The sequence below is a fragment of the Coregonus clupeaformis genome, chromosome 18 (genome assembly GCF_020615455.1).
Source record: "Coregonus clupeaformis isolate EN_2021a chromosome 18, ASM2061545v1, whole genome shotgun sequence".
Taxonomy (NCBI): Eukaryota; Metazoa; Chordata; class Actinopteri; order Salmoniformes; family Salmonidae; genus Coregonus; species Coregonus clupeaformis.
Genome location: NC_059209.1, coordinates 15881603 through 16025781, shown reverse-complemented (window position 1 = coordinate 16025781; position 144179 = coordinate 15881603).

Below are 144179 nucleotides of genomic sequence, written 5' to 3'. Positions count from 1 at the left end.
TTGCCCCTACAGAAACACCTACACACCTCCCCGAGCACTGACTTGACCATCCCTTGAGAGCCCTCTGTTGCCATGAAATAGTGGGGTCATGAGAGGTTAACCAGTGAAGCCCCAACACCACTAGAAACGCAGGAGAATCAATCAGATAGAGACAGATTTTCTTCCTCATGCCCCTCCTGCGTTTTCATCCAGAGTGGAGCTGTGACCTCCCTAATCAGACCCTAAAAGGCAACTATCTAGGGCATGTATAGGGAAGGGCACATCAACTGGCACAATAGGAATCCCTAACCTACGGGTAAACTGACGATTAATATAGTTCCCAGCTGCGCCTGAATCTACTAGTGCCTTATGCTGGGAATGAGAAGAAAACTCTGGAAATACAACATCTATACACATATGCGCAACAGGGAGCTCATGGTGAGTTGGGTGCCTACTCACCTGAAACGGTCCACCAGTGCTCTGCCTACTGCCTCGACTCCTTAAAGACACTTCCCAGCACCGACCAGGAGTGTGTCCTCTGCGGCCACAGTTGGTGCAGGGGACGGCCCCTCTACCAGTCTCCCTAAGAGCAGCACCTCCGAGCTCCATAGGGGTAGGGTCGGAGGTGCTGGGGGATGGAATGGACGGCCCCTGATCCGGACGTCCGCGGGTGGCCAACAGGTTATCCAGTCGGATTGACATATCCACCAGTTGGTCCAGGTTAAGGTTGGTGTCCCTGTAGGCCAGTTCCCGACGAATATCCTCCTTTAAGCTGCAACGGTAGTGGTCGATGAGGGCCCTCTCATTCCATCCTGCGCTGGCAGCCAGAGTCCTAAAGTCCAGTGCAAACTCCTGTGCGCTCCTCTTCCCCTGTCTGAGGTGGAATAGACGCTCACCCACCGCTCTCCCCTCTGGTGGATGATCGAATACCGCCCTAAAGCGGCGGGTAAACTCCTCATAACTTAGTTGCGGCGTCTATTCCTCCCCACTCTGCGTTGGCCCACTCGAGCGCTTTACCGGACAGACAGGAGATGAGGGCGGACACGCTCTCGTATCCCGAGGGAGCTGGGTGGATGGTTGCCAGGTAGAGCTCTCCTTGGAGCAGAAAACCCTGACACCCGGCAGCTGTACCGTCATATGCCCTCGGGAGCGAGAGCCGAATCCCACTGGACCCAGATGGTGAAAAGGTGGACAGCGGTGTAGGTGGTGGTGTAATTGGAAGAGGTATAGGGAAACCTCCTCTCTCCCATCGCTCCATAGTATTGACCACTCGTTCCATAGCGGTGCCGAGAGCCTGGATCATGGTCGCTTGTTGCCATCGATCTGGCTGGCATTGCTGTACCTGCTGACTCCATAATTTAGGTGCGTGTTTCTGTCAAGGCGTCAGTGTAATGCGATAGGACGAAGTCAGGCGCAGGACACAGAGCTATTCGAAAAAACATACTTTACTCGTAGGTAATAGAAAGAACAAACCTCCACGCAGGGAGGAACAAACCCGCTCATTTACGACAACCAAAACATGAACAAACACGCACAACACACAGTGTGAGACAGAGGGTTAAATAGGGAAGACATAACTACATGATGGGAAACAGGTGTGACCCATAAAGACAAAACAAGTCGAACATAGAAACATGGATCAGTAGTAGCTAGTACTCCGATGACGACGAACGCCGAAGCCTGCCCGAGCAAGGAGGAGAGGCAGCCTCGGCTGAATTCGTGACAAAATTGTATTTCTGATCAATTTGATGTTATTTTAATGGACAAAAAAAGTGATTTTCTTTCGAAAACAAGGACATTTCTAAGTGACTCCAAACTTTTGAACGGTAGTGTATATCAAACGTCTGCACCAAAGCTCCCTTGTATGTAGTGAACATTTATCAGGTTTTGTTTTACATAGTCAGGCCAAAGAGTAGTGTGTTCTGGGAACCTACTGTAGGGGACAGACAACAGAAGCCACATGATCTGCATATGTGTGCTGCTTCACGGTTGATGCTTATTTATAAAACCCTCTTAGGCCTCACTTCCCCCTATCTGAGACACCTACCGCAGCCCTCATCCTCCACATACAACACCCGTTCTGCCAGTCACATTCTGTTAAAGCACACACATCCCTGGGTCGCCCCTCTTTTCAGTTCGCTGCAGCTAGTGACTGTAACGAGCTGCAAAAAACACTCAAACTGGACAGTTTTATCTCCATCTCTTCATTCAAAGAATCAATCATGGACACTCTTACTGACAGTTGTGGCTGCTTCGTGTGATGTATTGTTGTCTCTACCTTCTTGCCCTTTGTGCTGTTGTCTGTGCCCAATAATGTTTGTACCATGTTTTGTGCTGCTACCATGTTGTGCTGCTACCATGTTGTGCTGCTGCTATGTTGTGTTGCTACCATGTTGTTGTCATGTTGTGTTGCTGCTATGCTGTGTTGTCATGTGTTGTCTTAGGTCTCTCTTTATGTAGTGTTGTGGTGTCTCTCTTGTCATGATGTGTGTTTTATCCTATATATATTTATTTTATTTTATTTTTTTATCCCAGCCCCCGTCCCCGGAGGAGGCCTTTTGCCTTTTGGTAGGAGCGTCATTGTAAATAAGAATTTGTTCTTAACTGAATTGCCTAGTTAACTAAAGATTAAGTAAAATAAAAAATGAATGCTTAGGCATTTCTATTAGAATACATTTCTAAGGTCAGCCTATACCAAGAAAAGTATGAATAGAGAGGGCATTGCTGGTAAGGTTGCACCAGGGAATAAGACTGACGCTCTAGAGGACAAAGAACAGAAAGGCTTTGCTTGTAGGCCTATTTCGTCTAATGCATTATCCATACATTATGGACAAGCATTGATTGCTGATTGGATTTGATGACAAATGAAGCAGACAAATACAATTTAAAGACAACTTAAGGAACTTATTTAAGCATGTGACGCAAGTAATCTTGCAACCTTAGAGAGAATATGTGGCACAATGTTTGTTTTTTTGCAGTCTTTTTCCATGGGCCGTAGTCAGTGACCAGAGTGTTGATATTGTGGAAGAGAACGGCTCTTTTAACCAGCCAGGTCACCTGTGATTCAAGTCAGTATTCGACGTCCATCCATGTCTGAGGACGTCGGGAGATTACGTGGAAACCGGCCACTTGGGGCAACAGTGAGCATTGATACCTTCAAGTAGGTTTCGTTTTTACTATGGCATTGTGGATGGAGGATTTCCAAAGGTTGTTAGTTTGAATCCAGCGATAGAAAGTTGTTTTTGTTATTTTAGTTTTAAGCCTATCCCAAACCTTAACATTTACCTAACCTTAAGAATTTGGAGTTAATGCCTGAACTTAACCCTAACCTTAAAAATTCAAAGTTAATGCCTAAACGTAACCTTGGAACAACTTTGAAATTTGACGTTTGAGAAACATGGATGAATGTCTAATTCTGGTTGCTTTTAACAAGCCTGTGTTTCTAACCCTCAATAGAATATCCCAAATCATCCATCACAAAGACACACATGCGCACATGCACGCACATTCGCACACAACACACATGCACGCAAGCTCTCTCTCACACTCACACACACACATACACAAACACAAACACACACACACACACACACACACACACACCAATTTCCGTGATGGAGATCCGACGATCCAATCAGTCATGCCATCCTTCTAAAGCAGTGAGTAAACACAGCCAATTAGGTTGTATTTTGCTGGATGTTGATTAGTGTAGTGATACCCTGGGCTATGTGAAGGTAAACAGAAGGAGTGACCGCCACTGGACCGCTGCTACCACTAACTTCTCCTCTTCACTGGCCTATTTGAGGGATGGCCAGTCACTGTGCGTAAGCTTGTTAAAGTAGAACAACAAATACCAAAGTGGCACTCCAGTTCCCCCATTCCCAGCAGCCATTTCCACCCATGGAGGGCAATTTGGACCAAGATGTATTAGACATAATTAACTGGCTGTGCCGCGCCTGTCCTAGCCCTGATATTTAATTTGCTCACTTAAATAAAGGAAGATTTTTTTTGTATTATTGTCACATACACTGGAAAATAATAGGTGCATACTGTGGGTGAATGCTTCCTGCTGAACACACCGATCTTCTATCCCTACAATGGTATGTAGAGAGAACAAAATATATTGACACATTTTTCATCTGCAGTAGTCCAGCAAAACACACATAATATTATACAAGAGACACACACACACACACACACACACACACACACACACACACACACACACACACACACACACTGTTTCTATGTAAACACACACGCTAGTGGAGTGCTCATTAAGAAAAAGTCCACTTTGAAAACGGCAGAAGTTTGGAGGGGCAAGCTTTGATCATAGTCTGTGTTTATAAGTAGGTGAAACCTGTATGCTGGTAAAACTGTGAAATACCATGTTACAGGAATGTGTTAGCCAACAGTCATACTAAGACGTCCATAACTTTGACTCATGTGATTGACACTGATCATGAACCTACCAAGCCATAAACCCGTACCTTTCAACTTTTCAATGTGAAATATTGTAGGACAATATTACATGTCCTGTGAGTGAATATTGGTTACATATTGTTTTTAATGAATTAAGTTAGTCATTCCAGATAAATTAAGGATTGGTTTGGGACTCCATGGGAACCTTTTTTCTACCATGACAACATTTCCATTTGAACGTCATACTCCTTACTGAATGAGTGTATGCAGGCACAGAAACTCAGTCTCGCTGTACATTCCTCTACATAATGGGAAAAGAAAAGTTAATCCTAGTTCAGTCAAACGCACGCTGTCAAATCAAATAAAACAATCTTTTAAAAAATGTATTTTTCACATGCGCCAAATACAACCAGTGAAATGCTTTCTTACGAGCCCGTCCCAACAATGCAGAGTTTAAAAATAAAAATAACATATTAACAGTTATGTCAGTCTGCGTGTGTGTGTCATGTGTGTGTGGGTGTGTAGTGTACAGTGGGGAAAAAAAGTATTTAGTCAGCCACCAATTGTGCAAGTTCTCCCACTTAAAAAGATGAGAGAGGCCTGTAATTTTCATCATAGGTACACGCCAACTATGACAGACAAATTGAGGAAAAAAATCCAGAAAATCACATTGTAGGATTTTTTAATGAATTTATTTGCAAATTATGGTGGAAAATAAGTATTTGGTCACCTAGAAACAAGCAAGATTTCTGGCTCTCACAGACCTGTAACTTCTTCTTTAAGAGGCTCCTCTGTCCTCCACTGTTACCTGTATTAATGGCACCTGTCTGAACTTGTTATCAGTATAAAAGACACCTGTCCACAACCTCAAACAGTCACACTCCAAACTCCACTATGGCCAAGACCAAAGAGCTGTCAAAGGACACCAGAAACAAAATTGTAGACCTGCACCCAGGCTGGGAAGACTGAATCTGCAATAGGTAAGCAGCTTGGTTTGAAGAAATCAACCTGTGGGAGCAATTATTAGGAAATGGAAGACATACAAGACCACTGATAATCTCCCTCGATCTGGGGCTCCACGCAAGATCTCACCCCGTGGTGTCAAAATGATCACAAGAACGGTGAGCAAAAATACCAGAACCAACGGGGACCTAGTGAATGACCTGCAGAGAGCTGGGACCAAAGTAACAAAGCCTACCATCAGTAACACACTACGCCGCCAGGGACTCAAGTCCTGCAGTGCAAGACGTGTCCCCCTGCTTAAGCCAATACATGTCCAGGCCCGTCTGAAGTCTGCTAGAGTGCATTTGGATGATCCAGAAGAGGATTGGGAGAATGTCATATGGTCAGATGAAACCAAAATATAACTTTTTTGGTAAAAACTCAACTCGTCGTTTTTGGAGGACAAAAGAATGCTGAGTTGCATCCAAATAACACCATACCTACTGTGAAGCATGGGGGTGGAAACATCATGCTTTGGGGCTGGTTTTTCTGCAAAGGGACCAGGACGACTGATCCGTGTAAAGGAAAGAATGAATGGGGCCATGTATCGTGAGATTTTGAGTGAAAAACCTCCTTCCATCAGCAAGGGCATTGAAGATGAAACGTGGCTGGGTCTTTCAGCTATGACAATGATCCCAAACACACCGCCCGGGCAACGAAGGAGTGGCTTCAGAAGCATTTCAAGGTCCTGGAGTGGCCTAGCCAGTCTCCAGATCTCAACCCCATAGAAAATCTTTGGAGGGAGTTGAAAGTCCATGTTGCCCAGCGACAGCCCCAAAACATCACTGCTCTAGAGGAGATCTGCATGGAGGAATGGGCCAAATACCAGCAACAGTGTGTGAAAACCTTGTGAAGACTTACAGAAAACGTTTGACCTGTGTCATTGCCAACAAAGGGTATATAACAAAGTATTGACAAAACTTTTGTTATTGACCAAATACTTATTTTCCACCATAATTTGCAAATAAATTCATTTAAAATCCTACAATGTGATTTTCTGGATTTTTCTTTCTCATTTTGTCTGTCATAGTTGATGTGTACCTATGATGAAAATTACAGGCCTCTCTCATCGTTTTAAGTGGGAGAACTTGCACAATTGGTGGCTGACTAAATACTTTTTTCCCCCACTGTATATGAATATGTGTGTGTTTTGTGTGGGAGTGTCAATGTAGTGTGTGTGAGTGAGTGTGTTTATGGTGTGTATACAGTGCATTCGGAAAGTATTCAGACCCCTTGACTTTTTCCAAATGTTGTTACTTTAGTGCCTTATTCTAAAATGGATTAAATAAAACATTTTCCTCATTAATCTACACACAAAACCCCATAATGACAAAGCGAAAACAGGTTTTAAGAAATGTTAGCAAATTTATTGCAAATAAAAAACAGAAATACCTTATTTACATTTGTATTCAGAGGCTTTGCTATGAGACTCGAAATTCATGTGCATCCTAATTCCATTGACCACCCTTGAGATGTTTCTACAACTTGATTGGAGTCCACCTGTGGTAAATCCAATTGATTGGACATGATTTGGAAAGGCACACACCTGTTTATATATGGTCCCACAGTTGAAAGTGCAGAGCAAAAACCAAGCCATGAGGTCAAAGGAATTGTCCGTAATGCTCTGAGACAGGATTGTGTCGAGGCACAGATCTGGGGAAGGGTACCAAAACATTTCTGCAGCATTGAACATCCCCAAGAAAACAGTGGCCTTCATCATTCTTAAATGGAAGAAGTTTGGAACCACCAATACTTTTCTTAGAGCTGGCCACCTGGCCAAACTGAGCAATCGGGGGAGAAGGGCCTTGGTAAGGGAGGTGACCAAGAACTCGATGGTCACTCTGACGGAGCTCCAGAGTTTCTCTGTGGAGATGGGAGAACCTTCCAGCAGGACAACCATCTCTGCAGCACTCCACCAATCAGGCCTTTATGGTAGAGTGGCCAGATGGAAGCCACTCCTCAGTAAAAGGCACATGACAGCCTGCTTGGAGTTTGCCAAAAGGCACCTAAAGGACTCTCAGACCATGAGAAACAAGATTCTCTGGTCTGATGAAAGCAAGATTGAACTCTTTGGCCTGAATGCCAAGCGTCACGTCTGGAGGAAAACTGGCACCATCCCTAATGTGAAGCATGGTGGGGGCAGCATCATGCTGTGGGGATGTTTTTCAGTGCCAGGGACTGGGACATTAGTCAGGATCGAGGGAAAGATGAACGGAGCAAAGTACAGAGAGACGTTTTTTTTTTTCACCTTTATTGAACCAGGTAGGCCAACTGCAACCTGGCCAAGATAAAGCAAAGCAGTGCGATAAAAACAACAACAACACAGAGTCACATATGGGAAAAACAAAAACGTACAGTCAATCACACAATATAAAAATTGAAAATCTATATACAGCGTGTGCAAATGTAGTAAGTTATGGAGGTAAGGCAAAGAATAGGCCATAGTGCAAAATAATTACAATTTAGTATTAACACTGGAGTGATAGATGTGCAGAACATGATGTGCAAATAGAGATACTATTCTTGATTAAAAAAACCTGCTCCAGAGCGCTCAGGACCTCATACTGCGGCTTTAGGACAAGTCTCTGAATGTCCTTGAGTGGCCCAGCCAGAGCCCGGACTTGAACACGATCGAACATCTCAAATCAAATCAAATCAAATCAAATTTTATTGGTCACATGCGCCGAATACAACAGGTGCAGACATTACAGTGAAATGCTTACTTACAGCCCTTAACCAACAGTGCATTTATTTTAAACAAAAAAGTAAGAATAAAACAACAACAAAAAAAGTGTTGAGAAAAAAAGAGCAGAAGTAAAATAAAGTGACAGTAGGAGGCTATATATACAGGGGGCACCGTTGCAGAGTCAATGTGCGGGGCACCGGACTAGTTGAGGTAGTTGAGGTAATATGTACATGTGGGTAGAGTTAAAGTGACTATGCATAAATACTTACTTAACAGAGTAGCAGCAGCGTAAAAAGGATGGGGTGGGGGCAGTGCAAATAGTCCGGGTAGCCATGATTAGCTGTTCAGGAGTCTTATGGCTTGGGGGTAGAAGCTGTTGAGAAGTCTTTTGGACCTAGACTTGGCACTCCGGTACCGCTTGCCCGTGCGGTAGCAGAGAGAACAGTCTATGACTAGGGTGGCTGGAGTCTTTGACAATTTTGAGGGCCTTCCTCTGACACCGCCTGGTATAGAGGTCCTGGATGGCAGGGAGCTTTGCCCCAGTGATGTACTGGGCCGTACGCACTACCCTCTGTAGTGCCTTGCGGTCAGAGGCCAAGCAGTTGCCATACCAGGCGGTGATGCAACCAGTCAGGATGCTCTCGATGGTGCAGCTGTAGAATTTTTTGAGGATCTGAGGACCCATGCCAAATCTTTTTAGTCTCCTGAGGGGGGAATAGGCTTTGTCGTGCCCTCTTCACGACTGTCTTGGTGTGTTTGGACCATGATAGTTCGTTGGTGATGTGGACACCAAGGAACTTGAAGCTCTCAACCTGTTCCACTACAGCCCCGTCGATGAGAATGGGGCGTGCTCAGTCCTCTTTTTTTTCCCCTGTAGTCCACAATCATCTCCTTTGTCTTGGTCACGTTGAGGGAGAGGTTGTTGTCCTGGCACCACACGGCCAGATCTCTGACCTCCTCCCTATAGGCTGTCTCATCGTTGTCGGGTGATCAGGCCTACCACTGTTGTGTCGTCGGCAAACTTAATGATGGTGTTGGAGTCGTGCCTGGCCATGCAGTCATGGGTGAACAGAGAGTACAGGAGGGGACTGAGCACGCACCCCTGAGGGGCCCCCCGTGTTGAGGATCAGTGTGGCAGATGTGTTGTTACCTACCCTTACCACCTGGGGCGGCCCATCAGGAAGTCCAGGATCCAGTTGCAGAGGGAGGTGTTTAGTCCCAGGATCCTTAGCTTAGTGATGAGCTTAGAGGGCACTATGGTGTTGAATGCTGAGCTGTAGTCAATGAATAGCATTCTCACGTAGGTGTTCCTCTTGTCCAGGTGGGAAAGGGCAGTGTGGAGTGCGATAGAGATTGCATCATCTGTGGATCTGTTGGGGCGGTATGCAAATTGGAGTGGGTCTAGGGTTTCTGGGATTATGCTGTTGATGTGAGCCATGACCAGTCTTTCAAAGCACTTCATGGCTACAGACGTCAGTGCTACGGGTCGGTAGTCATTTAGGCAGGTTATCTTAGAGTTCTTGGGCACGGGGACTATGGTGGTCTGCTTGAAACATGTTGGTATTACAGACTCAGTCAGGGACATGTTGAAAATGTCAGTGAAGACACTTGCCAGTTGGTCAGCACATGCTCGGAGTACACGTCCTGGTAATCCGTCTGGCCCTGCGGCCTTGTGAATGTTGACCTGCTTAAAAGTCTTACTCACTCGGCTACGGAGAGCGTGATCACATAGTCGTCCGGAACAGCTGGTGCTCTCATGCATGCTTCAGTGTTGCTTGCCTCGAAGCGAGCATAGAAGTGGTTTAGCTCGTCTGGTAGGCTTGTGTCACTGGGCAGCTCGCGGCTGTGCTTCCCTTTGTAGTCTGTAATAGTTTTCAAGCCCTGCCACATCCGACGAGCGTCAGAGCCAGTGTAGTATGATTCAATCTTAGACCTGTATTGACTCTTTGCCTGTTTGATGGTTCGTCGGAGGTCATAGCGGGATTTCTTATAAAGCGTCCGGGTTAGAGTCCCGTTCCTTGAAAGCGGCAGCTCTACCCTTTAGCTCAGTGCGGATGTTTCCTGTAATCCATGGCTTCTGGTTGGGGTATGTACGTACGGTCACTGTGGGGGACGACATCACCGATGCACTTATTGATGAAGCCAGTGACTGATGTGGTGTACTCCTCAATGCTGTCTGAAGAATCCCGAACATGTTCCAGTCTGTGCTAGCAAAACAGTCCTGTAGCTTAGCATCTGCGTCATCTGACCACTTTTTTATTAACCGAATCACTGGTGCTTCCTGCTTCAGTTTTTGCTTATAAGCAGGAATCAGGAGGATAGAGTTATGGTCAGATTTGCCAAATGGAGGGCGAGGGAGAGCTTTGTATGCGTCTCTGTGTGTGGAGTAAAGGTGGTCTAGAGTTTTTTTCCCCTCTGGTTGCACATTTAACATGCTGGTAGAAATTAGGTAGAACGGATTTAAGTTTCCCTGCATTAAAGTCCCCGGCTACTAGGAGCGCTGCATCTGGATGAGCGTTTTCCTGTTGATTAATGGCCTTGTACAACTCATTCAGTGCAATCTTAATGCCAGCATTGGTTTGTGGTGGTAAATAGACAGCTATGAAAAATATAGATGAAAACTCTCTTGGTAAATAGTGTGGTCTACAGCTTATCATAAGATACTCTACCTCAGGCGAGCAAAACCTCGAGACTTCCTTAGTATTTGATTTTGTGCACCAGCTGTTGTTTACAAATATACACAGACCGCCGCCCCTTGTCTTACCGGAGTCTGCCGTTCTGTCCTGTCGATGTAGCGTATAGCCTGCTAGCTGAATGTTATCATTGTTGTCGTTCAGCCACGACTCCGTGAAACATAAGATATTACAGTTTTTAATGTCCCGTTGGTAGGATAACCGTAATCTTAAATCGTCAATTTTATTCTCAAAAGATTGAACGTTGGCTAATAGGATTGATGGGAGAGGCAGTTTACTCGCTCGCCGTCGGATCCTTACAAGGCACCCGGATCTGCGTCCCACGATATCTCCGTCTCTTCCTCACGCGAATGACGGGGATCTGGGCCTTGTAGGGTGTCTGTAGGATATCCTTCGCGAACGCCTCGTTGAAGAAAAATTATTCGTCCAATGCGAGGTGAGTAATCGCTGTCCTGATATCCAGAAGCTCTCTTTGGTTATAAGAGACGATGGCAGAAACATTATGTACAAAATAAATTACAAATAACGCGGAAAAACACACATAATAGTACAATTGGTTAGAGGGCTGTAAAACGGCAGCCATCTTCTCCGGCGCTGTCTTCAAGATTCTGGAGAGACCTGATAATAGCTGTGCAGCGATGCCCCCCATCCAACCTGACAGATCTTGTGAGGATCTGCAAAGAAGAATGGGAGAAACTCCCCAAATACAGGTGTGCCAAGCGTCATACCCAAGAAGACCTGAGGTTGTAATCGCTACCAAAGGTGCTTCAACAAAGTACTGAGTACTGAGTAAAGGGTCTGAATACTTTTGTAAATGTGATATTTCTAAATACCTGTTTTTCCTTTGTCATTATGGGGTATTATGTGTAGATTGACGAGGGGGAAAAAACGATTTAAAAGAATAAGGCTGTAACGTAACAAAATGTGGAAAAAGTCAAGGGGTCTGAATACTTTCCGAATGCACTGTATATAGTCTGGTGAGTGTGCGTAGGGTCAGTGCAAGATAGAGTAAGTGCAGATAGTTTGGTACCATTAATTGATTATTTAGCAGTGTGGATATTTAGCAGTCTTATGGCTTGGGGGTAGAAGCTGTCTGTCCGAGAGCCGATTCCCTGGTACTGTTTGCCAGACGGTAGCAGAGTGAACAGTCTATGGCTTGGGTGGCTGGAGTCTTTGTCAATTTTTCAGGCCTTCCTCTGACAACGCCTCATATAGAGGTCCTGGATGGCAGGGAGCTCGGCCCAAGTGATGTACTTCTTTGTCCACACCACCCTCTGAGGATTTGCTGTCAAGGGCAGTGCATTTCAAGTGGTGATGCAGCCAGTCAAGATGCTTTCAATGGTGCAGCTGAAAACTTTTTGAGGATCCGAGTAACCATACCAAATCTTTTCAGCCTCCTGAGGGGGAAGAGGCACAGCCGTGCCCTCTTCATGACTGTTTCGGTGTGTGTGGACCATGTTAAGTCCTTAGTGATGTGGACTCCAAGAAACTTGTGGACACCAAGGAACTTGAGACTGGGTAGTAAACTGCATTCGACTACCCAGTCTCATGCTTTTCTGCTGTTTCTTACGCGCCTTGGCTCCTTCTCGACAGTGTAGAGAGGTAATCTCCAAGCACAAGCACAGGGGCTACAGCACAATCCCACAAAGACTTTCACATCCTAACAAGCAGCTCCTGGATATGCAATTGACCGACTACTTCAAAGCAAAGAGCAAGAGGAAAAAGTTGAACAGTTTTCTGATTAAAGTGGTTCATTTACCTTGATTGCCAGTCAATTTCAGCTAATATGTGTCAAATCGGAGGGCCTGTTGTCTGGACCTATGGCAGTCTCTATGGGGGTGCCACAGGGTTCAATTCTTGGGCCGACACTTTTCTCAGTGTACAGTGGGGGAAAAAAGTATTTAGTCAGCCACCAATTGTGCAAGTTCTCCCACTTAAAAAGATGAGAGAGGCCTGTAATTTTCATCATAGGTACACGTCAACTATGACAGACAAAATGAGGAAAACATTTCCAGAAAATCACATTGTAGGATTTTTAATAATTTATTTGCAAATTATTGTGGAAAATAAGTATTTGGTCAATAACAAAAGTTTCTCAATACTTTGTTATATACCCTTTGTTGGCAATGAAACAGGTCAAACGTTTTCTGTAAGTCTTCACAAGGTTTTCACACACTGTTGCTGGTATTTTGGCCCATTCCTCCATGCAGATCTCCTCTAGAGCAGTGATGTTTTGGAGCTGTTGCTGAGCAACACAGACTTTCAACTCCCTCCAAAGATTTTCTATGGGGTTGAGATCTGGAGACTGGCTAGGCCACTCCAGGACGTGGAAATGCTTCTTACGAAGCCACTCCTTCGTTGCCCGGGCGGTGTGTTTGGGATCATTGTCATGCTGAAAGACCCAGCCACGTTTCATCTTCAATGCCCTTGCTGATGGAAGGAGGTTTTCACTAAAAATCTCACGATACATGGCCCCATTCATTCTTTCCTTTACACGGAACAGTCGTCCTGGTCCCTTTGCAGAAAAAACAGCCCCAAAGCTGATGTTTCCACCCCCATGCTTCACAGTAGGTATGGTGTTCTCAGCATTCTTTGTCCTCCAAACACGACGAGTTGAGTTTTTACCAAAAAGTTCTATTTTGGTTTCATCTGACCATATGACATTCTCCCAATTCTCTTCTGGATCATCCAAATGCACTCCAGCAACCTTCAGACGGGCCTGGACATGTACTGGCTTAAGCAGGGGGACACGTCTTGTACTGCAGGATTTGAGTCCCTGGCGGCGTAGTGTGTTACTGATGGTAGGCTTTGTTACTTTGGTCCCAGCTCTCTGCAGGTCATTCACTAGGTCCCCCCATGTGGTTTTGGGATTTTTGCTCACCGTTCTTGTGATCAGTTTGACCCCACGGGGTGAGATCTTGCGTGGAGCCCCATATCAAGGGGAGATTATCATTGGTTTAATCAATTTTCCATTCAATTCCACCATTTTCTGATATTCTTGGGCGACATTTTCTCCGTGTCCTGTATCAATGATGTCGCTCTTGCTGCTGGTGACTCTCAGATCCACCTCTACGCAGACGACACCATTTTGTATACATCTGGCCCTTCATTGGACACTGTGTTAACAAACCTCCAAACGAGCTTCAATGCCATACAACAATCCTTCAGTAGCCTCCAACTGCTCTTAAACACTAGTAAAACTAAATGCATGCTTTTCAATCGAACGCTGCTGGCACCCGCCCACCCGACTAGAATCACCACTCTCGACGGGTCTGACCTAGAGTATGTGGACAACTACAAATACCTAGGTGTCTGGTTAGACTGTAAACTCAACTTCCAGACTCACATAAAGAATCTCCAATCCAAAGTTAAATCTAGAATCGGCTTCCTATTTCGCAACAAAGCCTCCTTCACTCATGCTGCCAAACATGCCCTCGTAAAACTGACTATCCTACCGATCCTTGACTTCGCGATGTCATTTACAAAATAGCCTCCAACACTCTACTCAGCAAATTGGATGTAGTCTATCACAGTGCCATCCGTTTTGTCTCCAAAGCCCCATACACTACCCACCACTGTGACCTGTACGCTCTTGTTGGCTGGTCCTCACTACATGTTCGTCGTCAAACCCACTGGCTCCAGGCCATCTATAAATCACTGCTAGGCAAATCCCCGCCTTATCTTAGCTCATTGGTCACCATAGCAGCACCCACCCGTAGTCTGCGCTCCAGCAGGTATATCTCACTGGTCATTCCCAAAGCCAACACCTCCTTTGGCCGACATTCCTTCCAGTTCTCTGCTGCCAATGACTGGAACGAATTGCAAAAATCTCTGAAGCTGGAGACTCTTATCTCCCTCAATAACTTTAAGCATCAGTTGTCAGAGCACCTTACCGATCACTGCACCTGTACACAGCCCATCTGAAATTAGCCCACCCAACTACCTCATCCCTATATTGTTATTTATGTTGCTCTTTTGCACCCCAGTATCTCTATTTGCACATAATCTCTTGCACATCTAGCATTCCAGTGTTAATACTATTGTAATTATTCTGCACTATAGCCTATTTATTGCCTTACCTCCATAACTTGCTTCATTTGCACACACTGTATATATATTTTCTGTTGTATTTCTGACTTTATGTTTTTTACCCCATATGTAACTCTGTGTTGTTTTTTATTGCACTACTTTGCTTTATCTTGGCCAGGTCGCAGTTGTAAATGAGAACCTGTTCTCAACTGGCTTACCTGGTTAAATAAAGGTTAAATAAAAAAAATAAAAAAAATATTACTACAACAAATAAAATGCATGATGATGTAATTGCATAAAAGCAATACCAGATTCCACACTAAAATCCCTTACAGCTAGTGGTCCCATTCTGTCATGTTGTGTTCACACCCTCTGTACTGTATGTGGGAGCAGTAGCCTGTTACAAAGGCCCAACACTCATACAGATACAGTACCATCACTGTATCACTGTAAAATATGGATTTTTGCATATGAGATATGTGACCAACCGGCTCGATTCGGTCTTGTGTAGCAAAATTTGAAATTGTGTTTTTTACACTGGATAAAAGTAGAGACTCAGAGCTAGAAAATGGTATATCATACACTAAAGTTGAGGAACAATGGAAAAGTAATTCTGCTTTGAAAGTTGATCAACTTGTAACCTCACTTTTGAGAAAATGGTCATTGAATATTTTGGTAAACTTACAGGAGAGCTCTTCTTTGTCCACACCCATTCAGCATCGTTCACACCCTCTTAAGCCTTAGCCCCACCCATCTCTTTAACCCTCCCGTTGTCCTAGGGTCAAAATGACCCGCCACTGTGTTGAACCAACTTTATAATATTTTTATATTTTTTGGATCATTTGTGAGAAGGAGGCAGTGATATAATTTGTTGGTAGTGTTGCCTTTAAATTGTTTAACTTGGGTCAAACGTATCGGGTAGCCTTCCACAAGCTTCTCACAATAAGTTGGGTGAATTTTGGCCCATTCCTCCTGACCGAGCTGGTGTAACTGAGTCAGGTTTGTAGGCCTCCTTGCTCGCACATGCTTTTTCAGTTCTGCCCACACATTTTCTATAGGATTGAGGTCAGGGCTTTGTGATGGCCACTCCATTATATTGACTTTGTTGTCCTTAAGCCATTTTGCAACAACTTTGGAAGTATGCTTGGGGTCATTGTCCATTTGGAAGACCCATTTGCGACCAAGCTTTAACTTCCTGACTGATGTCTTGAGATGTTGCTTCACTATATCCACATAATTTTCCTTCCTCATGATGCCATGTTTTGTGAAGTGCACCAGCCCCTCCTGCAGCAAAGCACCCCCACAGAATCATGCTGCCACACCCGTGCTTCACGGTTGGGATGGTGTTCTTCGGCTTGCAAGCAACCCCCTTTTTCCTCCAAACATAACGATGGTCATTGTGGGCAAACAGTTCTATTTTTCTTTCATCAAACCAGAGGACATTTCTCCAAAAAGTAAGATTTTTGTCCCCATGTGCAGATGCAAACCGTAGTCTGGCTTTTTTATGGGAGTTTTGGAGCAGTGGCCTTTCAGGTTATGTCGATATAGGACTTGTTTTACTGTGGATATAGCTCATGTTATAGACAGAAGCGCGCTACATGGCAGACCAATCCAAACTCATCTCTCGACATGTCCAGCCCATCCATTATCTCAGCCAATCATGGCTAGCGGGAAGGTTCCTGTCTTTTTCCGTGGCTGAACCAACTGGGCTTGTAATTTAACAATTGTATTCATATTTTCAGATGGCATACAAGTTTGCTATTAAGCCACATGAAAGTTCACATGTTCCAGAAGGCATTTCTGACAAAAAACACATTTAGATAAAAAAAAAAAAGTTTACGTTCAAATGCCTTTCCTGTGAAGTTGTGACGCGCGACATACGCCTAGTTTCCTGAAACGAGTCACATATATGATATCCACTGATAAGAAATTATCCAATGGTTATTATAAAATGGGTTGTTTGGATCCTGGATACTGATTGGTTGATAGCAGGGAGTAATCAAATCAAATCAAATTTTATTTGTCACATGCACCGAATACAACAGGTGTAGACATTACAGTGAAATGTTTACTTACAAGCCCTTAACCTCTACGGGATCAGTGTCCCGTATACGGGACAGTTGAGCTAACGTGCGCTAATGTGATTATCATGACAGTTTTTTATTATTATTATTTGTATTTATTTATTTATTTCACCTTTATTTAACCAGGTAAGCCAGTTGAGAACAAGTTCTCATTTACAACTGCGACCTGGCCAAGATAAAGCAAAGCAGTGCGGTAAAAACAACAACAACACAGAGTTACATATGGAATAAACAAAACGTACAGTCAATAACACAATAGAAAATGTATATACAGTGTGTGCAAATGCAGTAAATGCAAAACAATTACAATTATAATTTAGTATTAACACTGGAGTGATAGATGTGCAGAAGATTATGTGCAAATAGAGATACTGGGGTACAAATGAGCAAAATAAATAACAATATGGGGATGAGGTAGTTGGGTGGGCTAATTACAGATGGGCTGTGTACAGGTGCAGTGAACGATAAGCTGCTCTGACAACTGATGCTTTAAGATAGTGAGCTTCAGAGATTTTTGCAGTTCGTTCCAGTCATTTGCAGCAGAGAACGGGAAGGAATGGCAACCAAAGGATGTGTTGGCTTTGGGGATGACCAGTGAGATATACCTGCTGGAATGAATACTACGGGTGGGTGTTGCTATGGTGACCAATGAGCTAAGATAAGGCGGGGAGTTGCCTAGAAGTGATTTATAGATGACCTGGAGCCAGTGGGTTTGGCGACAAATATGTAGTGAGGGCCAGCCAACGAAAGCGTACAGGTCACAATGGTGGGTCGTATATGGGGCTTTGGTGACAAAACGAATGAAACTGTGATAGACAACATCCAACTTGCTGAGTAGAGTGTTGGAAGCCATTTTGTAAATGACATCACCAAAGTCAAGGATCGGTAGAATAGTCAGTTTTACGAGGGCATGTTTAGCAGCATGAGTGAAGGAGGCTTTGTTGCGAAATAGGAAGCCGATTCTAGATTTAACTTTGGATTGGAGAAGCTTAATGTGAGTCTGGAAGGAGAGTTTATGGTCTAACCAGACACCTAGGTATTTGCAGTTGTCCACATATTCTAAATCAGACCCGCCGAGAGTAGTGATTCTAGTCAGGCAGGTGGGTGCAAGCAGCGTTCGATTGAAGAGCATGCATTTAATATTACTAGCGTTTAAAAGCAGTTGGAGGCCTCAGAAGGAGTGTTGTATGGCATTGAAGCTCGTTTTTAAGGTTTGTTAACACAGTGTCCAATGAAGAGCCAGATGTATACAAAATGGTGTCGTCTGCATAGAGGTGGATCTGAGAGTCACCAGCAGCAATAGCGACATCATTGATATACACAGAGAATAGAGTCGACCCGAGAATTGAACCCTGTGGCACGCCCATAGAGACTGCCAGAGGTCCAGACATTAGGCCCTATGATTTGACACATTGAACACTATCTGAGAAGTAGTTGGTGAACCAGGTGAGGCAGTCATTTGAGAAACCAAGGCTATTTAGTCTGCCAATAAGAATGCGGTGATTGACAGAGTCAAAAGCCTTGGCCAGGTCAATGAAGACGGCTGCACAGTACTGTCTTTTATCGATTATTATATCGATTAGGACCTTGAGCGTGGCTGAGGTACACCCATGACCAGCTCGGAAACCAGATTGCATAGCGGAGAAGGTACGGTGGGATTCGAAATGGTCGGTGATCTGTTTGTTAACTTGGCTTTCAAATACTTTCGAAAAGCAGGGCAGGATGGATATAGGTCTGTAACAGTTTGGATCTAGAATGTCATCCCCTTTGAAGAGGGGGATGACCGCGGCAGCTTTCCAATCTCTGGGGATCTCAGATGATACGAAAGAGAGGTTGAACAGGCTGGTAATAGGGGTTGCGACAATTTCGGCGGCTAATTTTAGAAAGAAAGGGTCCAGATTGTCTAGCCCAGCTGATATGTAGAGGCCCAGATTTTGCAGCTCTTTCAGAACATCAGCTATCTGAATTTGGGTGAAGGAGAAGCGTGAGGGAGGGGGGGGGCATGGGCAAGTTGCAGCGGAGGGTGCAGAATTTTTTGAATGGATAATGCTTATTTAAGATGGAGAGGAAAACACTTTTAAAGAGCAACCAGGCATCCTCTACTAACGGAATGAGGTCAATATCCATTCAAGATACCCAGGCCAGGTCAATTACAAAGGCCTGCTCGCTAAAGAGTTTTAGGGTGCATTTGACAGTGATGAGGGATGGTCGTTTGACCGCGGACCCATTACGGATGCAGGCAATGAGGCAGTGATCGCTGAGATCCTGGTTGAAGACAGCGGAGGTGTATTTAGAGGGTAAATTAGTCAGGATAATATCTATGAGGGTGCCCATGTTAACGGATTTAGGGTTGTACCTCGTAGGTTCCTTGATAATTTGTGTGATTGAGGGCATCTCGTTTAGATTGTAGGACGGCCGGGGTGTTAAGCATATCCCAGTTTAGGTCACCAAGCATTACGAACTCTGAGGATAGATGAGGGGCAATCAATTCACATATGGTGTTTAGGGCACAGCTGGGGGCTGAGGAGGGTCTGTAGCAAGTGGCAACAGTGAGAGACTTATTTCTGGAAAGGTGGATTTTTAGAAGTAGAAGTTCAAACTGTTTGGGCACAGACCTGGATAGAATGAAAGAGCTCTGCAGGCTAACTCAACAGTAGATTGCAATTCCGCCCCCTTTGGCAGTTCAATCTAGACTGAAAATGTTGTAGTTGGGAATGGAAATGTCAGAATCTTTGGTGACCTTCCTAAGCCAGGATTCAGACACTGCTAGAAAATCAGGGTTGGCGGAGTGTGCTAACGCAGTGAATAAATCAAATTTAGGGAGGAGGCTTCTGATGTTAACATGCAAGAAACCAAGGCTTTTGTGGTTACAGAAGTCAACAAATGATAGCGCCTGGTGAGCAGGAGTGATACTGGGGGCTACAGGGCCCGGGTTAACCTCTACATCACCAGAGGAACAGAGGAGGAGTAGAATAAGGATTCGACTAAAGGCTTTAAGAACTGGTTTTCTAGTGCGTTGGGTACAGAGAAAAAAAGGGGCAGATTTCCGGGCGTTGTAGAATAGATTCAGGGCATTATGTACAGACAAGGACATGGAAGGATATGAGTACAGTGGAGGTAAACCTAAGCGTTGGGTAAAGATGAAAGAGATAGCATCACTGGAGGCACTGACTGAGCCGGTCTCCACGTGTGTGGGGGATGGGACAAAGGAGCTATCTGAGACAGGTTGAGCAGGACTGGGGGCTCTACATTGAAAAAGTACAGTTAGAACTAACTGAAACAGCAATAGGCAAGGCATATTGACATGGGAGGGAGGCATAAAGCAGTCACAGGTGTTATTCGAGAGAGCTAAGACAAACGCTGGTAATGGCGACGAAAGTTTGAGCTGAAGCTAAACAGATAAACAGGATGGGGTACCGAATAAAGGAACAGTCCATCAGGCATCAGCTGTGTAGCTGAGTGATCATAAGGTCCAGTGAACAGCAATAAGTAAGTCCGGGAGCAGTTCAGTGGCTGCTATGCTACAGGCGAGCTGGAGGCGCGACGGGAAGCATGTTGAAACCACATCAGATGATTACGTCGGCAGACCTGTCGTGATGGATCGACGGGGCTCCGTGTCAACACTAGGAGGTCCCGTCTGGTTGACAGAGAGGTAGATAGCCGGGAGATGGGCCTGGCTCGAGGCTAGCTCAAGGCTAACTGGGGTTAGCTTCAGAACAGTGGTGATTAGCCAACACCGACAACAGCCATTCGGTTGCAGCTAGCTAGTTGCGATGATCCGGTGTTAAGGTCCAGTGATTCAGTGATTCCGGCAGAAAATCCAATATGCTCTGGCTCGATAGCGGAAAGTATATTTAGTTAAAGGATGGAAAGTGAGATTGAGAAATATATACGAAAAATACCAAAAACAAAACAAAAAACAGGCTATTTACATGAGGACACTACTGAAAACATGACCACATTGCTATGCCATCTTGGAAGAATCTGTTGTAAGAACAGCAAACTTTCCAGGACATAGACATGTCTTATATGGGCAGAAAGCTTAAATTCTTGTTACTCTATCTCCACTGTCCAATTTACAGTAGCTATTATAGTGAAAACATACCATGCTATTGTTTGAGGAGAGTGCACAACATCAAAAAACTTATCACGGCAACTGGTTTGATACATTCAGCTCTGAAGGTATATAATGTACTTACATTCAGTAATATTGCTCTGATTTGTCATCTTAAGGGACCCAGAGATAAAATGTAGCATAGTTTTGTTTGATAAAATCTATTTATATATTCTCTGGCTCCACACCTACCCCACCCAGCCATCTAGATGTGTGAGTTAGTGAATAAATTAATAATCCATCATGTTTGACATTATAATAATATGCCATTTAGCAGATGCTTTTATCCAAAGCGACTTACAGTCATGCGTGCATACATTTTTGTGTATGGGTGGTCCCGGGGATCGAACCCACTACCTTTGTGTTACAAGCGCTGTGCTCTACCAGCTGAGCTACAGAGGACCACTACCACACATTCCTGGGAGTGTGTAAACTTAAATTTTGTATTACCATATCGTTTTTGTATGTTCTCTATAGTTATGTACTTGAACATGTATCAATTGACCAATTCGGCACATTTGGGCAGACTTGATACAAAATAATCCACTATTGCAACGTTTCACGGGATCAATCTGAAACTTTACACATACATTGTTGCCATCTAGTGGCCAAAATCTAAATTGCTCCTAAACTGCAACATTATATTGTGGCCTTTGTCTTGTATTTCAAAGATGATGGAACAAAAAACACAAAATAACGCATGTTTTTTTGTTTGTATTATCTTGAACCAGATTTAATGTGATATATTCTCCTACATGAATTTCACATTTCCACAAACTTCAAAGTGTTTCCTTTCAAATGCTATCAAGAATATGCATATCCTTGCTTCAGGTCCTGAGCTACAGGCAGTTAGATTTGGGCATGTCATTTTAGGCAAAACATTTAAAAAAGGGTAAGATCTTTAAGAGGTTTTAACCAACAATGCAGTTTTAAGAAAAATAAGTGTTAAGTAAAAAATAGATAAGTAAAAAATGTAATAACAAATTATTAAAGAGCAGCAGTAAAATAACAGCAGCAAGGCTATATACAGGGGGTACCGGTACAGAGTCAATGTGCGGGGGCACATGTTCGTCGAGGTAATGGAGGTAGTATGTACATGTAGGTAGAGTTAAAGTGACTATGCATAGATAATAAACAGAGAGTAGCAGCAGCGTAAAAGGGGGGAGGGGGGTGAATGCAAATAGTCCGGGTAGCCATTTGATTAGCTGTTCAGGAGTCTTATGGCTTGGGGGTAGAAGCTGTTAAGAAGCCTTTTGGACCTAGACTTGGCGCTCCGGTACTGCTTGCCATGCGGTAGCAGAGAGAGCAGTCTATGACTAGGGTGGCTGGAGTCTTTGACAATTTGTAGGGCCTCCTTCTGACACCGCCTGGTATATAGGTCCTGGGTGGCAGGAAGCTTGGCCACAGTGATGTATTGTGCCATTCGCACTACCCTCTGTAGTGCCTTGTGGTCGGAGGCTGAGCAATTGCCATACCAGGCAGTGATACAGCCAGTCAGGATGCTCTCGATGATGCAGCTGTATACATTTTTGAGGATCTGAGGACCACAATCCCTGCATTCCATGGGTAATGCATGTTAACAGTTCCATTAGATTGATCAATTCTCATCTACTGTCCTACAGCCCAGCCAGTCAATTTATAAACATAATCTCGCCTGGAAAAAAGCATCAAGACACTGCCCATCTGACCTCCGCAACATTTTGCAGTAATTTTTTTGCAATCTCCCCCTTGCTGCGTACATGAACGTGACGAGACTGACAGCTTCTCTGAGCCTTGTGAATTCATTTATCAGGATCATTATAATGGATATATCCAAATAAATGGCAGCTAAAACAAATGAAAAAACACATAGTTTGCAGCCATTTCAGCTGGTTAATGTGATTGTGTCTAGTTGGCTAGCTAGCAAAAGAGAAGCAACGTTAGCATAGCTATCCTCTATAACTACACAAGTCTAGCATTTGCCTATATGCATGTATGCTTCCATTTGTCTGACTAAAATTGTTCAGTGTTTGCCTGTGATAACCGTCTCATAGCAGATAACATCCTCTAATTTTAAAGTAATGAAAGCCATTATCTGTTAAAGCTACAAATGTAACTTTTTGGGCAACCCAACAAAATGCACATAGAAATGTGAGTTATAGGTCTGTCATTCCTATTGAAAGCAAGCCGGATAAGCTGTAGATCTGTTCTATGTGTGCTATTTCTATGCTTCCTATTTTTAAGTGTTGTTTTTGCATCTTCTACTTTCGTTTTTGTACACCAGCTTCAAACAGCTGAAAATACAATATTTTTGGTTACGGAAATATATTTCACAGTGGTTTAGATGGTACAATGATTCTCTTCACTATACTTGATTGTTTTGTCACATAAACTGAAAGTAGGCGAACTACTAGAATTTTAGCAAACAGAAAATGGCGGAGTGATTTCTGCATAGTGCATCTTTAAGCACATAGCCTTTCATCTATCTAGTTTGCAAGACAAAAACAATCAGACTGCATCAACGGCATATTGTTTGGGAAAAACAACAAATGCACTTGCTTAAAAAATCAGTAATGATGAATACCAGAATATACAGAATACCAGAATATACTACTGTATATGGCATGGTTGTCATTAAGGATAGAAATGAGGAAGATCACAATTGGTCTCACAGGTTTCATCACAGTCTTATGGTTTGGGCGGTTATTGTGGGGGGGGGTAATGAGGCAGTGTGTGTGTGTGTGTGTGTGTGTGTGTGTGTGTGTGCGTGCATGTGTGCGTGCATGGTGCGTGCGAGTGTCTGCATGCATCTGTCTCTGTGTCTATGTGTGAGTGTGGTGGAAAACCCCACAGTCTTGACCTCCCGCCCAGCTGCTCTTGGAGACAGTGTTGAAACGCCTCACTTCCTGTGAGGCCGCAGATGCAGACAGAAACGGCTCATGATGATTGTTGGGGGGTATTGCCCACTCAGTGATGATACATATTTTTTCCCTCTGTTCAGAGACACATTTGTGAAACGCGAGCCACTCAGGAAGTGCGAGTGTGTCTGTCATTCAGTCAGTCAGTCAGAGGTGCCTCCCCGACTATGGACTTCCTGTCTCACTTCCTCAAAATTGAGAAGAGGCTTAGATGCGCTCAAACCCTTGATTTGATCATTTGTTGCTGCTTACAGTATACGTTTATTATTGGCAAGGAGTGGAAGACCAGCAAAGCAATACAAATCTCATTTAGATGAAAGTGATCTGAAATCAAGTTTAAAAAATACCTCTGATTTTGTGATTAGTGTGCTTTTGTGTTTGTATGCGTATGTGTTAGAAATGTGACTATTCTTACATTGCTATCTTTCTTTGTATTTGAGCAAGTATTGTCTGTATGTCTTTGTTTGTGAGTGTGTATGTTTGTGTTGGAAAGAGAGATTTTACTTATCTATGTGATTGTGTGTGTGTGTGTGTGTTTGTGCACACAAACGTGTATGTGGGAATGTGTGTGTGTTCCTGTGCATGTGTGTTTATGCATGGGTGCGTGCGTGTGTGCATCCATGTGTGTGTGTGTGTGTGTAATTATGAAGACGAGACTGGGAATGCCCTCAAGCTGCTTGTTCCATCAGACAAGGCAGAGTCAGACTCAGATAGAGCCTGTCTACCTTCCCTTAACCTTAATTTGTCAGGATGCAGCATGTTAAAGGGCCGGGGGACCATTGGAATCTGTCAACTCATTTCTAAATGTTGTTTTTCTGTGCCATAACAAAGGGGTTCAAACATGCATCCACTCATGCAGCATGAGATCACCCACTCCTTTCTCGTTTGCATGTTGCTTTTTAATCAGTCATTAAGGGAGGTACACCACTGAAATAGTTTTGCTTCAAGCTAGCCATGAATAAGTCTTAAATTCAAAAGAAGGTCACTAAACGCTTAAGATAATGTTCCTAAATATTTTCCTAACGCTACCACCTGTTTGTTTTTGATGTAGGAGAACATACAGAGGCAATTACAGCGCATGAAAGGGGCTAAAGTTAAGGTCTGATCTGTGTGCCACGTAGGAAACCCCCCTCGGGTAACACAAAATAAAACAGTCCCTTATTCCTATATATTTGATTTGATTTATGCAGTACAAATTAGTCATTTCTTGATGCTTTGACTCAATTTGAAATGTTATTTTGTGTGATCTCTCTAAGTATCAGAAATATTTAAATTATAATATCTGACTTTTTCAGCTTCTTCTCTCTCTCTTTCTCAATTTAATTCAATTAAATGGGCTTTATTGGCATGAGAAACATAAATGTACGTTGCCAAAGCAAGTGAAATAGAAAATAAACACAAGTCAAATAAACAATCAAGAATTAACAGTAAATATTACACTCACAAAAGTTCCAAAGCAATAGATACATTTCAAATGTCATATTATGGCTATATACAGTGTTGTAAAGATGTGCAAATAGTTCAAGTACAAAAGGGAAAATAAAGAAACAAAATAGGTTGTATTTACAATGGTGTTTGTTCTTCACTGGTTGCCCTTTTCTTGTGGCAACAGGTCACACATCTTGCTGCTGTGTTGGCACACTATGGTATTTCACCCAATAGATATGGACGTTTTTCAAAACTGGATTTGTTTTCGAATTCTTTGTGGGTCTGTGTAATCTGAAGGAAATATGTGTCTCTAATATGGTCATACATTTGGCAGGAGGTTAGGAAGTGCAGCTCAGTTTCCACCTCATTTTGTGGGCATTGTGCACATAGCCTGTCTTCTCTTGAGAGCCAGGTCTGCATACGGCAGCATCTCTCAATAGCAAGGCTATGCTCACTGAGTCTGTACATTAATTTTGGGTCAGTCACAGTGGTCTGGAATTCTGCCACTGTGTGCTCTCTGTTTAGGACCAAATAGCATTCTGGTGTGCTCTGTTTGGGTCTAATTTTGTTGCTGTCCTGGGGCTCAATGGGTCTGTTTGTGTTTGTGAACAGAGCCCAGGACCAGCTTGCTTATGGGACTCTCCTCCAGGTTCATCTCTCTGAAGGTGATGGATTTGTTATGGAAGGTTTGGGAATCGCTTCCTTTTAGGTGGTTGTAGAATTTAACGGCTCTTTTCTGGATTTTGATAATTAGCGGGTATCGGCCTAATTCTGCTCTGCATGCATTATTTGATGTTTTACGTTGTACACTGAGGATATCTTTGCAGAATTCTGCATGCAGAGTCTCAATTTGGTGTTTGTCCCATTTTGTGAATTCTTGGTTGGTGAGCGGACCCCAGACCTCACAACCATAAAAGGAAATGGGTTATATAACTGATTCAAGTATTTTTAGCCAGATTCCTTTTGATGGCGTAGAAGGCCCTTTTTGCCTCTCAGATCGTTCACAGCTTTGTGGAAGTTACCTGTGGCGCTGATGTTTAGGCCGAGGTATGTAAAGTTTTTGTGTGCTCTAGGGCAAAGGTGTCTAGATGGAATTCGTAAATGTAAAAAAATGTATTTTTGGTCCTGGCTACTGGAACTTTTTTGGAACACCATTATTTTTGTCTTACTGAGATTTACTGTCAGGGCCCAGGTCTGACAGAGTCTGTGCAGAAGATCTAGATGCTGCTGTAGGCCCTCCTTGGTTGGGGACAGAAGCACCAGATCATCAGCAAACAGTAGACATTTGACTTCAGATTCTATTAGGGCGAGGCCGGGTGCTGCAGACTGTTCTAGTGCCCTCGCCAATTCGTTGATATATATGTTGAATAAGGTGTGGCTCAAGCTGCATCCTTGTCTCACTTCATGGCCCTGTGGAAAGACATTTGTTTTTTTTGTCCATTTTAACTCCACACTTGTTGTTTGTGTACATGGATTTTATAATGTTGTATGTTTTCCCCCCAACACCGGTTTCCATCCATTTGTATAGCAGACCCTCATGCCAAAAGGTTTTTGAAATCAACAAAGCATGAGAAGACTTTGCCTTTGTTTTGGTTTGTTTGTCAATTAGGTTGTGCAGGGTGAGTACGTGGTCTGTCGTACGGTAATTTGGTAAAAAGCCAATTTGACATTTACTCAGTACATTGTTTTCACTGATGAAATGTAGTATGCTGTTAATGAAAATGCAGAGGATTATCCCAAGGTTGCTGTTGACGCATATCCCACAGTAGTTATTGGGGTCAAATTTGTCTCTCTCTCTTTAATTATTTCACTCACTAAAGCCACTGATGAGCAGTTGATAGGGTGGTTGTGTGGTTGTGTATGACTTACCGTTGATGGGGGACGATAGAACGTTGGCTTCCGTAGTCTGGTTGCTGTGATGGACAAGTGGAAAGAGAGACAGACACTTTCAGTTCCCTATTCTGTCATGTGTAACTGTCCCTCTCTGGCTTGTAAAAAATTAGCTACCCGTGCACTACTTTCCACAGAGGTCTGGTTAAGATCAGCTTAGTAATTAAATATGTAACTAAAATATATGACTTTATGCATTTACAGTATATGGGAAGGGAGACAAATGTTATGCTGCACTCAAACTGTCAAAGATATGCTTAAAAATCCTAATAAAATCTGTCCTTGTTCTTGCATACATTTCTGATGATGAACATTATATGAATATATAGGCCAACAATTCCACACAGATGTTAAAAGGCATTTAGGACTTATAGAAACAAATTCATTATCCAAACCAAACAGATTTGTGGGGTGGAGTAGATCATTAGAGTGCTAAGAAATTCAGTAGCCACAGGGAGGGAGTGTGTGTGTGTGTGTGTGTGCGCGCGTGTGTGTGTGTGTGGGTGGTAGTAGCTCGGAGACAGTCCAGCTGCTTGCTCCTCACCAGAGTGTGCCTGTGTGGCAGAACGTCTCCTTTGCCAGTGTTGCTGGAAGTCCTCCACAAGTCAGAAGTGACATTGGGCACAACACTGTCTTATTTACTGAAAGCATATGAAGCTTTCCCCTCCAGAAATATTCGTCCACTCGTTAAGCAGCTCTCAACCACATTGAAAACACAGGCCAGTCCACAGCAGAGGTTTGTTTTGCGCCGGCTTTGCTCTGTAGTGCTCAGAGCATAAGAATAGACTGCTTATTGGCCCCTCTGTCCATGTGTGTCTCTTTACTTTGGAGAGTGTGGTGAAGTGATTATGTCAACAAGGAGAATTACTGTATTTCCAGCCCTTTCCCATTGCATATTACCATATTTCACACACGAGTGGCACAGCGTTTTAGTGGTGTAACACTTAAACAGTTTTGTCCGAGATTGTGTTTCTGGCATGTTTTATATTATTCCCAGTTTGGGATCTTAACAGCATGGGCGTTGTTCAAGAGCAGTACATTATGATTAGATGTTTCTCTTGTGGCAGGACACAACATGTAAAATATAATAATCAAACATTGATAAGAAATGTAAGAAATTAGCTAACCTCACTTTGTTTCTCTTGAGGAGATATATGTGTCCTCAAGAGTATGGAAATCTTTGTCAAGAGTATAGGCAAAGGAAAAGAGGTAAGAAGAAAGAAAGAATTCAGAAAGAATTCAGAAAGAAAGAAAGAAAGAAAGAAAGAAAGAAAGATAAAAGTAAAAGATGGCCCAGAACATTACCATCAGAGGGGTCATTAATGAGCATTGCTCATGCTGTCATGGCAACCATTATCACAGTAATGTCGCTAATGGCATCAGAGACAGGGCAAGAGAAAGATGTGAAAATTATTGTCAGATTCAATTAGGCTCCCTTCCCCTGAACTCAGCTGGTCTGCTGCAGGCCTACATTGATTAGCTATCAAATTTAATGAAAAATGGGAGCAGTAGAATTCAGACACTCTGCCTTACAAGTCATCACAGGGCCTTATAGATAGAAGAAGGGGGCTGACCCCATCAAACAACCTTAATCATCATCATTAATGACATATTTCTGTGTATTAGGATGCAAATAACCGCTTTCACAATGTGATCACCTTGACTATATATCCTATATCCATCCTGCCCTGCCTTTCGAAAGTATTTGAAAGCCAAGTTAACAAAGATCACCGACCATTTCGAATCCCACCGTACCTTCTCCGCTATGCAATCTGGTTTCCGAGCTGGTCTTGGGTGCACCTCAGCCACGCTCAAGGTCCTAAACGATATTATAACCGCGATCGATAAAAGACAGTACTGTGCAGCAGTCTTCATCGACCTGGCCAAGGCTTTCGACTCTGTCAATCACTGCATTCTTATTGGCAGACTAAATAGCCTTGGTTTCTCAAATGATTGCCTCGCCTGGTTCACCAACTACTTCTCAGATAGAGTTCAATGTGTCAAATCGGAGGGCCTGTTGTCTGGACCTCTGGCCATCTCTATGGGGGTGCCACAGGGTTAAATTCTCAGGCTGACTCTATTTTCTGTGTATATCAATGATGTCACACTTGCTGCTGGTGACTCTCAGATCCACCTCTATGCAGACGACACAATTTTGTATACATCTGGCCCTTCATTGGACATTGTGTTAATAAACCTCAAAACGAGCTTCAATGCCATACAACACTCCTTCCGAAGCCTCCAACTGCTCTTAAACGCTAGTAAAACTAAATGCTTGCTCTTCAGTCGAACACTGCTTGCCCCCGCCCGCCCGACTAGAATCACTACTCTCGGCGGGTCTGACTTAGAATATGAGGACAACTACAAATACCTAGGTGTCTGGTTAGACCGTAAACTCTCCTTCCAGACTCATATTAAGTATCTCCAATCCAAAGTTAAATCTAGAATCAGCTTCCTATTTCGCAACAAAGCCTCCTTCACTCATGCTGCCAAACATGCCCTCGTAAAATGGATTATCCTATCGATCCTTGACTTCGGTGATGTCATTTACAAAATAGCCTCCAACACTCTACTCAGCAAATTGGATGTAGTCTATCACAGTGCCATCCGTTTTGTTACCAAAGCCCCATATACTACTCACCATTGTGACCTGTACGCTCTCGTTGGCTGGCCCTCACTACATATTTGTCGCCAAACCCACTGGCTCCAGGTCATCTATAAATCACTGCTAGGCAAATCCCTGCCCTATCTTAGCTCATTTGTCACCATAGCAACACCCACCCGTAGCATGCGCTCCAGCAGGTATATCTCACTGGTCATCCCCAAAGCCAACACCTCCTTTGGCCGTCACTCCTTCCAGTTCTCTGCTGCTAATGACTGGAACGAACTGCAAAAATCTCTGAAGCTGGAGACTCTTATCTCCCTTAATAACTTTAAGCATCAGTTGTCAGAGCAGCTTACCGATCACTGCACCTGTACACAGCCCATCTGTAATTAGCCCACCAAACTACCTCATCCCCATATTTTTATTTATTTTGCTCATTTGTACCCCAGTATCTCTATTTGCACATCATCTTCTGCACATCTATCACTCCAGTGTTAATACTAAATTGTAATTATTTTGCACTATGGCCTATTTATTGCCTTACCTCCATAACTTACTACATTTGCACACACTGTATATAGATTTTCTATTGTGTTTTTGACTGTATGTTTTTGTTTATCCCATGTGTAACTCTGTGTTGTTGTTGTTTTTATCGCACTGCTTTGCTTTATCTTGGCCAAGTCGCAGTTGTAAATGAGAACTTGTTCTCAATTGGCCTACCTGGTTAAATAAAAGTGGAAAAAAACTAAACAACTATGGATGATACCATTGCATGTGCAGTAGAGTACATGGCCTCTCAACATAGTAGGGTAAATTAATTATATGTAATTTTGCAAGGAATGTGTCCAAGGATTTATGTCCAAATCAATATTTGATCTGAGAATATTACTGACACAAAAGTCACCACACATGAAGGTCATTCGATGGCCTAGTTCAGCAACTGTGCGTTATGAAACATTTAGTGACATATAGAGAGGATGCTCTATGTGTTTATTCAAAATGACAATTGTCGAACCCATCTCTTAGAATGTTCTTAATTCCTTACCCTTTAAGCAGTCTATTGACAGGATAAGACAGCAACCCATGCTTTGGTTTTATTTATCAATGTTTGTCTCCAATTGCTAACTTTTTTGCATTGTTGGCCAAAAACCAAATATAATATCCATGATATAAGCTTTTTTTGTGTGTGTTTCATCTCCAAATCAAGTTACATTAAGATGATTTGGACATGCATTGTTTTTTGGACAAAAAAAAAGCATTTGCAGACTGTGTCCGTAAACAAAACCAAAGCATGGAATGCATGTCTTACCTTGTCCATAGACGGCGTAGAGGGTAAGGAAATCAATATTTAATTTTGTAATTTTTTGGTGTCTTTAACAATACAACCTAACACTAGTTATTTCCAGATTAGTGTTTTGCACACCAGTGCAAGATGGGTTCCACAAGTGTCATGTGTAGTAGTGTTTTTCTGGACTTTACTGTAGTATTCAATGTAGTGTTTTTGTGAACTGCACTATGCTGTAGTATATGCGGTAGTGTTTTTGATGACTGTAGTATTTACTGTAGTTATTTTGAAGACATTACTGTAGAATTTACTATAGTGTTTGATTATCTTTGACATAGAAGTGGAGAATGTATCCTTCAGATAGCCTATTGGAGAAACACTAAAAGAGCAAATGTTCCATAACCTGTAGGTAGGTAGGTAGGAAGGAAGGTATGACTGTGGTCTGAATGGATAGTTCAGCGCTTCTGCACTTTTCTATAACCTGTAGGGAATATAATTTTGTTTAAACTTGGTATGTAGGTTTCTCACTTATAGATGGCACAAATTGTGATATGGGGGAGGGGAATGGGCAGGGTATATGGAAGTTAAATACTGTAGTATTTATATAGTTAAAAAAGTGTTTTTGTGGACTGTAGTGTAGTATTTACTACAGTGTTTTTATTGTGGATAATACTGTAGTATACTATAGTATTCTACAGTATACTACAACATTCTATAGTAAGTACTACACATGATCGAGGGATACTACAGTGTATAGTATAGTATTATACAGTATACTATAATCTTCTATAGTAAGTACTGTAGTATTATATAGCAAACTGTAGTATTTTTTCATATGGGAAATATCAACTGAGAATGAAAAAGTGGGTGACTCTTGAGAACGCTGGTGACTAAATGAGAAACACATTGGGCTAAGAGGCAGGTGGTTAGGAGAGTGGGAACAAGTGAAACCAGAGGGACGTTTAAGAGCAGGGTGCTGGAATAATTAGGATTGATGAGTCCGATTTGGTCAACATGTTTGTGTGCTCTGGAATGCGTGAGGTTTTGGTAGCAGCCACATTAGAGAGTGCAACTCGGACGGCGAGATTCCTGTGGCCAGACAACGACAGCGCTTCTTGCCCACTCCACCTCCCTGATGTTTGCTGGCCCTGCAGTCAACATTAAATTCAGAACATGCTCAACGTTCATATTTCCGGACAATTTTTATAGAGGGGTAGAGCAGACCCTGGCTAGTCGACTCCCACTCTATTACTCCAACGGAAAGTCATTAATTAAAGGCAGGATTTTCAAACATATTTTTTTTTAGTTGCAGGGGGAGGGTTGCATTTTCGTGAATGAGTTTCAGCAAGGTTTGGATCCTAAGTATATTTACATTAATAGCTGCCTATGTCTACACACTGGGCTCGATTCAATCAGATCCGCTTTAGCCAACATCTGCATAGCAGTTGTTTAGGCAGTGTCGAAGTTGGTCCCGGCATTACACCTAAAGCGGACATTACCATTGCCATAGAAATTCTAATTATTTAGTTTACAAATTTTTTCTATTTGAGTGTAATTATTTCTATATAGCCTACACTTTCTCATTCTGAACTTCTATTGCAAGTGGCGGTGGGTGTGGCTTGGTGACAATGATCGCAAGAGCAGCTGCTCACTGATTTGATGGCTCCAACACAGTTCCACCACCTACATCGTCAAAACAGCTGCTATGCGGGTGTCCGCTATCACTGATTAATGCTTGATCTGATTGAATCTAGGCCCCTGACATTGCACCACAGACTACATCATTGCCAAGCCAAAAGCAACATCCAGGTTGTTGGAGCTGTATCCCTGGAACTCTCCATATGGATCCTGTGACTCTAATAATTGCAGGTTATCGTGTGTCTGTGATCTGGGAAGAAGAAACCAGACGTTTGTTTTTTTGGACAATGTGACCGACCTACACTACCGGTCAAAAGTTTTAGAACACCAATTCATTCAAGAGTTTTTCTTTATTTTTACTATTTTCTACATTGTAAAATGTGGTCCTCTGTAGCTCAATTGGTAGAGCATGGCGCTTGTAACGCCAGGGTAATGGGTTCGATCCCCGGGACCACCCATATGTAAAAATGTATGCACACATGACTGTAAGTCGCTTTGGATAAAAGCGTCTGCTAAATGGCATATTAAATATGAAATAACACATATGGAATCATGTAGTAACCAAAAAAGTGTTAAACAAATCCAAATATATTTGACATTAATCAAATAGCCACCCTTTGCCTTGATGACAGCTTTGCACACTCTTGGCATTCTCTCAACCAGCTTCATGAGGTAGTCACCTGGAATGCATTTCAATTAACAGGTGTGCCTTGTTAATTTGTGGAATTTCTTTCCTTCTTAATGCGTTTGAGCAAATCAGTTGTGTTGTGACAAGGTACAGGTGGTATACAGAAGACAGCCCTATTTGGTTAAAGACCAAGTAAATATTATGGCAAGAACAGCTCAAACAAGCAAAGATAAATGAGAGTCCATCATTACTTTAAGAAATGAATGTCAGTCAGTATGGAACATTTCAAGAACTTTGAAAGTTTCTTCAAGTGCAGTTGCAAAACCATTAAGCGCTATGATGAAACTGGCTCTCATGAGGACCGCCACAGGAAAGGAAGACCCAGAGTTACCTCTGCTGCAGAGGATAAGTTAATTAGAGTTACCAGCCTCAGAAATTGCAGCCCAAATAAATGCTTCACAGACTTCAAGTAACAGACACAACTCAACATCAACTGTTCAGAGGAGACTTTGTGAATCAGGCCTTCATTGTCGAATTGTTGCAAAGAAACCATTACTAAAGGACACCAATAAGAAGAACAGACTTGCTTGGGCCAAGAAACAAGAGCAATGGACATTAGACAGTTCCAACCGCCGTGTCTTTGTGAGACGCGGTGTGTGTGAACGGATGATCTCCGCATGTGTATTTCCCACCGTAAAGCATGGAGGAGGAGGTGTTATGGTGTGGGGGTGCTTTGCTGGTGACACTGTCTATGCTTTATTTAGAATTCAAGGCACACTTAACCAGCATGGCTATCACAGCATTCTGCAGTGATACGCCATCCCATCTGGTTTGGGCTTAGTGGGAGTATCATTTGTTTTTCAACAGGACAATGACTCAACACACCTCCAGGCTATGTAAGGGCTATTTTACCAAGAAGGAGCGTGATGGAGTGCTGCATCAGATGACCTGGCGTCCACAATCACCCGACCTCAACGCAATTGAGATGGTTTGGGATGAGTTGGACTGCAGAGTGAAGGAAAAGCAGCCAACAAGTACTCAGCATACGTGGGAACTCCATCAAGACTGTTGGAAAAGCATTCTTCATGAAGCTGGTTGAGAGAATGCCAAGAGTGTGCAAAGCTGTCATCAAGGCAAAGGGTGGCTATTTGAAGAATCTCAAATATAAAATATATCTTGATTTGTTTAACACTTTTTTCGTTACTACATGATTCCATATATGTTATTTCATAGTTTTGATGTCTTCACCATTACTCTACAATGTAGAAAATCGTAAAAATAAAGAAAACCCGTTGAATGAGTAGGTGTTCTAAAACTTTTGACCGGTAGAGTAGGTCTTTGTAAATTCAAGACATTCTTCTTCCTTGTTTAGCATTAATAAATGACCAACACTGACATTATGTCATGCGTCAGTGTGTAGCAGTAGGACGGAGTCAGGTGCAGGACACAGAACTTAGTCAACGACGTACTTTACTTGTCACAAGTAAATAAACATATCTTCCACGCAGGGAAGAAAATGCAGACTCACATGTCAATGACAACAAAACAACGAACAATCACGCACAACACCATGAGGGAACCAGAGGGTGAAATAGGGAAACAAATGATCGTAATTTGAACCAGGTGTGTGCAATATAGACTAAACAAGTAGAACACAGAACCATAGATCGGTGGCAGCTAGTACTCCGGTGACGACGAACACCGAAGCCTGCCCGAGCAAGGAGGAGGAGCAGCCTCGGCTGAATTCGTGACAGTACCCCCCCACCCCCTAACACGAGGCTCCAGCCGAGCGCCGACACCGGCCTCGGGGATGGCCAGGAGGACAAGGAGCAGGGCGAGTCGGATGACGACGGTGGAAATCATTCAACAGGGAGGGATCGAGGATGTCCCTCCTAGGAACCCAGCACCGTTCCTCCTGACCGTACCCCTCCCACTCCAAGAGATACTGCAGGCCCCCCACCCGATGCCTCGAATCTAGGATGGAACGGACCGAGTACGCCAGTGCCCCCTCGATGTCAAGTGGGGGCGGAGGGACCTCCCACACCTCAGACTCCTGGAGCGGACCAGCTACCACCGGCCTGAGGAGAGACACATGTAACAGGGGGTTAATACGGTAATCAGGAGGGAGCTGTAACCTAAAACAAACCTTGTTCAATCTCCTCAGGACTTTAAATGACCCCGCAAACCGTCGACCCAGCTTCCGGCAGGGCAGGCGAAGGGGCAGGTTTCGGGTCGAGAGCCAGACTCGGTCCCCCGGTGCATACACCGGGGCCTCACTGCGGTGGCGGTCGGTGCTTCGCCTGATAGCCCGTTGCAGGCGTACATGGGCAACGTTCCAGGTCTCCTCCGAGCGCTGAAACCATTCATCCACCGCAGGTGCCTCGATCTGGCTCTGATGCCATGGTGCCAGGACTGGCTGATAACGTAGGACACACTGAAATAGAGACAGGTTAGTGGAGGAGTGGCGGAGGGAGTTTTGGGCCATCTCTGCCCAGGGGATGTAAACCGACCAATCCCCCGGCCGGTCCTGGCAATAGGACCTCAGAAACCTACCCACATCCTGGTTTACTCTCTCCATCTGCCCATTGCTCTCGGGGTGAAACCCCCAGATGGTCCATGAACGCCCTCTAGACCCTTGATGTGAATTGGGGACCCCACTCAGACACTATATCCTCAGGTACCCCGTAGTGCCGGAAGACGTGAGTAAACAGGGCCTCCGCAGTCTGTAGGGCCGTAGGGAGACCGAGCAAAGGAATGAGATGGCAGGATTTAGAAAACGGATCCACAACGACTAAGATCGTGGTATTCCCTTGTGACGGGGGGAGGTCCGTAACGAAATCCACCGATAGGTGTGACCACAGCCGTTGTGGAATGGGTAGGGATTGTAATTTCCCTCTGGGCAGGTGTCTAGGTGCCTTGCACTGGGCGCACACCGAGCAGGAGGAAACATAAACCCTCACGTCCTTAGCTAAAGTAGGCCAGCAGTACTTCCCACTAAGACAGCGCACTGTCTGACCGATGCCAGGATGACCAGAAGAGGGTGACGTATGAGCCCAATAGATCAATCGATCGCGAACATCAGACGGAACGTACACACGACCCACTGGACACTGGGGGGGAGTGGGCTCCGTGCGTAACGCTCGCTCGATGTCCGCGTCAACCTCCCATACCACCAGTGCCACCAGACAAGAAGCCGGAAGTATGGGAGTGGGCTACCTGGATCGCTCCTCTGTGTCATACAGCCATGACAGAGCGTCTGCCTTAGCATTCTGTGAAACTGGTCTGTACGAGAGGGTGAACACAAAACGTGTGAAAAACATGGCCCACCTTGCCTGGCAAGTGTTCAGTCTCCTCGCCGCCCGGATGTACTCCAGATTGCGGTGGTCAGTCCAAATGAGCAAAGGGTGTTTAGCCCCCTCAAGCCAATGTCTCCACGCCTTCAGAGCCTTAACAACAGCTAACAGCTCCCGGTACCCCACATCATAGTTACGCTCTGCCGGACTCAGCTTCTTCGAAAAGAAAGCACAGGGGCGGAGCTTTGGTGGCGTACCCCAGCGCTGAGACAGTACAGCTCCTATCCCAGCCTCGGACGCGTCCACCTCGACTATGAATGCCAAGGAGGGATCCGGATGAGCCAGCATGGGAGCCGAGGTGAACAGAGCCTTCAGGTGACCAAAAGCCCTGTCCGCCTCAGCTGACCACTGCAGGCGCACCGTCCCCCTTTCAGCAAGGAGGTAATGGGAGCCGCTACCTGACCAAAGCCCCGGATAAACCTCCGGTAGTAGTTGGCAAATCCTAAGAATCGCTGCACTTCCTTAACCGTGGTTGGAGTCGGCCAATTACGCACGGCTGACATGCAGTCATTTTCCATCTCCACCCCTGACGCGGACAGGCGGTAGCCTAAGAAGGAGATGGACTCTTGAAAGAACAGACATTTCTCAGCCTTGACGTACAGGTCATGTTCCAACAGTCGACCAAGCACCTTGTGCACCAGTGACACATGCTCGGCTTGTGTAGTGGAGTATATGAGAATATCATCTATATACACCACTACACCCTGTCCGTGCAGGTCCCTGAAAATCTCATTGACAAAGGATTGGAAGACTGAGGGAGCATTCATCAACCTGTACGGCATGACGAGGTACTCATAGTGCCCAGAGGTGGTACTAAATGCCGTCTTCCACTCATCCCCTTCCCGGATACGCACCAGGTTGTACGCGCTCCTGAGATCCAATTTGGTGAAGAAGTGCGCCCCATGCAATGACTCCATCATACTAGCAATGAGAGGTGGATAACTGTACTTCACTGTTATCTGATTGAGACCTCTATAGTCAATGCACGGGCGTAAACCTCCATCCTTCTTCTTCACAAAAAAGAAATTTGAGGAGGCAGGGGAAGTGGAAGGCCGAATGTATCTCTGTCCCAGAGATTCTGAGACATATGTTTCCATAACCGCCGTCTCTTCCTGTGACAGAGGATACACGTGACTCCGAGGAAGTGCAGTGCCCTCCCGGAGATTTATCGCACAATCCCCCTGTCGATGGGGTGGTAATTGAGTCGCCTTCCTTTTGCCGAAGGAGAGAGGCATATTCGGGAGGAATGTGCATAGTGGAGACCTGGTTTGGACTCTCCACCGTAGTTGCACCTACGGAAGCACCTACACACCTCCCCGAGCACTGACGGGACCATCCCTTGAGAGCCCTCTGTTTCCACGAAATATTGGGGTCATAAGAGGCTAACCAGGGAAGCCCCAACACCACTGGAAACACAGGAGAAACGATCAGGAAGAGACTAATTCTCTCCTCATGACACTCCTGCGTTTTCATCCAGAGTGGAGCTGTGACCTCCCTAATCAGGCCTGACCCTAAAGGGCGACTATCTAAGGCATGTATAGGGAAGGGCACATCAACAGGCACAATAGGGATCCCTAAGCTATGAGCAAATAGACGGCCCATAAAATTCCCAGCTGCACCTGAATCTACGAGCGCCCTATGCTGGGAATGCGGGGAAAACTTCCACATGAACACACATGTGCGCAACAGGGAGCACTGGGTGAGTTGGGTGCCTACTCACCTGGGATGGTCCACATGTGCCCTGCCTGCTGCCTCGACTCCCTGAGGACCCTTTCCAGCACCGACCAGCAGTGTGTCCTCTGCGGCCACAGTTGGTGCAGGAAACAGCCCCCCTTCTGGTCACCCTTAGATCAGCACCTCCGAGCTCCATCGGTGTAGGGTCGGAAGTGCTGGGGAATGGACAGGACGGACCCTGATCCGGACGTCCGCGGGTGGCCAACAGGTTATCCAGTCGTATCAATAAATCCACCAGCTGGTCCAGGTTAAGGGTGGTGTCCCTGCAGGCCAGCTCCCGACGAACGTCCTCCCGTAGGCTGCATCGGTAATGGTCGATCAGGGTCCTCTCATTCCATCCCGCGCTGGATGCCAAGGTCCTGAAGTCCAGTGCGAAGTCCTGTGTGCTCCTCTTCCCCTGTCTGAGGTGGAACAACCGTTCCCCCGCCGCTCTCCCCTCCGGTGGATGATCAAATACCGCCCGGAAACGGCGGGTGAAATCTTCATAGCGCACCGATGCTGCGTCTATTCCTCCCCACTCAGCGTTGGCCCACTCGAGCGCTTTCCCCGACAGACAGGAGATGAGGGCGGACATGCTCTCGTAACCCGATCATATGCCCTCGGGAGCGAGAACCGAATCTCACTGGATCCAGGTGGTGAAGGGGTGGACAGCGGTGTGGAGTGAATAGTTGTGGCAGGAGGTGTAGAACCCCCCTCCCATCGCTCCATAGTCTGTACCACTCGATCCATGGCTGTGCCAAGAGTCTGTAGCATGGTCGAGTGCTGCTGGATGGGTTCCTCCACTGATCCTGGAGGAATGGATGTACCTGCTGACTCCATAATGGTGCGTGATTCTGTCATGCGTCAGTGTGTAGCAGTAGGACGGAGTCAGGCGCAGGACACAGAACTTAGTCAACGACGTACTTCACTTGTCACAAGTAAACAAACATATCTTCCACGCAGGGAAGAAAATACTGACTCACATGTCAATGACAACAAAACTACGAACAATCACACACAACACCATGAGGGAACCAGAGGGTAAAATAGGGAAACAAATTATCATAATTGGAACCAGGTGTGTGCAATATAGACAAAACAAGTAGAACACAGAAACATAGATCGGTGGCAGCTAGTACTCCGGTGACGACGAACGCCGAAGCCTGCCCGAGCAAGGAGGAGGAGCAGCCTCGGCTGAATTCGTGACACATTAAAACATATCTGTCTCAAAGAAATCCACCAAACTTTGCAACAACAGCCGTATAATAAAAGGCAGCATGGAGGACATGAAGGTAACATTGTGTAATGGCCTCTGACTGAAGCTCGAACACACTGCTCCTCTGGTTCCGGTCTAGTCTGGAACCATAGACCTCTCAGGCCCAGGGTGCCAGGCGATGACCTCAGCCAGGGTGGGGTGGCTCTCCTCTGGGCTTTGTGCTCCACTGTCTGGCTCTGGAACACAGATTCTGGAGCCCTGGAGTCTCCTCTGGGATTGTCTGTTTGGACTGGCAGGCGGGCAGGCCTGTGGTGGCTGTGGATCAAGCAGTCACCTGCCCCCATCTGTTGCGAGGCTCCCAAATAGGGTTCAAGAAGGATAGAACAATATGGCCACCTGGACTTTTGTGTAAACAAAGAGAGTTTGATACTTTGTGTGCTGTTCAATGTGATTGTCATGAACCCTGCGTCCTGAGTCTGTTCCTGCCTGGGTTGCCGTTTTTCTGCTCGGTATCTGTTTTCCCGAAGGTTCCTGAACGCACCCTGTCCGGTTGCCGGGCGACGTTGCTAGGCGGGTGATCTCTCGATTACCCGCACCTGCTTCTCATCAGCCTCGGCACACCTGGTCCTGATCATCACCCCTTCTTAAGCTCTGACCTGACATCCATTCCCTGCCGGATCGTTAGCCATTAACAGTATGTTTTGCCAGCGTATCAGCCTCTGAATACTAGCGTTAGTTTTGTTGTTTTTGCACCTTGTTGACCTGCCTTGTACTTACCTCCGTTTTTTTCTGTCTACAGTCATTCTCCCGGAACCTTCACCCAACCCCTGCCGTGCCATCATTTAATCTGCCACTTCACCTCCACCTACTCATCTCCGCCACCCGCTCCGTCTCCTGGATTATTCTGCATCCTTTTGAATCTGTAAATAAACACTCACCTTCGTTCAACTCACCTTGTCCTGGTCTGCTTCTGGGTTCGGTCTTAGAGAACCGTGACAGTGATGTTCATCAGGCAGGAGATGCGCCTTCCTGTCTTGGGTTCATGGCGAAGTTGTCAAGAGTGTGTCAATGTATTTCCTTCCTCTTTCTTCTCAGGACATTGGAAGTCTTGCTTTGCAAGGGAAGTATATCTCATCAATGACTTGAATGTTACACCAATTCCTGTAATTATTTGTTGAATTGGGGAGTGTTGAAATATTCACTGTTGACCAAATTAAAATAATATTGGCTTTCTCCTACATATATTAATTGCTAAAAGATTTTGATGAGAATTTTTTCTGGCCCACAGGGTGGGGACCCTTCCCTAATGTTGCGTTGGTATGATTCATGTAACTTTAAAGGTCCAATGCAGCCATTTTTATCTCAATATCAAATCATTTCTGGGTAACAATTACGTTTTTTAATCAAAATAGTCAAAAATAAACAAAATTAGCTTTTCAGCAAAGAGCAATGTCTCAATCAAGAATTTAGCTAGGACTGTCTGGGAGTGGTCTGAGTGGGGAGGGGAAAACTGAATACTATTACATTAAAGGGGCATTACCATCATTTTCACAATTTCACAGTATTATTCCAACCTCATAGTGTGGAAATATATATAAAACACAGGAAAATAATGTTTTGACAGCACTGTGCCTTTAAATATTGCATTATGTTAAAGGTCTGGTCTTTCAAATGGTGCATATCAAATTTCTCCAATTACTATAGACAGCCATCTACAACACACAGCATGAAGCTGTGTGCACAAAAGCTGTTCATTTGAAATAAAGGCTCCCAAATGACTTGCAAGCCAAAAACTAAAATTATATGAACTGCTGCAAAACTAGAGCTTACTGAAAATTGTAAATTCCTTTAAAAGAGACTTTGGAAGGTTTTTCCTTATAAAATTACACTGCTGTGGTTTAGTGCAAGTGATGTTTAGTAATTGGCTGTGTGGCAAACATGTAAGGTGATTGAAATCTAATAGCCACATCAAACACCCAATATTATTAGAGTCATTTGTAAAATGTCAAGTCCTTACTGTTGGTCTGCTGGATCAATGCAGTAGTTGGTTTCTTGATGGAAATGCCTAGTCATGATGACCACTGAAAAATGTTTGGTTTGTTCGCCAACTTGATGAAGTTTGAATGGGAAAACCAATGGGAAACTTTAACGCACTCTACCCTTCCACTCAGTGTGACTGACAGTGTTGACCCATTTCACTTTAGCCAGTCTAATATTATTATGGATAAATAAGGAGGATATGTAATAATCCATCCTTGTCATTATCCCATTATGAATCCAAGCCTGAGCTGCAGCAACTTTTGGAAACTCTTAGACCTGACTTTTTGCTCAGGGCTTATAATAAACTTGGTAACATTTTAGTGAAAGTGTCCTTATTCATGCATTCACAAAGCCTTTATAACAGCTATATAACACATTACAACATTTGTCATAAGCTGTCATAAATAGTTTCAAATTGTTATGAGTAATGGTAATAGATATTATAAAACTAGTTATAAAGGGTGTCATAGATGACTGTTGTCATATGCTCTAATGTCAACTGTTAATAAAAACTGCTATTACATAGTCTGCATGACAACTTATGTCATATGTTATTACATGCTTCATAAGTCTGTGTCACATTGTTACATTGAATGGAATGACGAATTTGAGGTGTTATAAAACAGTTATGTATGTGCTTAATACCACAGGATGAGTTGAGAGTATCACGTAACCATTTAAGATCTCCAAGAAACATGGTCAAATTGGAGCACAGATGTATTTAGGATTTATTTTTATTTAGACAACAAGACAAACTGCTAAGTTGTGCAAATTGGACCATGTCCAGATATAAACGTGGTCCTCTGCTTGCTACATGAGCCGACATCTGTCTTCTTCTCCCGTGTTGTATTAGTCCCACTTTTCTTCTTCCAATCTCAGCTATATGATTCACTGGCACAAGACCTCAAAATACTTTTCATTGGATCCCCAAATTGTATACGAAGTTTCAACTACAGTATATGACAGTTTGCAGATCCAATGAAAAGGTATTTAGAGCTCGTGTCAACTAATCATATAGGTGAAATCAGAAGAAGAAAGGTGAGACTTACCATCATAACAACGACGATGACAAATGAGAAGGGACATAGACAAAGAACATGGATAAGATAACGTTAGATTGAGTTAAACAACATGTATTAAGATTAAAAAGCAATTGCATTTAAAGTGTATGTGAAAGAGAATGTATTGTGCGATGTTCTATAAAGTCAGCTTTATAATTCTGGATTACTCCTGCAGCTAGCAAGGTACAGTAGCTAACATAGCTAGCACTAGCTCTACCTAGCTAGCTGGCTATGCATCGATGGGGGCCCAGTGGGGCTGCTCGTGCTCATGTCTTGGCCTTGCGGGTGAATGAATGGCTAGCTAGTTGGTGGCAATACTGTCAAATTACTGTTAAACAAAACACTTTGTTTGGACTGTGTAGAGAAGGGCTCTCCAACCCTGTTCCCAGAGAGCTACAGTCCATGTTGCAAATACTTAGCTAGTTTAAGGTAGCTATCTGACGAACTACCAATTTATGTAATTGTTACTGTAGCCAGAATTAAAAAAAAATCCTAAATATATCTGTGCACCCATTTGCCAATGTTTATTGGAGATCCTGAATGGTTTTGTGAGACTCAACTCATCCTGTGGTATTTAGCACATTCATAACTGTTGTAATTTTACTTAAGGTGTCTGTGCACAGTCTATACCTGCATATAACATCCTTCCATTCAATGTAATAATGTGACAGAGTTTGGTAAATGATGTAACACCCTGTTATAACATCTGTTATGTAGACACTTATGTAGGATGTAATAACATATGACATAAGTTGTCATGCAGACCGTGTAATAGCAGTTGTTATTAATAGTTGACATTAGAGCATACAGTGCATTCGGAAAGTATTCAGACCCATTGACTTTTTCCAAATTTTGTTACATTACAGCCTTATTCTAAAATTGATTAAATTGGGTTTTTCCCTCATCAATCTACACACAATACCCCATAGTGACAAAGCAAAAACATGTTTTTAGAAATGTTAGCAAATTTATAAAATAAAAAAAACTGAAATATTACATTTACATAAGTATTCAGACCCTTTACTCAGTACTTTGTTGAAGCACCTTTGACAGCGATTACAGCCTCGGGTCTTCTTGGGTATGACGCTACAAGATTGGCACACCTATATTTGGGGAGTTTCTCCCATTCTTCTCTGCACATCTTCTCAAGCTCTGTCAGGTTGGATGGGGAGCATCACTGCACAGCTATTTTCAGATCTCTCCAGTGATGTTTTTAATAAATGTGCTAACATTTCTAAAAACCTGTTTTTACTTCAGCATTATGGGGTATTGTGTGTGGATTGATGAGAAAAAATATATATTTAATCAATTTCAGAGTAAGGCTGTAACGTAGCAAAATGTGGAAAAAGGGAAGAGGTCTGAATACTTTCCGAATGCAATGTATGTCAACAGGATAGACAGTTATCTATAACACCCATTATAACAACTTTTTTTAAATGATTTAAAACTATACTGAACAAAAATATAAACGCAACATGGAAAGTGTATGTACCATGTTCCATGAGCTGAAATAAAAGATCCCAGAAATGTTTCATATGCACAAAAAGCTTATTTCTCTCAAATTTGGTGCACACATTTGTTTACATCCCTGTTAGTGAGCATTTCTCCTTTGCCAAGATAATCCATCCATCTGACAGGTGTGGCATATCAAGAAGCTGATTAAACAGCATGATCATTACACAGGTGCACCTTGTGCTGGAGACAATAAAAGGCCACTCTAAAATGTGCAGTTTTGTCACACAACACAATGCCACAGATGTCTCAAGTTTTGAGGGAGCGTGCAATTGGCATTCTGACTGCAGAAATGTCCACCAGAGCTGTTGCCAGATAATTGAATGTTCATTTCTCTCCCATAATCCACCTCCAACGTCGTTTTAGAGAATTTGGCAGTACGTCCAACCGGCCTCACAACCTTAGACCATGTGTAACCACGCCAGCCCAGGACCTCCACATCCGGCTTCTTCACCTGTGGGATTGTCTGAGACCAGCCACCCGGACAGCTGATGAAACTGTGGGTTTGCACAATTAGGGCGGTGGCGGTCATGTAATTTTGTCAGCCAGTGATTGTCATTAACATAAACAAATATAGCTTCTCCTGGCTTCCACGCATAGCCTTCAAGCCACTGATGCAGACCTTTGGAACATCTACATTTTAAAAAGTCTAATAAATCCATGTAATATAGCCTACACCATCACAATAAATCCATTATTTATTTTAGACATGTCTAAAGAATCATGATATGAAGAAAATGTAGTCTATTTCAGAAGAACAGAATGGCATACTCTGAGTTGTCCTTATGTTAGGCCCTGATCTGGCTATGCCATATGGCTGTGGGCTACACGAGTTCATTTAGCAGACAAGATTTTTTTAGAATTTAGTGGCATATTTTATACACTGCTCAAAAAAATTAAGGGAACACTAAAATAACACATCCTAGATCTGAATGAATGAAATAATCTTATTAAATACTTTTTTCTTTACATAGTTGAATGTGTTGACAACAAAATCACACAAAAATTATCAATGGAAATCAAATGTATCAACCCATGGAGGTCTGGATTTGGAGTCACCCTCAAAATTAAAGTGGAAAACCACACTACAGGCTGATCCAACTTTTATGTAATGTCCTTAAAACAAGTCAAAATGAGGCTCAGTAGTGTGTGTGGCCTCCACGTGCCTGTATGACCTCCCTTTCAGTCCTTCACAGCGTAGTGTGTTACCAATTGTTTTCTTGGTGACTATGGTCCCAGCTGCCTTGAGATCATTGACAAGATCCTCCCGTGTAGTTCTGGGCTGATTCCTCACCGTTCTCATGATCATTGCAACTCCACGAGGTGAGATCTTGCATGGAGCCCCAGGCCGAGGGAGATTGACAGTTATTTTGTGTTTCTTCCATTTGCGAATAATTGCACCAACTGTTGTCACCTTCTCACCAAGCTGCTTGACGATGGTCTTGTAGCCCATTCCAGCCTTGTGTAGGTCTACAATCTTGTCCCTGACATCCTTGGAGAGCTCTTCGGTCTTGGCGATGGTGGAGAGTTTGGAATCTGATTGATTGATTGCTTCTGTGGACAGGTTTATTTTATACAGGTAACAAGCTGAGATTAGGAGCACTCCCTTTAAAAGTGTGCTCCTAATCTCAGCTCGTTACCTGTATAAAAGACACCTGGGAGCCAGAAATCTTTCTGATTGAGAGGGGGTCAAATACTTATTTCCTCATTAAAATGCAAATCAATTTATAACATTTTTGACATGCATTTTTCTGGATTTTTGTTGTTGTTATTCTGTCTCTCACTGTTCAAATAAACCTACCATTAAAATTATAGACTGATCATTTCTTTGTCAGTGGACAAACGTACAAAATCAGCAGGGGATCAAATACTTTTTTCCCCTCACTGTAGTTATTTACTAATACCATCCTTAATGACATCACAAAACAATAAACAATATGATATGATTATTCTTTGGATCCCCACCGACCATTCCAAAACATTTTGATCTCAACAACATTGTTCCAATGTTCAATATTTTGTAGAAAAAGGTTTTGGCTGCAAAAGTCTCTGTATAACAAAGAGATTTCAGTCTTCAATACTAGAGAGCCAGAGGGAGAGTTTCTGCAAACGATTTATGACCGGCTGTTAAGTCATAAAAGCAGCTCAACTCCTCCCCTCTCCTCTCCTGTAGGCCCCGGTGGCAATAAAGTAGCATAACCAAAAGCTTACCTTGAGTTCCAGTGTTTTGTTGGATAGTCATAGCCAGCTTGCTAACATAGCATCCTTCTCTTTGAGCCAGGTGTTTGAGTAGACTAAACTAGCTTGCTGCATTTTCTAGCTAAGTAAGTGAAAGTAAAAAAAAAAGATGAAATATCTCTCCCTCTCACTTCTCCTTCATTTTTGAAGAAATTAACTTGTTCAAAACTGTTGTCTACTCACCACATTTTATGCACTGCAGTGCTAGCTAGTTGTAGTTTATGCTGTCAGTACTAGATTAATTCTCTGATCCTTTGATTGGGTGGACAACATGTCAGTTCATGCTGCAAGAGCTCTGATAGGTTGGAGGACATCCTCCGGAAGTTGTCATAATTACTGTGTAAGTTTATGGAAGGGGGTGAGAACCATGAGCCTTCTAGGTTTTGGATGGAAGTCAATGTACACAGAGGAAGGAAACTAGCTGTCCTCCGGCTACACCATGGTGCTACCCTACAGAGTGCTGTTGAGGCTACTGTAGACCTTCATTACAAAACAGTATGTTTTAATCAATTATTTGGTGACGTGAATATATTTAGTATAGTTTTCTCTAAAAAACGTTTATTTTTATGAAATTCACTGAGGAGGATGGTCCTCCCCATTTACTTTTCATCAGCCAACAAGATGAGAAGGTCTAATGAACAGCAAAAGCACTAACCTATGTCAATCTACTATCCCCCACAGTACAAAAGGTTACCTTTTCTATTATGTGCAATAAATAAATATTCCAAACATAATCTGGGACAGTTGTGGGATGCAATAGATTCCAAATTAATACAACCACTAGCATAAAAACAACTTTTTTAAGCAATGAGGCTGATGCCACAGATAAGAACGTTTATCTTAAAATTATTAGGCTATTTCTTCACATTATAAGAGCAGCAATGCTCACACGGCAGTAGGCTATACGCGTGAATGTTCCAAAATGCAATCAACTAGCGGGAAAACACCATTCTCAAAAGTTTACGCAAATGCGATAGTGCATCTAATTATTCTATTATAAAGGTGCATTTTTATGGTGAAAATTATCTTCCCCAAACTTGAAACTCACGCGCTGCGTATGTATGCCAGTTAGGCTCTACACCCGTTGTAAAGCAGATTAAGGTGCTTCATTTTAAGAAGTTATTTGACCACTTTAATTGTGATACAAACCTTATCAAAACATATAGGCCAATGGACTAGGCTACATGAGGTGTGCGACTATGATTTGAAAAAGTCGCAATAAAAAGGCATGGGCTGTTTCTTGCCTTACTGCACACAAGTGATAAAATATCATTCACAAGTGATAGGCTAACTTTGTCACCCATCAGACTATTCTTGATTTAATCTTGTCTTTAGATATACTAAATAATATACAGTGCCTTGCAAAAGTATTCATCCCCCTTGGCGTTTTTCCTATTTTGTTGCATTACAACCTGTCAACTATGCACTTACATAGCGAATGGAGGACACTTTTCCCGTGGTTCATTTTCATGCCAGCCAGGTAGGCTATACTCCTGTTGTAAAGAAAAGCAATGTGCTTAATATTAGGAAAGTTGAGAAGTAAATATAGTAGGCCTAGCCTATAGAAAGCTGATGGGATCCTTCCCTTTTTAATAGAGGCCATCACTCTGTTTTCTCATGCAATTGCATAGCCTATAGAAATGTTGCGCAACATGAGGTTATGGACTCCCATTAATAGTTTGATTAGATTTTCGATAACATTTGCATTGATGTCAGAGTGATTAGAGGGACAATAGAGTGCTGAGTACCAGGCAGTTAGCAAGTTTGGTAGGCTACTAATGACCATCAGCAAAATGTCCCAGTTCTTCCATGGCCTGCATACTCACCAGACATGTCACCCATTGAGCATGTGTGGGATGCTCTGGATCGACGTGTACGACAACGTGTTCCAGTTCCCGCCAATATCCAGCAACTTTGCACAGCTATTGAAGAGAAGTGGGACAACATTCCACAGGCCACTATCAACAGCCTGATCAACTCTATGCGGAGGAAATGTGTCATGCTGCATGAGGCAAATGGTGGTCTTTTTCTTTGTAAGCTACTGTATCTGTGACCAACAAATCCATATCTGTATTTCCAGTCATGTGAAATCCATAGATTAGGGCCTAATGAATTTATTTGAATTGACTGACCTTATATGAACAGTAACTCAGTAAAATCTTTGAAATTCTTGCATGCTGCATTTATATTTTTATTTAGTGTACTTATGACAGCTTATGACAAATGTTATAATGTGTTATATAGCTGTTATAAATATTTTATGAATGCATAAATGAGGACAGCTACAGTAAAGTGTCAGCATAAACTCTTCTTTGAATGATGTAGTGTCCCGAGCAGACAGTACATGTCAATGATGAGAGAGCTCATTGGACAAGTAGGGCCACTGGCCATCGCTCTAACATTATTTACAGAGGCAGGACACCCTAGCTCGCTCCCAGCTCCGGCTTGGTTATTTTATGTAAAGCAGACCCAGAAACCAGCTGTGACTTTCTCTCTCTCTGCCTGCCCAGCGGATCCAGCCTCCACTGCTGGCTTATTAGTGTTGCCACATCAGACCACCCTATTGCCCCATCGCTGTATTCACACCGCTCTCCAAGCTAACACAACCACTTTCTAGCAGCCATTCAATCAAACTGTGTTACTGCCACCATCTCTCAATTTGGTTACCTTCTTCGGCCCATTCCCTACCACACTACACTTTGTCTGGTTATTGCTTTTACATCCACCTCTGCTCCATCAGAACATTAGCAATGCCTTGATGAATCTTTCCATGTTTTGTATGTATGCATTCATGTTTGTGCTGTATGTGTGTGTGTGTGTGTGTGTGTGTGTGTGTGTGTGTGTGTGTGTGTGTGTGTGTGTGTGTGTGTGTGTGTGTGTGTGTGTGTGTGTGTGTGTGTGTGTGTGTGTGTGTGTGTGTGTGTGTGTGTGTGTGTGTGTGTGCGTGTGCGTGTGTGACCTCTGAAACAGATGCACACAGATGCACTCATCAAAAAGTCTGAGGAGGAATACCGACACTGCGCCTGGGAATGCTGTTGTGACCCTCCACATTCCATAGGGAAATGCTACACATTCCCAGAAGTCTTGCGAATGGCTTCATGTCGGCCTCTTTCTGTCTGCAATAGCAACCTCTAATATGGTTAGCATCTAACCATGGTCTAGAATGGTTTAGTGGCTTCATGGAGTACATGGGAATATCTGTTTAGACCTTTTTTGTCCTTACCCTTGTTTCTTTCCTGGATGAGTGATTTATGCTTTGGGAGCAGAGGCAGGGGCTAGCCAAGTATGTGGTGCTCACGTTTTCTCTTCATAGGCACTGTGGCCAAGAAGCAGGGGGGGTGATAACTGCTGACACACACGCACACAGACACACCTGCATACGCACACATACACAAACTAAAATATTAACAGTAGAGCACACAAAACCTGTTGATCATGTTTTTAGTGGTATCAGGCCTCCCACTGGCGGGAGGGGGGTGGGGGGGCGACACTTTCTACTGCATACACTCTATAAACAATCGCTAAATATTCCATTCAAACTGGGAGTACTGGTGTGCACCATGTCACATCACAATAAGCAGCCAGCATCAGTAGCAAGCCAAACTCAAAGACTCAAAGAGTCATTTAGTCCTCAGTCCATCCGTTCCCACATCTGTACACCCCCACAAACAAATAATAATATGTGGCTGTCCCACGTAAAAAAAAAACACCCCCTACTGACCAGCTGTGCTTGTAGATCCTACATCATCATTGCCCATAGTTGTCGCTGGTGCACCCCCATCCACAAACAACAACCACAAAATCAAAAGGTATAGGGTACAACACAAATATACACTACACTAAGGCACGTGGTTTCCTACTTGTGTCCCCCACCTCCTTCTCTCATCTCACCCCCAACCACCACAGCCTCCATAAGACCACCAAAAGGTACTGTAGTTCAACATTTCGGACGGACGGACCACCAACGCTGTTCCTCACTGCGCTCAACGCCAACTCTCCTGCCAATGGACGGACTGTTACACTGATTCGGACTCTCTAGTTCGACTGTAAATTGTTGTGACTGGAAAAGACCCGCTTTGGACCCAATCTGAAATTTCACACTATTCTCTAGAGTATATTAAAGAGAAACTCTCCCACATTTAATAAGAATGTAGTTTCATGCATGTGATTATTATAGTTGCATGATGGTTCACTTGGTTTGGTCAATATACTATGCTGCTGGTCATGTGTTCAACTATTATGATAATACTATTTACCAGATACTTTTATAATGTAGTTTGTTGTTTTCATAACACTTTCCATTAAAACATTTTCTATGAAAGTGAAAAGTGTTACCATTGTTTGCTCTTATAATGTTCTCATACAACTAAATGATAACCGGATTACAACATTCCCATATTTTATGGGAATGCTTCTTGTTAGCATAGCGATGATAATTAATTTGCAGTCTATCCACTCATGGATACGAAAGCTCAATCTTCTTTTGTCATAGTCAGAAATCAATTTAGAAACAGAGAATGTTTTTTCTGGTCCATTCATTGTTCTAATACTCAATGTTGTATTGCTAATTCTCATGTAATCAAAATCTACATTTCTGTACACGCTTGTCCCTCTGACAAGGCAATTCATGAACATAGGGGTAATCACAATAATTATGTAGTGACAGAATATGCTGATTATGTGATTAAGTGTGCATGTAATTGGCATTATTGTTATTTTTAGCTGGAGGTTAATTGCTAATGGAGATCGTGTAATTGGATCAGCCGATTGCAACATTGCAAATCTATTAACTGCTAATAATTGCTGCAAAGTGAGAACAGAGAGTGTGGGAGGAAGGTGTTTACAGGGATAAGTACATGTCTCTGTGGTGGAGAGAGCAGGGGAAAAAAAACATTGTCAAATGTTACACTTGCAGCTTTACCCTTATATGAGAAAATGTTGGATTATTTGACAATGTGATTCTAACTAGTTTTTTTTTGTGTGTGGCTCGAGATAGAAGGAAACAAGACAGGAAAAGACCTGTATTACAAGGTAATCATAATGTCCTGTTCCTTGATATGTAATGGTAGGGACACAATAATACTTATCCTAATTTGACAAATGTTTTTCTGAGAAATGTGTTTATGGTAAATCAATTAGAGGATGCTATAACCACAGTCTCTAAAATAGCTTAAGTGTTCAGGGGCATCTGTTTGTGTGTAAACAACCACCTTATCTGCCATAAGCAGCCTATCCCACATGAAAAAATACTATGGTAGACAATGGTATAAATACTAGTAGTATTCACTGTGGTGTTTTTTTCTGACTTTACTGTAGTGTTCATTGTAGTATGCTGTAGTATGTACAGTTAACAATGGTATAAATACTGTAGTAAGATAAAACTGTAATATATACACTATAGTATTAATGTAGTGTTTTTGCGGATTGTATACTCAACAAAAATATAAACTCAACATGTACAGTGTTGGTCCCATGTTTCATGAGCTAAAATAAAAGATCCCATACTTTTTCCATACGTGCAAAAAGCGTATTTCTCAAAAATGTTGTGCACAAATTTGTTTATATCCCTGTTAGAGAGCATTTCTCCTTTGCCAAGATCATCCATCCACCTGACAGGTGTGGCATATCAGGAAGCTGATTAAACTGATCATTACACAGGTGCACCTTGTGCTGGGGACAACAACAAAAAAACACTCTAAAATGTGCAGTTTTGACACACAACACAATGCCACAGATGTCTCAAGTTTTGAGGGAGCGTAAAATTTGCATGCTGACTGCAGGGATGTCCACCAGAGCTGTTGCCAGATAATTTAATGTTCATTTCTCTACCATAATCCGCCTCCAACGTCATTTTAGAGAATTTGGCAGTACGTCCAACTGGCCTCAGAATCGTAGACCACATGTAACTACACCAGGCCAGGACCTAGACATCCAGCTTCATCACCTGCGGGATCGTCTGAGACCAGCCACCCGGACAGCTGATAAAACTGTGGGTTTGCACAACCAAATAATTTCTGCACAAACTGTCAGAAAACGTCTCAGGGAAGCTGATCTGCGTGCTTGTCGTCCTCAACAGGGTCTTGACCTGACTGCAGTTCGGCATCGTAACCGACTTCAGTGGGCAAAGGCTCACCTTTGATGGCCACTGGCACGCTGGAGAAGTGTGCTCTTCACGGATGACTCCAGGTTTCAACTGTACCAAGCAGATGGCAAACAGCATGTATGGTGTTGTATGGGCAAGTGGTTTGCTGATGTCAACGTTGTGAACAGACTGCCCCAAGGTGGCGGTGGGGTTATGGTATGTGCAGGCATAAGCTACGGACAACAAACACAATTGCATTTTATCGATGGCAATTTGAATGCACAGAGATACCGTGACGAGATCCTGAGGCCCATTACCGTGCCATTCATCTGCCGCCATCACCTCATCTTTCAGCATGATAATGCACAGCCCCATGTCTCAAGGATCTGTACACAATTTCTAGAAGCTGAATATGTCCCAGTTCTTCCACGGACTGCATACTCACCAGACATGTCACCCATTGAGCATGTTTTGGATGCTCTGGATTGACGTGTACGACAGTGTGTTCCAGTTCCAGCCACTATCCAGCAACTTCGCACAGCCATTGAAGAGGAGTGGGACAACATTCCACAGGCCACAGTCAATGACCTGATCAACTCTATGCGAAGGAGATGTGTTGCGCTGCATGAGGCAAATGGTGGTCAAACTAAATACGGACTGGTTTTCTGATCCACGCCCCTACCTTTTTTTTAAGGTATCTGTGACCAACAGATGCATATCTCTATTCCCAGTCATGTGAAATCCATAGATTAGGGCCTAATGCATTTATTTAAATTGACTGATTTCCTTATATAACTGTAACTCAGTAAAATCTTTGAAACTGTTGCATGTAGTGTTTATATTTTTGATCATTGTAGCATACTGTAGTATTTACTATAGTGTTTATTTTTTATTATCTTTGACATAGATTTGTATCACGTTTCAGGAGAAGACCCAGATGCAGACAGTGTCTAGGTCCAATAATGCTTCTAAACAGCTTCTACCCCCAAGCCATAAGAGTCCTGAACGTCTAATGAAATGGCTACCCAGACTATTTGCATTGCCCCCCCACCCCTGTTTTACGCTGCTGCTACTCTCTATTATCTATGCATAGTCACTTTAAAAACTCTACCTACATGTACATATTACCCCAATTGCCTCAACTAACCGGTGCCCCCGCACATTGACTCGGTACCGGTAACCCCTGTATATAGCCTCCCTATTGTTATCTTTACTGCTGCTCTTTAATTATTTGTTACTTTTATTTCAAAAATTTTTATATTGTATTTTTGTGTGATTTTTTTGGTATTCTTTCTTAAAACTGCATTGTTGGTTAAGGGCTTGTAAGTAAGCATTTCACTATAAGGTCTACACCTGTTGTATTCGGCACATGTGACAAATACAATTTGATTTGATTTGATTTGTCAAAGTAACAAAAGTTTATTACAAAACAGGGGGCAGGCAAACGACAGGTCAAGGGCAGGCAGAGGTCAGTAATCCAGATCAGAGTCCAAAAGGTACAGAGCGGCAAGCAGTCTCAGGCACAGGGCAGGCCGAAGAGTCAAAACCAGGAAAACTAGAAAACAGAAACTTGAGAAAGACAGGAGCAAGGGGAAAAACTCTGGTAGGCTTGATGAAACAAAACGAACTGGCAACAGACAAACAGAGAACACAGGTATAAATACGGTGGGGATAATGGGCGACACCTGGAGGGGGGTGGAGACAATAAAAAAAACAGGTGAAACAGAGCAGGCAGGCAGGCAGGCAGGCAGGCAGGCAGCAGTCAGGCAGGCAGGCAGGCAGTCAGGCAGTCAGGCAGGCAGGCAGGCAGGCAGGTAGGACTGCTCTTTTCTATAACTTGCATGGAACACAATATGGTCTATACTTGGAATGTAGGTTTCTCACTTATGGGTGGCACAAATTGGGATATGGGGGAGGGGAATGGGCAGGGTATACACTATATGTAAATAAAATACTGTAGTATGTACTGTAGTTTTAAAAAACTGTAGTGTTTTTGCGGACTGTAGTGTTTTTGCGGACATTACTGTACTATTTACTACAGTTATTTTGTTGCATGTAAAAGTTTAGTATTTAATATAGTTTTCTACAGTATTCTACAACATTATATAGTGTTAGATTCTAGCTTGAAATATTTGCTATACTATAAGTTAATGATTTCATGTATAAGGAATGTATATGGTGGGGTCAATGGAGTGTGGATAAGAACTAGGGGTCTGGAAAGTTACTGTGTGAGGGAAAAGGCAATCACTTGGTTGCAGTCACTGATAATGTTGGATAGCTGTGGATTAGTGAGGTATTTGGGCCGAGGTCAGGTCAGGTCAGATGAAGTGAGAAGGAACAGTTTTATTACACACACCACCTAAGTTCCTGCCTAGCAACAGAGATGTATTGGCTGTCTAGATGTGCAAGGAGGAGACTCCGCCTAATAGGAGGGTATAAATACTTGTACTGGTGGAAACATGTCTTTGTCTTTTCAGCTGTTTGACCCAGTGAGTGAATAAACTTGGTTTGAGCTTTGACTAGTTGTCCATTAGGTTCTGACAAAGAGAGTGAAAAACTAACAGTTGGCGTTGTCGGTAGGATTCACAACGATTTACAGTCGAACTAGAGAGTCCAAATCAGTGAAACAGGAGCCGGCACAGTTCCTATACCTGTTATCACTCAATCTGACATCTTGGGGAGATGAGAGTCGTAGGCTGAACCAATTATAGGATACGGACCTAGAAAGCCAGAGTTTATTCAGTAATCCATTTACATTTTAGTAATTTAGCAGACGCTCTTATCCAGAGCGACTTACAGTTAGCGCATACATTATTTTATCGAACCCACAACCCTGGCGTTGCAAACGCCATGCTCTACCAACTGAGCTACATCCCCTGCCGGCCATTCCCTCCCCTACCCTGGACGACGCTGGGCCAATTGTGCGCCGCCCCATGGGTCTCCCGGTCGCGGCCGGCTACGACAGAGCCTGGATTCGAACCAGGATCTCTAGTGGCACAGCTAGCACTGCGATGCAGTGCCTTAGACCACTGCGCCACTCGGGAGATATTGTATAACGACCGTCGTAGATTGATGGTATATGGTAAGTCCCGGAAGGTAAACCCGAGCAGGGTAGTCCCTGCAGAGGGTAAGTCCTAGGGGGTAAATCCTGAGTGGGTTGGTTCCTGCGAGTACCATAAAGTATAGGGTAAGTCGTGGAAGGTAAGCCCGAGCAGGGTAGTCCCTGCGGAGGGTAAGTCCTAGGGGGTAAAACCGAGTGGGTTGGTTCCCTACTAGACCCGTAAAGGGAGGGTGAAAGCCCAGCCGTGGTGGTCGTGAGGCCGTAGAGTGTGTGTGTGTATGGATAAATTGTCATGCTTGTGTACTAGTATGGTAGGTTGTAGAGAAGTAGTCCATGGAGAAGGACAAAAGGAGGGAATGTGGATGGAATGTGGATGGTGATAGAAGGTTGCCTTTATGTTCTGGAGGAGAGCCACATTCATGGTTAGAAAAGCAAAAAGATATTAGAACGTTGTTTGAACATGATTTGTGTGTATCAGCAGTAGCAATAAGGAGAGAGGTTTGGTTTATGCCCTATCGAGGCGGTGAACCATGACATATTATGTGGAAATAGGAAGACAACTGTGAATAATTTTGGTAATGTGTGTTGGCAACAACAGTGATATTTGAAGCGTGACACTGGTATAAGACAGTAGGTCTCCCGTATTCTCCAGTTGTAAATTGACAGACACTTCAGTATTGGTTCTAACACAAGGTATCAGGTGCCTTGACAATTAATAGGCACAAATACCATAACTACTCTCCGGGTAAGTGGGTATCACTATCTTGGAAAATAGTTAGTAGAGGGCGTGTATTAGAGCCGTGAATTAGGAAATCTAAACACCATAAACACTGTCGAGAGAGGCGCAGAAATAACCGCCATTGAAATGGCATCCGTGGTTACTGACACTCCCGTAAAGGGGGTATATAAGAGGAAAACTATAGCAAAGCCATGGATGCACTTAAAGAAGCGCACAAGCAAACTACCAATTCGGCTCGAGTATGGGGAAAATTGAGAAAAGTGGATAAATTGGTCAGCACTTCCCTGCTGACAGAAAATTCCAATCTAATAAAGAATTTAAAGATGCTACCGTGAGTTGGCACAATGACATCACCAACATTCTTACTGGGATAAAATAGTACAGCTGGCCTTAAGAGTGGAATCTAATTCCGCTCACTTCGCAGCTGTGCGTGTGGTTAATACAGCAACAATGAAAGTCACTAACAGTGGTTTTAACGGCTATGGGAAGATAAAGAAACAGGGAGGAAAGGGCAGTGAATCAGTCCCAAGGCGCAAGGCGTCAGAGCCCTGTTTTAGGTGTGGGGCCATTGGTCATTGGAAAAGTGAGTGTAGGGCAGCAGGGGAGCCTACTGCACCTGCTCCCCTCTGGGGGGAATGCTGCGATGCAGGCGTTTGCCGCATTAGCAGAAGAAAAGCAACAGACACTCTTGAGTGCAGCGGGGCAAGGGAGCTGGAAATAGGCAAAATGTACGATATGATTTTAAAAAACATTCAGCAAGGTAACAGAGGCAGAATAAAAAATGATACAACTATTACCCATGTCTTTGCGAAATGAGAGGGGAATGGATTTCAAAAGGTAAGTAGTTAAAATTGGCACTGCCAAACACTCCTAGCAAGCTCAGAAAACCTTTATTTTGTTTTTATTTTAATGTTTTATCTCGTGAGACATTTTATTCCGTCTTATTCTGAAATAGCTTTATAGAATTAATGAAAGGGAGGAAGGGTCACGAGAAATTAGAGTGGAGTTAATATTGTGAGTAATTGTTTGGAAGAAGCAATTCTGTCAAGCAACAGCATTGGGGTTAGAAAACCTAAAATGACCTTTTAAAATGTAGTAGTGCGGTGGTTACGCAACATCATTGGGAAAAGAGAGACCAGTCATATACAGCAGTACATTTTAGACTCGGTGGCGAGAGGAATGCCGCTGTGTCGAAGGGCAGTACAGGCTACATAAAGGGTACGTAAACGTTGGGATGGCTCCCCCTCCTGTCCAGCTCAGGCGTCGCCGGCCTTCTAGCTGCTGCATCAACCCCAGACTTGTATATCCTACTATTTCCTGAGTACTTAATATTTTGTACTTTTGGTTCGCCCTGTGCCTTTCTGTTTATGAAGATATATTTTGAGCACAACAGCATTTGGGTTTCGTCCTGCTTTGATCAATGGTGCTTAAATCAATTTGATAGTTCTGAACCTGCGACTGCCTCCTGCCTACTCCTCTTTACACCAGTGACAGAACGACCCACCCAAGAAAACAGGAGGCAGCAGGACATCCCGACCTCTCCGCTGTACATCCCGACTTCTCCTACAACACGACTCGTCCCTGGAGCACCCCGGGACTGCCATGGACGAGGTGATCCGGACCGTACGCCAACTGCAGGCTCGACCTCCACCTTCCCAGCTCCTCACGGTCGTTCCAGCCACCCCACCACCATCTACATCACCCGGTCCGATCAGCAATGTCCACCTGCCCCTCCAGGAGCGGTACCCCAGCTCAGTGTAGGGGGTTTCTCCTGCAGTTTGACCTCCACCTTGCACGTCATGCCGGGACGGCCTCTAAGAGGGACAAGGTGGCCTTAGTGATTTCAGTGCTGACAGGCCGGGCTCTGGAGTGGGCGCACGTCATCTGGGAGAGGGACGGTCCAGAAGTACAGTCCTATGAGCGCTTCACCCAACTCTTCTGTACCGTTTTCGACCAGCGTCTCCTCCGTCTGCGCCAGGACAGCGTCTGAGTACGCTCTGGATTTCCGGACGGTGTCTGCGTCCACTGGCTGGTTCTACCCTCTTTCTACCCTCTCTCGCATGCAGAGACTGAAGCCATGGAGGCCTACGTCCAGGAGGCGCTGGCCCAAGGATTCATCCATCCATCCACCTCTTCAGCCTCCTCCAGCTTCTTTTTTGAAGAAGAAGGACGGAGTTCTCCGCACCTGTATCGATTACCGGACACTGAATAAGGCTACTGTTAAATTCAGTTATCCCCTGCCTCTCATACCCACTGTGATTGAACAGATGCACGGTGCTAAGTACTTTACTAAATTGGATTTACGCAGTGCCTACAACCTGGTGTGCATCAGAGATGGGGATGAATGGAAGAAAGCACCAGCACCGGGCACTACGAATGCAGGGTAATGCCATACGGCCTCACAAATGCACCCTCTGTGTTCTAATCCTTCATTAAGGAGGTGTTTAGAGACATGTTGGGTCGCTCTGTAGTGGTGTACATAGATGACATCTTGGTGTACTCCACTACACGCAAGCAACATGTCTCTCATGTTAGGTCCGTTTTGGAGCGGCTGATAGGGCATCACCTGTACGCCAAGGTGGAGAAGTGCCTTTTCTTCCAGCAAGCGGTCTCCTACCTGGGCTATCGGATATCCACTGCAGGAGTGGAGATGGAAGAACAGAGGGTCAGTGCAGTATGGTCGTGGCCTGTTCCCTCCAACATCAAGGCGGTGCAGCGCTTCCTAGGTTTTGCCAACTATTTCTGGCGCTTCATTAGGGGTTTCAGCACAGTGGTGGCCCTTCTCACCTCCCTACTGAAGGGAGGTCCTCGACAGCTGCGTTGGACTGGGAGGCCAACGAAGCCTTTCGTGCGCTCAAGGAACGGTTTACGAACGCACCGGTTCTGACACACCCTGACCCGTCTCTGCCCTTCATCGTGGAGGTGGACGCCTCTGAGGTTGGAGTAAGGGCTGTTTTCTCCCAACATACTGGATCACCACTTAAACTCCATCACTGTGCCTTCTACTCAAGGAAGCTGTCTCTCGCAGAGTGGAATTACGACGTGGGGGATCGTGAGTTGTTGACCGTTAAGAAAGCGTTGAAGGCATGGCGGAGGGTGCTCAACACCCATTCCTTGTCTGGACGGACCATCGGAACCTAGAGTACATTCGAGCAGCGAAGAGGCTGAACCTGCGTCAGGCCAGGTGGGCCCTATTCTTAACCAGGTTTGACTTTACCCTCTCCTACCGGACGGGATCTAAGAACTTTAAAGCCAATGGGTTGTCCAGGGTGCATGACACAGAGGATAGGAGGGATGAAGTGACACCCATTATTCCCCTGTCCCGCATTGTGGCTACGTGCCCTCTGATGTGCGGGACCGTCTCATCGGCTGGGCACACACAGCACCTTTTGTCAGGGCACCCGGGTATAGCCCGTACTCTCGACTGTCTCTCCGCCAAGTACTGATGGCCCACCTTGGCCCGGGATGTCCGGGTTTACATCTCTTCCTGCTCCACCTGCGCACAGAGCAAGACACCGAGACACCTCCCCTATGGCAAACTCCACCCACTGCCGGTTCCACAATGACCCTGGTCCAATCTCTCCGTGGACTGTGTCACTGACCTTTCCCCCTCGGAGGGGCACACCACCGTCCTGGTCATTGTGGACCGGTTTTCCAAAGCCTGTCTTCCGGCACTATGGGATCCCGGAGGACATCGTGTCTGACCGTGGTCCTCAGTTCACCTACCGTGTCTGGAAGGTCTTCATGGAACGACTGGGGGTCAAGCTCAGCCTCACCTCCGGGTACCGTCCCCAATCATATCAGCAGGTGGAAAGGGTCAATCAGGAACTGGGTAGGTACCTTTGTAGTTACTGTCAGGACCGGTCGGGGGAGTGGGCTGCATTTCTTCCTTGGGCAGAATACGCACAAAACTCCCTCTGTCACTCTTCCACTAACCTCACACCCTTTCGGTGTGTTCTAGGCTATCAGCCGTCCCTGGCACCCTGGCACCGGTGTCAAATTGAGGCTCCTGCGGTGGATGATTGGTTCCGGCGCACCGAGGAGGTATGGAACACAAAGCACACTTGTCTCCTGCGCGTCATCCTCCGGCAGAAGGCGCAGCCGATCGTCACCGCAATGTGGCCCCGGTCTTTCACCCCAGTGACAGGGTCTGGCTTTCTGCGAAGGACCTGCCCCTCCGCCTGCCCTGCCGGAAGCTGAGCCCGTGGTTTGTGGGGCCGTTCAAATTCCTGAGGAGAATCAATGAGGTGACGTACAGATTAAAGCTCCCTGTCAATTACCGTATCACACCCTCATTTCATGTATCTCTCATCAGGCCGGTGGCAGCTTGTCCCTTGGCTAGTGCTGGACCCGATGGCGCACCTCCCACTCCCTTGGACGTTGAGGGAGCCCCGGCGTACTCCGTCCGCAGCCTGTTGGACTCAAGGCGTCGTGGGGGGTCTCTCCAGTACCTGGTCGACTGGGAGGGGTATGGTCCCGAAGAGTGGTGCTGGGTTCCGACGCGGGACCCGCACTGCGTCTCCGGGGTTGTCCCCAAGGTCAGCGGCGCCCCACTGCTGGAGCAGCGCCTCTGGGAGGGGGTGTACTGTCATACCAGCCTTCGCTTTGGCTCCCCCTCCTTTCCAACTCAGGCGTTCTTCGTCGCCGGCCTTCTAGCTGCTGCCGAACCTGCTGCTGGCAAACACCCTTCACTCATCAACCCCGGACTTGTCTTGTCATCATTACACACACCTGGTTCCAATCCCCACTCTGTCACCGTATACATATTCCCTCTTTAATTTGTCTGTGTCGGTCATTGTAATTGTTACTTGTTTTCCTGAGATGAATCTCTCCTACTATTTCCTGAGTACTTTATGTTTTGGACTTTGGGTTCACCCTGTGCCTTTTTGTTTATGAAGATATATTTTGAGCACAACAGCGTTTGGGTTTCGTCCCGCTTTGATCTATGGTGCTTAAATAAATTCAGTAGTTCTAAACCTGCGACTGCCTCCTGCCTACTCCTCTCTACACCAGTGACAGATGGATTAAAACTCAGTCGATTAATGAGTGGAGGGAGGACAGTGGACTCCCGGTGAACAGAGTTATGTTTTGTTTTAGTGAATACTAACAAAATGTACACTTTCTCTTCCAGGAGAGGATGGGGTGTCTGTATCTCTCTCTTTATGATGTTTCCCGAGGCTGTTGTCTTGGGAGGACAGTAAGTGAAATTCTGCAGTTTTATAAAGTATAAAGGTACCCGGATCCGGCCGTAAAGGGAGCTCCCAAATAAGTATGAACTGGCAATTTGTTTGTTTTGCTCTACTTTTTACCACACACAACAGCACACACACACAACCCACCAGTTATGAATATTTGTTAGTGGTGTTAATACCGCCCCGTAGCACTCACCTCTGTCATAATGAAGTGCTTTGAGAGACTAGTTAAGGATCATATCACATCTACCTTACCTGTCACCCTAGACCCACTTCAATTTGCCCCAATAGATCCACAGACGATGCAATAGCCATCACACTGCACACTGCCCTATCCCCATCTGGACAAGAGGAATACCTATTGAAGAATGCTGTTCATTGACTGTAGCTCAGCATTCAACACCATAGTACCCTCCAAGCTCATCATTAAGCTCGAGGCCCTGGGTCTGAACCCCGCCCTGTGCAACTGGGTCATGGACTTCCTGACGGGCCGCCCCCAGGTGGTGAAGGTAGGAAACAACATCTCAACTTCGCTGATCCTCAACACTGGGGCCCCACAAGGGTGCGTGCTCAGCCCCCTCCTATACTCCCTGTTCACCCTTGACTGCGTGGCCAAGCATGCCTCCAACTCAGTCATCAAGTTTGCAAATGACACAACAGTACTAGGCTTGATTACCAACAATGACGAGACAGCCTACAGGGAGGAGGTGAGGGCTCTGGGAGTGTGGTGCCACGAAAATAACCTCTCACTCAACGTCAACAAAACAAAGGAGATGATCGTGGACTTCAAGAAACAGCAGAGGGTGCACCCCCCTATCCACATCGATGGGACCGCAGCGGAGAAGGTGGAAAGCATCAAGTTCCATGGCGTACACATCACTAACAAACTTAAATGGTCCATCCACGCAGACAGTGTGGTGAAGATGGCGCAACAGTGCCTCTTCAACCTCAGGAAGCTGAAGAAATTTGGCTTGGCACCAAAAACCTCACAAACTTTTACAGATGCGCAATTGAGAGTATCCTGTCTGGCTGTATCACCGCCTGGTACACCAACTGCACCGCCCGCAACCGCAGGGCTCTCCAGAGGGTGGTGCGGTCTGCCGAACTCATCACCGGGGGCAAACTACCCGCCCTCCAGGACACCTACAGCACCCGATGTCACAGGAAGTCCAAAAAGATAATCAAGGACATCAACCACCCGAGCCACTGCCTGTTCACCACGCTATCATCCAGAAGGTGAGGTCAGTACAGGTGCATCAAAGCTGGGACCGAGAGAATGAAAAACAGCTTCTATCTCAAGGCCATCAGACTGTTAAATAGCCATCACTAGCACATTAGAGGCTGCTGCTGTCTATTGAAATCACTGGTCACTTTAAGAAATGGAACACTAGTCACTTTAATAATGTTTACATATCTTCATTACTCATCTCATATGTATATACTGTATTCTATAATATTTTGACATTTTAGTCATTTAGCAGACGCTCTTATCCGGAGCGACTTACAATTAGTGAGTGCATACATTTTTCATACTGGCCCCTCGTATTCTACTGTATCTTAGTCCATGCCACTCTGTCATTGCTTGTCCATATATATATATATATATTCTTAAATTCCATTCCTTACTTACATTTGTGTGTATTGGGTATATGTTGTGAAATTGTTAGATATTACTTGTTAGATATTACTGCACTGTCGGAGCTAGAAGCACAAGCATTTCGCTACACCCGCAATAACATCTGCTAAACACGTGTATGTGACGAATAACATTTGATTTGATTTGATTTGAATTATTGTGTAGGGTTAGAAAGGATGCACCTTAAAGGGCATGCAAATGACATTTTCTGAGGTAGCTTGTCAAAGTGCAACGTGAATGCGGTAGGCGAAGTCAAACGCAGGACACCGAGCTACTGGAAACGATACTTTACTAACAAAGTAACCAGAATACAAAACAACCTCCAAATAGGGAGGGGAATACCCGCACACTAGCAACTGCCGAAAATGACGAGAACAATCACACACAACACAAAATGAACGACAGAGGGTTAAATAGGGAATACAATACAACATAATAGGAAACAGGTGTACACAATCAAGACAAAACAAGTCAAACACAGAAACATAGATCGGTGGCAGCTAGTACTCCGGGGACGACGAACGCCGAAGCCTGCCCGAGCAAGGAGGAGGAGCAGCCTCGGCTGATTCCGTGACGGTACCACCCCCTTGACGCGCGGCTCCAGCCGTGCGCCGACCCTGGCCTCGGGGACGGCCAGTAGGACGAGGAGCAGGGCGAGTCGGATGACTCCGGTGGAAGTCCCTCAACATGGAGGGATCTAGGATGTCTCTCCTGGGGACCCAGCACCGTTCCTCCGGACCGTACCCCTCCCACTCCACGAGATACTGCAGGCCCCCCGTCTGACGCCTCGAATCCAAGATGGAACGGACTGAGTACGCCGGAGCCCCCTCGATGTCCAACGGGGGCGGAGGAGCCTCTCGTACCTCACTCTCCTGGAGTGGACCAGCCACCACCGGCCTGAGGAGAGACACATGGAACGAGGGATTAATGCGGTAATTAATGGGGCAGTTGTAACCTATAGCATACCTCGTTCAGTCTCCTCAGGACTTTAAATGGCCCCACAAACCGCCGACCCAGCTTCCGGCAGGGCAGGCGAAGGGGCAGGTTTCGGGTCGAGAGTTAGACCCGATCTCCCGGTGCATACACCGGAGCCTCACTGTGGTGGTGATCGGCGCTCGCCTTTTGCCGCCTGATAGCCCGCTGCAGATGGACATGCGCAGCGTTCCAAGTTTCTTCCGAGCGCCGAAACCACTCGTCCACCGCAGGGGCTTCGGTCTGGCTCTGATGCCAAGGTGCCAGAACCGGCTGATAACCTACCACACACTGGAAAGGCGTAAGGTTAGTGGACGAATGTCGGAGTGAATTTTGGGCTATCTCTGCCCAGGGAATATATCCCGACCACTCCTCTTGCCGGTCCTGGCAATACGACCTCAGAAACCTACCCACATCCTGGTTCACTCTCTCCACCTGCCCATTACTCTCGGGGTGAAAACCTGAGGTAAGGCTAATCGAGACCCCCAGACGTTCCATAAACGCCCTCCAGACTCTAGAGGTGAACTGGGGACCCCGATCAGACACTATATCCTCACGCACCCCATAGTGCCGGAAGACGTGTGTAAACAGGGCCTCAGCAGTTTGTAGGGCAGTAGGGAGACCTGGCAGGGGAATGAGACATCAGGCTTTAGAAAACCGATCCACAATGACCAAGATCGTCGGGTTCCCCTGGGAGGGGGGAAGGTCCGTGACAAAATCCACCGATAGGTGAGACCAGCCGTTGTGGAATGGGTAGGGGTTGTAACTTCCCCCTGGGCAGGTGTCTAGGTGCCTTACACTGGGCGCACACCGAGCAGGAGGAAATATAAACCCTCACGTCCTTCGCTAAAGTTGGCCACCAGTACTTCCCACTAAGGCAGTGCACTGTCCGACCAATACCCGGAGGACCAGAGGAGGGTGACGTGTGAGCCCAGTATATCAAACGATCGCGAACCTCGAGCGGCACGTACTTCCGACCCTCTGGACACTGTGGAGGAGTAGGATCGGAACGTAACGCCCGCTCGATTTCCGCATCAACCTCCCACACCACCAGGGCCACCAGACAAGACTCCGGGAGTATGGGAGTGGGCTCAATGGACCTCTCCTCTGTGTCATATAGTCAGGACAGGGCGTCTGCCTTAGCGTTTTGGGACCCTGGTCTATAGGTGAGCTTAAATACAAAGTGGGAGAAAAACATAGCCCACCTTGCCTGGCGAGGATTCAGCCTCCTCGCTGCCCGAATGTACTCCAGGTTACGATGGTCAGTCAGAATGAGAAAAGGGTGTTTAGCCCCCTCAAGCCAATGTCTCCACACCTTCAGGGCTTGAACCACAGCTAGCAGCTCCCTGTCCCCCACGTCATAATTGCGCTCCGCCGGACTGAGCTTCTTAGAATAGAAAGCACAGGGGCGGAGTTTAGGTGGCGTACCCGAGCGCTGAGACAGCACAGCGCCGATCCCAGCCTCGGAAGCGTCCACCTCCACCTGGAATGCCAAAGAGGGATCCGGATGCGCCAGCACCAGAGCCGAGGTAAACAGGTCCTTCAGACGTTTAAACGCCCTGTCCACCTCAGCTGACCACTGCAGGCGCACCGGACCCCCCTTTAGCAGAGAGGTAATGGGAGCTGCTACCTGTCCAAAGCCCCGGATAAACCTCCGATAGTAATTGGCAAACCCAAGAAGCGCTGCACCTCCTTTACCGTGGTGGGAGTCTGCCAATTACGCACGGCAGAAACGCGGTCAATCTCCATCTCTACCCCTGACGCGGACAACCGATGTCCCAGGAAGGAGATGGACTCCTGGAAGAACAGACATTTCTCCGCCTTCACATACAGGTCATGCTTCAACAGTCTACCAAGCACTCGACGCACCAGGGACACATGCTCGGCTCGTGTAGCGGAGTATATTAGAATGTCATCAATATATACCACAACACCCTGTCCATGCAAGTCCCGGAAAATCTCGTCCACAAAGATTGGAAGACTGAAGGAGCATTCATTAAACCGTATGGCATGACGAGGTACTCATAGTGACCCGATGTGGTACTGAATGCTGTCTTCAACTCATCTCCCTCCCTAATGCGCACCAGGTTGTACGCGCTCCTGAGATCAAATTTTGTGAAGAATCGCGCCCCGTGTAATGACTCCGTCATACTAGCAATCAGAGGGAAAGGATAGCTGTATTTAATTGTGATCTGATTTAGACCACGGTAATCAATACACGGGCATAAACCCCCATCCTTCTTCTTCACAAAAAAGAAACTTGAGGACGCAGGGGAAGTGGACGGCCGTATGTAACCCAGTCTCAGAGATTCGGTGACGTAGGTCTCCATAGCGGCCGTCTCCTCCTGAGACAGAGGATACACGTGACTACGTGGAAGCGCAGCGCCTACTTGGAGGTCTATTGCACAATCCCCCTGTCGATGAGGTGGTAATTGAGTCGCCTTCTTCTTACTGAAGGCAAGTGCCAAATCGGCATACTCAGGTGGAATGTGCAAGGTGGGAACTTGGTTCGGGCTTTCCACCGTCGTTGCCCCTAAGGAAACGCCTACACACCGCCCAGTACACTGATCAGACCATCCCTTGAGAGATCTCAGCTGCCATGAAATGTTGGGGTAATGAGATGTTAACCAGGGAAGCCCCAACACCACGGGAAATGCAGGAGAATCAATCAAATACAAATGTAATATCTCCTCATGGCCCTCCTGCGTTTTCATCCGGAGAGGCGCTGTGACCTCCCTAATCAATCCTGACCCCAAAGGGCGGCTATCTAGGGCATGAATAGGGAAGGGCACATCAACAGGTACGATAGGAATCCCTAACTTATAGGTGAACTGGCGATCGATAAAATTCCCAGCTGCGCCTGAATCTACTAGCGCCTTATGCTGGGAGTGAGGAGAAACCTCGGGAAACACCACTTTAATACACATATGATGAACAGAGAGCTCTGGGTGAGTTGGGTGCCTACTCACCTGGAATGACTCATCAGTGCGTCGCCCACTGCCTCGATTCCTAGGAGACCCTCCCCAGCACCGACCAGCAGTGTGTCCTCTGCGGCCACAGTTGGTGCAGGGGACGGCCTCCCTCCTGGTCTCCCTCCTGGTCTCCCTAGCACCAGCACCCCCGAGCTCCATAGGGGTCGGCTCGGAAGTGCTGGGGGATGGAATGGACGGCCCCGAATCCAGGCGAATCGACATGTCCACCAGTTGATCAAAGCTGAGGTTGGTGTCCCTGCAGACCAATTCCCGACGCACGTCCTCCCTCAGGCTACATCTATAGTGGTCGAGGAGGGTCCTCTCATTCCATCTCGCGTTGGCAGCCAGCGTCCGGAAGTCCAGCGCGAACTCCTGCGCGCTCCTCCTCCCCTGTCTAAGGTGGAATAGACGCTCACCCGCCGCTTTACCCTCTGGTGGATGATCGAATACTGGTGAACTCCGCATAGCTAACCGTAGCGGCGTCTATCCCACCCCACTCAGCGTTGGCCCACTCCAGCGCCTTGCCGGACAGACGACGAACGCCGAAGCCTGCCCGAACAAGGAGGAGGAGCAGCCTCGGCTGATTCCATGACATAGCTGTTGTTCGAATGTTGGTTGCACCCATGTAAATTCTCCTTATAAGAAAGGTACTGAGAAACCCAATGTAAACCTTGTACCTAGAATGTTTGAAATGTTTCTAAATAAGTAGTCTGAAGTACAGGGAAAGTAAATGGAAAGAAAATACCTACTGGTGTTGAATGACCTTTGTCCTGACTTTCCGGTGAGGCCTGATCAACCTCACTAGGAATGATAGAGACATTGGCTGATATTTAAGTATAAATGAAGAAGTGTATTGCTGTTGTTGTTTTGTAGTTTAGTTTTTGTCTTTGTTTCAATACAAATTTCACCAGATTGGGTCTGCTGTATGGTCGGGATTTCTCCCTAAGGGTCAGCCCTCTAACTCCCTGACCCTGTAACTCTGCAATGAGGTCGCCAATAGGATAAGGGAGTATAAGCCAATTTGAAAAATGGTTTCAACAGTGTGTTGGTATGCTCTTTGACATTAGTCTTTGGAATTTTCATATTAAGAAAATTGGGAATGTAATAATATGTCATACGGTGAATAGTTTGTCAGGATTTCCAGAATCAGAAATACCTTAAACTGTTGTTCTGGTCTGTCCTCTGTCGAGGTTATGGAAATAGTGACTACAGATTGTATCTGGATGCATGGAAGGAATAATTAGACCGGGAACAGTTGGAGCTTCACGCCCTCTAACTGGCTGAAGTAATGGCGACAATGTCCTGCACCACTTCTACCTAAGACCTGAGTCCGAGTCAGCAACCTGTGTACGAGCGGCAGGAGTGCGGCATGAGTCCTGAGTCCGTGCATGTGGAGTGAGCATGGAGAGAGATCACGTCCAAACTCCTCTCGTGCTGCTGATGCACTGGTCGGAAAATGGAAAATACAGAATGGACCGTATAGACTGGGGGTGGAGGCTCAGGTGAGAGATGTGTTTGCTTGGGAGAATCTGATTATTCCCCAGATATTGAAATCGGGACATTATCAAGAGCCATCAACTTTGACAGGCATGAGTTACATGTGTGCCAATGGGAAGATGAACTGTAACGCAATCTGAAGAAGAAAATGAAGACATGCCAGAAGAATGAGTTCCGGGAAGGAGGGGATGGTCAACTGTGCCCGTAAATTGATTTAGGGTTGCCCTAAACTTCAAATCAAATCAAATCAAATTTTATTGGCCACATGCGTTGAATACAACAGGTGCAGACATTACAGTGAAATGCTTACTTACAGCCCTTAACCAACAGTGCATTTATTTTTAATAAAAAAGTAGAATAAAACAAAAAAAGAGCAAGAAATAAAATAACAGTAGGGATGCTATATATACAGGGGGGTACCGGTGCAGAGTCAATGTGCGGGGGCACCGGCTAGTTGAGGTAGTTGAGAATACATGTCTATATATTTTCCCTGTCTGTAAATGTACATTCTAACATTGTCGGTGTGTGCTAAGTTGAGGGTATTGAATTCGAGTGATAGACTCAACGTGAAGCGCTAAGGACTGTCATTCTAAATTTGTGTTGGATAATTTATCAATAGTTCTAATGATAATTCGGAAAGGTGAGAAGGAGAGAGAGAGAGCACACAGTGAGGGGAGGGTGCACTGCTCATCCTGCAGGTGGTTTCTGAAACTAATTCAGTATTCCTCCCAGGAAACCTTATCTGTTCATGTCCTCCGAGAGGGACATTATCAGAGAACCCACTAGATGGTAGCTTGGGCTAACCATGATGGGGACATTGATAGTAGGGCTTTTGTTTGACCATGTCATCAGAATCCTAATGTTAAAGCGCATCAATACATATGGCTTTCTGGATGATACAGTACAATTAATTAAGTACAAGGCTCATAGTCTGTGTCCTGCTTTGACACCCGAGGATGAGGATGAAGGAGACTGGCATTGAGACTAGCATCCCATTGGCATAGAACAGAATGGATGGACGGTCCTTGCCCCAATCTCATTCTCATCAAGGGTGGTGTGAAATTATTAAACATGTATTCTCTCTTCCCTGTTCAAGTCAATATGTTTTCTAGGCGGCATGGAACATGAGTGATCATTGTTCCAGATGAGGGATTGTTGGAAACGGACTAATTGACTTGAGCATGTTTTAGTATGTTTATAACTATATAAGAGGACAAGCAGTAGTGACTGACATGTTATGGGTTAGATGGAATGATTTATGTGTTAGTTGCAGATTCTGGTAGGACCGATATTAGTGCATTCTATGGAGTCCCAAAAACCAAGGTGTTAACGTTATAGGGAATTGGGAAAGCAGAATGGAATATGACTGGAGCGAAGATCTGTGTGGCTAATAAATGAAGGAAGTGGGTAATAGAGTCTCTGGGGAATGATACCACTCCTCTGTGTATAGTGATACAGGGGATAGCTCGTAGTAGAGGAAGGACAGCTAACTATCCCCAATACAGAGACTACTACATTTTTACATTTTAGTCATTTAGCAGACGCTCTTATCCAGAGCGACTTACAGTTAGTGAATACATAGTTTTTTATACTGGCCCCCCGTGGGAATCGAACCCACAACCCTGGCGTTGCAAACACCATGCTCTATCAACTGAGCTACATCCCTGCCGGCCATTCCCTCCCCTACCCTGGACGACGCTGGGCCAATTGTGCGCCACCCATGAGTCTCCCGGTCGCGGCCGGCTGCGACAGAGCCTGGATTCGAACCAGGATCTCTAGTGGCACAGTTAGCACTGCGATGCAGTGCCTTAGACCACTGTGCCACTAGGAAGACAAGTTGAACGTCACGCATACCCAGATCATCAAATCAAATCAAATGTTATTGGTCACATACACGTGTTTAGCAGATGTTATTGTGGGTGTGTCACGGTTTCGGCCGAGGCTGATCCTCCTCCTTGTTCGGGCAGGCTTCGGCGGTCGTCGTCCCCGGAGTACTAGCTGCCACCGTTCGATGTTTCATGTTTTTTTGGTTTTGTCTGTTTGTACACCTGTCCCTTGTTAGTGTTTGATTTGGTTGCCTATTTAGTTTTCGTGTGTGGGGGCAGGTGTTATGTGGTATTGTTTATTGTCAAGCTGTTGCTCTTTTTGTATTACTCTCGTGTTTGTTGTTTTCCGAGAGTCCGCACTGTGTGCGCTATCTTCATTTTACGCACTGTGTGTGTTGTGCGTAATTTGTATTTTGCCTCCCGGTTGGGTTGGCTGTTCGCCTGTTTGGTGCTGCATTTTGTTAACTAAAGTCTGTTGACGAACACCCGTGTTTCCTGCGCTTGATTTGCTCACCGCATCTACACTCAGCTACTGACAGAATACCACATCACATCATGGAGTCAGCAGGAGCACCCGCGCCGACAGAGGTCATGGAGGACCGTCTTCGTGGACAGGAGGACCGGATTAACCAGATCGGTCACGCCTTGGATCGGGTGATGAACACTCTCCACCGATGGGAAAGCAGCGGGGCCCCCACCTACCGGACCATCCCTATCGGTCAGTCCTCCTGTCCACATTCCGGAACCCAGTGGGATTCGGCTCTCGCTCCCGAGGGCGTACGACGGCTCCGCTGCCGGGTGTCAAGGGTTCCTGCTACAGGTGGAGCTCTACCTCGCCACCGTACACCCGGCGCCCTCGGGACACGAGAGCGTCTCCGCCCTCATCTCCTGTCTCACCGGCAAGGCGTTGGAGTGGGCCAACGCCGAATGGAGGAGAATGGACGCCGCTACCATCACCTATGCGGAGTTCTCCCGCCGCTTCCGGGCCGTGTTCGACCATCCACCAGAAGGGAAGGCGGCGGGGGAGCGTCTGTTCTTCCTCCGACAGGGGATGAGGAGCGCACAGGATTTTGCCCTGGAGTTCCGGACTCTAGCGGCAGATGCAGGGTGGAATGAGCGGGCCCTCATAGACCACTTCCGTTGTAGCCTCCGGGAGGACGTCCAAAGAGAGTTGGCGTGCAGGGATACCATGTTGACGTTTGACCAACTAGTCGACATGGCCATTCGGTTGGACACCCTGCTCGCCACCCGTGGACGTCCCCGGATGGGGGTCGCCCATTTTCACCCTCCAGCACCTCCCGAGCCGAGCCCTATGGAGCTCGGAGGTGCTGGCGCTAGAGAAAGGAGGAGTAGGAATCCGAGGGGGGCCGTCCCCTGCACCAACTGTGGCCGTGGAGGGCACACCACGGCTAGGTGTTGGGGAAGGTCCCCCGGTGGAGGTGAAGGCAGGCCACACATTGGGGAGTCCTCCCAGGTGAGTAGGCGCCCTACTTACCCAGAGCTTTCTGTCATTCACATAACCTTGCCTGTTTGTTTTCCACAGGTAGCACCTCGTTCCCAGCATAAGGCGCTAGTCGATTCAGGCGCAGCTGGGAACTTTGTAGATCGCCAGTTCTGTGTAGAATTAGGGATTCCTCTCCTTCCCGTTGATAAGCCTTTCCCTGTACATGCCCTAGATAGCCGTCCGTTAGGATCTGGGTTGATTAGGGAGGTCACAGCGCCCCTTAAGATGGAGGCGCAGGGGGGTCATGAGGAGACGATTCAGCTCTATCTGATTGACTCTCCTGCGTATCCGGTGGTGCTGGGGCTTCCCTGGTTGATTACCCTACTATTTCGTGGCGAGAGAAAGCTCTTAAAGGGTGGTCTGCTCAGTGTGAGGGGCTGTGTCTGGGTGTTTCCATAGGGGCGACCTCGGTGGACAGTCCGAATCTAATGCCTGCACTGCATATTCCCCCCGAGTATGAGGATTTGACACTGGTATTTAGTAAGACTAGGGCGGCGCAGCTGCCGCCTCATAGATGGGGGGATTGTGCGATAGATCTCCAGTTAGGAGCAGCCCTCCCGCGGAGCCATGTGTATCCCTTGTCTCAAGAGGAGAGGAAGGCGATGGAAACTTACATCGCCGAGTCTCTGAGACAGGGATACATACGGGCCTCAACTTCACCCGCTTCCTCGAGCTTCTTTTTTGTGAAGAAAAAGGATGGAGGTCTGCGCCCGTGTATTGATTACCGCGGTCTCAATCAGATTACGGTGAAGTACAGCTATCAGTTGTCTGCGTCAGGGGTGAAGATGGAGGTTGACCGGGTGTCAGCTGTGCGTAATTGGCAAACCCCAACCACTGTGAAAGAGGTGCAACAGTTCTTGGGTTTTGCGAATTACTACCGGAGGTTTATCCGGGGTTTTGGACAGGTGGCAGCTCCCATAATGTCTCTGTTGAAGGGGGGTCCGGTGCGCTTGCGGTGGTCAGCTGAGGCGGACAGGGCTTTTGGGAGACTGAAGGACCTGTTTACCTCGGCGCCGGTGTTGGCGCATCCGGATCCCGCTTTACCATTCCAGGTAGAGGTAGACGCGTCCGAGGCCGGTATTGGGGCCGTTCTCTCACAACGGTCTGGCACACCACCTAAACTCCGCCCCTGTGCTTTTTATTCTAAGAAGCTCAGTCCGGCGGAGCAGAATTATGACGTAGGGGACAGGGAGCTGTTAGCCGTGGTACAGGCCCTAAAGGTGTGGAGGCATTGGCTTGAGGGGGCTCAACACCCTTTCCTCATTTTGACTGACCACCGTAACCTGGAATACATCCGGGCAGCTAGGAGACTGAATCCTCGCCAGGCCCGCTGGACTATGTTTCTAGCCCGGTTTGTGTTTAAAATCACTTACATCCCTGGGTCCCAGAACGGGAAGGCAGATGCCCTGTCTCGGCGGTATGACACGGAGGAGAGGTCCGTTGAGCCCACTCCCATACTACCAAAGTCTTGTCTGGTTGCACCGGTGGTATGGGAGGTCGATGCAGAGATCGAGCGGGCGTTACGCACCGACCCAAGTCCTCCACAGTGTCCAGTGGGTCGGACGTGCGTTCCGGGCTCGAGGTACGCGATCGCCTCATTTATTGGGCTCATACGTCCCCCTCCTCTGGACATCCAGGTATCGGCCGGACAGTTCACTGCCTTAGCACTAAGTACTGGTGGCCAACGTTAGCCAGGGATGTGAGGATTTATGTCTCCTCCTGTTCGGTGTGTGCCCAGTGTAAGGCGCCCAGACATTTGCCCAGGGGTAAGCTACAACCCCTGCCCGTTCCACAACGACCCTGGTCCCACCTCTCGGTGGATTTTGTTACAGACCTTCCCCCCTCACAGGGGAATACTACCATCCTGGTCGTTGTGGATCGGTTCTCGAAGGCCTGTCGTCTCCTTCCCATGCCGGGTCTCCCTACTGCCCTACAGACCGCTGAGGCTCTGTTTACACATGTCTTCCGGCATTACGGGGTACCCGAGGATATAGTGTCTGATCGAGGCCCCCAGTTCACCTCCAGAGTGTGGAGAGCGTTTATGGAACGGTTGGGGGTTTCGGTGAGCCTTACCTCGGGTTACCACCCGGAGAGTAATGGGCAGGTTGAACGTGTCAACCAGGATGTGGGTAGGTTTCTGAGGTCTTATTGCCAGGGCCGGCCGGAGGAGTGGGCGAGATACGTTCCGTGGGCCGAGATGGCACAGAACTCTCTCTGCCACTCCTCCACCCAACTAACCCCTTTCCAGTGTGTGTTAGGGTACCAGCCGGTTCTGGCACCTTGGCACGAGAGCCAGATCGAGGCCCCTGCGGTGGATGAGTGGGTGCGGCGCTCGGAGGAGACATGGAACGCTGCCCACGTTCATCTGCAGCGGGCCATCCGTCGGCATAAGACGAGCGCCGATCTCCACCGCAGTGAGGGGCCTGTGTACGCTCCTGGAGATCGAGTCTGGCTCTCGACCAGAAACCTGCCCCTCCGCCTGCCCTGTCGGAAGCTGGGTCGGCGGTTTGTGGGGCCATTCAAAGTCCTGAGGAGGTTGAACGAGGTGTGTTACAGGTTAGAACTGCCTATTGATTACAGGAATATTAACCCCTCGTTCCATGTGTCTCTCCTCAGGCCGGTGGTAGCTGGTCCACTCCAGGACTATGAGATAGAAGAGACTCCTCCGCCCCCGTTGGACATCGAGGGGGCTCCGGCGTACACTGTGAGGTCCATCCTTGATTCGAGACGCCGGATGGGGGGTCTCCAATATCTCGTGGAGTGGGAGGGGTACGGCCCGGAGGAGCGGTGCTGGGTGCCGAGGAGGAACATATTAGACCTGTCCCTGCTGACCGAGTTCCATCGGGGTCATCCTACGCGCCCTGCTCCGCGTTGTCCTGGTCATCCCCAAGGCCGGGATCAGCGCACGGCTGGAGCCGCGCGTCGGGGGGTACTGTCACGGTTTCGGCCGAGGCTGCTCCTCCTCCTTGTTCGGGCAGGCTTCAGCGGTCGTCGTCCCCGGAGTACTAGCTGCCACCGTTCGATGTTTCATGTTTGTTTGGTTTTGTCTGTTTGTACACCTGTCCCTTGTTAGTGTTTGATTTGGTTGCCTATTTAGTTTTCGTGTGTGGGGGCAGGTGTTATGTGGTATTGTTTATTGTCAAGCTGTTGCTCTTTTTGTATTACTCTCGTGTTTGTTGTTTTCCGAGAGTCCGCACTGTGTGCGCTATCTTCATTTTACGCACTGTGTGTGTTGTGTGTAATTTATATTTTGCCTCCCGGTTGGGTTGGCTGTTCGCCTGTTTGGTGCTGCATTTTGTTAACTAAAGTCTGTTGACGAACGCCCGTGTTTCCTGCGCTTTATTTCCTCACCGCATCTACACTCAGCTACTGACAGGGTGTAGCGAAATGCTTGTGTTCCTAGCTTCAACAGTGCAGTAGTATCTAACAATTCACAGCAATACACACAAATCTAAAAGTAAAATAATGGAATTTAGAAATATATAAATATTAGGACGAGCAATGTCGGAGTGGCATTGACTAAAATACAGTAGAATAGAATACAGTATATACATATGAGATGAGTAAAGCAGTATGTAAACATTATGAAAGTGACTAGTGTTCCATTATTAAAGTGGCCAGAGATTCCATGTCTATGTATATAGGGCAGCAGCTTCTAATGTGCAGGGTTGAGTAACCGGGTGGTAGCCAGCTAGTGATGGCTATTTAACAGTCTGATGGCCTTGAGATAGAAGCAGTTTTTCAGTCTCTCAGTCCCAGCTTTGATGCACCTGTACTGACCTCGCCTTCTGGATGATAGCGGGCTGAACAGGCCGTGGCTCGGGTGGTTGATGTCCTTGATTATCTTTTTGGCCTTCCTGTGACATCAGGTGCTGTAGGTGTCTTGGAGGGCAGGCAGTGTGCCCCCGGTGATGCGTTGGGCAGACCACACCACCCTCTGGAGAGCCCTGCGGTTGTGGGCAGTTCAGTTGCCGTACAAAGCTGTGATACAGCCCAACAGGATGCTCTCAATTGTGCATCTGTAAAAGTTTGTGAGTGTCTTAGGGGCCAAGCCAAATTTCTTCAGCCTCCTGAGGTTGAAGAGGATCTGTTGCACCTTCTTCACCACACTGTCTGTGTGGGTGAACCATTTCAGATTGTCAGTGATGTGTATGCCGATGAACTTGAAGCTTTCCACCTTCTCCGCTGCGGTCCCGTTTATGTGGATAAGAGCGTGCTCCCTCTGCTGTTTCCTGAAGTCCACAATCAGCTCCTTCATTTTGTTGACGTTGAGGGAGATGTTTTTTTCTGGCACCACTCCGCCAGAGCTCTCACCTCCTCTCTGTAGGTTGTCTCGTCATTTTTGGTAATCAGGCCTACTACTGTTGTGTCGTCTGCAAACTTGATGATTGAGTTGGAGGCGTGCGTGGCCACGCAGTTATGGGTGAACATGGAGTACAGGAGGGGGCTGAGCATGCACCCTTGTGGGGCCCATTGTTGAGGATCAGTGAAGTGGAGGTGTTGTTTGCTACCTTCACCACCTGAGGGCGGCCCGTCAGGAAGTCCAGGACCCAGTTGGACAGGGCGGGGTTCAGACCCAGGGCCCAGAGCTTAATGATGAGCTTGGAGGGTACTATGGTGTTGAATGCTGAGCTATAGTCAATGAACAGCATTGTTACGTAGGTATTCCTCTTGTCCAGATGGGATAGGGCAGTGTGCAGTGCAATGGCAATTGCAGCGTCTGTGGATCTATTGGGGCGGTAAGCAAATTGAAGTGTCAGGTAAGGTTGAGGTGATATGATCCTTAACTAGCCTCTCAAAGCACTTAATGATGACAGAAATTAGTGCTACGGGGCGATAGTGGGGACAGCAGACTGGGATAGGGAGATATTTAATATGTCCGTAAACACTCCAGCCAGCTGGTCTGCGCATGTTCTGAGGATGCGGCTAGGGATGCCGTCTGGGCATGGAGAAGGAGAGCCCACAGTCCTTGGGAGTGGGCCACAACGGTGGCACTGTGTTATCCTCAATGCGGGCGAAGAAGGTAATTATTTTGTCCAGGAGCAAGACGTCAGTGTCTGCGACGTAGCTGGTTTCCCCTTTGTAATCAGTGATTGTCTGTAGACCCTGCCACATACGTCTCGTGTCTGAGCCGTTGAATTGCGACTCCACTTTGTCTCTGTACTGACGTTATGCCTGTTTGATTGCCTTACGGAAGGAATAACTACACAGTTTGTATTCAACCATATTCCCAGTCACCTTGCCATGGTTAAATGCGGTGGTTCGCACTTTCGGTTTTGCACGAATGCTGCCGTCTATCCACGGTTTCTGGTTTGGGTAGGTTTTAATAGTCACAGTGGGAAGAAAATTCCCTATACACTTCCTGATGAACTGAGCCACCATGTCTGTGTGTACGTGTGGGAGTAGCAGAGATAGTGTTGTCATTTCAGACACCATTTTCAACGTTCAGTGAGGGGTTAATCGAAGAAAGTACAACGCCTGAAAGAATAGCCACAGATCCCTGTATACAGGAGGCCACCTCACCGGAAGGGAAGTTCAATGTAATAATAGCATCACATCTCCTGCAGAGTGTGATTAAGAAACATGTGACTCAGAGTTTTGTAAGGTTGGATACTCTTCCATAGACACTAATCTCTCCCTCATTCCTAACTGCCAGCAGTGGGACTGAGTGATGGTAACAGGAACGTGTCAGAAGGTTGATACTTATCAACCACTGGGACCCAAAGTTTACACTGTAACGAGGGTGTTCACAAAGGGGTGGGGTGTAGATCGGGCTTGGGTTGAGAGATGTTTACCTAACCTGAGCACAGGGAAGTATTATCCACAGATACCGACTGTAGCAGAACATAGGATGTCATTGGAAATGTTGGTGGCTAGAAAACCGGGTAGGAGTTGTGAGACATGTAAGGAGTATCTGAAAGATTCAGTCCTAGATCTATCAGTGAACCACAAAGGAAATAGGAGATCAGGAGCAGAGTCAATGCAATAGCTATTCTCACGGCAGTCGCTGTAGGGACAGTAACTGAAGGAGCGGAAGTAGTTGTTTTAGGATGCTATAGTAACAGCATGGAATTGGACAACGGCGCAAGTGAGGAGTATCTTGAAGTATGCATTATGGGCAGTGTTAGTGGTAGCAGGGGTTACCTTGTTAGCATTGCTGGGATATCACCGTCTGAAGGCATTGATGTTGAAACGTGTATACAGTGCTGATTTACCTCAAGATGAGTTATTGTTGATTAAGGCCACCGCACGTGTATATCGGGTGGCCATGGAGGAAGAAGGAGATGGGGAGCGAAGTGAAAATTATATGGCGTTAGAACACTTTTTATAACCTGTAGCTAACGGGGGAAGACTGGGTGAAAGCATGAGGAGGTTTTGTAGGGCCTTCATTTTTATGGACCCCAGCAGAACAGTATCCCAAATGTATAGAGTCAGGCTAAGAGAGAGTGGGAATCATCATGTTATCAAACTTAGTTTTGTCCTTTGCATATATAATTATGCATAGCTTAACGCATTATTCATACGTGTTATGTTTTGTGTTTCCTTTTGCTTTTTAAGTCTTGTGCTATCACTCTCTTAGGAACCCAAAGGAGGAAATTGAGAAAGTTAAAAGCTCCAGCTGAAATGAAGTAAAATCAAAAGCTCCAGTTGAAATGCCACTATCAGTTGTACAATAGGAGGGGAAATAAGAGTGTGCATGGTGTGATTATAGATCAGAGGACATAAGTCTCAGAGGTGTAAATATGCAAATCAACTGTGAATGTTAATCATGTTTTATTTTCTGTTCATTTATAAGTAGTTTATATAATATTGAACAGTATGTAGTTACTATTCAAAAAGGAGGAACTGTTGGATTCTAGCTTGAAATACTTGCTATACTAGAAGTTAATGATTTCATGTATAAGGAATGTATATGGTGGGGTCAATGGAGTGTGGATAAGAACTAGGGGTCTGGAAAGTTACTGAGTGAGGGAAAAGGCAATGACTTGGTTGCGGTCACTGATAAGGTTGGATAGCTGTGGATTAGTGAGGAATTTGGGCCGAGGTCAGGTCAGGTAAGATGAAGTGAGAAGGAACAGTTTTATTACACACACCACCTAAGTTCCTGGCTAGCAACAGAGATGTATTGGCTGTCTAGATGTGCAAGGAGGAGACTAATAGGAGGGTATAAATACTTGTGCTGGTGGAAACATGTCTTTGTCTTTTCAGCTGTTTGACCCAGTGGGTGAATAAACTTGGTTTGAGCTTTGACTAGTTGTCCATTAGTTTATCACTCTCTTTGTCAGAACCTAACAATAGTAAGTACTGCACAAGCTTGAGGGATACTACAGTGTGTAGTATAGTATTCTACAGTATACTACAGTTTACTACAGAATTCTATAGTAAGTACTGTAGTATTCTTTAGCAAACTGTAGTATTTTTTTTATGCGGATACACCTTCAATTTCACTAGTCCGATGTTTCTCCATTTGACAGCATTATCTCTCATATTACTGCAACACACATCCTCCACCAAGGAGGAAGTGAAAACGATTCCAAACAATTCCAACAGGTGTTGGAATTATACTAGATAAGTAGGGGGTGTGACCTCACATGAAAGACCAATAAATGGTTCTTCACTAATAGCAAGTGTGTAACTGGTTATAAGTGATTATGAGAGAGTGAGACATGGAAATAGAGGGTGAGAGAGAGAGAGAAAGAGAGCGAGAGCGAGAGAGAGAGAGAGAGAGAGAGGGGGAAAGGGAGAGAGGGAGGTGTTATGTATGGTACGATGTGCTTTACGTCGTAATGTAGGTTTTTATGGTTTACGACAGGGTGCTGCTTTACATATGAATGTGTTGTCAGAATGAGTGGCACATGTCATTAAAATGTCAGAGTGATGAACGATGTGAAACCGTACAGATATGCATTCTTCTACAGCTAAGCTAGATATAGCATTGGCGACGAAGATGGCTGAATTCAGCTTACCACCGCCAGTACCATTCCTCGCCGTGCCTGGTGAACCTCCAGTCCCGTGGAATAACTGGCTTGAAAGTTTTAATACTTATCTCGAAGCTATGGACTTTCTACAATCTCTGACAAGTGGAGGCTCTGTCACTGCCTCGGTACAGAGGGACCGAGGATTTTCAGAGCGCTTGGACCTGCCCCCACATTCACCTCTGAAGTCAGCCTCCTACGGAACCACTTCGCCAGGAAAGAGCGAGTGCTCCTCCAATGCTACCGGCTACGGAAAAGACACCAACAGCCCAGTGATTCCATTCAAACTGCGTGGCTAATCTGAGGGATTTGGCTAGCTCTTCTAAGTACGGGACACTTCAGGACGAGATCATCAGGGATCAACTGATAGATGGGACGTTATGTGAAAAGACAAGGGTGAAACTTCATTTTGAATCGAATAATTTACAACTTCATGGAGCTATTACATTACCACTCCAGGTTGAAGCGGCTTTGGAATGCTCTACTAACTGCTAACAGACAGCTCTGCAGCATACACTCAGCCTCCAGCCATTCTCACACAGCAGCTTCCGCCCGCGCAGGCGCACTACAGCGATCAAGCGCTGCGCATGCCCTCCCACGTCGATAGCTGAATGGACACAGACACCGGCATGCCCGTGCAGCAGGCACACAGACAAACAGAAGTAGCTGTGGCAACTGTGGGGCTAGCTCTCATGATTCAAGGGCTTCAAACTGCCCAGCCCGTGGAAAGATATGCAAGAACTGTTCAAAACACAATCACTTTGCAAAAGTGTGTCGTTCTGCCCCAGCTACTAGCTCCACTCAGAACAGCACCTTATTTTCATCTCACTCTCAACATGAACACACTGAAGTCCGAACCGTCTCCACCAAACATGTGTCATTCAAGACATGCACTGTGCAGCTGGTCGAGGTGGGTTTGCCTTTGCTACTGGATACTGGCGCTGCGGTGTCGTTGCTCAACCTTGCCACTTACTACAAGTTTTTCAGTCACGGACCTACCACTCCAACAGTCCTCCACTGCCCTGTGTGGGTATGGTAGCTCCAAGATAGACATTGCAGGCACCCTCCAGGTCTCAGTGCACTGCGGAGCCAAGCATCTGCAGTCATTCACACTTCACATTGCAAAGCTGGGTGCCAACCTCCTGGGCCTTGACCTCTTCACAGGCTTGGGGTTCACACTGAGAGATGACAGTGGGTCAGCTATTCACCAGGTTACCTGCACATGGCAACAGAACTGGCCAGCTCTGTTTGATGGACTGGGCTGCCTCACAGCCTTTACTCACAGGCGCCTAGTGAACCCGGACGTGACCCCAGTCATGCAGCCTCAGCAGCGCATCCCCTTTGCACTGCGTGATGACATCACAAAGATCTCCAGTCACAGTTGGAGGCAGACATAATTGAGCCAGTCACCGTTGCCCCCTGGATTTCAAACTTGGTCATTGCAACCAAAATGTCAGGTGGAATCCGGACCTGTGTGGATCTCCGTGCTGTGAACAAGGCTGTTGTCCTGGATAAGTACCCCTTGCCTACAGCTGAGGAGTTGGCCGCACAATTTCACGGCTCCAGGGTCTTCACAAAGCTCGACCTGCGTCAGGATTATCTTCAGGTGCCCCTCCACCCAACCAGCAGAGACCTCACGGCCTTCGTCACACACGCTGGCGTGTTCAGATACACACACATGCCTTTTGGACTTAGCCCCCAGCTGCTTCCAGAAGGTGATGAGTACCAACCTCGCTGGAATACCCAGGGTGGCAGTCTATCTGGACGACATCGTGGTCCACGGCCCTGACCTCCACATCCATGACCATCGACTCCATGGAGTATTCAGTGCTCTACTGCAGAACAACCTAACCCTGAACAGCGAAAAGTGCACCTTTGCAGCTCCTGCCATCAAATTTGTGGTGTTCCACCTGTCAGCCAAAGGCATTGCCCTACTTATGTCGAACATTGAACCGTCCACCACATCCCGACACCTACCTCAGCCTCTCAGATGGCCTCATTCTTGGGCATGACAGCCTATTACCTCCGGTTTCTGCCCCACTACTCTCAGACCACAGTGTCCCTTCGCCAGCTCCTCAAGAAAGATGAGCCATGGGCCTGGACTGCGGCCTGCTCAGACGCGGCCTGCTCACTGAAGAGCCAGCTCATCACAGCCCCAGTCTTGGCTAACTTTGAACCCATCTGCCCCACCATTGTCACCTGTAACGCCTCAGCTGGAGCACTAGGAGCTGTCCTCTCACAGCTGCAGAATGGCAGTGAGAGGCCCGTCGCCTTCGCCTGGCCTGTGTCTGGGCATGTGAAAGGTGGTACCTTTACCTGTACGGTTGGCTGTTCACGCACCGAACCGACCACCAGTCCTTCACGACGTTACTGTCAGCCTCAGGAACTGGCCACAAGCCACTTCGGCTGCACAGATGGGCCGACCGTCTTAGACAGTGTGACTATCAGCTGAAGTTCTCTCAGGGGAGGGATAACGTGGATACAGACCTCCTCTCATGCTTCATCGACGCACCTACACCGACCGGCTTGCCAGACAACAACGAAGCAGAGCTCGTACAAATGCTCTACGCTCCCCTTCAGCCAGCCGTCTCACTGGAGGAGCTGAAGCAAGCATCGGAACAGGACACCACACTGTCTACCCTGCGCACCTACATACGCACTGGATGGCCAGCACGTGCGCCGGAAGAGCATGAACTTTCTTGCTGGGTAGACGTCTGTGTCTCTCTCAGTTTTGCACTGTGGTCCCGAGTGGTCTGTGTACACGTGTTCTATCCATGGCGCACGAAGGTCACTTGGGCATAGTGAAGTTCAAGTAGCGATGTCGAGACCTTGTTTGGTGGCCAGGCATCGACCACGACATTGAAGCCCTGTTCAGGGATTGTGCTGCATGGCTCCTCAGTGGGAAAACAGGAAAGTCCACCCCATCCGCCCCTGGGAGCACATTCAGCTGGACATCTGTGGCAAGATCCATGGGCACGCAATCCCTCACCATCAGCGCTTCCTGGTGGTGGCGGTGTATGACCTCCATCCTAAGTGGCCAGAACTGGTTTCTGTCGGAACTGTCACAGAACAGGCCATCGTGGATATCCTAGAGAGCCTGTTCACTAGGTGGGGCCTACCCCTCACCCTCACCAACGGACAATGGGCCCCAGCTAACCTTTATTGAGTTCTCCTCCTATCTCAGCAACAAGGGAATCAAACACATCCGCATGGCCTACTACAACACAAAACTAACGGAGGGGTGGAACGCTTCAACCAAACGCTGAAGAATGGCATCAGAGCGCAACTGGTCCAGGGGTGCACGTTCCAAACTGCCTTGAACCAAACGCTAATGCACTACAGAGCAAGCAAACACACCACATCACAGGTTTCCCCGGTATCTCTCATGCTAGGTTGTGAGATGGAACTGCCACTGGACAGACTCAGAACACAGAGCGTGGCAGCGCCAGCGAGCAATAAAACAGAGTTTCAACAAGGCACACAGGGTAAAGAAGCCAATCATCCAAGTGTCACACTGGGGCTGAGCCCGACGGCCTCAACGGTGCAACAAAATGGCCTCATTCTAGTCGGACCCCTTGCAGGTCAGTCGACAACTGGGGCCCGCCACCTTCATGATGAGCAATGGATCACGCTGGCACGCCAGCCTCCTCAGAAAAGTCCCTGCCCCTCAAGGAATACAAATGCCCACACAACAGACATAAAGGCCAGAGACACCATCGGATGGACCTCCTCCACTGCTACTACCTGAGCCCCAGCCTCTGTGGGCTCCCCAAGGGCCAGAGCCACAAGCGGTGGCGGCTGAATAACGGCCTATTCGGGCACGAACTCGTCCTGCTCATCTGGAAGACTACTTAACCTCCTTTCATTCTTAGGCTCCGTTAGCCAACCTCCAGGTTAATGGACTGAACTGTCTAGTTTGGAGAGTCGTTGTTTACCTCTTCCGTTTAAAGGTTAATGTTTCTTTCTTACAGGTATCACTCTAGGTTCTTGCACTATGGACATTTTTATATATGGTACCAGTCCCTGGTTTTGGAAAGTGGAGGGGGGGGGGGGAATGTTATGTATGGTACGACTTGCTGTACGTCGTACTGTTCGTTGTTATGGTTTATGACAGTGTGCTGCTTTACGTATGAATGGGTTGTCAGAATGATTGGCACGTCATTAAACGTCAGAGTGATGTACAATGTGAAACCGTGCAGATGTGCGTTCTTCTATACAGCTAAGCTAGATATAACAGGATGCCTCTACTGTATCATCTGACAGGGGGCTCAGATGGAGGCATCCCAGTGATCAGTCTCCTAGCCCCTTGCGGTGCAGTGCACGGCCCAGTCATAGCACTTATAGGACGGGACCATTAAACACCTTTTATCAGCTCAGCACTGGTGTGATTGAAAGGCTCTCATAGCTGCCCTGCGATCCCCACAGTTTCTGGAAAATCACTCTCTATCAGTCATCGCATCCCTCACTGCAGAGAAGAGAGCGAAAGAATGAGAAAGGACCAGAGAGGGAGAGAGAAAGACAAAGACTGCTGATCTAGGTCTTTGACTGTTACGAGGGAGACAGATATTGTCTGCTCTCCAAAATACAGCCCATATATGATAGGATCAGACTCCTTATCATAAAGACATTTGCAATGTCACATTTCTTATCCAGTGAACAATGTCACGAACTACAGAGACATCAACTCAGCGTCACTGAGAGCTGGTGCCCTGTAGTTTTCTATGGCTCTACCTTGTCTCCCTTGAGCTGCAGTCATTTCAGCCAGAGGGCTGCAGAGATGTAGTGCCTCAGGCCAGGGCATGGTGTAGGACAAAGGCCTGTGGTACAAAGCATGTACTTGTATGTAGAGACACTTGACTGGCATGCCAAGGGCCAGCTCATTGGCGCTAAGCCTGAGTTCCCTCCTATTAGTGCGGACAGAGGAGAGGCCAACCCAGGACTCAGTGGAAGGCTTCCAGAGAACAGGTAGGGATCAAGGGAGAGAGAAGGTGTGTGTGTGTGTAGGGCCGAATCCAGGCATTAGCGACATAAGCGGTTGAAATGGGCCCCAGGCCGCTAGGAGTCGTGGTCTCAACTTACTGTTGAGAGTTAGAATAGTAGAAAACACAGGGTGCAAGTTCAACATTAGGTTGTGCATCAGCAGTTTGTCTTGTTTTGTCAGTCACTGACAGTCACTAAATTAGCCATGTCAGCTAACAATTCTTAGATTGATAAGTTAGTCTAGCCAGTTATCTAAACTTGTAGAAATCATGGCAGAATACCAACCGGGCACACAGGGCACGTGCCCCGGGGCACAGAGTTTTTTTGTCACTCAGATATCACTAACAAGGCATAAGTCATGGCAAAACATGTAGAATTGCAGGGAATTAGCTTTAAAACTGCAATAATGTCTCTCTGCCCCATGGCAAAATGTGTAAAATTGCAGGAAATGTTGCCTGCTTGGTGGTAGAGCACTGCATAGGCATGCATTTTAAGCCCTACCCATGCCCACAACGTTCAGGCCCTACCCTACCCAGGCCCGATTGCGTCTGCCAAATGTAGGGCCCAGCCCTGCCCGAAATCAGAAATAACTTCTTCCTTTAGTAGCCTAAATCCATTAGCTGCTCCTCTCGGTCTGAGTGACAGAGAGACAAATCTCGCTTAGGGCCCCCAAAAGGCTAGAGCCGGCCCTGTGTGTGCAGGTGGGTATCTGTGTCTCAGAATCAAATAGGCTTCGCAAAAAAAGCATGGTCACTGATTTCAGATGTGTGCACGTAAACAGGATTACTAGGGAAATTGTTCTTCTTGCAAAGCATACAAAAGTTTTAAACAAACTATTATATTAATCTGACTATCCACAATAATCATATTATTGTGTGCATGTAACCGTACTCAATGACTTATCGAATCACAAGTTAGAGTGAGGAAATCACAGAGGACTAGATTGAGTTGGAATCAAATTTAAAGAGTGTCTCATGTAGGTTGTCAATCTGAGACTCCCTGGAGTTTGACTCCCTGGATTTAAAGGCAAACTTTGAGTTGCATATGGTAGTTGTGTCAGTGAGAGTTTCTCTAGTCCTCTGTGTTGTTGTTGGGGGTAGAGCACCAGTTTGGGATTTACTTTGATAACACCTTGCCATTTAGGGACTAATGAAGCATGTCCATCTCCAGTATCCAGTCTGAGACCAAGGGAGCACGCACACACACAAACACACACACACACACACACACACCTTTATCCATCCTCTGACCAAGACTTCACATCGCCGACATCACCTACACAATCAAACAAAGGTAATCATGCAGGAATGCAGTGGTGTAAAGTACTTAAGAAAAAAATACTTTAAAGTACTACTTAAGCAGTTTTTTGGGGTATTTGTACTTTACTTTATTATTTATATTTCTGTCAACTTTTACTTCACTACATTCCTGAAGAAAATAATGTACTTTTTACATTTTCCTAGACATCCAAAAGTACTCGATACATTTTGAATGATTAGCAGGACAGGAAAATTGTAAAATTCACACACTTATCAAGAGAACATCCCTGGTCATCCCTACTGCCTCTGAACTGGCGGACTCACTAAACACAAATGCTTTGTTTGTAAATATGTCTGAGTGTTGGAGCATGCCCCTGGCTCTCCATTAATTAAAAAAACAAGAAAAATGGTGCCATCTGGTTTGCTTAATATAAGGAATTTGAAATGATTTATACTTTTACTTTTGATTTTAAGTATATTTAAAACCAAATACTTTTAGACTTTTACTCAAGTAGTATTTTACTGGGTGACTTTAACTTTTACTTGAGTCATTTTCTATTAAGGTATCTTTACTTTCACTCAAGTATGACAATTGGGTACTTTTTCCACCACTGCAGGAATGACAACAACATCCCAGAGGTCTGTTTGCGTACACTGACAGAGAGTAAGGGTCGATGGGTTTGTGTCAGAGTTTGTAATGCCTTCATCCAATACAGCCTGGGGGTGGTTTGTAAGAACAGTGAAAGCTGAGGAGGATTCAACGTGAGGCTGTGTGTTGCAGTTTAACAGCGCAACTAATAAGCCCAGGTCCCAGAGTCACCCCAGCCAAGGTACCAATTCCACGGAACGCTAGATTTCTATTAATTAAATCATAATTGGGTTTTATATATTTATTTGCCTGAGACATTGGCAGAGAGAGGAGAAAGATTAGGCAGAGATTTGCATGTAAAATGTACGAGCTTCATTAGGCTACCTTGGCAAAGACGGAAACGTTGGGCTGCCTGCGGGGCACACAGATGGCTCTGTATGTTTGCTAATTTGCTCCTCTTTCAAGGTCATTAGTTCTGTTTGGTGAACTATCAAAAAGTTTGTTTGAGGTGGGTGGGTTTTCAATGTATGCTGTGTGACAAATCATTTGTTACCATGTTGTGGATGCACATGGATATCTTGGTTGGATAGATATCATTTACTGTCAAAGAGTGGGTTGTGTCAAGATTGGTTGTGTCTAAAAAGGTCTATCAAGAGAAATCCTGGTCAAATTAAAAGTTACAAAAGTATCGAAGAAAGCAACAATGGCCAGACTGTGAACAAACAGAAATGATCCCATTAAACACAGAGACAAGGGCAAGTGAAATACTTTTCACTCAGAGAGAAAAGAACATGCATCATCTTCCACCTTGTTTTATAATATCTGCCCGATAAAGGTGGAGAGTTTTCACACATATATTTTGTTCCCTCCACAACATTAATAAGTACAGACACATTGTACTACCTGCTGGAAGTAATCTAAACAGCATCCAGCCGGCTGTTTAGATTACCTCATTACTCAATTGTGGTCTGGGAAGCTGAATCAATTTTCACAATTTTCTCTTCCCTCTTTAGACAGGCCTGTTTGATTTTCTTATGGCAGGAAATTCGTTTTGACATAATGTCTTTTTGCCCAGGCAGCATTACATAAACTCTGACAAGGCTAGCACAATGTGTGTGGTGCTGCTAGCTTTGTTTGCCTAAAGACTCACCGCTTTTCTGTCACTCAAAATGGGTGTAAATAATTTAGAAAAATTCTGCTGTTTCTCTAATATTTCATGCACGCATAATGTTAATCTCCTACTGAGCAGTTGTCTTGATGGATGTCTGTATTCTTTTGTTTCTGTGTTTGTTTGCATGACAGGTGTCAATTCATTTGTGAATTATATTTTTTATATCATTATTCCACAATGGTGTCATATAAAGATGTATTTTTTAGAGGCTATATACTTTATTTGCTGCACATCATACATTCAATTACATTGAAATGTAATGTCATTACATTTACAAGTCAAATCAGATAATTTAACTTAAAATCAGTGCAGAATGGATACATCTGATCAAAATAACATATTTCTGACAAGCGAGCACTTAGACATGGTTATTACCATAAATTCATAGAATGTTTGGGAATTATGTATGGTAAGGCATTTATGAAAATTCTATAGCAATATAGAGTGAGAAAGCGGCCGTGGACAATTAATAGACACTGCAGTAAATAAAACCTAATACAAACATATGTCTTGTCCAGGACCGGAGTCTACGCAGAATCCTCTTACATTTTGGAACTTCAAAGTCCTATTGATCAAACAACCATAAAAAGGTAGGCTATCTCTCCCTATGCACATCAATACAACAAGATCAACAATTAATAGCAAGAGCGAGATAAGCTCAAATCTAATGAGGGAACATTAGATAAACACTCAAACTTTTAAAACTAGTTGGCCGTCAAAATTGCACTGAAACAATGGGAAATAGTAGCCTGCTCGTCCTTCTGCAACTTGCCTGCCAACGCATGCTTGTCCCAACCCACGTTTTGACAACTGAATGGGAACTTGCCTGCCCGCCCATTTAATCGATGCCAAATACATTTGATTGACAACTAAGAGATATGCTAACTGTGGATAACAGTCATTCAAGTTTAGCATAGCTAGCTAGCTAGCTAGCAAAGCGATTCCCATTTCTTGCTAGTTAACCAAATGACACCTGCATCTCTAGATGTAGCCATCAAAAAAAAATATGAGGGGGAAAAAGTCGATCACTCACCCACTCCTCCAATGACATGACATCCTCCCAGCAGATAGCTAGCTAGCTAGCTCGCTAACGTTAGGCTCTGTATTTATAGCTTGCTAAATAAATAGCTAGCTACATAAATAGATACACTAGTCCAGGGGTTTCAAACTCAATAAGTTCATGGGCCATATTGAAAAAACACAATGAATTCGCGGGCCAGACATAGCTTATTTGTTGTTGTTTTTTAAACGTGCAACTGTGACCCAAACCGGCAATTGTTTTATTTGAAAAAATATGGCCCTTTATAATGTCCACTTATGTAGACTGAGGTAGGCGAGGTGAGTAGTCATGCTGTACTTCGCTCCGCAGGTAATATGACACATTACATTACAATGGAACGATTTGATTAGTGTAATGTTAGCTAGCTACATAGTTGAATTTGTATCAAAGATAAAGGTGTGGTATAGAGAAACTATCGAGGTTAGCTAGCCAGCTACATTCGTTCGCAGCGACGCCGTTTTTCAAACAAAGTCAACACCGCAGCCATTGCTAGCTAGCCAACACTGCCAGCTAGCAGTACTGTAGCAACTAAATACAATATCCTTTTAGCCAGCTACATTCGTTCGCAGCGATGCCGTTTTTCAAACAAAGTCATCACCGCAGCCATTGCTAGCTAGCCAACGCTACCAGCTAGCAGTACTGTAGCAACTAAATACAATATCATTTTAGCCAGCTACATTCGTTCGCAGCGACGCCATTTTTCAAACAAAGTCAACACAGCAGCCATTGCTAGCTAGCCAACACTACCAGCTAGCAGTACTGTAGCAACTAAATACAATATCATTTTAGCCAGCTACACTCGTTCGCAGCGACGCCGTTTTTCAAACAAAGTCAACACCACAGCCATTGCTAGCAAGCCAACACTACCAGCTAGCAGTACTGTAGCAGCTAAATACAATATAATTTTAGTCAATGAGAATTTTGCAACATAAAGCTTCCCTTTCTGAACATTCGAGATGTGTAGTCCACTTGTGTAGCTAGCATGACTGACTTTGTGCTAGCTAGCCAACGTTTAATTATTGCTGCGTTATGAAAGGAACTAGACACGGACACGAATTATCTGTTTAGTGTGTTAACACACTATTGGTAGTTTGTTGTAACCAAGTATTGGTGCTAAACCGTGTGTTATTGGATGCTAGCATGCTAGTTAGCTATGGCGTCATAGGATACGGTGCCCTGGCCGGTTTTCATGGAAGAATACTGTACCAAGTTAGCTAGCTGAATAAAGTAAGTTAGAGTCTATTCCTAGAAACATTGAACCGCTGTAGTTTACAACAATTCTAATTTCTAAAGTGGAAGTTGGGAGAGTTATATTCGGGTGTTTCAGTGAAACAATTATAGTTTCTGAGGTGGAAGTTGGGAGAGTTATATTTGGGAGTTGTGGTGAGGGAGGCCCCGCTCTCTCCTTTCCCAGATGTTTAGTTCATTTCATTCCGATCTCCTCTGCATTATTGTAGCCATTTGCTGCAGCCTGTCAACTATGCCTCTGCCTATTCCTGTTCTCTCCTCTCCGCACAGGCTACACAAACGCCTCACACCGCGTGGCTGCTGCCTCTCTAACCTGGTGGTCCCTGCACACACCACACACCTGGAGTTCCAGGTCTCAGGCAGCCTCTGGAACTGCCGTTCTGCTGCCAACAAGGCAGAGTTCATCCCAGCCTATGCTACCCTCCAGTCCCTCGACTTCTTGGCGCTGACGGAAACATGGATTACCACTGAAAACACTGCTACTCCTACTGCTCTCTGCTTCTCGCATACCCCGAGAGCATCTGGTCAGCGGGGTGGTGGCACAGGAATCCTCATCTCTCCCACTGGACATTCTCAATTTTTCCCCTAACCCATCTGTCTATCTCCTCATTTGAATGCTGTCACAGTCACTAGCCCATTTAAGCTTAATATCCTTGTCATCTATCGCCCTCCAGGTTCCCTTGGAGAGTTCATCAATGAGCTTGACGCCTTGATAAGTTCCTTTCCTGAGGATGGCTCACCCCTCACAGTTTTGGGGGATTTCAACCTCCCTATGTCTACATTTGACTCATTTCTCTCTGCCTCCTTCTTTCCACTCCTCTCCTCTTTTGACCTCACCCTCTCACCGTCCCCCCCTACTCACAAGGCAGGCAATACGCTTGACCTCATCTTTACTAGATGCTGTTCTTCTACTAATCTCACTGCAACTCCCCTCCATGTCTCCGACCACTACTTTGTATACTTTTCTCTCTCGCTCTCCTCCACTACTCACTACTCACTCTGCCCCTACACAGATGGTAATGCGCCGCCGCAACCTTCGCTCTCTCTCTCCCGCTACTCTCTCCTCTTCCATCCTATCATCTCTTCCCTCTGCTCAATCCTTCTCCCTCCAATCTCCTGATTCTGCCTCCTCAACCCTCCTCTCCTCCCTTTCTGCATCCTTTGACTCTCTATGTCCCCTATCCTCCCGGCCGGCTCGGTCCTCCCCTCCAGCTCCGTGGCTTGATGACTCATTGCGAGCTCACAGAACAGAGCTTCGGGCAGCTGAGCGGAAATGGAAGAAAACTAGACTCCCTGCGGACCTGGCATCTTTTCACTCCCTCCTCTCTACATTTTATTCATCTGTTTCTGCTGCTAAGGCCACTTTCTACCACTCTAAATTCCAAGCATCTGCCTCTAACCCTAGGAAGCTATTTGCCACATTCTCCTCCCTGCTGAATACCCCCCCCCCCCTCCTCCCTCTCTGTGGATAACTTCGTCAACCACTTTGAAAAGAAGGTTGACGACATCCGATCCTCGTTTGTTAAGTCAAATGACACTGCTGGTCCTGGTCACACTGCCCTACCCTATGCTTTGACTTCTTTCTCCCCTCTCTCTCCAGATAAAATCTTGCGACTTGTGACTGCAGGCCGCCCAACAACCTGCCCGCTTGACCCTATCCCCTCCTCTCTTCTCCAGACCATCTCCGGTGACCTTCTCCCCTACCTCACCTCGCTGATCAACTCATCCTTGACCGCTGGCTATGTCCCTTCCGTCTTCAAGAGAGCGAGAGTTGCACCCCTTCTCAAAAAACCAACACTCGATCCCTCTGATGTCAACAACTACAGACCAGTATCCCTTCTTTCTTTTCTTTCCAAAACTATTGAGCGTGCCGTCTTTAGCCAACTCTCTTGCTATCTCTCTCAGAATGACCTTCTTGATCCATACCAGTCAGGTTTCAGGACTGGTCATTCAACTGAGACTGCTCTTCTCTGTGTCACGGAGGCTCTCCGCACTGCTAAAGCTAACTCTCTCTCCTCTGCTCTTGTCCTTCTAGACCTGTCTGCTGCCTTTGATACTGTGAACCATCAGATCCTCCTCTCCACCCTCTCCGAGCTGGGCATCTCCGGCGCGGCTCACTCTTGGATTGCGTCCCTACCTGACCGGTCGCTCCTACCAAGTGGCGTGGCGAGAAGCTGTCTCCGCACCACGTGCTCTCACCACTGGTGTCCCCCAGGGCTCAGTTCTAGGCCCTCTCCTATTCTCGCTATACACCAAGTCACTTGGCTCTGTCATATCCTCACATGGCCTCTCCTATCATTGCTACGCTGACGATACACAACTAATCTTCTCCTTCCCCCCTTCTGATAACCAGGTGGCGAATCGCATCTCTGCATGTCTGGCAGACATATCAGTATGGATGACGGATCACCACCTCAAGCTGAACCTTGGCAAGACGGAGCTGCTCTTCCTCCCAGGGAAGGACTGCCTGTTCCATGATCTCACCATCACGGTTGACAACTCCGTTGTGTCCTCCTCCCAGAGTGCGAAGAGCCTTGGCGTAACCCTGGACAACATCCTGTCGTTCTCCGCTAACATCAAGGCGGTGACCCGATCCTGTAGGTTCATGCTCTACAACATTCGGAGAGTACGACCCTGCCTTACACAGGAAGCGGCACAGGTCCTAATCCAGGCACTTGTCATCTCCCGTCTGGATTACTGCAACTCGCTGTTGGCTGGGATCCCTGCCTGTGCCATTAAACCCCTACAACTCATCCAGAATGCCGCAGCCCGTCTGGTGTTCAACCTTCCCAAGTTCTCTCACGTCACCCCGCTCCTCTGCACACTCCACTGGCTTCCAGTTGAAGCTCGCATCTGTTACAAGACCATGGTGCTTGCCTATGGAGCTGTGAGGGGAACGGCATCTCCGTACCTTCAGGCTCTGATCAGTCCCTACACCCAAACGAGGGCATTGCGTTCATCCACCTCTGGCCTGCTGGCTCCCCTTCCTCTGCGGAAACATAGTTCCCGCTCAGCCCAGTCAATATAGTTCGCTGCTCTGGCACCCCAATGGTGGAACAAGCTCCCTCACAACGCCAGGACAGCGGAGTCACTCACCACCTTCCGGAGACATTTGAAACCCCACCTCTCTAAGGAATACCTGGGATAGGATAAAGTAATCCTTCTACCCAACCCCCCCACTGGCTATAGGGTGAATGCACCAATTTGTAAGTCGCTCTGGATAAGAGCGTCTGCTAAATGACGTAAATGTAAATGTAAATGTAATGTACATAGGATGATGTATATAGCATTTTAACATATTAAAACAGAAGAGATAAATCATATTTGTCCAGCCTTTGCTGCTATGCTTGCAGACGTGCATAATATGCTGCGATCCTAACCAAAAAGTATTTAATAACTCCAAATAACAAAAACGTAGCTATAGGTTTGTTGTAACATTTCAACTTAAAACACGTTTTAAATTTTTTTGCACTGCATGGATCACCGGTACGGTTGAATGCAGCATTGCTGTATGGTGCACTCAAAATGTATTGTAGTTGAATAGCCAGCCTAGGCTACTGCTCAAATGTTGCTGTAATAGGCTTACATGTTCCTCCTTTGCATGGTGTTTTGTTGCAGGTTTAGTTTTTTGGTTATTCATTGTCAAGCTTTAAAAACCGAAACCAGACTGCAACATTTTAGTAGCCTAGCTAGAACTGTGACACGTGTCTGTGCACTTTCCCTCCGCTGCACGCTGTAAACGGGACACACAAAAGCAGGGCAATTTAAGTTGAATTCACCAATGCGAGGTCATCAGGCTGCAATTTCATAAAGTAGATGACTCAACTGTTGACTCATTTATACTCGCTTGTGTGTCCTATTCGGCACGCGGGCCTTGTGTTTGACACATGTGCGCTAGCCTGTTAGCCACCTTATGACTGACTTGGGATCATTGCCCTTGGTAGTTTGATGGTATTGACATTCCCAGCCTTAGTTACAGTTGTCCGTTATTGTTCAAAATATTGAGTAATTGAAACTGAAACAGTGCATCCCGAATGGGTGGAGGCAGCAAACAGTGTACCAGGCCAGCTGTGATTTACATCTGAATTTTTTTGGGACTACCAAGAAATGTATTGGTGAATTATATGAATCATGCATTCAACCGCATCCATCTATTATGCAAACAATGCCTTACTGTATGTCATGGAATTTGGAGTCATATATAACCTATTTTTAAAACCTCTTATAAAGTTGGGCTTGAAGCAGAGACTTGGAATTTGATATTGTTGATGATATTATGATTGTCTGTTTGTTTCATATCTGCAAAGTAGTTAAAGCGCTGTCAGTTCCACTTTAAAACAATGTATATGACAGCAATTGTTTCCAATAAATCGACTTTAACATGAGAATGACTACATTCAACCAAGAGGTAAGAAAACGTAATAAAGCATCTGAATCCACAAAAATCTAAGCCACATCAGCATATTGCATAGTATTATTTCATATACATGTATAAGAGTATATCATATTTTAGCATTATAATTGGTTTCAACCAAGAATACAATAGAGAGAGTTAACAAGAAAATTAGAGAAAAATATAGGATGGTCCATGTATCCCTCCACATAATGTAAGTGTGAAAATTCAAAATGAGCATGTCAAATTCTTCTGCTTCTGAGATAGTCAATAGTACTTTGTCTTTCAGGGCCATGTTTCACTTAATAATAAAATAGAAAGGGGAAAAAAGTTTAATCAGCCTGAATATTATTGAAGACATACTGCAGACGGACGGCCTTTGCTAGTAGATAGAGAATAAAATAATACACTTTTATTATTATCTAACTGCAATTAGTTTAACCCTTTTATCTCTCCCCATTTGTAACGCTATTTGGACCATTTCACAGCGCCTGGAATTGTGGCCAGCGAGAATGAAATTGATACAGTTTGGGAGATACAGTACCATCAGCCCAGAGGGAAAAGGCGGGGGGGCTTGTCATTTCACAGTCCATCCTAATGGCTTAAATCCAGCTAGTAGCCATATAGGATTCGGTATCATGAGTCACAATGGCTTGAGAGTGGGGAATTTAATCTAACGCCATCCATCTTTTCTTTATCACCCTCCATACATACTGAATGTTAACTGCATTTACAGTTCACACTACAGGTCAAAGCATGAGGTCAAAATATGACAAAATGCATAAAAAATCCTCACAGAGGCTTCAAACATTTGAATTGTATTCCCTTAATTTATTTGACAATAATAATTAGATATGTGTGAAATACTTTTTTGCTAAAACATGCGACACAAAAAAATCATAACAAAAGTTATGACCTTAAAGACTGTAGTAGCAAGTACTCACTCTAAAACTCATTTTGTTCTTCAGGAGATGAACAGGATACATAAATTATAATTTTATCTTTCCAGATATTATTTTGACTAAGACATCTTATTAGTATACAGTGAAGCAGTCTTTCATTAAGGTATCTGAAGGATCTTAATGTCTGGGGATTATCACTTGTTTTCTTAAAAGCCATTATTCAACATTCACTAATGAATGCATTGTATTTATTTGTGTTATTTTTGGTATTTTCTTCATGCTAATTGGCTGTTTTCATATTTATTTATTTTAAATTAGGGCATTGCAATTATTTCAAATGTTTATGTATTTATTTATTTGTGTGCAACTTGCCACATAAGGACAAGATCAGACTCTTGAGGAAAAGCTAATAGTATCCTGGTATAATGTGCTCCTCTCAGATACATATTTTTGTAAGTTCCACACTATGCCATACATTTTAATTGTGAAACCCATGAAGACTAATACATAAAATATAGTAGTGTTAGTTGAGACAGCATAGTTTTGCATCCAATGTTGTAATGAACAACAACAGCAATAAAATGTAACCCCTGGTGGGAGGGGTTCAACCACACAAACAGGTGACTACCTAGACCCTGCCCTAATGGGAATGCGAAGAATTCTCACTATTCTCCACAAAAGGCGACAGAAAAGGGACAGAGAGAGAGAAAGAAAGAGAGCGAGAGAGAGAGAGAGAGAGATCGTCCATCATTCCTTTTGTCTCAAGGACAATGTCTGAGGAAGAGGTTTTACTCATCCAGGTCAGCTGACCACTCAGAGGTTATCCTCTACTGCCTGTACTCCAGTGATAAGGCAGGAGTTATCAATGGAGGTTGTCTGGCATCATGGTACTATATGAAACAACAAGAGGATGGTGTTAGTAACATGTCTGTTCCTTTGGAAGGAAATTAGACATATCTCACATGGCCCAGTGTGTTTAGCCTGCTACATACCGAGAGTAACCTAATTGTAGATCTGTTAGCTGCTAGTACATAATTGTCCTATTTGGGAAACTCCCCTGTACCAGACGGGGAAGATATAGTGTAGGCCCATATAAAAAAAAAATCCAAGCTCAAAAGTTAAAGACTGTACAAACTTCCTGTTTTTAGAGAAAATAAAAAACGGAAGGACAACTCTCACAGTATACACATGCTATCAGGTGAACAGGAACAAATAATATGCCATTGAGAACGAGATGATTAGCAAATATCATTGATGCAGCTGATGCACCAGGCCCAGGGACTAATATCCGATACCCTTTGGACTTTGGTTCTAGTATGATGTTGAATGAATAGAAGTGAACTGACTATGGCTATGGTCTGCTGAGGCAGTATGCAGTACAGTTTGTGGGTTGTAATATCTTGTATGGAAGATTGTGTGAGGCAGCTCTCCCCTAGCAGGCTCTTATGGCCAGCTTGTGAGATAGGCCTGGCTGGGCTCCTATGACAGTGAGAGAGGGGGATAACACATAGATGAGGAGCAGGCAGGAAGGGAGATGGAGAGAGAGAGCAGCACTCAGACACTCATTAGCCACGAGCCACTATCTGGAGTCTGTCAATAGACTGATGTTACAACAGTGTTAAAGCCCTGTCCAAGAGAAAGCGAGGTAGCAAGGGATAGGGGGAGATATCGAGAGGACGAAGAAGAGGAAAGAGAGAGAACGAATAGGAAGAGAGAGGGAGAGACAATGAGGAAGAGGGAGAGAGAGAGAAAAGAGAGAGATCCCCCACCATTCCAGCACCTGTCACACCTTGAGATAATCATCCATCATGCCTTGCTGGTGACTGGAGAGTGTGTGGTCCTTTTTAATGGCTGCCATTGACACAATTCGTCTGCTCTGCCACCCACAGCCTGTCACCAAAGTGCTACTGTTGCAATGGGGTTCTGTTTTATTTCACCGGTGCTGGGAGAGGAGAGACATATGCATCCCTGTCTTAAAGGAACCATTTAGAAAGAAGGTGACGCATGTTTACAGAAAATAAACAAAATGCAATAATATTATTATTAAGACTGCTTGGAAGCTAGTGTCATTGAGCTGACAACTCAAGTGTCATAACTCAATCAAGAGCATATTCTTGGGACACTTTTCCTCACATATATATTGTTGAATGTTTTCTTCCTACTTTTTCATTCAAGAATGAGTCTGATGAGAAGCAGAAGCTATGGATAGGTGGGAAAGCCATAAAACTGTGTGAATGAATGAATGGACACAATATCCATCCGTATGTCTAGATGCCTCTGCAGAAAGCTGGCTGCTGGCTTCCACACAAAGACGGAATTGTCCTCTCCATAATGGAACTCAATGCAGGTCCCTTGCGCCATTCTGCAGAAGACATTGTGTGTGTGTGTGTGTGTGTGTGTGTGTGTGTGTGTGTGTGTGTTTGATTTAGCCCTTGTACAGTATTAAGTGGAGATAATCTATTGTTGATATAAAACATTTACTAAATGTAATGACAATGATGCTTGAAATCAGTGACACTGATTTTCATGTACCTCACTGAAATTATTGCACTGAAAGTATATACAACAACCATTAGCAGGGTGAGAAAGATACCAAATATCACAAAGAAGACCCCATTACAATGGGTAGTGAGCTCGTTTAGAAGTTCTCTCCCTCACAATTGACCCTTCGCTAAGCCCCGCTACCAGAATTTTGGGCAACCAATCGCAGCGCTCCAATGGATAGCAACTGTCTGTCATCGAGTCTGACACCTCGGACAAACTCACGTTTAAATAGCATGAAAGCCAGTGAGGGCTATGGCAAAAACTGAGAGTTTTCTTTAAAAAAAAAAAAGTTTAAATAGCTTAATAATTTAACAGTGAATGAAGAGCCTGTTGGAGTATTTTTCAAATCCGAAATTATACATTTGTTACATTGTTTGCGAGCTCAGCTGGTTAGCTAACGTTAGCGCTAAGTCTCATTGATCACCATAACTTGTTCTGAAAATGTATGTTAGCTAGGTAAGTTAGCAATGTTATGAATACAACTCCCATCTGCTGTCGACATCAGGATACAATCTGAGGGCACTCATTTAGCTCCAAAAGTGGTTATAGCTTTGACTGCATGCTGACAGTGAATTCAGAGCCATTCAGTGGCTAGCTACACTAAAAACATAATTGTATGGGAATTGGTCTTCCCGGGAAAATGTTGTCTGAGGTTGCAACAGTAACCAAGGGGGGCGGGGCTTAGCAAAGGGTAAATTACTTGTCAAATACAAGTGCTGGCATATAACGTTTGTTCCTAAGTTTCTCTGTGTCTTTTTGGTTATTCACAAATGACATGAGCATTCCTTTATTCTTCTCTGGCAGTTGCCTGTATGGGAAAGGCTAATATTTTGTGTGTCAATTCACAGCATGAAAACTTCTAGATCTATATAAGGTTACTCATTGCGGAACTTATTTTCTAAGAGAAATTCATTATTTGTGTGTGTGAGTAGAGGAGCACTGCACCAGGTCTCAATATAATACTTTTACTGCAGGGAAACCATAGTAAGGTGACATCAAATCAAATCAAATTTTGACAATGGACATCAGACATTGGAACACGTGTTAATAGAGAGCAATAGTAATGGCGTCTTTTTGTAGGCACAAACTCCGCAACGGTTCGTTGGACAAAGCCTATGGGGAAATGTATGAGTTTTTTTATTTTGGGGGGATAAACGCAGAAAATTGGGTCTCTGGTAAATACAGGATTAGGAGATCTTATACGTTTTGTTCTATGAGATCATCTTCATCAGCTAAAATCACTTTTTGTGAATTTTGAAGCATTTATGTAATCAAAACAAGCACATAAAGCATATAAAGGCTTCATAACTCATAACATTAATGTTAACTGACAGATAATATCATATGAGATCTCCCAAGCCTGTGTTAACCTTATTTTCGGCCTTTTATCCCAAACCTCCATTCTTTTTACCTATTCATTTCCTCCATAGGAATGGCTGAGCAAACAAGAGGTAACTCATATCCAGGTTTTAGGACTACAAGCTGGCGAGCTCTATAGCTCATCTGACATGGCTGGAAGGCCCATGGTGCAGTGGGGCGGGCAGGAACGCGAGCGAAAGCTGCCTAGCTAATGGAGGACCCCGGTGGGAGGTAGCACAGGCCCAGGGCCTCTAGTGAGCTTTAATAGAAGGCCAGGAAGATTCTGTGGTTTCTCGGTTTCAGATGATTCTAGTTTCAGGTGACATGCATCATGCTCTATTAGCAGACTCTTCCGACCACAGTTTTCATTGGCAGCCACACAGGTTCTGCAGCTCCAAGCCTAGGACTAGTTTTCCACACGACGCCTCCTCCATCAAACACACACACACACACATGAATATACATAAACACACACATACAGTATATATATATACAGTACCAGTCAAAAGTTTGGACACACCTACTCATTCAAGGGTTTTTCTTTATTTTGACTATTTTCTACATTGTAGAATAATAGTGAAGACATCAAAACTATGAAATAACACATATGGAATAATGTAGTAGTAACCAAAAAAGTGTTAAACAAAAAAACATATACAATGGGGAGAACAAGTATTTGATACACTGCCGATATTGCATGTTTTTCTACTTACAAAGCATGTAGGGGTCTGTAATTTTTATCATAGGTACACTTCAACTGTGAGAGACGGAATCTAAAAAAAAAATCCAGAAAATCACATTGTATGAATTTTAAGTAATTAATTTGCATTTTATTGCATGACATAAGTATTTGATCACCTACCAACCAGTAAGAATTCCAGCTCTCACAGACCTGGTCGTTTTTCTTTAAGAAGCCCTCCTGTTCTCCACTCATTACCTGTATTAACTTCACCTGTTTGAACTCGTTACCTGTATAAAAGACACCTGTCCACACACTCAATCAAACGGACTCCAACCTCTCCACAATGGCCAAGACCAGAGAGCTGTGTAAGGACATCAGGGATAAAATTGTAGACCTGCATAAGGCTGGGATGGGCTACAGGACAATTGGCAAGCAGCTTGGTGAGAAGGCAATTATTAGAAAATGGAAGAAGTTCAAGATGACGGTCAATCACCCTCAGTCTGGGGCTCCATGCAAGATCTCACCTCGTGGGGCATCAATGATCATGAGGAAGGTGAGGGATCAGCCCAGAACTACACGGCAGGACCTGGTCAATGACCTGAAGAGAGCTGGGACCACAGTCTCAAAGAAAACCATTAGTAACATGCTACTCTGTCATGGATTAAAATCCTGCAGCGCACGCAAGGTCCCCCTGCTCAAGCCAGCGCATGTCCAGGCCCGTCTGAAGTTTGCCAATGACCATCTGGATGATCCAGAGGAGGAATGGAAGAAGGTCATGTGGTCTGATGAGAAAAAAATTGAGCTTTTTGGTCTAAACTCCACTCGCCGTGTATGGAGGAAGAAGAAGGATGAGTACAACCCCAAGAACACCATCCCAACCGTGAAGCATGGAGGTGGAAACATCATTCTTTGGGGATGCTTTTCTGCAAAGGGGACAGGACGACTGCACCGTATTGAGGGGAGGATGGATGGGGCCATGTATCGCGAGATCTTGGCCAACAACCTCCTTCCCTCAGTAAGAGCATTGAAGATGGGTCGTGGCTGGGTCTTCCAGCATGACAACGACCTGAAACACACAGCCAGGGCAACTAAGGAGTGGCTCCGTAAGAAGTATTTCAAGGTCCTGGAGTGGCCTAGACAGTCTCCAGACCTGAACCCAATAGAAAATCTTTGGAGGGAGCTGAAAGTCCGTATTGCCCAGCAACACGGAACAGACCTTTACATGCTTTGTAAGTAGGAAAACCTGCAAACTCGGCAGTGTATCAAATACTTGTTCTCCCCACTGTATATATATTTGAGATTCTTCAAATAGCCACCCTTTGCCTTGATGACAGCTTTGCACACTCTTGGCATTCTCACAACAGGCTTCACCTTGAATGCTTTTCCAACAGTCTTGAAGGAGTTCCCACATATGCTGAGCACTTGTTGGCTGCTTTTCCTTCACTCGGCGGTCCAACTAATACCAAACCAATTGGGTTGAGGTCGGGGGACTGTGGAGGCCAGGTCATCTGATGCAGCACTCCATCACTCTCCTTCTTGGTAAAATAGTCCTTACACAGCCTGGAAATGTGTTGGGTCATTGTCCTGTTGAAAAACAAATGATAGTCCCACTAAGCCCAAACCAGATGGGATGGCGTATCGCTGCAGAATGCTGTGGTAGCCATGCTGGTTAAGTGTACCTTGAATTCTAAATAAATCACAGACAGTGTCACCAGCAAAGCATCCCCACATCATAACACCTCCTCCTCCATGCTTTACGGTGGGAAATACACATGCGGAGATCATCCATTCACCCACACCGTGTCTCACGGAGCCGGTTGTAACCAAGGGTTGTGGGTTCGTTTCCCACGGGGGACCAGTATGAACTCACTAACTGTAAGTCCCTCTGGATAAGAGCGTCTGCTAAATGACTAAAATGTAAATGTAAATAAGAGCGTCTGCTAAATGACTAAAATGTAATTAGCCTATCAGAAGCTTCTAAAGCCATGACATCATTTTCTGGAAGTTTCCAAGCTGTTTAAAGGCACAGTCAACTTAGTATATGTATACTTCTGACCCACTGGAATTGTGATACAGTGAGTTATAAGTGAAATAATCTGTCTGTAAACAATTGTTGGAAAAATACTTGTATCATGCACAAAGTAGATGTCCTAACCGACTTGCCAAAACTATAGTTTGTTAACAAGAAATTTGTGGAGTTTTAATGACTCCAACCTAAGTGTATGTAAACTTCCGACTTCAACTGTATAATTAAACTCAGCAAAGAAAGAAACGTCCCTTTTTCAGGACCCTGTCTTTCGAAGATAATTTGTAAAAATCCAAATAACTTCATAGATCTTCATTGTAAAGGGTTTAAACACTGTTTCCCATGCTTGTTCAATGAACCATAAACAATTAATGAACATGCACCTGTGGAACGGTCGTTAAGACACTAACAGTTTACAGACGGTAGGCAATTAAAGTCACTTAATGCAGCTGGTGGCCAAACCAGATACTGACTGCAACTTTTGATTTGGACCCCCCTTTTGTTCAGTGACACATTATTCAATTTCTGTTAGTCACATGTCTGTGGAACTTGTTCTGTTTATGTCTCAGTTGTTGAATCTTGTTATGTTCATACAAATATTTACACATGTTAAGTTTGCTGAAAATAATCACAGTTGACAGTGAGAGGACGTTTATTTTTTTGCTGAGTTTATATAGTCATACACAGACACTTAGAGACACACAAACTCACCCACACACATATGGGAACACATTCTGTACGTACTTACATCTAAGGATCCATGCACACTTACCAAAACACTACAGACTCTTGACTGAGACACATTGAGACTCTTACTAGAATCAGACATACACATACAGATAGCAGACAAACACCACCACCTCTAACACATATAGGCATACACACCTAACACCCACCAGCCCCCAATCAACAAAAACACAAAATTGTCCATGCCCCAAAAGTTGATGCCTTTCTTGACAGGCTAGCGATGGAGGTATTGGGTGTTTGTGAAATACAGAACTGTGTCCACACATCCCGCAGCCTCTGTGAAGTGGTCGGATATAGGTCCCTCTCCCTGCCCTCAGCACACAATCCTACATTCTGGGTGGCTCTAGGACACAGTCAATGTCTCCTCACTAGCTCTTTCTTTCTACTCACCTTTTCTCTCTCTCTTCTTTCGCTCTCTTTTTCATGGTCTTTTTACTCCCTCTCTTACTATTTTTTCTCTCTCCCTTACTTTATTGCTCTACTTCTCCCTCTCTTTCTCCATACATCTCATGCTCGCTCTGTTTCTTGTGTTGAATAAAGGGGAATTCCACCCTGGCTCTTCCACGGCATATAGTCATTACTATATTAACATTACATTTTTATCATAAACATCACAATTATCCAAAACACAAGCTAGAACTAGCACATTTTAATTTCACTGGTAGAACTGGGATGTTTTGACTCTCTGTGTATTCGTCTGCTCATATTGAATCACAAAGTCCAGCATTCATAGCGAATCCTGATACTGCCCGCAAGGTATTGGGGGCATGCCCAAACTTGAATAATGGTCGTTCGAAGTAAACAACGCCAACACACAGTAATGTCAGAACTTCTCTAGGCAAATTATTTTGTCATCATGCCTGTGTGGTGTTCTGTGCTAATTACAAACTAGCGCAAAAATGAGTTTTCTTTCACAATGATACCTAAAAGAGATTCACCCGGATTCTGCCAGTGGCTTGCGGCTATCAAGAATGATGCTGGGACCAAAGATTAGAGGGATTTTCAGGCTGAACTGATGGGGAATACATTTCGACGACAGCTGAGAAGTGATGCGATACCATCTTTTTTTTCCTTTTACAACAAAACTGAAGATTCTCAATTAGAAGTAACCTAACGTTAGCTAGCTTGCTAGCCTAGCTGGACTAGCTGGGTAAGTTAGTTAGCTAGCTAACATTACAGTCCTGTATTGAACTCTGAAAGCCATCAGCTAAGTCATATAGCTATGGTTTGGTATACACACAGTCAATAAATTTCGCCTATGCCACAGTAGTCACTCCTAGACTCGTAGCTACCTTCAGAGTAAACATGTTTGTTCTTTGACTGACGTTAGCTAACGTAAACTAGCTAATGTTACCAAATACTGTAAGAGTCTCAATTTGGTAGACCCTTGTCTAGAAAACACTCAGTTACTAAAAATATAATTGTTGATAGAGCTAATTCATGCTCTGTTTGTGTGTTGGTAGCAATGATAAGTCTATAAATTGTCAATGGTTGGTTAGTTGGACAGGAGGTTGCAGAGGGGAGAACGGCTCATAATAATGACTGGAACGGAGTAAATGGAATGGCATCAAACACCTAGAGACCATGTGTTTGATACCATTCCACTGATTCCATGCCAGTCATTACCACGAGCCCGTTATCCCCAAATAAGGTGCCACCAACCACCTGTGGTTAGTTGGTTCTCAGACAGTCTCAGCTGGCTAGCAAACTTGCTGCCAATTTAGTGACCCTAGTTAGCTTGCTAACAGCAAGCTGACAATATTGACATGTCCATGTTAGTTACAGTGCCTTCAGAAAGTATTCAGACCCCTTGACATTCTCCACATTTTGTTACAGCCTTATTCTAAAATTGATTAAATATTTTTTTCCTCATCATCAAACTACACACATTTCCCATAATGACAAAACAAAAACAGGTTTAGAATGTTTTGCTAATTTATTAAAAACAAAAAATTTAAATATCCATTTACATAAGTATTCAGACCCTTTACTCAGTACTTTGTTGAAGCACCTTTGGCAGCGATTACAGCAACGAGCCTTCTTGGGTATGAAACTACAAGCTTGGCACATCTGTATTTGTGGAGTTTCTCCCATTCTTCTCTGCAGATCCTCTCAAGCTGTCAGGTTGGATGGGGAGTGATGCTGCACAGCTATTTTCAGGTTTCTCCAGAGATGTTCGATCGGGTTCAAGTCCGGGCTCTGGCTGGGCCGCTCAAGGACATTCAGAGACTTGTCCCGAAACCACACCTGCGTTGTCTTGGCTATGTGCTTAGGGTCGTTGTCCTGTTGGAAGGTGAACCTTCGCCCCAGTCTGATGTCCTGAGCGCTCTGGAGCAGGTTTTCAACAAGGATGTCTCTTTACTTTGCTCTGTTCATCTTTGCCTTGATCCTGACTAGTCTCCCAGTCCCCACAGCATGATGCTGCCACCACCATGCTGGTGCCAGGTTTCCTCCAGACGTGACACTTGGCATTCAGGCCAAATAGTTCAATCTTGGTTTCATCAGATCAGATAATCTTGTTTCTCATCATCTGATAGTCCTTTAGATGACTTTTGGCAAACTACAAGTGGGCTGTCATGTGCCTTTTACTGAGGAGTGGCTTCCATCTGCACTCTACCATAAAGTCCTGATTGGTGGAGTGATGCAGATGGTTGTCCTTCTGGAAGGTTATCCCATCTCCACAGATTAACTATAGAGCTCTGTCAGAGTGACCATCAGGTTCTTGGTCACCTTCCTGACCAAGGCCCTTCTCACCCGATTGCTCAGTGTGGCCGTTCGGCCAGCTCTAGGAAGAGTCTTGGTGGTTCCAAACATCTTCCATTTAAGAATGATGGAGGCCACTGTGTTCTTGGGGATGGTGAATGATGCAGAAATGTTTAGGTACGCTTCCCCAGATCTGTGCCTCGACACAATCCTGTCTCGGAGCTCTACGGACAATTCATTTGACCTCATGGCTTGATTTTTTGGACACACCTACTCATTCAAGGGTTTTTCTTTATTTGTACTATTTTCTACATTGTAGAATATTAGTGAAGACATCAAAACTAAGAAATAACACATATGTTAAACAAATCAAAATATATTTTTTATTTGAGATTCTTCAAATAGCCACCCTTTGCCTTGATGACAGCTTTGCACAGTATTGGCATTCTCTCAACCAGCTTCACCTGTAATGCTTTTCCAACAGTCTTGAAGGAGTTCCCACATGCTGAGGACTTGTTGGCTGCTTTTCCTTCACTCTGCCGTCCTACTCATCCCAAACCATCTCAATTGGGTTGAGGTCGGGGGATTGTGGAGGCCAGGTCATCTGATGCAGCACTCCATCACTCTCCTTCTTGGTAAAATAGCCCTTACACAGCCTGGAGGTGTGTTGGGTCATTGTCCTGTTGAAAAACAAATGATAGTCCCACTAAGCGCAAACCAGATAGGATAGCGTATCGCTGCAGAATGCTGTGATAGCCATGCTGGTTAAGTGTGCCTTGAATTCTAAATAAATCACAGACAGTGTCACCAGCAAAGCACCCCTACACCATAACACCTCCTCCGCCATTCTTTACGGTGGGAACTACACATGCGGAGATCATCCGTTCACTCACACCGCGTCTCACAAAGACACGGCGGTAGGAATCAAAAATCTCAAATTTGGGCTCCAGACCAAAGGACATATTTCCACCGGTCTAATGTCCATTGCTCGTGTTTCTTGGCCCAAGCAAGTCTCTTCTTCTTATTGGTGTCCTTTAGTAGTGGTTTCTTTGCAGCACTTCGACAATGAAGGCCTGATTCACACAGTCCCCTCTGAGCAGTTGATGTTGAGATGTGTCTGTGACTTGAACTCTGTGAAGCATTTATTTGGGCGGCAATAACTGAGGCTGGTAACTTTAATGAACTTATCCTCTTCAGCAGAGGTAACTCTGGGTCTTCATTTCCTGTGGCGGTCCTCATGAGAGCCAGTTTCATCATAGCGCTTGGTTTTTGCGACTGCACTTGAAGAAACTTTCAAAGTTCTTGACATTTTCTGGATTGACTGACCTTCATGTCTTAAAGTAATGATGGACTGTCGTTTCTCTTTGCTTATTTGAGCTGTTCTTGCCATAATATGGACTTGGTCTTTTACCAAATAGGGCTATATTCTGTATACCCTTCCTACCTTGTCACAACACAACTGATTGGCTCAAACGCTTTAAGAAGGAAAGAAATTCCACAAATTAACTTTTAAGAAGGCACACCTGTTAATTGAAATGCATTGCAGGTGACTACCTCATGAAGCTGGTTGAGAGAATGCCAAGAGTGTGCACAGCTGTCATCAAGGCAAAGGGTAGCTATTTGAAGAATCCTAAATATAAAATATATTTTGATTTGTTACACACTTTTTTGGTTATTACATGATTCCATGTGTTATTTCATAGTTTTGATGTCTTCACTATTATTCTACAATGTAAAAGAGAAAAACCCTTGAATAAGTAGGTGTGTCCAAACTTTTGACTGGTAGTGTAGTTGGTACAGAATCTGATTCCACCAAAATGCACTTCCAACCCATAACTCTGCACAAGGTGAAGGTACAGTAAGTTGGCAAAGATATTTACAAGCTGACGGCTAAGATAGTTGAATTTACAATAAGCATGGTATAAACATGAATTGGTTAGTGTTTGTATGGTTTGTTTTGGGGTTACAGGTGGTTAGAGGTAGCCTGAGGATCACATAGTACCTTCCAGACAGTGTAATCAATTTAGTCTACCACGCTTCTCTTTTTACCTTTTCTTACTGTAAAAGGTTTATCGCCACAGTGCCCTGTTGAAAAATACGCCAAAGTGGGGGCATTTTGGGTACACAAGCATGAGGGAGCAGATACACCTTGCAGTTATGGAGCACAACAAGATTATGGGACAGAAACCAGCAAGGGACACTGAAAGGTATAAAAATCAAGACTACAACAGTAATGACACAACCACATAATTCTTATCTCTGCAGATTCTCAAAACACAATACAAAGACATGTCTACAAAATTCCCCTGAAAAGGCTACTATTGAAAAGAATGATCTGTCGATGGTCTGGGGAGGTTTACAGACAGTACTTTGAGACAGTAAATATATTGTTGTGTATGAGAGCGATTGAGGTGCCGTTTCTACTCAATCTCCCATACACAACAGTTCATACTGTACAATAACTGCCTTCCTAAGACTTTTCACACCAGCCCATTGACTTTGTTGACTGATCTTTCCTCTTAAAAGCAGCTCCCAATGTCCCCTCATTTTCCCCAAACAATACGCTTGCCGGTTCCATTCGGTTGATACCTTTACCAACAAAGGCGTGTTGCCCTACATCCCTTCCACAAAAATTATAAAATGCTAAGACCCCAACCATGTCTTTCCAGGAGACGTGCAGTACCAGCAAATCTTCTGCAAGAGGACCAAACAGTTGGTGGTTAAGAAGCCCTACACCACATTCGGCAGAGTCTTATCCAGCTGGCCGTTCACCGCAGCCAAGTCAAGACCATCGCCATTAGCACAAAGAGTCTCAGATTCCCCAGCCCACCACTGCCAGTGTACTGAACCTGGATAAAGGACTATGGCTGCGTTTACACAGGCAGACCAATTCTGATCTTTTTTTCACTAATTGGTATTTTGACCAATCAGACCAGTTCTGAAAAAGATCTGATGTGACAAAGACCAATTAGTGGAAAAAATACCAGAATTGGTGAAGAGGTGCACGTTTTTTTTCTTTTTTCCCTAGCACTACACAGCTGATTCAAATAATCAAAGATTGATTAGTTGGTTATTGAAATGTATCAGCCCTTATGGATTCACAGAATATATTTATATAAGCTATACTGGGCTCTGTATCATCAAATCAGATCAGATGCTAGACATTCAGATAAACAAATAAACAAACATTCTTTGGATATCTAAAATACAGGAGAGTGTGCACTATTTAATGCTAACTCAAGAGAACTGGGTGTTCAACAACAATGTTATTATGGTAAAAGTAACCTACAAAAAAAAAATATGAACAGTGTAGTACATTTCAGTGTGTCTCAGGTGTAGACACACACAAGTGCGGAGAACTGTAGCCACAGATTGTTACACCAGATAATTTTATTTACCCAAAGATTTTTGCTGACATCTTGTCTATTTCAAGTCTTCGCTCATTGATCGAGACAGGTGGGTGTCCACCCCAAAGTGCTGCATGTCATGATTACAGAGACCTGTCTCGATCGATGAGTGAGAAGACTTGAAATAGACACAATGGCGGCGCACATATTGTTGGATTACTTTATGGAGCAAAAAAAATTATTTATTTTCATAACGGAGCATTTTTTTATTCAAACTGACCCCCTGCAACTGGACAAAGTCATTTTACGAGACTCCTGTTTTCCTGAATTGATGACGAAGACGGCATTGCTAAGTTTTGTCGAAAATTATCTGTGCTACACCAAACTGTACCTCCCCTGTAACTCCCAGTAATGGATACCAAAAGTTTTTGGTTAAATCACATTATCTGGTGTAACAATCTGTAGCTAAGAGAACTGGTGATCAGCAGATGATGGGAGAGGTGGTAATGATGAAATTGCCATTCCATAGATACAGTAAATTCAGGGAATACTTGTAAAGCTGTGGGAGGAGTGCTATGATCAAACTGCCATTCAGCTCCTCATGAGTCGTCTGCTTGAAATCCAGCATAATGGCTAATCCCTCAAGAGGGATTCAGTTCAGCTACAATGACACATGCAAGCAAAGGAATTCTGTTTCTGTATCTACTCCAGGAATATGCCCAGGTTGTCTGTAAGACAAAAAAACTAACAAAATAATATTCTGTTTGTACAGTTTGAACAACAGTTTAACTGTGCCTGCATATCAACATTAGGGAAGACTAGTTGAACATGCATACATGTGCACAGGCAGGCACAGATTACATTTACAACAGTATCTAGCTTAATAGAAAGAAATAGGGCATAACCCTCAACCTTTGCACAGTGACCTGCTGTTTTCAACTCTTAATGATCGGCTATGAAAAGCCAACTGAGATTTATTCCTGATTATTATTTGACCATGCTTGTCACTTATGAACATTTTTGAACATCTTGGCATGGTTCTGTTATAATCTTCACCCGGCACAGCCAGAAGAGGACTGGCCACCCCTCATAGCCTGGTTCCTCTCTAGGTTTCTTCCTAGGTTTTCGCCTTTCTAGGGAGTTTTTCCTAGCCACCGTGCTTCTACACCTGCATTACTAGCTGTTTGGGGTTTTAGGCTGGGTTTCTGTACAGCACTTCGAGATATTAGCTGATGTAAGAAGGGCTATATAAAATAAAATTGATTGAAATTGATTGACCAGACCATACAAATGAGCCTAGGCAGACAGTATCTACCTACAACCATGTCTATAAGGCATGCTTAGGCACATATTTTATAGTAAAACCAGCTTCAGTTTTAGAGATTTACAACAGTAAATTGTTGTATTATTATTTATCCTCACTGTTTGCTAGTAAACTTAGCTAGCTAGCTTGCTGAATATGCAATACTTGTTATTTACATCTGTTTGGAATCCTATCTTGCGTCATAACTGTAATTTTGTGATTGAAATGCATCCAAGGTCATAATGACAACCAATGTCAACCCTCATCAATTATGTTACATAGCTAACTAGTAAAATGATTTAGTTGCTGATCCGACACGTTTGCTAACAAGTTACAAATGCAAGGCGTGGCGCATAGCAAGTTAGCAGGTGCCAGGCTACTAACTGGCTAGCCAACTCCAGTCATGTGCTAACATTTGCTGGTAAACCTAGCTTTAGGTGGCTGATTGTAACATTCTAGCTTGCTGTTTAGTAGCTAGCCATATTTACGACTAAAAAGAGAAGAGGTTGTACAATCGAGACACAAAATATATATTTTTAGTCATAGCTAAGCATCGTATTTGTCATCTGTCCTCCTGTTGCTGGCATCGGCTGTAGCTGAGCTTCTGACATTAGCTAAATCCAACTCTATGTTTCGAATTCTCTTCGGTATATTCCGGTTGAATCTCACCATTAACTAATAGATGCTCCATCCTCAAATTTGTGTTAATGAGAGGAATCATTTGAAGCCATTGCGTCTGGTCAGTTCTTTCAGGTTTGCCCAAAGCATTGTTGTTAGTGTCCGCCTCCTTTAAAAAAAAGCCTGCCTTGGGGGAGGACGGGGGCCAGAGCACGAAGCACCGCCCAACACAAATTGTAGTCTTTCAGAGACTGGAAAAAATGTGTCTGCTTGTATTTTTAGCAATGAATCTGCCTTTAGGAACATCGCTAAAAGATGTCCAATGGCTCTATCGAACAAGGACAACCATATCTACACCCACAAAAATGTATAGTGCGATCAGTATAACATAGAGCCTTCTCGAATTGCCACAAAGCAGGACTACATATATTTTTAGACCCCCCCCATCATTAGTACATCGGAAGCCGTCATAGAATGTATCATTCTGGGCAATTACGTGTGAAACACATCTCACTGTCCTAGAAATACCTCAGACATGATGAAAACAAGCCCAGATTCCCCCAGGGTGAAATTCCCCTTTAAGGAAATGTCCTCCAAAAAGGAAAGAACCTGGGGCTATGAAAGTAGACAGTGCTGGTGTGACATTGCCTAGCTAAACACTGAAAGGCACTGTCACCTCCTGGGGTTTGCTTGGACATTAACAGTGGACAACTTGCAATGGTTTCCCCTTCCTTTTGGGACACAGCTTTTGTGAAAATGACAACTCTGTTACAGCACCATGTTCATGGTTTCCATATTATCACCCTGTACAAGCTTGGCTGAAATGTAAAGTCGGGAGTAAGGCTAGTGAACAGGCTTGGCTGTACTGTAGTCTGGAGTAAGGCCTGGCTAGTGAAGAGGCTTGTCTGATATACCTAATTGAAGCGAGAGGCAGACAAATGGGTTGACTGGAAACTCTTTGGGTTTCTCTGGGGTAGCAAAGAGGGTGTCTATTTAAACATGTCAAATCTTGTGCTTATAGTCCTACAGAGCGTGTCAGGGGGTATGAATAAAGTGGTTGTGACAATTCATGCCCATTCACTGAGTAGCAGTGATTGAGTCAATACACCAACTCCTTAGCAACCATTTCTGAAGTTAAATGGAAGTGAATTTTATGCTCTGGCCAGTACCCAATACCCACACAGTTGGGTATGGCTTCATTGTGGCGTGTATAAAAATAATTGATTCTGGTTAGACCATTTTGCCAAATCATTTAAATCACCATCAAGGCTGTTTAATGTGAAGTTTAGAAATTGTTATGATGAATTCCTATATGGTGCTTATTGCGTTGCTTTTCAAGGGGAGAGGGGTCCTACTAAGCTTAACATATGGAATTGTTTTAAGATCGTCATACCAAGGATCATTTAGCTATTTGACTTTGAAATGTAGGACCCCTTTAGGTAGAGTGCCTTCGGAAAGTATTCATACCCCTTGACTAATTCCACATTTTGTTCTGTTACAGCCTGAATAAAAAATGGATTCAATCACATTTTTTCTCACCCATCTCCAACAATACCCCATAATGACAAAGTGAAAAATATTATTTTGAAATGTTTGCAAATGAATTGAAAATGAAATACAGAAATACAGTATCTCACACAGGAGGTTGGTGCAACCTTAATTGGGGAGGACGGGCTTGTGGTAATGGCTGGAGCAAAATAGGTGGAATGGTATCAAATACATTAAACACATGGGTTCCATGTGTTTGATGCCATTCCACTTGCGCTGTTCCAGCCATTATTATGAGCTGTCCTCCCCTCAGCAGCCTCCACTGACCAATAGGTGCCCTTTGCGAGGCATTGGAAAACATCCCTGGACTTTGTGGTTGAATCTGTGTTTGAAATTCCCTGCTTGACTGAGGGGCCTTTATAGATAATTGTATGTGTGGGGTACAGAGATGAGGTAGTCATTCAAAAATCATGTTAAACACTATTATTGCAGAAAGAGTGAGTCCATGCAATGTATTATTTGACTTGTTACGCACATTTTTACTCTTGAACTTATTTAGGCTTGCCAAAACAAAGGGATTGAATACTTATTGACTGAAGACATTTCAGCTTTTCATTTTTAATTAATTTGTAAAAATGTGTAAAAACATCATTTCACTTTGATACTTTAATCAATTTTAAATTCCGCTATTGGCAGATGCGGTGGATTGAGACAGCCCATTCAAAAAAAGCTCTAGCTCTAGCTTAAACAGACGGATTTTGATGGGAATTATTTTATTATGCTAATTCTTTTTCTGCGGGGGTGCAGACATTGACCCTAGGTAAATGCACTCTGGTTGACCAATGGCAATGAATAAGGAACCCCTAAGAGCAAGATCACGTGACTTTTGGCCATATTATTTACATGCTGCTCATGCCACGATGTTTGCGGAGGGGGATAATTTGACAGTCAGATAAACCAGCAGACAGATGGATAAACAGACCGTTGGGCTGTGACAGAGATCTCACTGTCAGTCTCACTATAAGTCCTGTTCCTCTCTCAACTCCTAACAGCCATGGGGCAATATTTGAGTAGACAGTCTCAAGTCTTCCAAATATTGAAAAACATGGCTGTTTTTCACTTGATTGTTTTTACAATTTTTTGGGAGATGCAAACAAATCCGAAACAAACAAGCAGGCGAGCTGGTGAAGATTTGGCCTGACTTATCAGAGAGGGAAGACACACACACAAAGAGAAAGAGATAGGAGCAGGCGAGTGGGTGAGATATTATCAGAGAGACTGACATCATGGCTCTGCCTCTGGCCTCTCAGACCACCCAGTTCTGGCTCTAATCACAGCTTGCTGGTGCTGCCAGTGCTATAAAGTGGTATAGTAGCCAGGCTTGGGAGTATGTGCCCATACAGACAGCCTAAACCATAACTTCCTCACTCATTCTCTCTCCATCTCTCTATCTGATGAATCTGTTACAGCTACAGCATGCCACTAATATAATTTTGATCAAAACCACTACCTCTTTCAAATACCGTCCTCTACTTCATGGTATATTTCCACAATTGAACATTCCTTTTTTCAATACAATTAAACTTTAGTTTGAACTCAGTCATGAACTATGAGCCTCCACCCATCTGTGACACCATATCAGCCTTTATGTATTTCTAAAAGTGTCTGTTTGGTGTAGGAGTGGCAGAGTGACAGGTGTGGCATCTTTGTGTTGGTGCTGGTGTCTGAGAGTGTGTGTGCTCTGCGTGACGTTGTCACACCTCTCCCGGGATCCTGCTCTGTTTCCCACAGCGTTCCTGGATCCTGGAACATGTCTCTGTGGTGCTGCAGGGCCGTGGGCGTCTGGCACAGATAGCGCTCTGACAGCATGGTGACGGACAGGCGGGAAACTTCCCCCTGCTCCCTGCCCAACACACTATCACAAAAGATTTTGAAATAGACACAAATTACTTATTCAAAAATCATATTTGTTTTGTGTCCACCACATTAATTTCTTCATAACACATTTGTGTCCAGTACATGATATTCTTCATAATGAATTACAATTTGTTGTGGCTAATGTTAGCTATGTTAGCTAGGCGGCTAACGTTAGCTAAGCTAGGGGTTAAGGTTAGGGTTAGGGGTAGGGGTTAAGATTAAGGTTAGGTAACATGCTAGCTAAGTAGTTAAAGGGTTAGCTAACATGCTAGCTAAGAAGCTAGTTAAAGAGTAGTAAGTAGTTGCAAAGTTGCTAATTAGCTCAAATGCTAAAGTTGTCCATCAGGCGATTGGAACACACAATGTTTTGGTTGCTAGTTTTGGTATCTTTCAAGGATTTTATTTAATCTATCACAAGACAAGCGCAGTGGTCTAAGGCACTGGTCTAAGGCAGCCGGCCGCGACCGGGAGACTCATGGGCGGCGCACAATTGGCCCAGCGTCGTCCAGGGTAGGGGAGGGAATGGCCGGCAGGGATGTAGCTCAGTTGATAGAGCATGGCGTTTGCAACGCCAGGGTTGTGGGTTCGCTCCCCACGGGGGGCCAGTATAAAAAAATATATATATATATATGTATTCACTAACTGTAAGTCGCTCTGGATAAGAGCGTCTGCTAAATGACTAAAATGTAAAAAAAAATATAACTCTAAATGTAGTGGCCCTTTTGGGTACTTCAGATTATCACAGGTGTCTGTAGTAGTCTCTGGCCCTCTGTGTGGCCTTATCACATTTAAAATATGTTAAACAAATCAAAATATATTCTATATTTGAGATTCTTCAAATAGCCACCCTTTGCCTTGATGACAGCTTTACACACTCTTTGCATTCTCTCAACCAGCTTCATGAGGTAGTCACCTGGAATGAATTTCAATTAACAGGTGTGCCTTCTTAAAAGTTAATTTGTGGAATTTCTTTCCTTCTTAATGCGTTTGAGCCAATCAGTTGTGTTGTGACAAGGTAGGGGGGGTATACAGAAGATAGCCCTATTTGGTAAAAGACCAAGTCCATATTATGGCAAGAACAGCTCAAATAAGCAAAGAGAAACGACAATCCATCATTACTTTAAGACATGAAGGTCAGTCAATACGGAACATTTCAAGAACGTTGAAAGTTTCTTCAAGTGCAGTCGCAAAAACCATCAAGCGCTATGATGAAACTGGCTCTCATGAGGACCGCCACAGGAATGGAAGACCCAGAGTTACCCCTGCTGCAGAGGATAAGTTCACTAGAGTTACCAGCCTCAGAAATTGCTGCCCAAATAAATGCTTCACAGAGTTCAAGTCACAGACACATCTCAACATCAACTGTTCAGATGGGACTGTGTGAATCAGGCCTTCATGGTTGAATTGCTGCAAAGAAACCACAACTAAAGGACACCAATAATAAGAAGAGACCTGCATGGGCCAAGAAACACGAGCAATGGACATTAGACAGGTGGAGATTTGACCTTTGGTCTGGAGTCCAAATTTGAGATTTTTGGTTCAAACTTCATTGTCTTTGTGAGACGCAGTGTGGGTGAACGGATGATCTCTGCATGTGTAGTTCCCACCCTAAAGCATTGAGGAGGTGTTATGGTGTGGGGGTGCTTTGCTGGTGACACTGTCTGTGATTTATTTAGAATTCAAGGCACACTTAACCAGCATGGCTACCACAGCATTCTGCAGCGATACGCCATCCCATCTGGTTTGGGCATTGTGGGACTATCATTTGTTTTTCAACAGGACAATGACCCAACACACCTCCAAGCTGTGTAAGGGCTATTTAACCAAGAAGGAGAGTGATGGAGTGCTGCATCAGATGACCTGGCTTCCACAATCCCCAGACCTCAACCTAATTGAGATAGTTTGGGATGAGTCGGACGGCAGAGTGAAGGAAAAGCAGCCAACAAGTGCTCAGAATGTGGGAACTCCTTCAAGACTGTTGGAAAAGCATTCCAGGTGAAGCTGGTTGAGAGAATGCCAAGAATGTGTACTCTCCTTCTTGGTTAAATAGCCCTTACACAGCCTGGAGGTGTCTTTTGGGTCATTGTCCTGTTGAAAACAATGATAGTATCATTAAGCGCAAACCAGATGGGTTGGCGTATTGCTGCAGAATGCTGTGGTAGCCATGCTGGTTAAGTGTGCTGACATGACGTGACTTTAACATTAATCTGAAGACTGTTCTCTAATTAACTATGTTTAAGTGTTACCCGATTTAAATTAATAATGTAAAATTAATGAATTAGGATCTCCCGAATTAAACTCTAAAAGATCTTTACCTATCACATCTATACACAGTCAACATATTAATCATAACCTCGTAATATCATCATTCTGAACAGTCGTAACCTCCTTGCATCTACAAAAAACAGAGCCTTACTTATGATTCAGTACTACACAAATTGGTTGAATTATTTATTTACTAACTAATTAAATGGGAACACAGGATAAACATACACACTCTGCACCGGTTATTGACTGGAGAAAACAGGTCCCTAGCAGAATCACAACAAGGCTGCTTGTTAAAAAGAATAGATGGGGAGAGAGAGAGGGACAGAGACACTTAACCTTGATTCATTTAGAAACTACGCTCACCTACCGTACCCATATACTTTGCACACGAACCGCCGCCCGCTTTTTCACGACACGCTTGTAAGTCTCTTATTGTCCCAAATAGTTGCAACAGTCATCTACTGTTGTCTTTCTTCATAGTTGTTCGGTCTCCAATAACTTGTCACGGAGTCCTGAACAGAACTATATAATTGAATTTCCTTCCATTCGCTCTTGAAGTTGCTTCTTTGAAGATAGGCTAGCCAGCCGTATCGATGGTTCCCCAGTGAGGTAATGAGAGTAGCGTAATAGTGAGCAGAGTAGCAGATAGTCCTACTTAAATTCACTTTCGAAGATACCTTACTTAGGAGAGCTAATCAGCCGTACCAGTGATTGTCCGGTGATTGTCTCACAAAGACACGGTGGAAGGAACCAAAAATCTCACATTTGGACTCATCAGACCAAAGGACAGATTTCCACAGGTCTAATGTCCATTGCTTGTGTTTCTTGGCCCAAGCAAGTCTCTTCATCTTATTGGTGCACTTTAGTAGTGGTTTCTTTGCAGCAATTCAACCATGAATTCCAGATTCACGCAGTCTCCTCTGAAGAGTTGTTGAGATGTGTCTGTGACTTGAACTCTGTGAAGCATTTATTTGGGCAGCAATCTGAGGTGCAGTTAACTCTAATGAACTTATCCTCTGCAGCAAAGGTAACTCAGAGTCTTCCTTTTCCTGTGGCTGTCCTCATGAGAGCCAGTTTCATCATAGCTCTTGATGGTTTTTGAACTGCACTTGAAAAAACTTTGAAAGTTATTGAAATGTTCAGGATTGACTGACCTTCATGTCTTAAAGTAATAATGGACTGTTGTTTCTCTTTGTTTATATGAATTGTTCTTGCCGTAATATGGACTTGGTCTTTTACCAAATAGGGCTATCTTCTGTATATCACCCCTACCATGTCACAACACAACTGATTGACTCCAACTCATTAAGAAGGAACGAAATTCCACAAATTAACTTTTAAGAAGGACCAGCTGTTAATTGAAATGCATTCCAAGTGACTACCTCATGAAGCTGTTGAGAGAATTCCAAGAGTGTGCAAAGCTGTCATCAAGGCAAAGGGTGGCTACTTTGAAGAATCTCAAATATTGTGACGAGTACTGAGGATACGAAGAGGCAGGACGCAGATGCAGCAATCAACAATGTAAAGGTTTACTGAACACTGAGCAAGAGAACAAAGTGCGAGTACACGACATGACACTAACAATCACACACAACACAACACTCAACAGTCCAGGGCTATATAGGGGTGGTGATGAGATGATGAGGTGCAGGTACGCTGGAGGTGTTTAGGGTGCGTTGGGATTCCATTCCGGTGTTGCCGAGGTGGTGCGCTCAGACCGGTGGCTCAGTAGACCGGCGCCGTAGGGGAGCAACGGAAGGAGACGTGACAAATATAAAATACATTTTGATTTGTTGAACACTTTTTTGGTTACTACATGATTCCATATGTGTTATTTCATTGTTTTGATGTCTTCACTATTATTCTACAATGTAGAAAATAGTAAAAATAAACAAAAACCCTGGAATGAGCAAGTGAGTCCAAACTTTTGACTGGTACTGTATATATATACTTTTAAATATATATATACAGTGAGGGAAAAAATAATTTGATCCCCTACTGATTTTGTACGTTTGCCCACTGACAAAGACATGATCAGTCAATAATTTTAATGGTAGGTTTATTTGAACAGTGAGAGACAGAATAACAACAACAAAATCCAGAAAAACGCATGTCAAAAATGTTATAAATTGATTTGCATTTTAATGAGGGAAATAAGTATTTGACCCATCTGCAAAACAGGATTTAGTACTTGGTGGCAAAACCCTTGTTGGCAATCACAGAGGTCAGACGTTTCTTGTAGTGTGCCACCAGGTCTGCACACATCTCAGGAGGGATTTTGTTCCACTCCTCTTTGCAGATCTTCTCCAAGTCATTAAGGTTTCGAGGCTGACGTTTAGCAACTCTAACCTTCAGCTCCCTCCACAGATTTTCTATGGGATTAAGGTCTGGAGACTGGCTAGGCCACTCCAGGACCTTAATGTGCTTCTTCTTGAGCCACTCCTTTGTTGCCTTGGCCGTGTGTTTTGGGTCATTGTCATGCTGGAATACCCATCCACGACCCATTTTCAATGCCCTGGCTGAGGGAAGGAGGTTCTCACCCAAGATTTGACAGTACATGGCCCCGTCCATCGTACCTTTGATGCGGTGAAGTTGTCCTGTCCCCTTAGCTGAAAAACACCCCCAAAGCATAATGTTTCCACCTCCATGTTTGACGGTGGGGATGGTGTTCTTGGGGTCATAGGCAGCATTCCTCCTCCTCCAAACACGGCGAGTTGAGTTGATGCCAAAGAGCTCGATTTTGGTCTCATCTGACCACAACACTTTCACCCAGTTCTCCTCTGAATCATTCAGATGTTCATTGGCAAACTTCAGACGGCCCTGTACATGTGCTTTCTTGAGCAGGCGGACCTTGCGGGCGCTGCAGGATTTCAGTCCTTCACGGCGTAATGTGTTACCAATTGTTTCCTTGGTGACTATGGTCCCAGCTGCTTTGAGATCATTGACAAGATCTTCCCGTGTAGTTCTGGGCTGATTCCTCACTGTTCTCATTATCATTGCAAATCCACGAGGTGAGATCTTGCATGGATCCCCAGACCGGGGGAGATTGACAGTTATTTTGTGTTTCTTCCATTTGCGAATAATCACACCAACTGTTGTCACCTTCTCACCAAGCTGCTTGGCGGTGGTCTTGTAGCCCATTCCAGCCTTGTGTAGGTCTACAATCTTGTCCCTGACATCCTTGGAGAGCTCTTTGGTCTTGGCCATGGTGAAGAGTTTGGAATCTGATTGACTGATTGCTTCTGTGGACAGATGTCTTTTATACAGGTAACAAGCTGAGATAGGAGCACTCCCTTTAAGAGTGTGCTCCTAATCTCAGCTCGTTATCTGTATAAAAGACACCTGGGAGCCAGAAATCCTTCTGATTGAGAGGAGGTCAAATACTTATTTCCCTCATTAAATTGCAAATCAATTTATAACATTTTTGACATGCGTTTTTCTGGATTTTTTTGTTGTTATTCTGTCTCTCACTGTTCAAATTAACCTACTATTAAAATTATAGGCTGATCATTTCTTTGTCAGTGGGCGAACGTACAAAATCAGCAGGGGATCAAATACTTTTTTCCCTCACTGTATATATATATATTTTTTTTCTTCAGTTATTCAAGTATATATTACCAAAGTTATGATAGATTGCCATGGATTTTCTGCCTTTTTCCTACTGCCTTCATATGTGATTGAAATGCGCTGTGTACAAAATAGTGTTGTGGACATGAATAACTTTTTTGTGTGTCACACATTTCACATGGGTAATTAATTTATATCAATTTCACGATAATTGATGGTAGTGGGTTTCCCTGCCTGCTGCCCCTCCACTCCCACAGATACTGCAACCTGCTCTGACAGCTCTTGGTGCCACTCAGGGCGTGTATTGTACTGTTGATATCAACATTGTGCTAAATGTAATGATGAGGATGCTTGCAATTAGTGACACTAATTTTCATGTTCCTCACTGAAATGAATGAACTGAAGATATATAAAGCAACCATTAGCAGGGTGAGAGAGATACCAACTATCACAAAGAATACCTTTTTACAATGGGTAGTGATCTTGGTTCTTTATTTTGTAAGTTCTCTCCCTCACAATTACTTCTAAAATACAAGTGCTGGCATGTAACTTTTGTTCCTAAGTTTCTCTGTTTGTTTGGTTATTCACAAATGACATTGCCATTACTTTATTCTTCTCTGGTGGTGGCCTGTAGGGGAAAGGCTAATATCTTGTGTGTCAATTCACAGCATGAAAACTTTTAGATCTATATAAGGTTACTCATTGCACAACTTATTTTCTAAGAGAAAAGGGAAATGCATTATTTATGAACATATTCCCAGTCCATGGTTAATTGTTTGTTTCTTCACAATGTCTTTGATGTAACCAGCCAGACACTTAGTGTAGTCTGGGAAGAGCTGAATATTTTCCATTACACTCTTTTAACATATAGAATTATTGTGAGTCGTCGCTAAGTTTGTGTTGGTTTGATGTTTCCCAATCAGCTAACTCCAGTAAGAGGAAAAGGGACACGGTACCTGCCTTGCTTTTACACAATCTTTAATTCTTTAGAGCGTAAGACGTTGCGGGAGGGAGGGGGGTGCTAAGCTGACATAAATAATTGTTTTAAGATGGTCATACTATGGATAATTTAGCTATTTGATTTTGAATTTTAGGACCCCTTTAGGTATAAAATAAATACATATATTTGATATAAAAAAAGGGATAAAAAAAATATTTTATATAATATAGATTTTGCCCTTTAGTACTAAAGCCCAAAGAAACATATTGAATAAAACATTCATAAATGGCAAAAAGGACAGCTCTAGCTCTGCCACCTTTCACCGCAGATGGGGTCATGCGACACTGGCGGATGCCATGGATTGAGATGCATCCAATGCAAAAAAATAGATATCTCTAGCTTAAACTGACTGATTTTGATGGGGATTTTCTTGTTATGTAATTTAGATTGACGCACCGGTGCTCTACTAGCAATACAATTGAATTGCCTTTTACTGTATACATGCCAGTCATCATAGGGCTTGTATAATCAGATTTAGATATTCTTCAATATACCGGTGAGTAAAACAATGTAGAATAATAGTGACGTGAAGTCCACAGACGCCTCAGTGTTCTTCAAAAGGCTTTCTTTAATGAACAGTGCTGGGTACATTCCTGGGTTAACGTTACAGGCCCTAGTTGCCTGCTCAGCACTCTCAACCATTTAGACGGGATTTTGGTGAAAGCAAACGCCCAGGCCGCAGAAGAAATCAAACAGTCATGAAAGCAGTTTAAACAAGAACAAAGAAAATGGCTCCCTGTAATTACATTAAAAAACAGTTCAAAACAAAGTGGCGCTGTGCGCACACCCTGCAGGCTGAATTTTTGCCAATGATTTCCCAGAGTGGGGCCCTGGGTAGGATGGGGGAGACCTAGTGGATCCCCCACAGTGGCCATTTTGAGTTTGTTAGTGTTATGAATAAGAGGCATCGTTTCCAGAGAGCTGGCAGAGAGGGAGATTCTATACTGTCCAGTAGTCCATTTATGTTTTTTCCCACGTTGGATATAAGATGAGTGCTTTTACTCAATGTATCTTCTATTATGGTCTGCATAAATCAACAAATATGAATTCATGACCAGGGGAGGGGATGGAAAAACAGGCACATCACCAACTGACAGTGTTTACCTTAAATGCGTTGAAACAAACGTTTTCATACATTTGGTGTCCTAAAGTCAGGCTCCCACTGAATTATTCCATAAAAACGTCTGCAGTCTTTATTCCTCGTAGTCTAATGTGACGATGCTATCCCTTGCCTAGACAGCCTCGCCACGCATTTCTACATAAACAAAAACCTAAATGTCCCTTGTCTGTCACAAATGTTGAATTACATTTTATTTGAACTTACTCTGTCGATTTTCCTTGGGGTTGGTTCTTGTATACCGCGGAATTTGAGACAAAATATTCACAGGAAAGTACTATTAAACTGACTTTAAAACACAGGTCTCTATGTGTTGCTATCACAATTTATTTGCTCATCACCTAAGGCAAGTGCACAAGACGGTAGTACAGTCGTGGTCAAAAGTTTTGAGAATGACACAAATATTAATTTTCACAAAGTCTGCTGCCTCAGTTTTTATGATGTTAATTTGCATACACTCCAGAATGTTATGAAGAGTGATCAGATGAATTGCAATTAATTGCATAGTCCCTCTTTGCCATGAAAATGAACTGAATCCCCAAAAAACATTTCCACTGCATTTCAGCCCTGCCACAAAAGGACCAGCTGACATCATGTCAGTGATTCTCTCGTTAACACAGGTGAGAGGATTGATGAGGACCAGGCTGGAGATCACTCTGTCATGCTGATTGAGTTAGAATAACAGAGCGGAAGCTTTAAAAGGAGGATGGTGCTTCAAATCATTGTTCTTCCTCTGTTAACCATGGTTACCTGCAAGGAAACATGTGCCGTCATCATTGCTTTGCACAAAAAGGGCTTCACAGGCAAGGATATTGCTGCTAGTAAGATTGCACCTGAATCAACCATTTATTGGATAATCAAGATCATCAAGGAGAGAGGTTCAATTGTTGTGAAGAAGGCTTCAGGGTGCCCAATAAAGTCCAGCAAGCGCCAGGACCGTCTCCTAAAGTAGATTCAGCTGCGGGATCGGGGCACCACCAGTGCAGAGCTTGCTCAGGAATGGCAGCAGGCAGGTGTAAGTGCATCTGCACGCACAGTGAGGCAAAGCCTTTCGAGGATGGCCTGGTATCAAGAAGGTCAGCGAGGAAGCCACTTCTCTCCAGGAAAAACATCAGGGACAGACTAATATTCTGCAAAAGGTACAGGGATTGGACTGCTGAGGACTGGGGTAAAGTCATTTTCTCTGATGAATCCCCTTTCCGATTGCTTGGGGCATCCGGAAAAAAGCTTGTCCGGAGAAGACAAGGTGAGCGCTACCATCAGTCCTGTGTCATGCCAACAGTAAAGCATCCTGAGACCATTCATGTGTGGGGTTGCTTCTCAGCCAAGGGAGTTGGCTCACTCACAATTTTGCCCTAGGGATCCACAGGGACGGGGGTGGTATGCCGATCACTGGGATGACGGCCCAATTTGGGACGGGGAGGGGCTTTAGCGGGGGAATTAGTGGAAAACAAAGCAAATATCATGGTACAGCTATGGGTAAATTTTATGGGTAAATTTACAAACATATATAATGATAAATAGTTTTGAAACTTGTATCTCATTATGGTATATGGTGAAATAAGTATAGCCAGTTATAATTGTAATGGCTTAGTAGATAATAACAAAAGAAGAACAATATTTACAACTAGTATAGATACGGAGGCTTAAATATCCTGATCTAGTGAGATATACATAGCGGAGACTCAATCAAGCTAGTCGTCTTGACTTCTTTCTTATGTCATTCTTGTTGGCACCAAAAGTTTAAAAAGTGTTGATAGGGGACAGAATGCGGTCGGACCATCATATAATTGGCATATACATTAATTACTCTTACTGAATTTCCACGTGGGCTAGGATATTGGAAATTTTATCAAAGCCTGTTGGATGATAACTTGTTGTTAACTAGGACAGAGGAATTCATAACTGATTTTTTCCGACATAACATAGGTACAGCAAATCCCCTTATTGTATGGGACACCTTTAAATGTGCTATTAGAGGCCATGCAATTCAGTACTCATCTCCTAAACAAAAGCAATTTAGGTCAAAAGTGTCCATACTAACAAAGGAAATAGAAGGTCTAACAGAACAGATAGATAGCAATAAAAACTGTAACATAGAGGCTCAGAATAAATTAGAGGAAAAACAAAAATAAATGGAAAAACTTATTCAAGAAAGATCAAGTGTAATATATTATAAAAATAAAGCAAACTGGATGGAATATGGGGAAAAATGCACCAAATATTTTTTTCATCTTCAGCATAGGAATGCTACCAAAAAGAATTTACTGAAACTGGTTACAAATGATGAAGTCACCCATGATTCACCAAATTATATTTTGAAGGAGGAAACAAAGTACTTTAAGCATATGTTTTCGTTTCGGTCGCCTCCATCTCCTCTAACTGAAGCTAAATGTAGAATGTTTTTTTTAATTGATAATGTAAAATGTACAGCCATACAGGAAGACTCATGTGAAGGTGAAATTACAGAGGAGGAACTTCTGGATGCAATTAAAGACTTTAAGTCTGGGAAAACTCCAGGGTTGGATGGCATACCAGTCGAGGTATACCAAACCTTTTTTGATATACTCAGAGGATCATTATTAGCATGTTTTAACCACTCATATGTAAATGGTAGATTATCAGACACTCAAGAAGAAGGTCTGATTTAATTGTTACTGAAACAGGATACAAGTGGAAAATACAAAGATCCAGTCCATTTAAAAAATTGGAGGGCCCTTACACTTCAGTGTTGTGATGCAAAAATTCTAGCAAAATGTATAGTTCATAGAATTAAAAAGGTATTGTCGGACATTATTCATTCTAATCAGACAGGTTTTTTACATGGAGGATACATTGGAGATAATATAAAGCAAGTACTGGAAACAATAGAACACTATGAAAAATCGGGGAAACCAGGCCTGCTATTCATAGCAGACATCGAAAACGCATTTGATAAAGTACGTCTGCGTTTTATATATAAATGCCTGGAACATTTCAATTTTGGAGAATCTCTTATAAAATGGGTTAAAATCATGTATAGTAACCCTAGGTGTAAAATTGTAAATAATTGCTATTTCTCAGAAAGTTTTAAACTGTCAAGAGGAGTGAAACAAGGTTGTCTACTATCGGCATATCTATTTACTATGGCCATCGAGATGTTAGCTATTAAAATCAGATCCAACAATAATATCAAAGGATTAGAAATCCAGGGCTTAAAAACAAAGGTGTCATTGTACGCTGATGATTCATGTTTTCTTTTAAATCCACAACTTGAATCCCTCCACAGCCTCATAGAGGATCTAGATACATTTTCTAACCCCTCTGGATTACAACCAAATTATGATAAATGTACTATACTACGTATTGGATCACAAAAAAATAAAAAATGTACATTACCATGTAGTTTACCAATAAAATGGTCTGATGGTGATGTGGATATACTCAGAATACATATCCCAAATGAAATAAATGATCTCACTTCAATACATTTTAATAGAAATTTAGCAAAAGTAGATAAGATCTTGCTACCATAGAAAGGTAAATACCTGTCAGTTTGTGGAAAAATCACCTTGATTAACTCTTTAGTATTATCCCAGTTTACCTATTTGCTTCTGGTCTTGCCTACGCCTAGTGAACAGTTTTTTAAATTCTATGAGAAAAATATATTCCATTTTATTTGGAACGGCAAGCCAGACAAAATTAAACGGGCCTATTTATACAATAAATATGAATTCGGAGTACAGAAATTATTAAATATTAAAGCATTAGACCTATCACTAAAAGCTTCAGTCATACAAAAGTTATACTTAAATCCGAACTGGTTCTCTAGCAAATTAATAAGACTGTCTCACCCAATGTTCAAGAATGGCCTTTTTCCTTTTATTCAGATTACAACCTCACACATTCAGTTATTTGAAAAGGAAATAATCTCCCAAATATCACTATTTCTAAAACAAGCCATAGAAAGTTGGTTGCAATTTCAATTTAATCCTCCAGAAACGACAGAACAAATAATGCAACAAATATTGTGGTTAAACTCAATTATACTAATTGATAAAAAACCTTTTTTTTCGGACAAAATGTTTAAAAAAGGTATAATCTTCGTAAATTATATCATCGGTAGGACTGGTGGAGTTATGTCGCACATGCAGCTAACAAAAACATATGGTAAATGTCTGCTCTACACAAAATAATTGCAGCATTACCGCAAAAATGTAAGAGGAAAGTGGAAGGGGGAAAATGTAAGGAGCCTGTCTGTCGGCCTTGCATTAAAGAACATAATTGGTTAAAGAAAACTGTGATAAATAACAAAGTATACCAGTTTCATTTAAGGACCAACGGATTGACAGCCGTCCCATATAGATTGCAAAATAGTTGGGAAGAGATTTTTTTACGTCCAATCCCATGGCATAGTGTTTATGAACTGATACGCAAAACGACCCCGGATTCAAAACTTAGAATTTTTCAATTTAAATCATGATATAAAAATCTTGCTACCAATGAATGTTATTTATATGGGGGATACAATCTTCCCAGCTCTGCAGATTTTGCTGCGAAGAGACAGAATCATTAGATCATTTGTTTTGGTACTGTCCATTTGTAGCTTGTTTTTGGACACAGGTCCAGGAATGGCTAAAGGATTGCAATATTTACCTGGAGCTAACCCTGCAGATAGCATTACTGGGTGATCTGAAAAGTCATAGTCAATCGATCAATAATATAATAATAATTTTAGCCCAAAAAAATATTTTCAATTTACAATCTGTAGAAACAATGAGAATAGAAAGGTTCAGAACTTTTGTAAAACATCACAGCACAGTTGAAAAATATATGGCAAAAGAAATCCAATATGGATGGTGTTAAGAGATAGATGGGTGGTGTTGAATGGAGTTGAAGGATGGGACTAATAACAACTAACAACAACTAATAACAACAAGATAACTAATAATGTAAGCATACTGTGTCCATAATAAGTATATAGGTTATAGGTTGAGAGCTTTTGTGAAAGAGCACAGTTAGAAAGATATGGCATATAGAAGCAAACCGGATGGACATCATGAAAATGATCAGAGAGGTTGAAGGTAGAGGAAGTTCAGGAGTAAAAACAAAGAAAATAGAATTATTGTAAAATTGACTGTGCCCATAAAATGTACATAGTATGTATAAGCTGGAAGTAGAGGTGTTACACCCCTGAAAAAGGGAAGAAATAATCACGAACGTGACGCAGTTATGTTTCCTCACTGACAAATTTAGTGTAATGATTTTACAAAAATACCACATTTTACAGAACAACAGATCTACAGGAACCAGAGTTTTGTAGGGTACAAAGCTTATTCAAGTCACAACAGCATAAACTGTAATTCACTAAAACATATACAAATGTTTCAATATAACTGTCAAACACAAAGTAATTTTAGCTCAGTAACCCATAACTACATTTATCAACCATGTCAACAAAGTATTCGAAACACATTATACAAATAACCCCAAATATTATTATTAACAACGCACATGTTCATTCACAATATGCATAAAATGGCAGCTACTCTCAGTACGAAGCTATCGCTGCAACCAAGCAGATTACAGTCACACACGCACCTAATAACTCTCTTCAACTTAACTCTAACTTCCTCAAGATGTTACTAACACATACCTTAAACTCTCTTCACAGGTTAGCAAGTTATTACATTCAAATTAACTCGTTTCATATCAATAACGTACCTGAAAAAGGGAAGAAATAATCACGAACGTGACGCAGTTATGTTTCCTCACTGACAAATTTAGTGTAATGAGAAAAAGACCGCGATTTCCCCAGGAAGTTGGGTGGAGACCAGAGCAATCGATCTCAGGCTCATAGATTAAGAGCATTTAGTAGATCACAGATGAACACTTTTACCCTTAAATTAGGCACCACAAAATAAAGTAGTCAATATAACATTTACACATTCCTCTTACAATATTAACCCTTTGACTCTTGACGGATTTTAAACACATTTATGCATTTTATCAATCTCTATGAACTAGTACTGGATGCATTATCTTTTTAACCTTAGATATTTTAAGATCCTTACATACCATGAACTTACTAATACTTTTTAGTGTATAACAGGCTATGAATATGTCCTTTAACCTGTCACACTCTCCCCGACAAAATAAATGTTGTCCCAACATTACCAACATTATCTTCTTAAACAGTCTATAAGCACTGGACGTAGAAAATCCTCTTCTGTAAGATAGTCCTTGAGCAGAGGTCAAAGTTCACAGTTCAAATAGAACCAAGAAGTTATATTCACAGTCCATATCTGTTGACCAGCTGTATAAACAGTCCATAAGCAGTCTTTTCTCATACTATTGTCAACAGTCCATCAGTTTTAATGATCTATATGCATAGTCTGCTAATTGTCTTGTGAAAGTCTCTGAAATCAGTCAGTAGTCCATGGTCAAACATGTCAACTCTGTCTGTGGCCTCAAGTTTGCTGAAGTCCATACATGTAGGGTGGCTGAAGGTAATATCCCTGTAGTGATGGCAGCCATGGAACCAGTCCTGGTGCAGGGTAGACAGGGAACAACTGTGGCTGTGGCTGGATACTGTAGCAGGAAGGGATACCAAGCTGATCATAGGTGATACGTCTTGGAGGGTGTCTCTCTCTTTGTGGCAGCTGGTAAGCTGGTTCCTCAGGTTCAGCAGCAGCAGTTAATGAAGGAAAGGCACTTAGTGGACGATCATCCAGCACATTTTCAGCAGGCAAGTTCATCTCCTCAGCAGGCAGTTCTTTAACTGTTGTTTTCTCCTCCAGCTGATTTTCAACAAGAGGCTGTGCTGGTAGCGTATCAGGAACTGGCACCGCAACTGTTTGTTTCACTGGTGGGGGCCTGTTTTCCGACTCTCTCGCTGGTTCAGCATACCTCTCAGGTACTGTAGGAGATGTGGGGACCTGTAGCGGCTCATGATGAAGGTCATATTCATCCCCGCTGTCTTCATCAGAATCTAGAGGCTGTGATCCAGGCTGATGTCTCTTTTTCTTACTTTTGTCATCTTTAGTCATTTCTGGTTGTCTCTCAAAAGGTAAGTGGTCACAGGACATGAGCAGGTTTCTGTGCAGGACCCGGGAGCGTCCCCTACCCTTTTCTGGTCTCAACTCATAAATCGGCAGGTCTGAACCCATTTGTCTCACTACTGTGTGAATTTGATCTTCCCAATAGTTACGGAGTTTGCCTGGTCCTCCTCTTGGTGTCAGGTTTTTAATCAGAACTCGCTCGCCAGGCTGTAGCACTGAACTCCTAACTTTAGTGTCATAGTACTTTTTACTTCTTTCAGCAGCTTTCTGAGCATTTTCATTTGCAATGGCGTATGCTTCTTCCATTCCTCGTTTCCAGTTCTCCACGTAGTCTCGCTGGTTACTGGAACCTGCCTCTGTGCACAATCCAAAGAACATATCAACTGGAAGCCTGGGTGATCTCCCAAACAGAAGATAAAATGGTGAATAGCCAGTCACTTCGCAACGGGTGCAGTTATAGGCATAAACCAGTTTGTTTAGAGACTCCTTCCAGTTTGACTTTTGTGTCTCAGTTAGTGTCTTTAGCATTTGCAACAATGTTCTGTTCATTCGTTCCACTTGACCGTTCCCCATCGGGTGGTAGGGTGTTGTTCTGGACCCCGCCATGCCACTGAGTTTCTTTAACTGATGGAACAACTGATTTTCGAATTCTCCCCCTTGGTCATGGTGGATGCGGGAGGGGAACCCAAACTTCAGGGCAAAGTCATTGAAGATGAGATTTGCAGCAGTTTTTCCTGACTTTGATGTGGTGGCGTAGGCTTGAGTGTAACGTGTAAAATGATCAACAATCACGAGGATGTACTCATATCCCCCTTTGCATCTGTCGAGATGGAGGAAATCTATACATACCAGTTCAAATGGCTGTGTTGTCACAATGTTTGTCAGAGGAGCTCTTGTTTCATGGCCTGGCTTTTTCTGCTTGACACAGCTACAAGTTTTAGTCACATAGTGCTCAATGTCAGATTGCATATAAGGCCAGAAGAAGCGGTCACGTACTAGTGATACAGTGCGGTCAGTACCTTGGTGTCCCATGTTATTGTGCAACTCTTCCATCACTTTACCTTTGTACTGCTCTGGTAGAACTAACTGCTTGCGGGCTGTAGTGATTCTGTAAAGAATACCATCACTGTCGATTGTCAATTTGTCCCATTCTCTGAATAGGCATTTTGTCTTTGGACTGAATTCCTTTTGCTCTTTAACTGGCGGTTTGGAACCAGACAGCTTGAAATCGAGCACAGGACGGATGACCGGATCAGACTCTTGTGCCTCTCTTATCCCCTCTTTTGGGATCGAGCTGATTGTTGCTGTAGTTGTCTCACCTTCAGCTGATACTGACATAGATGCAGCTGAAATTGACCAAGGCACAAAAGGCTCTTTCTGTACCTCTACTGCTTGTATAGTGGCGGCAATGGTGTCTGGTGGAAGCTCCTCAGAACATTCTCTCATCAGTGACTCTACATCCAGTGGCATCCTTGACAAAGCATCTGCATCACCGTTCTCTCTGCCTGGCCTGTACTTTATTGTAAAGTGGAAATCAGCCAATTCTGCAACCCACCTGGAAGTGGTTGCGTTCAGTTTGCAGTAGACAGAATGTAGCTGAGCGGGTTGTTATCACTGTATACAGTGAAGGTCGGAGCATAGTACAAATAATCATGGAACTTATCAGTGATTGCCCATTTCAGAGCTAGAAATTCTAGCTTGCCAGAGTGGTAGTGATAGTTCTTCTCAGCTGCTGTTAAGGTTCGAGAGCCATAAGCAATGACCCTAAGCTTCCCATCTTGCTCTTGATAAAGAACTGCTCCCAAGCCTTGATGTGACGCATCAGTGTGTACAACAAATGGCTGAGTGAAGTCAGGGAAACCTAAGACTGGTGGGGTGAAGCAGACACTCAATCAGCTGTTCAAGTGCCTGTTGATGCTGGTCAGTCCACAGGATTGGCTTGTTTGAGGGCACCACATGACTTACTTTCTTTGTTTTTGCTTTCCGTGGGTGGTCAGGTAATTTCTCTGAATCTGCTTTCAGGAGGTCATACAGACAGCTGGCCCTCCTAGAAAAGTCTTTGATGTACTGTCTGTAGTAAGTGAGTAAACCAAGCATTTTTCTGAGCTGGCCCACAGTCTGTGGTCTGATCTCTTTCAATGCTCTTACTGCTTCAAAATCGGCTGGGTCAACTTTGCTGCCGTCTGCAGACACTATTCTGCCCAAATAACGGACCTGGGGTTTAAAGAGATCACACTTACTTGGCTTGAGTTTGATGCCATACTCTCTGAGACGCTGCAAAACCTTTTGCACATCATTCACATGGCTGTCGAAAGTTTTACTGAAAACTAGCGTGTCGTCCAGATAAGGAATGCAGATGTTGTCCCGGAGCCCTTCCAAACATTCCTCCATACAACGCTGAAAAGCTGCAGGAGCGTTCATGAGGCCGAATGGCATACGTATCCACTCATAGAGTCCCCATGGGGTCACAAATGCTGTCAGTGATCTGCTTTCTTCAGAGATGAACCCTTGGTGATATGCTTTTCCCTGATCTAAAAGGGAGAACCAGGAATTACCACCTAAACTGTCCATGATGTCCTGGACCCGAGGGATGGGCTGGCGGTCGGGATGTGTCTTTCTGTTCAGGTCTCTGTAATCTATACACAACCGGAGGGTCCCGCCCTTCTTCCTAACGCACACGACAGGTGAAGAATATGAAGAGTTTGACTTCCTAACCCAACCCTGGGCTATGAGGTCATGAAGGTAACCCCTTCATCTCCTGATACAGTGGCCTGGGCACTGACATGTATGTGCGCTTGACTGGTTCAGAGTCCTTTAGAGAAATAGTCATTTTCAATCGTTCAATGCAGCCAATGTCATTGTTCTGATCTGGAGAAGGAGTGACACTCTTCTCTAAGCATTTTCCTAACAACCTCTCTGTTCTTCGGTTAGGTGACTTAAACCTACTGGTGGATCCCACTGTTCAGTAGCAGTACATGGAGTTTGAACACTAGTGTGATTCACTGTGGCTGGGGTGACAGCTTTTTCAAAGACTTGGGCAGGTAACACAGTCATAATGGTTTGTACTGTACCGATTATGGTGCGTCCTAGTAGGGCAATGTCGTGGTCAGTGGGGTTAGAGACATCAAGCATGACAACTGGAAAAACACCTTTCTTAACTCTGACTAGTGTGTCAAAGAACTCAAGTTCATCTGGCCACTGCGGGTTCAGGTCTGGCTGGAAAAGCATTGTCATGTCGTCTTTGAAAGGCTGGGAAGCTACACGGCACTCAATCTGAATGCTACTGTGTTTTGGTACAGCAACCTTCTCTTTCTTGGTTTTCACTGCGTATTCATCTGTCTGTTCTGCACTAACAGCCTGTATAAAAGCCCTCACCTTATTTCTTTGAGGCTTGGGGGAAAGCTTTTTTTCACTGTGCTGTACCGTTTAGTCTTTTCGGTCCTTGTCAGGATGTGCTCAATAACATTGAAACCTATGATGGGATGAGATAGGTGACAGCCTTTCATTACCAGCACTGGGATGATCAGTTCCTTCGTTTGGTCAGTTTCAGAGGCTAACCGAAAAGTTGTTTCAATCCATCCCAGGTACGGCATTTCAGTCCCATTTGCTGCCGTCAATCTTAGATCATCAGGTGAGTCCAGAATTTCTGAAACATCCCTCAGCCTTGCGTTTGGGAGAGATTCCGCTTTCCATCGTTCATCAATGACCGATACCTGAGAGCCTGTGTCCCATAGAGCTTGGAGGTGGTGGCGATTCAGGTGACACTCAACAAGGCACTGTCTACCGACTAGCGAGGTGACCTTATGGGGGGTGGCAACCTTGAGCTAGGGATGGTAAAGAGTGGGCATTTTCTTCTGTACAGGAAAGCTTTTCACAGGTAGAGTCAATTTTCAGGTGAGTGCATTTTTCCTTATGTTTAGTCCAATGTTGGTTTTGACATCCTTTGGAACAGTACAGTGTCTCTTTACATGATGAACATTGTTTCAGGTTCTCAAATGACTCTTCTCTGGCACAATTTGCACATTTCTGGGACTTTTTGGTAGCTATGGTTAACACTTGTCCCTCAGCGGTAACCCTTCCCCGTTTAAAGGGGCCTCTTTGGATGGTCTGACTCCCCGGATTTTACATCCAGCTTGAAAATGTTCTCCACTCCCACATCGGAAGCAGTGTGTGCAGCGTGCATCTGTTCTGGCCTGCTGGCAGACAAAACACCTCCTTGGAGCTTGAGCAGAGCGGTTGGTATACAGGTTAGGTGCATATTGATACTGCGCAGGGTCAGGTGCATGGGGCTGACTGTAGTTGCTGTAATACTGTTGCTGGGAAACAGGTGGCTGGGGGTCCCTATCTGGCCTCCTAACTGGAAGTGGGGCATGGGCATAAGGCGATGACTGAAACATAGGCTGCTGTAATGTCTCCCTTAATCTGAGCAATCTCTGCACTGAGACCTTTTAGGGAAGCTACACCTGTCTTAAGTTCAGCTAACTCTGTTAACAGTTCTGCGGGTATCTTAGCTTGGCTTCCTTCACAGGACACTTTGCAGATGGCGTATCTTCTAACTGGACTACACTTACAGTTGTAGCAGGCTGTGGGGCATTAAAACGCTTTTTGTTTCGTCTTTCTAACTCATTAGCACAAGCAATGTTAAGCTTCTCTAGCAAAACCTCATCTGATGTTTCGCTATCAAGCAGGAGAGGCTGCATGTCTATCCTGATACTGTCACTCTGGAGACCTGTAAGGACTGTGTGTAAACACATGCGCTGGACTAGGCAGGGTCATACTTAAGCCCTGATTCTGACTCCTGGGACGCAAATAGTACTTTCTGCCTCAAATCTAAGACGCGCATCAGGAAGCTTTGAGGGGTCTCGCTATGCTGTGCTTCTGAAGCTAGCTGTTTGTAAAGCTCTGTTGCACTCTTCTCTTGGAAGTGGGAACGCAGGATGCATCTAAGTGTGGGAAGAGTTAGCTGGGGTTTACCTTCCAAGTAGCTGCGTAGGCTGTGAGCCTGGAGAAATAGCCCTGATTACTGCGTCTACTATTTCTACCTCAGGATAGCCTCTGTTAAGTCCATTCTCAATCTGATGGGCAAGGCTGGAAAAAGTCAGTTTATCTTTCTGGCCCGGTTCACCTATCTGACCAGAAATTTTTAACTCTTTGCGCCAGTATGAGCCGGGCTGTGCACTGGGTGAGAGCTGCATGCTCCTCTGAAGATGGGCAGGGGGTTGGGGCTGGCGCAGAGAATCACTGGCTTGGTCTGCAGTACTCTGCTCGGTTCCCACCCCTTGTTGTGGGGTTACAGTTCTCAGTCCCTCTATTCTGTGATGTGTTCTGGCTGTTTCAATATCATGGTCAGTTTGCCCTGTCTTGCTATCTATGCCACTGATCATCTCTGTCATTTTGTCTTTAAGTAACAATAATTCCGACATGCCGCCATCTTCTAACTCTGCAACTTCCTCTCTTTCAAGGAACATCATAATGTGAGTCATCAGTGATATGCGGGATTTGTCTTGAACATCTCTTCTCTGTTCGCCTGATATGTCAAGGAAATCACATACGTCTAGTAACTTGTCTTTAGTCAGGGTGTGCAATTCTCCTACTACCTCTTCCTGTAGTTCTTCCAAGGCGGTTGTCATGTTGACAGGACAGGAGGAACCTTTACTGTGCAGGAGTTGACTCTGAATTAGTGGTCCTTACTGTCTCTGATGGTCTCTCAACGGCCTCAGTCGATACGCACTTAACCCCCCAACTTCCAGCTCCCCTCGAACAGCAACACTTTCCTCACTGCAGCCTGCCTGGGTTGTTATGTAGGGATTTAGCTGGCTCGGAATTCAGCGACCAGGATGTGGAAGCCGGACATCTGACAGCAATCTCAGCGGAGCCTCCAAAATGTTACACCCCTGAAAAAGGGAAGAAATAATCACGAACGTGACGCAGTTATGTTTCCTCACTGACAAATTTAGTGTAATGATTTTACAAAAATACCACATTTTACAGAACAACAGATCTACAGGAACCAGAGTTTTGTAGGGTACAAAGCTTATTCAAGTCACAACAGCATAAACTGTAATTCACTAAAACATATACAAATGTTTCAATATAACTGTCAAACACAAAGTAATTTTAGCTCAGTAACCCATAACTACATTTATCAACCAAGTCAACAAAGTATTCAAACACATTATACAAATAACCCCAAATATTATTATTAACAACGCACATGTTCATTCACAATATGCATAAATGGCAGCTACTCTCAGTACGAAGCTATCGCTGCAACCAAGCAGATTACAGTCACACACGCACCTAATAACTCTCTTCAACTAACTCTAACTTCCTCAAGATGTTACTAACACCCTAAGCATTATTGTTCACTAGTTTACTCCAATTAGGGAAGTGGTGGTGGGGTTGGAAAGTAATAAAGGGAAATATATTTTAAAAAGGAAATGTGTATATATATATGTGTATATACAGTGGGGAGAACAAGTATTTGATACACTGCCGATTTTGCAGGTTTTCCTACTTACAAAGCATTTAGAGGTCTGTAATTGTTAGTATAGGTTAACTTCAACTGTGAGAGATGGAATCTAAAACAAAAATCCAGAAAATCACATTGCATGATTTTTAAGTTATTAATTTGCATTTTATTGCATGACATAAGTATTTGATACATCAGAAAAGCAGAACTTAATATTTGGTACAGAAACCTTTGTTTGCAATTACAGAGATCATACATTTCCTGTAGGTCTTGACCAGGTTTGCACACACTGCAGCAGGGATTTTGGCCCACTCCTCCATACAGACCTTCTCCAGATCCTTCAGGTTTCGGGGCTGTCGCTGGGCAATACGGACTTTCAGCTCCCTCCAAAGATTTTCTATTGGGTTCAGGTCTGGAGACTGGCTAGGCCACTCCAGGACCTTGAGATGCTTCTTACGGAGCCACTCCTTAGTTGCCCTGGCTGTGTGTTTCGGGTCATTGTCATGCTGGAAGACCCAGCCACGACCCATCTTCAATGCTCTTACTGAGGGTAGGAGGTTGTTGGCCAAGATCTCACGATACATGGCCCCATCCATCCTCCCCTCAATATGGTGCAGAAAAGCATCCCCAAAGAATGATGTTTCCACCACCATGCTTCATGGTTGGGATGGTGTTCTTTGGGTTGTACTCATCCTTCTTCTTCCTCCAAACACGGCGAGTGGAGTTTAGACCAAAAAGCTCTATTTTTGTCTCATCAGACCACATTACCTTCTCCCATTTCTCCTCTGGATCATCCAGATGGTCATTGACAAACTTCAGACGGCCTGGACATGCGCTGGCTTGAGCAGGGGGACCTTGCATGCGCTGCAGGATTTTAATCCATGACGGCGTAGTGTGTTACTAATGGTTTTCTTTGAGACTGTGGTCCAAGCTCTCTTCAGGTCATTGACCAGGTCCTGCCGTGTAGTTCTGGGCTGATCCCTCACCTTCCTCATGATCATTGATGCCCCACGAGGTGAGATCTTGCATGGAGCCCAAGACCGAGGGTGATTGACCGTCATCTTGAACTTCTTCCATTTTCTAATAATTACACCAACAGTTGTTGCCTTCTCAACAAGCAGCTTGCCTATTGTCCTGTAGCCCATCCCAGCCATGTGCAGGTCTACAATTGTATCCCTGATGTCCTTACACAGTTCTCTGGTCTTGGCCATTGTGGAGAGGTTGGAGTCTGTTTGGGTGTGTGGACAGGTGTCTTTTATACGGGTAACGAGTTCAAACAGGTGCAGTTAATACAGGTAATGAGTGGAGAACAGGAGGACTTCTTAAAGAAAAACTAACAGGTCTGTGAAAGCCGGAATTCTTACTGGTTGGTAGGTGATCAAATACTTATGTCATGCAATAAAATGCAAATTAATTACTTAAAAATCATACAATGTGATTTTCTGGATGTTTGTTTTAGATTCCGTCTCTCACAGTTGAAGTGTACCTATGATAAAAAATTACAGACCTCTACATGCTTTGTAAGTAGGAAAACCTGCAAAATCGGCAGTGTATCAAATACTTGTTCTCCGACTCATAAAATAAAAATGGTTTGTCCAGTTCAAGGTGAGTAAACGCTGTTCTGATGTCCAGAATCTCTTTTCGGTAATAAGTTACAAACAATGCGAAAAAACACACAAAATAGCACGGTTGGTTAAGAGTCCATAAAACGGCAGCCATCTCCTCCGGCACCATCTCACTATTTAGGATTTAACATTTCAACCTACGATTTGCTAATTTACCTTTCTATTTAAAAAAAATTGTGGGAACAATTTTATGGCTATATGGAATAAATGTGGGACACAGATAGACTTTTAGAACACTCCGAAGGTATGAAAATGTTTGACACAAGGTTTTATCTTATCTTCCAGCAATGCTTTTGACAGTTATTCAATATAAAATGATGAAGAATATTACTAGCAAAGTAGAATTGAAGAAGCATTCTCATACTTGGGGGATGGAGTCTCCATCATCTATTGTACATGTAGCTCAGTCTAGTGTGGTGACTGATGAATATGGTGAAGACATTTCAATCACAACTGTTTTATAACTGATGCTTTACATTTTAAACAAGGCTGTAAATTGTGAGTGGGCTATGTTGGGACACGGTCCTGTGTGGTCAGATGTGTTGTGTCACAGAGGCTCTCCGCTCTGCAAAAGCTGACTCTCTCTTCTCTGTTCTCATCCTCCTAGATCTATCCGCTGCTTTTGACACTGTGAACCATCAGATCCTCATCTCCACCCTCTCAGGGTTGGGCGTCTCAGGCTCTGCACACTCCTGGATTGCATCCTACCTGGCAGGTGGCGTGGAGAGGATCTGTGTCTGCACCATGTGCTCTCACTACTGGTGTCCCCCAGGGCTCGGTTCTAGTCATTCGGCTCTGTCATATCCTCACATGGTCTCTCCTATCATTGCGATGCGGATGATACTCAACTACTCTTCTCCGTCTCCCCTTCTGACACCCAGGTGGCGATGCTCATCTCTGCGTGCCTAGCAGACATCTCAGCTTGGATATTGGCCTACCCCCTCAAACTCAACCTCAACAAAATGGAGCTGCTCTTCCTCACATGGGAAGTCCTGCCTGCTCCAAGACATCTCCATCACTATTGACAACTCCACGGTGTCCCCCTCCCAGAGTGGAAAGAACCTTGGCGTGACCCTGGACAACACCCTGTTGTTCTCTGCAAACGTCTAAACAGTGACTTGCTCCTGCAGGTTCATGCTCTACAACATCCGTAGAGTACGACCTTTCCTCACACAGGAAGCGGCGCAGGTTCTAATCCAGGCACTTGTAATCTCTTGTCTAGACTACTGCAACTCTGTTGGCTGGGCTCCCCACTTGTGCCAGAGATGTCAGGGTGCCCAGTGGCTCTGCTTGGCTGGATCAGTCTACACTGGATCAAAGCATTGGCACCAAAGCATTGGGGGAGGGGTGTAAACGGGAAGGAGGGATGAGAGCTGGGGTAAGGGCCTGAAGGCGGGGGATAGTGAGGATGGTGAGAGGAGGAGGTGAGGGGGAGGTTTTGGGGAAGGGTGTATAAGGGCTTGGTGTGCCTAGAATAGGCAGATGAACCCCCACCCCCCCACCCCACCTCATCAACACTGGCTCCGGAACGATCCCCAACAGCTGAGCTCTCCCTACCCAACCCTTACCTCTCCCTTCCCCCCACCTCACCCTACGTACCTCCACCAACCCCAACCCCCATAAGTCTATTTACTCATCCGCTTGTTCGCCAGGAGCGACAGCATCCCCTCAACCTACCCCCCTCCCTCCTCCCTCCCCCACTTAGACAACCTATCCCTCCATCCTCCCATCTGCCCTATCATCTTCCTCAGAGATATGATCAGCGAGGAGCAACACATTACCTCTCTTTCTGCTCTCCTCCCTCCCTCTCCCGGCGCTGTTATATTTCTCCTCTCAGCTCTTCCCCTTCTCCTCCTTTCATATTTCAGCATGCTTTTTCTTCTTTACTTCCGATCACACTTCTCCTCAAGGTATCAGTGTGTGGTATCTCAGTCGCTGGAGTGAGTGGAGACTCTTAAAAGTGCTAGCTCATTAAGGGGGATTGTTTGGATATGCCTAGTTTATATTTTTAGTGTGTTTGTTTGTGCAGGCTGTGTTCTCTGTGTCTAACATGTGTGGTGTAAAACAGAAGTATCGGAAAAGTGCTGAGTCTCATCCTCTCTGTTCTACTGTGGCAACCGAAAAACTATTTTTTCCCCAGTACAACAACAGCATCCGTGTGCCATGTTGAACATTATGCTTTGTGAAACGATGTGGTATACAGGCCTGCTGTGCTGCACATGGCATGGCCCCAAACCTATAAAACCAACTACAAAAGGTGAATTTGTGTCTTATCTACAGTATATTATCCGAGGAAAACCTTTGAGGTATGCATTCTTCCCAAGTGGGATGTGGTGTTTTTCCGCACATAGAAACTTGATGCGACATTATCTGCCCCTGCTCTGTTGATTCCCTCTCTTTCCATGTACAACCCCTGACCCCGGTCTCTTATCCTCTGAAATTGACTATCTGAAACAGAACACCAGCCCCTAACGTATAACGCAAAGGTCTAGAAACCCAAAGGTTGCGTTTTTGAATCTCATCACAAACTTTAGCATATGAGCTAATTAGCAACTTACTTAATACTTTTTAGCTACTTTGCAACTACTTAGCATGTTAGCTAACCCTTCCCCTATCTCTAACCCTGACCTTAACCCTTTAACCTAACTCCTAACCCTAACCTTATCCCTAACCTTAACCCCTAACACCTAGCCTGGTTAATGTTAGCCACCTAGCTAACGTTGGCATTAGCGACCTAGCCACCTAGGTAACGTTAGCCACAACAAGTTGGAATTCGTAACGTATAATATGCACTGCAAATTCGTAACATATTGTACGAATTGCAATTCGTAACATATCATACAAATTGTAATTCATAACATATGATACAAATTGTAATTCGTAACTTGTCATACAAATTGGATGATGGACATCCACAAATTAATACACAGTGTTTTCCATTAGCGCCGGCCGTCGGGTTATCAGCCAGTTACAGACTAATTTTCAGCCAGCTACTTTTTCCACTTCATATTAAATAGGCTACTTTTCATTTAGAAGTTTAAAGTCACTAGTACGTTGAGCCCTCTCCCGCTAGAATGAACAATATCCAACTTCTAGCAAGCTATTGATAAGATTGGCGCCTGTCACTCACAAAGCGAGTGTTAACAGGGAAATGCAGTCTGCTGTCTGTCCTGCCTCCCAGTACAATGTGTTTGCCCTGTGGTTGGTTACAGTTGAATTTCTTTAATGCTCGAGATGCTCGTGAAATTGCACGTCCCATGTAGGCCTAATGATTAGTCGAAATCCACCACTTAGGGCTCTATTCAATCAGATCAATTTAGGGCTCTATTCAATCAGATCCGCTTTAGGCGACATCCGCATAGCAGTTGTTTTGGCTGTGTAGGAGTTAGAACTGTGTTAGAGCTGTCAAATCCACAAGCGGCTCCTGTCATTATATGTATTTAATGCCACTGGCTGCATCAAGTTGCATTACGACAAATCCCATGAAGCCTTGTTTACTAGTTCGAACACGGGGAATGTGAGCTGTAATGTGCATCTTGATTAGGATTATAATTATTTAATTGAATGATTTTTAAACATGAGCGTAATTATTTCTATACAGCCTTCACTTCCTCGTTCTGAACTTCTGATGAGAGTGGGGTGGGTGTGGCTTCATTACAATGATCGTAAGAGCACCTGCTCACCAATTTGAGGGCTCCAACACAGTTCCACCTCCGACCCAGCCAAAACATCTACTATGCGGGTGTCTGCTATACCTTAGCCTAATTATTGTTTTCTGGCCAGCCACCGTGGAGTCATGGGGCATAGTATGCTATTTACTGTGCTTTGGTTGACAATTGAACATCTAGTCTTGACTAGATTATAAAAGGTGTCAAACTGACTGAATAAAGTTGATCTCCTTTATCCCTTTGTCATTCATAAATTATGCAACGTGGTTATATGTCCTTGGTATTGAATTGGGAAAAGGGCAGTTCCATCTAAAAGGACCCATGAGTACTAACATGTGAAGTTCATGTTAGCATTTCAAATTGGGTGTCAAATGAAAGTTAAAAGTCTATTTTTAATTTTTATTCAAGCATATACAGTATACATTTTTCAACCATTTCAATCCTAAAAATGTGAAAAAGCAAAAGCTTTGATTTCTGATTAAACATATGGAAAAGGGGTCTTAATCACTGAATAATTAATAAACAAACTTGAGGGGTAGTGGGGTTGTAGAGTAATAAAGGAAAATATATATAAAAAAAAGGATATGTATATACAGTGGCTTGCGAAAGTATTCACCCCCTTGGCATTTTTCCTATTTTGTTGCCTTACAACCTCGAATTAAAATTGATTTTTGGGGGGTTTGTATCATTTGATTTATACAACATGCCTACCACTTTGAAGATGCAAAATATTTTTTATTGTCAAACAAACAATAAATAAGGAATCATGTAGTAACCAAAAAAGTGTTCAACAAATCAAAATATGCTTTATATTTGAGATTATTCAAATAGCCACCCTTTGTCTTGATGACAGCTATGCACACTCTTGGCATTCTCTCAATATACTTCACCTGGAATGCTTTTCCAACAGTCTTGAAGGAGTTCCCACATATGCTGAGCACTTGTTGGCTGCTTTTCCTTCACTCTGCGGTCCAACTCATCCCAAACCATCTCAATTGGGTTGAGGTCGGGTGAATGTGGAGGCCAGGTCATCTGATGCAGCACTCCATCACTCTCCTTCTTGGTCAAATAGCCCTTACACAGCCTGGAGGTGTGTTGGGTCATTGTCATGTTGAAAAACTAATGACAGTCCCACTAAGTGCAAACCAGATGGGATGACGTATCGCTGCAGAATGTGGTAGCCATGCTGGTTAAGTGTGCCTTGAATTCAAAATAAATCACTGACAGTGTCACCAGCAAAGCACGGAGGTTGGAACCAAAAATCTCAAATTTGGACTTCAGACCAAACAACACATTTCCACCGGTCTAATGTCCATTGCTCGTGTTTCTTGACCCAAGCAGGTCTCTTCTTCTTATTAGTGTCCTTTAGTAGTGGTTTATTTGCAGCAATTCGACCATGAAGGCCTGATTCACTTAGTCCCCTCTGAACAGTTGATGTTGAGATGTGTCTCTATTCTGTGAAGCATTTATTTGGGCTGCAATTTCTGAGGCTGGTAACTCTAATGAACTTATCCTCTGCAGCAGAGGTAACTCTGGGTCTTCTATTCCTGTGGAGGTCCTCATGAGAGCCAGTTTCATCATAGCGCTTGATGGTTTTTGCGACTGCACTTGAAGAAACTTTCAAAGTTTTTGAAATGTTCCAGATTGACTGACCTTCATGTCTTAAAGTAATGATGGACTGTTGTTTCTCTTTGCTTATTTGAGCTGTTCTTGCCATAATATGGACTTGGTCTTTTACCAAATAGGGCTATCTTCTGAATACCACCCCCTACCTTGTCACAACATAACTGATTGGCTGAAACACATTAAGAAGGAAATAAATTCCACAAATTAACTTTTAAGAAGGCACACAAATGTTAATTGAAATGCATTCCAGGTTACTACCTCATGCAGCTTGTTGAGAGAATGCCAAGAGTGTGCAAAGCTGTCATCAAGGCAAAGGGTGGCTACTTTGAAGAATCTAAAATCTAAAATGTATTTTGATTTGTTTAACTCTTTTTTGGTTACTACATGATTCCATATGTGTTATTTCAAAGTTTTAATGTCATCACTATTATTCTACAATGTAAACAATAGTAAAAATAAAGAAAACTCCTTGAATGAGTAGGTGTGTCCAAACATTTGACTGGTACTGTATACATTTGTTTGTTGTTGCCTGTTTTGCATGTTATTTTGGCATTAATACGTGTCACATATCAGTTTGCAAACGATGTAAAACAAAAAAAATGAAATCATTGAGTTAATAAAGCCACATACAAACATGGTCTCTTTTTTGCTTTATTGAGTAAGGTAGCTCCAAAATGTAGGTGTTTCAGCCTAGCTCAGTGCTTTCTGTTGTGGTGGGGCAGACAGTGGAAAATACGGAGCGCAGGGGTTCGTAATGTTCTCTAGTTGCGCCGTGATTGGCTCAGTGTTCTGTCACTCATGGGGACACTACGTCACCGCAAAATCTATGGAGAGAGCTCAAAAATTGCTGCCATAGAGTTACATTAGAAGTGCCCATTCAAGAAGGCTCAAGGTCATTGGCCACAGATAAAATGACGTAAAATCACGATAAATCTACCGTAGCTTTGATTGGACTGATCATGTCAACATTATAATTTCAAAATCTTAGCTAGCAAGCTAGACAAGCAGTCATCATCATGAATCAAGTCGACAATCTACTGGCAAATTCTTTTCAATCCTTGTCATATGAAGAGAAATTACAGATAAAACATATCGGTGCTCATTGGACATAAACATTGCACAGCCAGTTGGAAATCACAAATTCAACAATGGGTGGTTTGGAAGGAATCAGTGGCTAACTGCAAGCGTTGCAAAGTAATCACTAGCCTGCTATTCAGTGGACTGGGTATGTGGTCCAAGTCTGGGTTTAAAGGTCTCTTTTCCAATCTTAAAAGGATAAACATTCAACACCATGGGCCAGAAAAGGTTGAATACATTGGCTATGCTGTCAATCCAGCATGATTTATGCCGCCTTTAAAACAACTGGAAACTCAGAACTGGGAAATCTCAGACTTCAGTGAGTTCAAGACAACTGGGAAGTTGGAAGAAAAATAGCTCAGACTGGGAAAATAAATGTTGAACAGTCATCCAACTCGGAATTCCATGTCGGG